The 144,179-nt window shown below is 39.4% G+C and overlaps 2 protein-coding genes across 3 annotated transcripts in view; both read left to right on the forward strand.

The window, feature by feature from the left end:
• Positions 1-17,056: 17,056 nt before the first annotated feature.
• Positions 17,057-96,118, forward strand: LOC127529819 (early activation antigen CD69-like). 2 transcript variants are annotated; one of them, XM_051934735.1, is made up of 3 exons: positions 17,057-17,179; positions 93,387-93,490; positions 95,227-96,118. In XM_051934735.1, exons 1-3 carry the CDS (start codon positions 17,102-17,104, stop codon positions 95,348-95,350), a joined length of 306 nt encoding a protein of 101 aa, XP_051790695.1. In that variant the 5' UTR covers positions 17,057-17,101; the 3' UTR covers positions 95,351-96,118. The 2 variants fall into 2 exon arrangements, with proteins under 2 accessions (XP_051790695.1, XP_051790693.1); XM_051934733.1 differs by lacking the exon at positions 17,057-17,179 and adding an exon at positions 85,791-85,915.
• A 39,924-nt stretch (positions 96,119-136,042) lies between these two features.
• The window catches only part of LOC114663225 (tapasin-related protein-like), a 19,354-nt gene continuing 11,217 nt past the window's right edge, over positions 136,043-144,179 (forward strand). The window contains exons 1-3 of the mRNA XM_028816977.2: positions 136,043-136,377; positions 138,870-139,169; positions 142,515-142,784. Coding sequence (XP_028672810.2) covers positions 136,044-136,377; positions 138,870-139,169; positions 142,515-142,784 — 904 coding nt within the window. The 5' untranslated portion in view covers position 136,043. The remainder of the gene's footprint in view (positions 136,378-138,869; positions 139,170-142,514; positions 142,785-144,179) is intronic.

Here is a 144,179-nt window from a genome sequence, read left to right on the forward strand (position 1 = left end):
TTCTTCTTGCATGTTACTAAATGTGCACAGATTCGGTTCATTGGCATCTTTTAAATTTGCTCATTGTGTGCATCAAAAGGCCTTTCAATGGACTGGCATCCCACCCAGGGTTCAAATTTGCCCACAGGACTTGATCTTACTGTCTGTTTCTCTTTCTTTGAGTTAGACAAATTTGGTCGTTTTATGGTGATGAACACTAACACAGGTAACAAAACAAGATAAATCAAGAACAAGATCATTGACGAGAGAATTAAGGCGAGAACAATTTAACATCAACTTAAGGTGCCGAATGAGTACAGGAGTAAGCACAGAAAGAAATCAGGATCATTAGGATACTTAGAGTAGATCTAATTATAACATAAGTAAATAAAGGAAAAGCACAATTTATAATGCAAAGGTCTGTATTAGCCAAACTGCAGGGACGTCAAGTACAATAAGAACCTTTTGTGTCACAGGGCCCTTGGAGAAAACGATCAACTTTGGCTTTCCATCTGTGAATATCTGTTTGGGCGGCATGGTGGCGCAGTGGGTAGTGTTGCTGCCTCGCAGTTAGGTGACCCGGGTTTGCTTCCCGGGTCCTCCCTGCGTGGAGTTTGCATGTTCTCCCTGTGTCTGTGTGGGTTTCCTCCAGGTACTCCGGTTTCCTCTCACAGTCCAAAGACATGCAGGTTAGGTTCATTAGCGATTCTAAATTGTCCCTGGTGTGTGCTTGGTGTGTGGGTGTGTTTGTGTGTGCGCCCTGCAGTGGGCTGGTGCCCTGCCCGGGGTTTGTTTCCTGCCTTGCACCCTGTGCTGGCTGGGATTGGCTCCAGCAGACCCCCGTGACCCTGTAATTAGGATATAGCGGGTTGGATAATGGATGGAATATCTGTTTTATAACTATCATCGTTTTTCACTTTTTCAGTCATCAAGGATCCATATTTTTATCATACATTTGCTCAATTGTTTGAGGTAGTTGGAATACATGACATCAGGGAATGGACGTTAATCCAGGAGTCCATGCATTTTGGGACATTTCTGGACTTGTCTGATGCCTGTCCAGCTATACAGTCATTACAATGAAACATAAAAGCTGTGTGGCTCTCTCATATGAAAAGGTCACAATAATAAATTTATATATGTATGTGTGCTTTCATTACATAACTTTCTAAACCAGGAAATTGTTTTACAAATATAAAAAATAATCAATGATTACTTTTATTTAAATAACAGCTTTTTCATATTTTAAGTAAACAGCCAAGTCAGACATTTTCTTTCTTTTTAATTTTCTTCTTTGTTATTATTTAAAAAATACATACATAAATAGGCACATACGTAAAGAGCTTTTGTAAAAGGCTGGGAACACAAAGTTCTATCTATGAGGGACGCTTAAAAAGTTTCCATAATCTTTTGTATTTTCATTGGAAAAGGTGGTGGTGGGAGGAGTAGTAATGGGGCATTAAAAAGTTGGTACGACGCTGAGAAAACTGGGTTGCAAAAAGGAAATTGACTGTGTAGAAAAGTGATTTGTTTTTTGAAATTCTTAACAAACAGAGTTTAAAAAAAGTGCAGAAAATTTAACATCCCTCTAATTTTATGTATAATATCAAAATAATAAAGTAAAAAAAAACAATTTTAGATTTGTTTCTCGTTCTCTTGAGTCTTTGTAAAGTTTGCATTTCCCCTTTAGTCTCGAGTATATACCTCTCTCTATTACCGAGGCTTTAACTGCAGAGCCCCTTCTGTACATTTGACTGCAGACTTCTAGAGGAGCTTCAAATGTAAAACTGAAGAGATAACGTGATCAGGGGTTACTCTGGCATCCCAACTCTGGAACCTTTTTTTTAGTATAATACTTCAACATTAATATGTAGGCAGTCGTTAAAGGAAAATCTGTCACTTTGATAATCTTGTAAAATTTTTTTATGTCCATGATGATCTCTTCAAACAAAAGAAATGCAGCCAGACTGGAGGACACAAAAAGTGAACTGAACTGCACTGAAAGCAGGGATGACTGTGGGAGATGAACATATTTTTAATGTTGAAAATTTTATGAACACATTACTGAACATTTTAAATGTTATTCTTGTTTGAATATCAAACATGAGATGATTTTTTTTCTTTGAAATGTTGCACAGTGAGATATTATTTGCCAGCACACAGCTCAGTTCTTCAGGTCGATGTGTTTGCTTCACTGATGATTTGCTCCGATTTTTTGGAGACCCAGAGTACAAACATCCTGGCTTGGACTCCTGAGAGTTTTATTTGAATTCAGTTCTGGTTCACTTACTCTTTGAAAGTGCGCTTATAAGACCATCGTGTAATACGTTATTATAGATAATGCAGACTTAAATTCAAAGACCAAATGATGAGCATCAGGAGCTCAAATACAGCAGTGTGATGCTGAAGAACTCTTTGAAATGTGCCCTTCTGCTTTTACATTTCTAGTGCTTACAATATATTTTGCTAGACAAGAAATTATTTTAAGAGAAGAAAAAAAAAATCAATACGAAAATATATTAATTTGTTTAACATCTGTTGTTGTTAACTATGACCAAATATGGACTATCTAAAAATTATTATTTATTTATTATTATATTAAAAATTTAAATGATAACATTTGAGAGTCCATTTATCTTAATTAATCAGTGTAACTAATTTAATATATTTTAGTGATTAAAAAAAAACTGTTAAATCCAAACAACCAAACACACAGTTTCATAAAGGTCATAATACACAAAACACGGTGCAATAAAAAAATACAATCAACATTTCAAAAAAGAACATTAAAGGTTAATGCTACTACTACTACTAGTAATAATATAATATATTGGCATGGTTATATAATACATATAATATTATACATTATTATATATAATATCATATAATAATGGCATATTGATAAAATATGTTGGTATAGTTATACTGTAATATTATAGTAATAATATTTATCATTTTTTAATTAATAATGATATAGATTAATTGTTCACTTTAATTGATGATGATGATAATGCTATATTATAATTTAGTTGATGTTATTGCTATACATTGTATTTGAAAACACATTTTGAGGGATATCAGGGCAATATTCAAATATCAAAGAAGTAACAATAAAATACCAGAAAAAAAGAAACAGCAAATAACCAATGTGAAAATATAAATAATCTGCTCTCTGTATATAAAATCCTAAGCCTAAAAGTGCAATGATTTTATGTGACGTTTTTTGTCACGCTTTAAATCGGCTTATTTTAAATTCTACATATACAGTATATGTTGGGTATCGTTCTTTTCAGAATTTATTGAATTTTAATGTGATGTTGTTAGATTTTCAGATTCATATTCAGTTTTTAAATTATAAACTAAAAAACATCAAGAACTCACATCCTGCGATACAAGACTTTGTGCCAAGAGATTTAACCACACTTGGGGCCAGAAATAAAAGACAAAGAGTAGGACAGCTGCTGTACAGGCTTTTAAATGTTTGAACAGCTGCAGGAGATGCAGATCATACGACACGGCAGCAGCAAGCCAGCAGCCGATCGAGCAAAGAGGAGGTAAAAAAAACAACTGTATTTGTTTCCCATTGTATCATCGGAGAAGTGACCGCATCTCCAACGCGAGTGGCAGAGATATGAAGTGCCTGGCAAGTAGCGCAGGCCGGGGTGGTTGGAGAGCAAAGCCCCTAGTAATACCATAAAGGAAACATAGAAAGCCATAAATGACACTTAAGACCGTGACAATGCTTGCCTACAAAGTTAAGTTTGGAGTTGTCTCCTAATAGAAGTTCTACTTATTCTTACCGAGGCACACAATTCAGAGGCAAAGCATTTTGAGGGATTAGCGCCTGGGACACTACATGCTGTGCTCACATGGAGCAAAGGAACAACAAGAAAACAAGAAACATAGCAGATGTTAGAGTAATAGACGATGAGGAGTAACTGTAAGTCACATCTTATATGATAGGCAACAACAACAAAATTTATTTCTATGTCACATTTTTATACATGAAAGGAGATCAGAATGCTTTAACAATAATACTGTAACGGCTAAACAGAGTTACAAAAGAAAGTAAATGCTGAACAATAGCTATTGATAACAGGTAAGTAAACATCCTCCCTCAACACAGTCAGCATAGTCCCAAACATATGATCTAGCGAGGTGCTACATGGTACTGGCCACAATAGGTGTCTAACCCCCAATATATTTTGGATAAATTAAATCTACATCGATGTGTGCAATGCAAAAAATAATAAACTGAAGGAATTGCTTAACACGCAGTTAATCAAAGAGCACAAACACATCTGCATAAAGATGTCTGAAGGTCCAAACACTGAATGACTCCCATGAATTAAACACTGTATAAGTTAAGGGGGCTGAAATATAAAATTAGCCTGTAATGGAGTATGTTTGAAATGTTTTTTACATTGGTTCCATATTATAGAATAAAATTAAATTACAGTTAATCTACTATTTAAATTACATAAACAGTTAAAAATGATTAAATACAAGAAACTGCTAAATTTCAAAATATAAAAATTACAAATAAAAACAAAGCCCGATAAAGTCAATGAATATCAAGAAAGAAAAACAAAAATTAAAGCACAAAATAGCAATAAAGAGCCAAGAAGTAAAAGACAAATTCAAAACTCCAAAATATACAACGATAATTCAATGGAAAGAAAGAAACACAAAATTACAAAACTCAAAAATAAGGGGAAAAGATTACTAATGCAGAATAAACGAGTAAAGCCCAATTCTAGGATATAAAGTCCAAAACTCTATTTCAGAAACCACAACTGGAGAACCTGGGAATCTCAAAACGACACGGTCAGAGATAACAAAACCAAACCAAAAACAAAGGATACAACTCTGCATTAATGCTGTCATGATCCTCAGTTTGGTACATACGTGAATATATTTTCCCTATTTTTGCACACTTTTTTTGTTGTTTCTTTATTGTAACATTTTTACAGTGACATCATCATGCCACCATTTTGTTAAAGGCGTTCTTGTTTCAACACTGCCATTTTGTGAAGGGGTGCATTGGCACCACCACATTGTGGAGATGATCACATTATTAGCCAAGTGATGTGTGACTTGTTGTTATTGCCCTTCTCACATAAAGGTGGCAGCACATATTAACGGGTGGGGGTTTGAGCAATTTTATGTTACTTGGACAAAGTTTAACCATATTATTTAAATGTTACCATCTTTTGTTTCTGCGAGACACAGGTATGTAACCACATGTGGCACTTTAATGATGTCTGCACAAGTTCCATTATAAATACAATGGCTCTGCAATGCAACTTCATCCCTCTGTGGATAAATTCTATTAAAACACTTTCTAGAGTAGTTCGTTTATTCATCAAGTAGGCCGAGTGCTAGATTTCATTTCAGACTTCTCTTTTTATACGCCCTCGTGTTTCGTTTGCTGGTTGTTACAATCTTTCCTGTTCAGACCTTACCCAGGCCCTCATTATGAGCCTGCCTGACGTGAAATCTCCTGATCTCCTTACATCTTACAATAATTTGTGGAGATGCGGTCTCAACAGTTAGGTTTAAGGCATTCATATCATTGCTAGAATCTTTACTTCATTCTTTTGACACTGACTTCAGTTTTGTGCCTTGTATTTTCATGTTCGTTGTTATGTGGCCTTATCTGGTTTGCTAAAATTTGCAGGTTCTTTAACCAGGTCTTTGTCTTTTTCTCATTGATTATTCATATCCTGGTTTATTTTCTTATCTTTTTGCCTTTTTACTATTTTGTGGCTCATAAATGCCACTGCTAAGCAGCAGATGTCGTGTGTGCCTGAAGTAGTCCTTAGGTATTGCAACAAGATGAATATAAGCACCTGAGGCCCATTTTCTAATCTTGCCAGTCCATCAACAAACCAAATAAACAATCCACAACAAAATTAAATAGAAGTGAGGAACATAACTGAATTAAATAAAAAAAGAGAGAATTCAAATTTGCAAAGTAATCAATTAAAATAAGGCACAAACAGAGCATGCTGGAGAACCAAAGAAAACAAAATACAAAGGGAGTCAAACAAAAACACTCACACACCTCAGGGTGAGACCCACATGAAAGCAATACCAGTGTTTCGGTTAACACCTGTTCTGTTTTAGTTTAGGTGTAAATTAAAATGATCTTCCTGGTTACCAGCCAGTGTCCATAACACTTTGAAACAAAACACAACTGGAAGTGAAGCCTAACTAAGTATCGTTCAGTGTTAACTGTGTGTTGCATCATGTTTTAATGCCGACTCTTCATGCTGGTGGAATGAGTGGCCTACCTCCATCTAACTCCCTCACTGTATTTAAGAAGCATTCGAAGACTCTTATTTTGTGAATATCTGTCTAATTGGTAATGGTGTTGATAGGTTCTTATAATTAAGAAAAGATGAGCTAGTCTTGTGTTGTTCTCTTTGGTTTAATGTTCTCCACTTGTGATGATCACTTCTGTAGTTGACCTTTAACAATACAATTCCCAGACTGATATTTGCTCAATTCATTTTTGTAAGTCACTTTGGATAACAGCATCTGCTAAGCGACCAAATGTAAATGCACACATACATGTCAAAGTGAATATTAGGTTTTTAAATGATATCTAATTGAAATGATATCTCCTAATTGCAGTATACATAGAGAAAAGGTAACCTCTCTATGTATAAAATCTAACGCCCATCTGTCTGAATGTCTGTCAGCTTTTCACGAGAGAACTACTTAACAGATTTAGATTGAGTTTTTTCTATAATTAGCTTGAACATTCTGATTGATTTTGTGACTTCTCTCATTGTGTTAAGTATCATAGTTCGGTTCCATTAGTGATTTATTAGTGCAAATCCAAGAGACAGGCTGTGGGCCGAGGGGAGGGAGAAGCGTGACATCAGGAGTAGGGAGCTGGGCAGGCCCTTCCTCAATCATGCGCCAGCTTCCGATTGAGTCGCTGTACCTTTAACCACATGTTCAAGTGTATCGTGCCCCCACTTAGCTAGCGATACTGGTTTGTTTAGCGGACATTGTCATCTAGAGATTGTTAAGGCATAACGTTTCACGTTTTTGAGGGAGAGATTAGGGCTACATGTGTTTTCGAGGGTAGCTGCTGATTGCCACAGAGATATCACAGCTATGTGTTCTTCTCCCCATGCGGGGTATGCACTCCTGTCAGAGTTGAACGCGATCAGATAAATTGGCAATGTTTGACGTTGGACCATACCTATCTTCCACTTGGCTAGACATACCTTTCCAACTTTTTACATTTTTGTCAAAGATATCACAGCTACGTTCTCACTACAAAAATATTGTATATCAAGAGGCCCTTGTATACAAAAGCTATCAATATAAATTCTTCTCAAAACAAATGACATTTTTTTATTGATTTTTTAAGTTTGTCCTGTTTCACTACTATGCAGGCAGAGCCGCAGGGGGCAGCTAGTTATAATATAAAATAGTTTGGGAAGATCATCTGTTTCATGGGAGCAAAGTGAAACAAAGATCAGTTTAGTGATACTTGGGAAACTCTGATGCCGTCATACTGAACTTCTTAAACAAAAACACACCAAAAAGAACTTGACTAAGAGTGCATACATGGATTACAACATGAGTTTTTTATACGCGTGTTTAGGAGACAACTAAAGGGCATGAGTTCATGTAATTCCACACCAGACCAGGGTGTGGCGAAGTGCACTAATTCTCTCTCTCAATTCCTTACAGACCATTCTAGGGAAATCCCGCCCGGCTCTGGGGCAGCCAATGACATCACTTCCAGTTCCGATTCTGATGACATCACTTCCCATACTGGCCTTTAAACCGCCATCTTGTTTCCAGTAAATCATTTCTGCTTTGGACTCAGTCGTGCGAACATGTCTGTTGTTTTGAATCCATTTTGCAGCTGGGAAAAATTATACGGGTGGCTGCCCCAAACCTTCTCAATGTTTTTTGGTTGTTTTGGTGACAGTGGCATAATCGGCAGGATGATAGAATCCCAGAAGAAAACGGGACTGGACCTGAATCATGACCAGTATGGGAAGTGATTTTATCAGGACCGGAACTGGAAATGATATCGTTGGCTGCCCCAGAGCCGGGCAGGATTTCCCTAGAATGGTCTGTATGGAATCGAGAGAGAGAATTAGTGCACTTCACCATCCCCTGGTCTGGTATGGAATTACATGTACTCAGGCCCTTTAGTTGTCTCCTAAACACGCGTGTGTGACACCAGGTATATGTTCCAAAGTATTATGTATTGTGGAAATTAGGATATCCTGAAATCTCTTTACAATGGCTCTCAAACACCTGCAAACAAGGTGAGACTCACACATTACGATGTATAGTACATGTATACATCAGTATTATTGATGAGTGGTGGCTCTCAGGCTAAGGATCTGTGCTGGTATCTGGAAGGTTGTCCATTCAAATCCAAGGCCTTCTACCTGAAAATAGCTCCAGGGGTGCTGAACAATGGCTGACCCTGCACTTGGGCTTCCAAAGTTCATGCAGAAAGTCAATTTCCCCTCTGAGATTAATTAAGTAAATCATGACAGAACGACGGGAGCTCAGCAGGCTCATATCAATTATGGAGAATCCACCAAACAGTGTCATCTCTAGACAGAGGAGCAGCTTCAGCGACAGACTGCTGTCACCATCCTGCTCCACTGACAGATTGAGGCGATCGTTCCTCCCCCAAACTATGCGACTCTTCAATTCCACCTGGGAGGGTAAACGTTAACATTATTCAAAGTTATTGTCTGTTGTTACCTGCATTTTTATTACTCTCTAATTTAATATTGTTTTTGAATCAGTATGCTGCTGCTGGAGTATGTGAATTTCCCCTTGGGATTAATAAAGTATCTATCTATCTATCTATCTATCTATCTATCTATCTATCTATCTATCTATCTATCTATCTATCTAGGGCCCTATGCTTTTAAGTTTCAAGTGATGCAGACACAGCACTTTGTTTCAGTTCAATACAGACAGGGTTAGAACAAAGCATTGTTTGACTAAAATAAGGCTTAGCCAACACTTAAAAAGAGCAAGACAGATCCATTACAAGTGGTGCATAGTTTGAGACTGGTGAAATCAAAGCATTGTGTCTTGCTCTCTCATGCCACCTTGCATGACGGTGCGAAAGAGGAGAGTACAGAAGACACACAGACACGACCTCTCATTCTCACACCACCACACCACAGGATGAGACAAATAGCTTGGGTTTAAAGAGAGAAGTACATCTTGACTTTTCCCATCCTGCTGTGGATGAAGCCAAGTGAGAGATAAACAAGTACGCCTCTCATTCTTTCTCATGCCCATTTTAGTCACTCTTGTGCCTCCTCATGCCAGAGTGAGTGAAACACAGCAAAAGAACATTGAATTTATATTTTGGAGTGGATGAGAGGGAGTTAGAGTACCTTGTAACTGAAAGAGACATTCATGAGATATCATGAGACAGATCAAAGGTAAGGAAGTCCCCTTTCACTCACTGTATTTTCTTTTCAAGTAGGTTTCAAAAGAGTTTCTTCTATGCTGACCAGCCATGGCACAAGCAGCAGAAATTAATGAAGATGGAAGTAAAGATGAACGCAGGGAACACCCAGACATTCAGCAACCTTCAGGTACCATTTCTTACTTAGTCTTTCTCTCCATTATTTAAATAAAATGAGATTTTTCATAAAAAGAAAATTCAATCAATGAAGATATGAAAAGCCTAACTGTGTTTTCACCCATGTGTTAGTGTATGCTCAACCAGGTAGACATCTTTAAATATTGGGGTCATTCAGGACACTCAGTTACCATTGATTCAGAAAGTATTTAGAGCCCTCCACACTTTATTGTATTGTTAATTTAATTTCAAGTGAATAGATTTGCCATTTTGCTCATTAATTTACACTTAATACCCATAATGATAAAGTGAAGACATGTTTTCAGAAAGGTTTTCAAATGTAACAAAAATCAAAAACTGAAAGTTCTCATTCAAAGAATTATTCAGATCCTTTGCTGTGGCACTGCATATTATGCTCAGGTAAATCCTGTTTGCTTTCATTCTCCTTGATGTGTTTCGAGAACTTGATTGGAGACCACCTGTGACAAAGTGAATTGACTGGACCTCACATGTTACCTGTGTATAGAAGGTCCCACAATTCACACTGCATTTCTGGACAAAAACCAAGCCAAGAAGTCCAAGGAACTCTCAGTAGACCTCCATAATCAAATTGTGGTGAGGTGTAGATCATGGCAAAGATCAAAGTAGTGACTTCCTGAAAACTCTACATTGAATGTCAACAGAGAAGACATCATTCTTACAATGATGTGCATTTGCACTGAAGATCTGCCTCTATCCCTCATTCATTGGTGAAGAATACCGTCTTTAATTCAAGCGCACAGCATTGTGGGTGTGACGTCTTTCCTGTTAACATTTGATGCCGAGATTTCAGGAAGTAACTGGAATAATTCTTTATTAATATTATTTTTTTAATTTTGAACATTTTGACCATACAAATGAATATCAGATATACAGTATGGGTTATTCAATATGAGTTACAAGAGAATTTTTTTACCACTGTCCAGTGTTGGTCACCTATCTACGCCATTGACTTAGAATATCCATCCATCCATCCATTATCCAACCCACTACATCCTAACACAGGGTCACGGGGGTCTGCTGGAGCCAATCTAACACAGGGCGCAAGGCAGGAAACAAACCCCGGGCAGGGAGCCAGCCCACCACAGGGCACACACACCAAGCACACACACTAGTGATAATTTAGGATCACCAATGCACCTTGAGTTAGAATATTCAATATTTAATTTCTGTACAAAACCATGAGATTAAAAATTTTTTCGGCCACCACTACAAACTTTATGGTTTAAGTAACAGTTAATAAAAATGAATTTTTAGGTGGTGTATTCCTTTAAGGTCTGTTGCCATGTAGTGCCACCAGATAAGTACGAAAATATTAAATACTGTATATCCCACATTACATTGCTCAGGGTCTCTTACGTTCTCATGTGTTGTATACACAAGGTAGCCTTTAGATCCTTCAGATCATCCTTGGTAACCCTCTGAAGTTCACACCTTGTCCAAAAGACAGTTGAGATGGACCAACTCTAAGGCTGAATAATCTTTTTGGTGTTCATCATATTACATTGAGTTCCAGTATAGAAGAATCCTTAACCTTTGTCAAAGTCAGATCACAAAGCCAGTTCAGGATGAGAAGAATATCTTTATTGACATGTACATAGAGCCTCTTTGTACATGGAAAGAGATGACTGACTTACAAATGGTGGTAACACTGCACTGTCACCCCAGGAGAACAACTAAACCCTGGGTTGCTGCATGATCAGAAAACTGCTCTTTGGAGGTAACGTGACCAACGCTCGTCCTTATGTTTGACCCCTCACCACATGCCCAAGCTCAGCATCAGACAATAAGCATTACCACGATGAAGAAGAGGAAAAGAAAAAAAAAAAAAAATATATATATATATATATATATATATATATATTTACATATATAAATATATATTTACATATAGACAGAAAAAACAAGCAAGTATCTAACATAGAATCAAAAACAACCTTTCACAGGTTAGGGGGCGAGATGTTCTCACCTAAGATAAACCGGTTTCCCAAATTGGTTTACTGTCCTTACAGTTCTTGAGCAAGATGTAAAGTGGAAGTCTCACGGAATACGCCGGCCTTCGAGATGATAACAAAAACGTTCTGTCCTACCGGTCCAAAGAGTCGATTGCCCCAGTGAAACCAAAAAAAGTCCGTCTTCAGAGACGCGTCTCCCTTGTATCGGCGATTGAGAAAAAAAAAAAAACTTCTTCCAGCAAGTGTATTCTTGGCGCTACCTCGTTGCTTCTCCTTCCTCCATTGCATGGTGTCTCTCTCTCCCCCCCCCCTTCTATTCCTATTAAAAGTCTTCAGCACTAATTGTCCTGTCCGTGTTGTGACCTCCCATTTAAAGATGTATTATCAGTAACCCATTTTCTTGAAGTGCAACCTAAAGAGCTGCAAACTGACATCGGAGCAATAGCACATGTGGCAACCGCTACAACACATCTTAAATACATTTATCAATTACAGAAATATGTGATTGGTTTCATTTCTCATGTCCTTGCAAGTTACTGATAAACAGGACCCTTGGAGTCGGGATTCTGCTACACTCCATGATGCTGGTTCTGTCATCAGTGCTTAACCTTGTGCTAAAGTAGCAGCAGGACTGGGTCACAAATCAACAGGCTTTAAATAAAATGCTTCCTAAGAGTGCTAAAGGCAAAAGCTAACAGTTAACAAAGGTAGAAGTCATTCAATATTATCAATCAATATATAATCAAAGTGTGAAAATCATATTTATCAGTTAAAATTAACTTTCACACCATAAAAGAATTTCATATAACTGGCTATTTACAAACCTACCTTACTGACATTACAGAACATAACATTCTCAGACTCGCTTCAGAGTGATGGGGTGCATGCATGGACACAGTCTTGATTGGGGTGTTGTTTTGTGTTTGCTCAGCCTTTTCCTTGGCTTATAAAAATACTGGAGATATCATTTGGGGTGTTTTAGAAATCAAAAAATTAAATGATTGATTTATTGATATAGAGTGTTTTTGAAGAATTTAGTTTTGAAATACGTCTTCCCGAGAATTGGATTCCCCAATTCATAGGTCCTGCACATTTTTGGGATGCGGGAAGGAAGCCAGAGTACCCTTAAGAAAATCCACACAAACACATTAAAAATGTCCAAACTCCACAAGAACACTGTCCAGGAGATGAAGGTGAACCCAGGATTCTGGATCTGTGAACTTTTACTTTTTATTTCTGGTTTATGTAGATGTGTGGTTGATGGATATTAAGTGTCTTTACATTGTAAATCTTCATTTCTAAATTAAAAAGGATAAAAAATGTTCAGAAAATTACATTCTGTCCTTATTATTTTTGTAACAGTGACACAAAATAAAAAGTGGCTGTGCCTCATTTACGTTGGACTCGCCTTTGGCCTCCTGTTGGCAGTAGTAGCAGGACTCAGACCTTTAGTACCAGGTGGGTATGTCTGGCAAATTGATTTAAAAATTCTAATCCAGAAGCTGGATGACCAGATTGATCTCTTAAAAAAACTTTCTTTAATTAAAGAATCATAAAGAGCTTTGGGCTCAAAGTTGAAGCTAACCTTGAATGAGATGGCAGTCCATTGCAGTGTAAACTCACCCACACCTGGGCAATTTGAAGTCACCAGTCAAATTATCAGGCTTTCTTAGGACTGTGGGGGGACACCAGAGTGCTGAGAATGACCCACATGACCACAAGGGAAGCAAACTCCTTACAAATGACTTCCTCAGATAGGTAAAGAAGTAGGGTCCAGTCACCAGAAGTGTGACACTGCTAGACATTCTCACCAATCTTCACTCTCAAGAGCTCAAGCTAAAAGACATGATGGGTAATTTGACAACAAAGGGGGTGTGCAGATGGGAATGTCCAGCAAGACAGGACCTTAAAACAGAATTTCAGAAGGTACTAAGTGTTTATATGGTCCTATGGGTAAATGACACGACAAACTTGCCCAAACAAAATTTGTCCAATCTTCACTCTAGAAAAATCTTAAACACAGTCAAAGGGCTACCTGGTACTGGCCGATAGGGTGTCAGCACCACTGACCGTTTAAACATCAACAACAGAGACATCTTACGGTAGACCAAGTGAAGTGCAGTATTAAGTTGCATTGCATTGACTGCTTTTCCAAGTTTGTTCTTTTACTACAACATGGACTGACATCCAAACCTTAAGCCCTTATTTTAATTTTTTGTAGACAGACAGAATATTCCTGCAAATGTATGAATTTATTCTAGCTGTGGTGACGTCGGAAATACAAATGAGACAATAGACATACTAAAGTGAATACAGCAAAGCTCCTCATATAGGACAAGTGGTCTTTAGGAATACTGATGTCTGATTTCCTTCACCTGATGGAAGTTAAATCTCTGGAGTCTGTTATTTGTAAACTCTGCACCCATTCCCATGCCCCTCAAACAGAAACATCAGAAATAATAATTAAAAAAAAAGATTAATAAAGTAATGTTGCCTTTTTATTTTTCAGCTTTTACTTCACAGTGTGAAGTTGTCTCAAGTAAGTGGCTTTTATTCTTATTCTTCACTCAAATAGGTGACATGACTTTTCATCCAAATTCTAAGTCTCCACGTAGACCTGTTGTATTCATTTCTATGAGTTGTGTTACTTTTGGCTGTAAATATTGTAACATGGCAAAACATGTCAAGTCACTGGACAATAAGAACTTTAACTCTATTATAATAATTAAATATCAGATCATTCCATTTTTGTGATGTAACCTCCTTTTGTAGTCATTTATTACTCTACCTTTTAAATAAATGAAAATTTTCCATCACCCCAGTTATTTTTTTTGTCCTGCACAGGACAGCCAATCAGAGGGCAGGTTCTAGCAGGGTGTATTCTGAATGGCAGGCCTCGGCCTCAACATTTCACAAGCAGGCTTGCCAGTTTTTCATGTCATGGCCTCAAATGTTAGGATTTTTATTTTTTATGTGCTCCTCAGCATGGCTCGCTTTAAACCTGTAGTCCTACAAACAGCCATCAGTGTACTCAAAGTCCAGCAAACACAATGGGAACCTAAGAAATGTGGACAGATGGGAGCAAGTCGTTCAGTCCATTCAGTTTACTAGACTGTGAAAAAGATTTAAGGGTTTATTTTCAGATAACATTCTCACATTCCTAGAAATGGGTGTTGTGATCCAACTTCAGTTTTTAATTTTCTATACTTATTTCTTGGCCTAAAAAAATAGATATTGCTTTGGGGATTATAGAGATCATGGAATTACATTTATTTTTGGAATTGAAATGTTTTCACTATGATAAACACCTATTACTTTCACCTGCTGTGCCATTTTGCTTTTCTTATGGTTGATACGATCTACAATTTTGTATTCATGGGTATATGGGTTTATACTACTCAGGAGCATTTCTGTGTGGTTACTTATATATTATAATGTTTGTAAAACAAAGTGATTTGCATGGTTGTGCTTTGAATATGGGCAATGCCATGTTATGGTGAACCCAGTTACCACAAAACAAAGTTTCAGACGTTGCTGCCTCTTACGTCATTGGCGTGACACCTTAAGATACCTGTGCAACAGGCCATTCAGTAGCCATGATTTGGATTAAATCACAATTAATTTAATCCTGAATGTTTGGTTTTTGATTGTTCTGTTTTCCCCTTTGACTTGGATTATTGGTTACCATTTAGGCTTTACTGCAAAAATTTCATCTTCTAAGTTTCAACTTGCTTCTGGTTTGGACTGTGGTCCTCTTTTAGTAGAATATTTGTTGTCTTGGTTTCTAGGCAAGGTCAAGAGGAAGTGTGCAGTGCATGATATCGTGGGGTTGCAGGTATGAAGGACAGCGTCAGACATGTCCGAGTTTGTCCAAGTTTCTGGGTGTAACTAGTTAGGAGACAGAGTCTGTGGGGTTTATTATGCGTAAACTAATGGACTGGGAGATAGAAACAGGACAATAAATTCCTAGTGGATACCTGGGAAAGGTCTAAACAGGAAGAACAAAAGAAGGAAAGTGCAAGGGCAAACCAAAAATCAAGGCCAAAGTCAAAAAGGAATCCGATACTGAAGCAATACCTAGCATTTGGTCTACTTTGATCGAAGTTTACTACAATATAAATACATATTTTTTCCAGCTGAAGGGTAATTTTGAATGGAACCATCACCATATTTATGCCGAACATCAAGCACAAACTCAATAATCGTGGTCACATGACTCTTCCACCACATTGCATAAACAAAAAACAGAATGTATTAAAATAAATACTGAATTATATAAAGGAGGATACCTAGTGGAGACAATGAAGAAGTACAGTCAAGGTTTTAACGTGCAAATCGCTTCTTCTCACAAGGGTTATGGAGCGTAGTTAATGTGGAAACACTGAAAACATCTAAAACAATCTGGATAAGATATTTAGATAACTTAACCATTATGGTGTAAAACATTTTTCATGTTTCTGAAGTTCTTATTTACTTATTGAATTTTTATTCTTGGTACTCTGGATAGCACAAAAAACTTCAGGTGCTCTTGTTCTGCAAGTTTTGCTTGCTGGTCAAACAAGAAGACCAAAAGTGTTAAAAATTCTTGCAAAACCAAAAAAGGGAGTAACATTGCAGAATTGTAGTAGATCAAAAGAAAATTAACTGATCGACTAGAGAGTTCCTTTTCATATCACTTTAATGTTTAATTAGTATGGTGTAAAAGAGGAGATATAATGATGTTACAGAGTTGGGGCACCACCTTTGTGACCTTGTATAATTGAAATAGTTGAAAATCAATAAGCATACCATCAAGATCAGGAGTGTGTATTTATAGACAGGACTTCAGAATTGAACTGGAGCGAGATGGCTGCTTCTGGGCTTATGCAGTGACTTGGCAGGAAAGGGTGGCTCCAGGAGAGGAGGGTGGAAAACAGAAGTGACATTAGTGGTGGAGTGGCTGCTAAGTCTTCTATTCTGCAGAGGGAGGAAGAGAGAGAACGCATTGCACAGCGCCAACCCCTGGTTCAGCAGGTAATTGCCATCACCAGAGCCCTTAAGATGCCTCCACATCCCTTTTATATCCACAGAGAGAGGAATTCATATTTAGATATGTCTGTATTAATATATATTTGTTCTTTAACTAAAATCAAAAAATGTTTCCCTTTATGAATTACACAGGAGGTGCAGAACTTGATAATCTGGTTTTCAGTGTCCTGATAAGTAGTTCAGAAGAACAATTTATTATCACAATCAAAGCAATACTTGAAAGCATTATTTTCATCTGGGATAGAAAATAAAGAAGCGAATGTATCAAAGGATCCCGCCTCCTGATTCTATCTGAGGCCTTGTCCTTCCTCACTATTAATACTTTCCATATTTATTTCCAGTTTCACAGTATAAGCCAGTAGCATCAGACTGAATTAAGACTAATTAGTTCATCTTATTTTTTATGGCACCTTTCATTTTCTCCACAGACAAATCTGTAGTGTGCTGCCCTGAGAAGTGGACAAGATACAAGGAAAACTGCTACTACTTCTCTACAAATAAAATGACGTGGGAGAGCAGCAGTTCACACTGCGCCTCTCAGAACAGTCATCTAGCCGTGTGCGAGGAAGAAGAGGAGTTGGTGAGCAACACCTGAAGTCCTGCATCGATGTGTCTGTTTGTTTGTAGACCTCAAGCTGTCTCCTCTTGGACTGTGTTGTATTTCTTACAGCTTCCAAGGTAGATGGGGCCTCATAACATGAGCTCCAAAATCATCAAAGATTTAGCCAGCAAGGACTGATATGCTTGGCTTCTTAAACAGTTTAGGCGGATGGGCAAGATAGAAGGTAGTGAAGTGTGGAGCAGCAAGGCAGCTGTAGACTTCTGAGGACTCACAGAGTGTTGACTTATGGTCTAAGGAACACCACAGACATACTTATGACTTCTTCTTTGGTTTACCTGTGCATTTCAAAGTCATCAAGCAATCGTTGCTCTCTGTTTTCAACAGGCACCATTTTCTCTAAAGCTTGCATTTTTAATAGTTCTACATCATAATCATAAACCCATCCTGCACCCTGAATCCTCTTGCTTTTCACTCTCAGCTCTTCACTACTTAATGGCTAATGTGTGCTGAGCATACTGGCACAAAAATGGCTGCCATCACATCATCCAGTATGCTTTGTGAACTTCATTCACTCTGGTGCTCAAAACACTTTGCCACTCGTACAGCTTTAATTATATAGCATATGTCACAAAATATTGAAAATGACAGTGATAACTATGACATGGTATATAGACAAACTTCAGAATGTCCAAAATGTTTCCATTGGGGCTGAAGGATGTTGAGAAACCTGAGACCACCAGAGGACACAAAGACCAGATGACCTAAAGATGTGAACAGGTAGTCTGATAGCTAGAGATAAAAGACTCCATGTGTGACCCAGGAGGAAATCCACAAAGTGTTTATAAATGGCCAAGCTCTGGTAGTCCAGGCAAAGTACAAAGTTATCAAGATAATCGATAACTTGGAAACCGACTCAAAACTAGAGAGAGGAGCATCAGTGTGAAATTAAGAGTAATAAAAGACAAATTCAATCTATTCTTTTAAAAAGTAATCTTTATAAGATTAATGCATCTTATAGTATAGACAAATCTTGGGTACTGCGGTGGGTTGGCACCCTGCCCGGGATTGGTTCCTGCCTTGTGCCCTGTGTTGGCTGGGATTGGCTCCAGCCGACCCCCGTGACCCTGTGTTCGGATTCAGCGGGTTGGAAAATGGCTGGATGGATGGAAATCTTGGGTAACCAAGGTCTAGACGTATGGCAATTCGGCAGATATAAACAAGCACATAAACCCCACCAAATTTCTATTTCCTACAGAATTTCGAGAAAAGCCAAGCTTCTTCAGGCCTGAGTTGCCTCGAAAGCTTGCATATTGTAATCTTTTTAGTTAGCCAATAAAAGGTGTCATTTTGCTTGGCTTTTCTCTACATTCATAATGGCTAACACTGTACAACACCCTAGTACTACAGAATTTCAAAAGACATTTTCACTTATAAAGTTTTCATGTCTATAAGTACATTGTTATTAACGCTAAAGCACAGTACAGTGTGGAATTTGTCACGATTTCCATTTCGATCGCCTGCATCACCGAATGCGACTGGTAATATTCACAGCCATCCAAAAATGATCATCTTAGGCAAGGAAGTCAACAGGAAGATAGTAATTAAGCTGAAGGGTAGAATTGTAATTCTCACAGTTCTAAATGCCCATCAACACCATTGGAAGGTGGATGTAAAACCCAGAGTGATCCTTCAGCAGAGACGGCACGTGTCTCATAATCGTTCGTTAGCCTGGGATTTTTGTAGCACCGTTATTCCTTTTTCCAACTCTAGGAGGTACTCTGTCATATCCAAAATGGAGAATGTGTAAGTACAGTGGAACCTCAGTTCACGACCATAATTCGTTCCAAAACTCTGGTCATAAACCGATTTGGTCGTGAACTGAAGCAATTTCCCCCATAGGATTGTATGTAAATACAATTAAACTGTTCCAGACCGTACGAACTGTATGTAAATATATATTTTTTTTAGTTTTTAAGTACAAATATAGTTAATTACACCATAGAATGCACAGCGTAATAGTAAACTAAATGTAAAAACATTGAATAGCACTGAGAAAACCTGCAATAGTTCACGCTATAGTGCTAGGAACCGCTCGCTAAAAACACTTTTTTTTTAATGAGTTTTAAGAACAGGGAAAAAAATGAACATTTGAAAAATCCATAATTTAATAAACCACCAAGAAAAGTAACATCGCAACAATGCATGATATGAACCGATCGCTGTAAACAGAACTGAAAACAAACTTAAGCCTTCTCTACCTTATGCATCCAGTTCTCCCTCTCTCGCTTGCTCTCTCTTTCATGTGTGCGTGTGCGCCTCTCTCTCGCGCACTCCTGTGTGCGTGTGTGCCTCTCTCTCGCGCACGCTCTCGCTCCTGTGTGTGCCTCTCTCTCGCGCGCTCTCGGTCCTGTGTGCATGTGCTCCTCTCTGTCTCTCTCTCGTGCGCGCGCTCCAGTGTGCACATGTGCCTCTCTCTCACGCGCGCCTCTCTCTCGTGTGCACGTGCGCCTCTCTCTGTCACACGCGCTCCAGTGTGCACGTGCGCCTCTCTCTCGTGCTCCAGTGTGCACGTGCGCCTCTCTCTCGCGTGAGCGCTCCAGTGTGCGCATGCGCCTCTCTCTCGCGCACTCCTGTGTGCATCTTGCTCGCTCACTCGTGTGTGCACCTCTCTCTGTCGCGCGCTCCAGTGAGCACGTGCGCCTCTCTCTCATGCTCCAGTGTGCACGTGCGCCTCTCTCTCTCGCGCGCTCCTGTGTGCACGTACGCCTCTCTCTCGTGCTCCAGTGTGCACGTGCGCCTCTCTCTCGCGTGCGCGCTCCAGTGTGCACGTGCGCCTCTCTCTCGCGCACTCCTGTGTGCATCTTGCTCGCTCACTCGTGTGTGCACCTCTCTCTGTCGCGCGCTCCAGTGTGCACGTGCGCCTCTCTCTCATGCTCCAGTGTGCACGTGCGCCTCTCTCTCGCGTGCGCGCTCCAGTGTGCGCGTGCGCCTCTCTCTCTCTCGCGCGCTCCTGTGTGCGTCTCGCTCGCTCACTCGTGTGTGCACCTCTCTCTCTCGCGCGCTCCTGTGTGCATCTCTCTCTCTCTCTCGCGCACGCGCTTCTGAGTGCGTCTCTGTCTCTCTCTCTCGCATGCTCCTGTGTGCGTCTCTCTCTCTCTCTCTCCTGTGTGCGCGTGCACCTCTCTCTCGCGCGTTCCTGTGTGCGTGTATGCCTCTCTCTCGCACGCTCCTGTGTGTGCGTACGCCTCTGTCTCGCGCGCTGCTTTATGCACGTACGCCTCTCTCTCGCACGCTCCTGTGTGCACGTACGCCTCTCTCTCGCATGCGCTCCTGTGTGCGTGTGCGCGTCGCTCTCTCTCTCTTGCTCGCTCGCTTGCTGCACAGGAAATTCACAGGGAGAGACTGAACATGTGCAAACCGAAAGGGAAACTGGCTTCTTCGTATACCGAGTGTGTGGTCGTGAACCGAGGCAAAAGTTTGGCGAACTTTTTGGTCATAAACCGATTTGTATGTGTACCGAGAAGTTCATGAACCGAGATTCCACTGTATAAGGTCAACATACCATACAATACTTCTGATTCATATGTTATTTTAAATAATTTTCCATTTTGTGAATTAAAGTACAGTAATATTACTTCACTCTCATTTTACTAGTATGTTTGTAACATTTTTCTGTAGAGTAAATGAAAATATTATAAAAATCAGGTTAGAAACATCTGAAGAACTGGAAATCGTTCATAAGCCGAGACCCATCCATTTCACCATCACCGGTTTTATGGCCATTTTCTAAGATTTACCCAGTTAGCTAGATACCTTCTAAATCTTTCATCTCCACTCTTTGTGGCGAGACCCAAACTTTTCATATCATCAGCCACCATGTCCTGCTATGTCATCTTTGGCTTTCCTCTGTGCCTCATCCCCTTCACTTTCATTTTGGTGCATCTCTTCATCCAGATCTCCTCTGATATTTGCTCCAGATACCCAAACTACTTTTGCCATCACTCCTCAACGCAGCATGTTGCTCTGCTCTTCCCATCTTTGCTTCATGTGCAGCCATCATGGACCACATCTCATTCTCTTACACCATACTGTTCCTCATTCAGCTTTCATTAACTTTTCCTTTCAGTGCCAGAGGCACCATTAATAGAAACACTGAAGTTATGGTTTGTTAAGTTTTACATGATCGTATAGAATGTTGTTTTCTTCAAAAAACAATACAATTAAATAAAAAAAGCTGGCTTAAAATAAAACATTAATATACAAAGATATACAGTGCATCCGGAAAGTATTCACAGCGCATCACTTTTTCCACATTTTTTTTCCACATGGATTAAATTCATTTTTTTCCTCAGAATTCTACACACAACACCCCATAATGACAACGTGAAAAAAGTTTACTTGAGGTTTTTGCAAATTTATTAAAAATAAAAAAATTGAGAAAGCACATGTACATAAGTATTCACAGCGTTTTCCGTGAAGCTCGAAATTGAGCTCAGGTGCATCCTTTTCCCCTGATCATCCTTGAGATGTTTCTACAGGTTAATTGGAGTCCACCTGTGGTAAATTCAGTTGACTGGACATGATTTGGAAAGGCACACACCTGTCAATATAAGGTCCGACAGTTGACAGTTCATGTCAGAGCACAAACCAAGCATGAAGTCAAAGGAATTGTCTGTAGACCTCCGAGACAGGATTGTCTCGATGCACAAATCAGGGGAATGTTACAGAAAAATTTCTGCTGATTTGAAGGTCCCAATGAGCACAGTGGCCTCCATCATCCGTAAGTGGAAGAAGTTTGAAACCACCAGGACTCTTCCTAGAGCTGGCATGGCCATCTAAACTGAGCGACCGGGGGAGAAGGGCCTTAGTCAGGGAGGTGACCAAGAACCCGATGGTCACTCTGTCAGAGCTCCAGAGGTCCTCTGTGGAGAGAGGAGAACCTTCCAGAAGGACTACCATCTCTGCAGCAATCCACCAATCAGGCCTGTATGGTAGAGTGCTCAGACGGAAGCCACTCCTTAGTAAAAGGCACATGGCAGCTCGCCTGGAGTTTGCCAAAAGGCACCTGAAGGACTCTCAGACCATGAGAAAGAAAATTCTCTGGTCTGATGAGACAAAGATTGAACTCTTTGGTGTGAATGCCAGGCGTCACATTTGGAGGAAACCTGGCACCATCCCTACAGTGAAGTATGGTGGTGGAAGCATCATGCTGTGGGAATGTTTTTCAGAGGCAGGAACTGGGAGACTAGTCAGGATACAAGGGAAAGACGACTGCAGCAATGTACAGGGACATCCTGGATGAAAACCTGCTCCAGAGCGCTCTTGACCTCAGACTGGGGCGACGGTTCATCTTTCAGCAGGACAACGACCCTAAGCACACAGCCAAGATATCAAAGGAGTGGCTTCAGGACAACTCTGTGAATGTCCTTGAGTGGCCCAGCCAGAGCCCGGACTTGAATCTGATTGAACATCTCTGGAGAGATCTTAAAATGGCTGTGCACTGACGCTTCCCATCCAACCTGATGGAGCTTGAGAGGTGCTGCAAAGAGGAATGGGCGAAACTGGCCAAGGATAGGTGTGCCAAGCTTGTGGCATCATATTCAACAAGACTTGAGGCTGTAATTGCTGCCAAAGGTACACAAAGTATTGAGCAAAGGCTGTGAATACTTATGGACATGGGATTTCTCAGTTTTTTTATTTTTAATAAATTTGCAAAAACCTCAAGTAAACTTTTTTCACGTTGTCATTATGGGGTGTTGTGTGTAGAATTCTGAGGAAAAAAATGAATTTAATCCATGTGGAAAAAAAATGTGGAAAAAGTGATGCGCTGTGAATACTTTCCGGATGCACTGTACTTGCTGCTTTTTATTTTTCCATCTTGGTCTTTCTTTATTTCTTTCTTCTCTTTCTTTGTACCATGCTCATAACAAAACATCAAGCTTTCTTTAGTCTTCAAACGACTTTAAAACTTCAAACTGTGAAGGACACAACACACTTACTCTGCTGTGTGCTCTGCATATCACACCTTCACACTTGAACTAAAACTTTGTCCTGAGTCACAGGACCTTCCTGAGAATGCCAGCAAGTTGAGATGCTGGGTAGGTGAAGCACTTCTCTCTCCTTCTCTCTCCTGTCTCCATGTTCTCCAGATCACAGGCCACATCTTGCTACTGACGGCCTCTTTTCTTTTTATTTTCTCCTTGCAGGATTTTCTCATTGACTACTGCAGATATTATTTGACTTTCTGGATTGGACTCAAGAGAAACCCTAAAGAGGGCTGGACTTGGATTAATCAGCAGCTTTTCAATCTCAGCTGGTAGGCGACTTTATAACAAATCTACTAAACCTCTAAATAGAGACACTACACACTTAGCTGGATTTAAAACTAAGGCTGCTGTTCTGTGCTGGATCCAGGAGCCATTTATAATTAGTCAGGTTTTCACCTCTAATGCGCTAAATAATATAACAACAAGACAAAATGGAAAAAGTTATAAAGCACAATAACAAAAGGAAAAAAGTATATTGATACTCTGTTATATACATAAACAACACTGCCTCACCAAATTACACTCACAAATTTTTATAAATATATATAGCGGGTTGGATAATGGATGGATGGATATCTTACAGTTTTGTACACCATTATCTTCCAGTGTATTACCTACAATGCTTAAATTCACGTGCCTTTAACACACACACACCTTGCTATGAAGTACCAAAAAGAGTATTCTGAACATCCGTTCACCACCGTCACCAGCTCTCGATGGCCAGGCCTGCCTCACATCCTGCCTGTCATATTCCCAGTTGGACTTTTCACATCTCATCTCACAACCTCCTTGACGTTATCCCCTTCAGATTATTGCTGCCTCACCCCAATCCCTCTCCTGCTCACCCAACTTAAGGTCTGTTGAAAACTCTCAGACTCACTTAAAAGAATATTCTTCACTTATCTTCTTATTTTGCTGATTGAGGATTTTATTTCATCACCCTGATCTCAGCAGTCTCACTTCTTTTATCTCAGATTGCTTGCCTACACCTTAGATCCTACTCTTTCACCACTTGATCTTTTCACTAAGTTATGTCTCACTGCACTTAAAAGCATTTCCATCCTCAATACCCCTACTGACCCAACAGCAGTCTGCTACTTAACAATCACCCTCACACTTCCACTAATGATTATTCACTTTAAACGAGACTGGAAGGCGCATTATGCTTCGACTTAGATGAGCAGATCTTAAACACCAATACAAACTACGATATTTATGTGGCAGTAGCACAACCTCTCTCATCCTCAGTGTTGGGGAGCCTTCATTTGGCGTTACTAAGTTGTTCTGCAGGTTAGATTGGTGTTTCTAAACTGGTCTTGTAAAAATGTGTGCTTGTGTGTCATTGTGCTCTACAAAGATCTAGCATCTCCTGTTGATAGTGTTATGTTGTGGATATCATAACTTGTTGAAAGAGAATGATCCTGCTACAGGACCAGTGTTTACTAATGTGACAGATCATGCGGATGTAAGGGGGCCTTATTTATTGTGTTCTTCATAGAAAAGGGACTACCAGTTAGCCAACACACACACACACACACACACACACCTTTATAGAGCAGCCAAACAGAACACAAGTCCCATACAGAACACTCCACTCCAAATTAATAATTCTAGAGGGCATGTCATACAATACATTAGAGACTGGAGAAGCTCTGGCCCATGTGACAGGATTGGAGGACGTTCAGACTGTGAATAGATGACATTTTAAAGTCAATCGATCTTTTCTAACTTTCGACCATCTCTCACTTCATGACTCCCATCAAGGTAGAATGTCTTTTTGACTCACATGTAGGTGTGATGTTTGCCTGCTTTATTCTGGGGACACTTGATGGTTATTTCTATGGACTGGGACGACAGACAAATGCCATTCCCAGTTTGCCATTCTGTATGTCTTGGGCCAGTCTGGTATTGTGGTGCCTGTAGCTTTTACTTATACAGCAATAAGATGCTGCAGATGTTCTATTAGACCGCTGTGGCGAGCGCCCTCTATGTGGTGGTGTGCTGGGGAGGCAGCATAAAGAAGAGGGATGCCTCAAGCCTTTAGAAACTGGTGTGGAAGACAGGCTCTATTGTAGCCACGGAGCTGGACAGATTGATATCTGTGGCGGAGCAACGGGTGCTGAGCAGACTCCTGTCAATCATGGAGAATCCACTGCATCCACTGAACAGGATCATCTCCAGACAGAGGAGCAGCTTCAGCGACAGACTGCTGTCACCGTCCTGCTCCACTGACAGACTGAGGAGATCATTCCTCACCCACACTATGCGACTCTTCAGTTCCACCCGGGGGGGTAAACGTTAACATTATACATGATTATAGACTCTTTCACCTGCCTCGCACTCTCCACCTTGCATTTAACTTGCACTGCATTTTTATCACTATTAATTAATTTTTTTTTTATCAGTATGCTGCTGCTGGAGTATGTGAATTTCCCCTTGGAGATTAATAAAGTATCTATCTATCTATCTATCTATCTATCTATCTATCTATCTATCTATCTATCTATCTATCTATCTATCTATCTATCTATCTATCTATCTATCTATCTATCTATCTATGTTCATGTTAACTTTCATTTTTTGTGTTTCTACCCAGGAAGACCCAAGTTAAAGAAGAAGGTGGAGACTGTGCCTTTGTGTTTAAGCAGTCTGTTCAAACTAAGGACTGCAGCACAGACCTTCTCTGTGTTTGTAAGAAGCCATTAGAACACTGCGAGTGAATCTTTACTCATCTTTGCCTTTTAACAAGTTCCAGAATTAGTGGGAGTATGGAAGTCATCTATAGTTTTAAAATTTTTCAAAATTTTTTTGTAAACGAGTCTGAATTGTATTAACAATCAAGGTGAAACACCAGGCACTTCAAACTTAATAAGCTCCAACAAGTTAGGTTACTAGCAGTACAGCAAAAGAGCAGCCGAGAAATCAAAGAATTACAAGGAGGCAGCTGGCACCACACACATTAAAACCCATCTGTGGTCAGCAGTGATGAAAAAGAAAAGATTTTGGCCTTCATTTGTACATAAATTAGAAAAGTTAGCTGAACTGACTACACATTACTGGGCTGTACTGGGAGGTGACCACCTTCTTTTTAATGGTCTAGCTTTATTTGGTTTTCTTCCAATGAGCCCTTTTAGGTTTCTTGTTTTTTAACTTTTCACCCTGCATATTTTTGCATTTGAATAATACTAATGTTAGTAATAAAATTTGGATTATTGTGAGAATCATGCTTATTGTCTTTTATTGTACTGACCCCATCTGCTTAGTCAGGCAAAAGTCATTTCAATGCTGTTAATAATACTAATAATAAAATAATAATTAATAATTACATTTATATAGTACTTTTCTCGTTACTCAAAGTGTTTAGAAAGAGGGGAACCACTTCAAGCACCACTAATGTGTAACACCCACCAGGATGATGCGACAGTAGCCATTATACCTCCAGTATGCTCACCAACACATTAGTTATCAGGTGGTGAAGTAGTGAGAGAGACCCAATCAGGGACAGAGGATAAGTAGGGGTCCAGAATGACCAGGCCATGGAGAGCAGTTTATCCAGGACATCAGGATACACTGCACTCTTTATGAAGGATGCCCAGGGATCTTTAATGACCACAGAGAGTCAGGACCTTAAATGTATATGTCATTTGGAGGACAGTGGCACATTTACAGTACAGTGTTCCAGACATTGCACTGGGGCTTTGGGTTCCACAGAGACCACAGGGTAAACTGTATCTTGCTGTCTGCACCAACACATCTTTCAGCCAAAGCTAAAAGGTTCTGATCAGAGGCAAAGAAGAAAGAGCATAAATCAAAACAGAGCATAAGTCTCTTATTTGTTAGCCAAAGAATATCACTGAGCTACTGTTTGCCCTGATTGACGTGTTGTATGTTGATCTTCACATGAATGTCACTGTAATGACCCTCAAATTATGGACAGTCTTGGCATGCACCCATGGATATTAGAAGTACAGTATTATATCTGCACTGATTCAGGTGATCTACAACTAGTCATCACAAACATCAAATCATATAGGGGTGTTCCTACTTGTGGGGGAGTTGATCAAAATTAAGAGATTTGCAGAATGCACATCTTATTTACTACTGGTACACTGTGGCAATCAACTTTTGTTACCTGTCCTACTGTACTTGCTGGACAAACAGGCCCTCGCCTAATGTTACTCAATTAAAAGATAACAGGGAATAGTAGAAGTTACCAATGATTTCAAATCCAAGAAGTAAATGATATTTCTATGTAAATATAATCTATTAGAATTGCAGCTAAAATGCTGCCGTGAAAGTGGCAAATTAAAAGCAGAGTTTTCAAAAAATGTTCCATGGAATTAGCCTGGTGTATCTCTATTGGGAAAAGATTTCAAGGCCTTAGTGTCAGTGTTTAAAAAGAAATGGGTCTGTAAAATGTATAGTTAATGGGATTTTTGTATTTGCTAAGAAAAACTGATATAGAACCCTGGACTTCTTTTTTTGGGTATTGAATTATTCCTTAGCTACAAGTTTTTAGTCACCAATAGCATGAAGACGGTCACACAGGTGAAAGTTAAATCTGTCTTTTACATTTGACAGTACTCTCACTCCTTCCTAGATTCAATATACCTTTTAAAACAGTTTAATTTGTAATGTGCTATTCTACTATTTGGAGACCTCAGTGATGATGAGCACAGAAGATTTGATAAGTTGCCCTTTGGAGAAAGGGGGCCCAGCTTCCATGGTGTTGAGATGGTGCCTGCTGGTGTCCCTGCATGCTGAACTGAAAGCTGTCTCTGTGTCTAAAAGTGAATCAGTGACTCCATTTATCCTAACCAAGGACATGAGCCACCAAGGTATTCGGATGCGAGGAGAACCAAGTCTTACATACTGGCAGTTGGTGTGCGGTAGTGTCAGTGAGCTTCCATTGTACCAGGATAGATCACCAGGCTACTGCAGTCTACTCCTAATTGCACTGCACTGAAGGCATTGAGTTAATGTTATTCATTAATTCCTTGTGTTATTATATGAACTTTGTAATTATTCTATTTTTAGCTATGTTATTTTCAAAAATCTTTAAAACTATAAATTCTATTTATATATATATATATATATATATATATATATATATATATATATATATATATATATATATATATATATATATATATATTCATGGGTCTGAATCGCAGTCTCATTATTTTAATGTTTGCCTACAAGGTAACGCTTGTGGTTAGTTGGCCAGTCGACAAACATCCGCGCAGTCCTCTGAGATGCAAGATCACGGATATGTTATACGGTATCTGCCAAATTATACAAATACGAACACAATATGCAATTAACCCCGAATTGGGGCTCATTGGGTGTATGCACTTTTACTTCCCTTATGGTAGGGGTGAGCAAAGTCGTTCCTGGAGGGCCGCAGTAGCTTCAGGTTTTTGTTCCAACCCATTTTCTTAATAAGAAGCACTTGTAGCTCTAGTATCTCTTCTGCTTCATTTTAGTTGTCTCGCTCATTAAGATTTTGAACCCTTATTGCTTATTTTAGTCTTAAACAGATGTAGTCTTGGTTTTAAATGGCTTTTTATTAGCAATAAGATTCAAATGACAAAAGAAAGCAGCATTTCTCCATTTAGCTTGTTTCCATTTAGCTTGTGTGTTTATCTTGCACTATTTGGTTTCATTATATCTATACTAATAAAAGGCAAAGCCCTCACTGACTGACTGACTGACTGACTGACTGACTGACTGACTGACTGACTCACTCACTCACTCACTCACTCACTCACTCATCACTAATTCTCCAACTTCCCGTGTAGGTGGAAGGCTGAAATTTGGCAGGCTCATTCCTTACAGCTTATTTACAAAGGTTAGGCAGGTTTCATTTCGAAATTCTACGCGTAATGGTCATAACTGGAACCTATTTTTTGTCCATATACTGTAATGGAGTGCAGCTCGATGGCCGTGGGAGGTGGAGTTGCGTGTCGCGTCATCACGCCTCCCACATAAGCACGTGAACTGACTGTGAACTCAGTACGTAGAAAAGAAGGAGGAGCCCCAAAGAGCGCTGAAGAAAACATTCATTACACAATTGACAAGGCAGCGAAACAATAAGAAGTGAGCGAGTGACGCATACAAGCATCTTCATAAGGGAAACAAAGCACGGTGTAAACCGTAAGTTTAATACAAGCATCTTCATAAGGGAAACAAAGCACGGTGTAAACTGTAAGTTTAAATTAAGTTTATAGAAACGCTCCCGCTGCCGTTTGCAATACCATATTCGCGAGATACAAGTTTAATGAGAAGACACGAGGTATAAAAAAGCACGGTGTAAACCGTAAGTTTAAATTAACTTTATAGAAACGCTCCCGCTGCCGTTTGCAATGCCATATTCGTGAGATACAAGTTTAATGAGAAGACACGAGGTATAAACGAGAGTTTGGATCACTTTGTAACAGAGTTAAAATTGCTGTAGCGAGAAACTTTTAACTGCCGGGTCTTAGCTAACATTAAATAAACCCGCGGACATCGCAACATCACACAAGAGAGCGGCTCACGTGAAGTGACTGAACGCAGCACGAGTGATCACTTCGATGAATCAAACCTGTTCAAAAAACACATTACACAATTGATAATTGTGATTCAGACTACGAATGCCTGCAATGTAATTACCCCGATCTACATGCTGTCAAATGAATGAAACACACGCCGTGGTGCAACGTTAGGGGCTTCGCCTCTAGCGCCGAGGTTCAATTCCTGTAAGGGAGTGCAGTGAATGTGTATGCCTGATGAGCCCACAATTAGGGCGAAACACGTGTCGCGTACTCTTTGCATTATTTGACAGTAAACTATTTCAACCATTCTATGATCTGCTTCTCGCAACTGAAAGAGGTCACTGTGGCGGATGTTAGCCGACTTGCTAACTAACCACAAGCATTACCTGGTAGGTAACCACCCATACAATCAGATTGTGATTCAGACTACGAATGCCTGTGATATATATATATACAATCATGTTACGATATTTTTAAAATGTTTCCTTTTCTTTTTCATAACCTCTTTAACACACTACTTCTCCGCTGCGAAGCGCGGGTATTTTGCTAGTAAGTGAATAAAAAGTGAAGCACTGAGAATAACTCATACATTTTAGACTTAAAATCATTTGGATGATATCCTTAGAAAGGAAAAAAAATCTAAGATAAGAGAATGACTTAACATGGCAGAGTTAAAGCACTAACAAGCCATAAAATTGAATTATTGGCAAGGATTGTTTTCTAATTAAGCAAACCTGCAGCCACTGCGGCCCTCCAGGACTGACTTTGCCCACCCGTGCCCATCGAACCTCGGATGTAATACTCCGATCTACAACCAGTCAAGTAAGCGAACAAGATTTTTTTTTATTTTGTTTTTTTTCCCCAAAAAATGAAACATTACAAAGAAAGGTTGGTATTTTGTTAAAAAAAATACTTTTACAAAATAAAGGAATACTCCACCCATAAAATATAAATTTTGATATATTACCTACCACCTATGTATTTTGTAATGATGGCCAAAAGAAATAAAATGTAATGTCATGTTTTTTATGCAGAATGGATGTAAGAAGGTGTCTGATACACTATAAGTCTATGGATACCAACACTGAACAACTGCAAACAAAAGCAAAAATGTCCTTGAAGAAATGTCACTTTACTCGAAAGGTCAAGTCTTTCAGTCTTTTGTTAGTAACATCTTAAACATGTGAATTTTTACCAAAATATTGTTAAATAAACTACTTCTAGAAAGCACTCAATTGTTCATTCACATTTGAGTGTGTGTCATTTTCAAACTAAAAAAGCCAGGAACCACCTCAAAAATGATGCAAAGGCTTTTTCAGTCCATATCTCGACAAAAAACTTTGACCAAAGCATAATTCCTTTAATACTAATAAAGACTTATTTAAAATCTCAGAAAATATGTGTAAATATAAATGGAAAAGGCAGAAAAATGAAAAAGGAAAGTAAAGGAATTGCTTCAAAGACATAACCCAAAAGCAAACAAATCCATTAAAGAAACCAAAAACAGTACAGCAAAGGTTACGTTTCTGCCATGGCACAACTTTGTTTTTTGTTTCTTAAATATATTTCTGTTTTTTTCATATATTTTTTGTGTGTTATTTTATTAATTCTGTTTTTGGCTTTGTTCTTTCTCTGTATTATTTGTTTGGCAATACTATAGTAATTATATTCACCCAGTCCTGTTTATGTAGAACCGAAGGGGGCAGAACCACCTGATTGTGCCACCTGAAGTATAAACTGAGAAGCAGCTATGGCATTGCTCTGTTTTTAATTCCTGTGTTTTGTTGATTTGTGTTGATTTCTGGATTAACTTTAACCCCTGATTTTTTTTTGATTATTGCACGTGTTTGCTTTTAGTTTTTGCTCCTTCTTTGCACCTGTCTTTTTTTTATTTTTTGCAATCTTTTTGGAATGAATCTTTATATATTATATGAACTTTGTGTTTGTGGTTCTAAAATTTTACAGTTTTCCCTCTTTTTTGGGAATCCTTTTGATTTTAAAGTCGTGGACCCATATTTGAGCCTTTGTAGGCCATAAGCCTGCAACTAGAGTTTGGGGGTTAGGCTTCCCGAGGAAGTGTGAGTAGCTCTAAGCGAAAGTATTCATGGGAATATTGAATTCTATTACTCTGTAAAATTTCTATGCAGTTACGTTTGCTATTATAAAGTTTCTAGAATATCACAATAATTTATTTTGCTGTGCTGTAACGTTATTTTGTTTCACATATGGGGGGTTGCCATATTATAATTCTTGTTACTTGGACACTGCTCCCTGTTGTCAACGGACAGTTTTAGACATTGCCACATCTTAAGTCATCAGTGTGACGCCTTAAATACAGGGATTTGAATATAAACCGGTTGCCGGTTCGAATCCCCTAAATGCCAATAGAGACTCTGCTCTGTTGGGCCCTTAAGCAAGGCCCTTAACGTGCAATTGCTGAGCGCTTTGAGTAGTGAGAAAAGCGCTATATAAATGCAAAGAATTATTATTATAAACACAATCAAGCGTAGTGCATATTTTTCTCTGGAGTTTCTGATTTTACTCTTTTCCCTTTAACTTTGGTGGAAAGTTTTGTCTTCTAGGTTTCAACTTGTTTCTGGTTTTGATTGCATTTCATGTCCTGGTCCTCTTAGGTGCAACCTACAGGAGGCAGGGCTGAAAATTTGATAAACAAATACATGCATGCAATGTAGTAGAAATAACAAACAACACAATATTCAATTAATGAAACCCTAAAAGAAGAAAAGCAAAAACATACAAAAGAGTTTAACAAAAGATTGAATAAACAAAAACATCCCTGAGCATCCTTGAGACCCTGGCTAAAATATAATCTAATCAGGTATAATGGTAAAAGATTCCACTTGTCACCGCAAATTTTATTAAACAACTCTGAAGACAACATGGCTCACGTAAATGTAGTAGGTGGGAATTAAGCCAGGATGTCTTAGTGGACGGACAAGTGTGTTGACCATCACGCCATCTTCACACCCCGACGATGGCATTTTCTCTGTAGTATTTTATACCACTTACTTTAACATTGAGCCGTCCATGAAACTCAAGTATGGCTGAAAAAATGCCAAACACCTGACTGATGACTAATGTACCAAATTTGAAGCTTATGGGCTAAAAAACTAAACTCTGCAAACAAGAACAAAAAAAAAACAAACAAACAAACAAAAAGATTGTTATATTATAATACATCATATATATGTTATACATTCACAGGTCAGTCAGAAGCATTGCAGCTCTGATGCTGGTTGTCTTCTACACACCCAGGCACATTTCCTGGACTTCGAGGTGCCTGGTTCTTGTCTTTCTTCCTCATTTGCTCTTTCAGACGTCCTGAGTGCTCACAACTGACGATCCTTCATGGCGCAAAATGTGGTGTACGCTGACATAAATCTTCGAGGTGGACAAAAGACTACGAACAGACAGCAGCGTTCGGGTAGGGGCTCACATTAGTCTTCTTTTGTCATTTACTTAGAAAATTATTGAGTAGAGAAGTACAATAATCGACTATGAAAAAGCAAAGGGGGATGGAAAATATGTGAGACAAGAATGGCTGTGACAAGCGTGAACTTAATGCTCGTAAAATTAAAGTTCAATGCTTACTATTTTATTTTCCAATTTATTGTTTTTTATTGCTTTCATACTGAATAATGCAACATAATCTTTTACACTTTAAAAGTTCTTTTTAATTAACAATTTGTAAAGGACTACATAACATAACATTACTGTTTATTATTTCTCAAGAATATGATAATGATAGTTATGGTGCTGTAAATGGTGATTGAAATATTTAAACATGCAGTAAGAGTTAACATAAGATAAGAAACTGTGACTGTATATAAAATTTAAAATGAGAAAATATTCTTTTATATACTTTTTTTACTAGTAACCGAAAACCTCAAAAAAATATAAAGTGTTCATATATTTAAAATTTTAAATTTCTGTGATGGACTGGACGCCTGTCCTGGGCCATTTTCTGCCTTGCAACTGGTGATAGATAGATAGATAGATAGATAGATAGATAGATAGATAGATAGATAGATAGATAGATAGATAGATAGATAGATAGATAGATAGATGTTTATTTACGCCAATGGGAATTTCTAAAATTGAGCTTTTACAGAATTTGAATAAACATAGAAATATAGCAAGCACCACCTGTCCACACACAACTAGCTGCGAGGTCCACAACATAAGAAACAGCACTTAGTTGTGTGTCATCTTGCCATCTTCAGGCAATGCTGTTCAGTAGGAAAGTGTAATGCACACAAAAACAATTTCAATGAAATAAAAATGTATCAACAGAACAGATCATGCAGTGACTGTGGTACTTTTAATGTGAGTATCTTTTGAGAAAGTAAAGCAAAGGAATTACTTTTAACAAGAAAGAATTTCCCTTTACTTCTTCAACTCTTGTTCTAGGTTCGTCTTTTATTTTTGTCTAACAATTCATCGTGTTACGTTATCAACTGGGTGTTACATTCATAGCGCTGCTGCCTCTCAATGAGGAGACTGAGGTTCACGTCTTGGGTCCTCCCTCAGTGCAGTTTCCACATTCTCCCCGTGTCTGTGTGGGTCTCCTTTGGGTGCTCTGGTATTCTTCTACACTCCAACATGCAGGTTAGGTGGATTAGTGTTGCTAAATCTGTGTGTGTTTGTGTTGACCCTGTAATAGACTGGCACCCTGCTCAGAGTTTCTGGCATAGGCTCCAGCTGCCCAGTGATGCTGGCATGGAAAAGCGGGTTAAGAAAATGCATGGATGGATGTTATCACCCAAATCAAGCCAAAGCCACATTGGTCATTTAGTGGTTTGGGGTCTTTTTAATGTACAAAAAGCCATCCTTTTCACAGGCCCACTTATTTCAAAACAGGGTGTGACCAGAGCAGCAGCAGCATTGGTGCATGAAGGCCCCAGTCCCTCTCAGAAGACCCCCGTGTATTCGCTGCCACTGAGATGCTTATTTATAACTGAATCTTTTATTTATTACTGAATCTTAGCCAAATGTGCACAAATTCATTCTGGATGGGCCGGGTACACGTCGACTTTTGTCCCAACCCAGTTGCTTAATTAGAATGTTATTCCGGCTGATAATGACATTTGCTATGGCTCGTTACCGTTTTCATTCTGCCATGTCTCCTCAATCTTGTAGATTTTTCTTTGTTGAGAATATCATTGGCCTGGAACATTCTCAGTTCTTTACTTTTTTCCTCCTTGCATTTATTTTAATTCGGTTATACCACATGGTTGAGGCCTTGTTGTTGTTGGTAATGGACTCCTCGTTACTGTCAATTAAGTGAGGCATCATGACAAGCAACATCATGATGTCACCAATCTTTAAGATTGCAGCCCACTCTCCCTGATGTCCAAGTTGGCAGATACAAAATGGAATACCGTTTGCGTGAATAGCGTAGTTAAAACTGAGGTTTTCCCTGTTTATAATGTGATTTTTGTTTTCAAACAGCTAAGGAAGAACAACGAAGATGTCAGATAACCGGTGGTATGGCCACTTGCATTCTGGTGGCAGCAGGAATAACAATCATAATTATAACCATCAAAGGTACACATTTGTAACTCATCAAAATCCTTTCTTCCTGTAATCAATTGAGACTTAGGCAAGGTAGCTTTTGGTCAATGGCAGATGCCATTTTGTTGGGTTGTAGCATTTGAGTATAATTGATGTGTCTAAATAATAACAAAATATGGAGTTGACATATTCCAGAATAACTCTTAGCATCATCAGTTAGTAATCTGTTAACTAAAATTACAGTGTAAGTGTGAGGTTAACACAAATGTTGTCCTTTCATAGTCTTGAAATATGAACAAGAGGGCATTAGTATAGGACAAGAATTCAACATGGTGGTTAACCAAAAATGTTGAGAAAGAAACTCCCTTTCTTTCTTTCTTTCTTTCTTTCTTTCTTTCTTTCTTTCTTTCTTTCTTTCTTTCTTTCTTTCTTTCTTTCTTTCTTTCTTTCTTTCTTTCTTTCTTTCTTTCTTTCTTAGCTTTCCCTTTGGCTAAACCTGTGAGATACATCTGTCTTCCGCATTGCAGAATTTCATAGTTGTGAAAGCTTAACCTCTGTTGTTTCACCTGTAGAATTAATTTCTCGTGCTTCTAAAATTTTTGCAAGTGTTTGCAAGCTTTGCTGTGATTTGTGTTCACAGTCGGTTTGTAAGAACAGTGACATTCATTATTTTATATGACATCATCATTAGAAATAGAGAATTCTGCAGTTCTTGTTGTCCGATCACTTGAATAAATAAGAAAATAAAATCTATAAAGCAAATTTTACTGTTAGTGGACAATACAATACAGTGTTGTGTGTATTTGGTTTTGATGGAGTCCTTGTGATATTTCTAACACCTGCCTGTTAAAAGTCAGCTTGTTTCACAGTCTCAGTTACAAATTCCAGTTTTGTAGTCTGTGCTCTCTTCAACTCACTTCCAAATCAAAAGATTTTAGAAGCTTGAAAGTGCTCAGCTTGGGCATCAGAGTGGTTGAGACATCAGTTGAAGGTCACAATTTGCATTGCAGAAAATGAACTCCAATCCAGGTGTCTAAATTGACAATAATGGGACCACTTGCCGTTAATACTGAAGATCACAGATTATCTATACCTTGCTATTTGGAAGTTCTTCATTTTTAGTCTCAGCAAATCCCAGCCCTCAAAAGGTCACTGATGAGAAATGTGTGCCCCCTTGAGATCATTTCCAGTTGTTTTGAGTGAGGATGCACAACCAAGAGTGATGCCACCCAAGTGAATGTTTTAGCGATGGCGAGGCCTCTGCAGAAATAGAGTTGACTTGATTGCAGGCACCAGCAGAGTGAATGTTGCTTGGTCATTATTGTGATAGTGCCATCCTGTGTTTAAGGTGTAATACACGTCTCAGCATCACAGCTGACCTATTTTTTTAATGCTGGTGACACACATCTTTGTCTTTTCTATTTAGTTATAGATAAACCTAACAAGTGCTGTTCTGATATGTGGACAAAATACAAAGAGAACTGCTACTACTTCTCTATAAATAAAACAACATGGGAGAGAAGCAGCCAGCAGTGTGTCTCCCATGGAAGTCAGCTGGCTGTAGCAGAGGATGAGGAGATGTTGGTAAGTAATGGCGGCCAAAGTGAAAGTGTGCTGCATTTTTGAATAATTTTCTATTACTAATGTAGAAAAGGTAAGCCAAGAGCACTTTCTCACTCCTTGTACCTGGAGGATACCTTTCAGGATTTTTGCTTTTTTAATTAATTTCTTCATTTTGATCCAATTTGCTTTTGATTATTTTGGATCATTTAAAAATGTACATTTTTTTTATTTAAACATGGTTAGTGTGTTTGCATGATCATGTTTACAAGGCATATGCCACTTGCCGGTCATGTGACATAAGATGTCATTGGGTCCACCTCTAAAACATGACACTGCAGCTGGGTCAGTTTCCGAGATTTGGAATAATTTAAGTATCAAAATTGCTTGCTTTGTATGTTGCTTCTATTAGGGGAAACATCTTCTGTTAATTGTGTGTGTGTGTCTGTTTTGCTTCAGATCTTCAACCATTAATTTTTGCTCAATGATTTGGCTTCCCGGACTAAATGCTTGCTTTCCTCTTTAGTAATTTTTTCCATCTCCTGGATTTTCTCTCTTTCATCTTATTACAGTATTATTCCTTCTCTTTTAATATTGTGTTCACAACAGCACCCAAGGTTAGATTTAGCCTTCAAATCACTTTAAAACCTCAGACTGTGAAGGCCGCAATACACTTACCCTATTGTGTGGTTTGCATATCTCACCCGGCTATGAACCAACACTTTTTCCTGAGATGCAAAATAACTGCAGGCTACAATGCAGGTTCAGCTAAGCACTTATTTCTCACTGCTGTCAGCCTCATTTCTTCTTGGTTTTTCCTTGCAGATGTTTCTCATTGGCTATTGCAGAGCATATTTGACTTTCTGGATTGGACTCAACAGAAAGCCTGAAGAGAGCTGGACTTGGATTAATGGGCAGCTTTTCGATCTCAACTGGTAGGTGACTTTGATCATCCTCACAACTGTACAGTTTTCATTTTGGCTACTAAGCTCTTCTCTTTGTGCAAAAGGTGCAAGTTTCATTAATCAAGACCTGGTAAGAGTGAGTGTGGTCGTGTGTGTGTCCTACAATGAATTAGCAGCCAATCCTTAGTTTGTTCCTGTCTTGCATTCGATGTTCATAGTGTTCTGGATATCATCACATGATAAAGATGCTGCTACAGGATTAATGTTCAACAATGTGGTTGACACCAGGGGATGCAAGGAGGTTCTTATTCATTACATTTCTCATAGAACAGGTCTACCAGCTAACCAACACACACACACACACACATACACGTCTGTAAACAACAGCCTAACAGTAACACGTAGAATATTTCTAATTACGATGGGATATTCAATTATAAACAGGAATTTTCATGCTCTGTTCTTATAAAGGGTGCAAGGTAGATGTCACTCATTGGACAAACACATGCAGGTTTGAAGTTGTGGTTAGTAGTGCTAGCTGCTGTTTCCCCTCTTCCTGTCAGTTGTAATCAACATGTCGGAGCAGGAGGTACACAGTAGTGTTCCACAGTAAATTATTATTAAATTTTTGACAAAAGAAGGAGTCATTTTATCTCAGATTTCTTTGAAACTTAAAAATTTGTTTGGAGATGAGTGTCTTTCTTGGTCTAGAGTGTATGATTGGTGCAAGTCATTCAGAGAGGGACTATCATCTCTTCGGGCCGGTTATGGAATTTTTAGGAGGGAAGAAATTCAAGTCGAATGAGGAGGTTATTGATGTTGTGCAAGAATGGGTCAACAAAAGACTTCTGCTCTTCTGGGATTAAGAAGCTTCCTGAGAGCTGGAACAAGTGGATTCCAATGGCAGGAGACTATATAGAAATATAGTGTGTAAGTCCATCCATCCATCCATTATCCAACCCGCTGAATCCGAACACAGGGTCACGGGGGTCTGCTGGAGCCAATCCCAGCCAACACAGGGCGCAAGGCAGGAACCAATCCCGGGGCAGGGTGCCAACCCACCACAGGACACACACACACACACCCCAAGCACAAACTAGGGTCAATTTAGAATCGCCAATGCACCTAACCTGCATGTCTTTGGACTGTGGGAGGAAACCCACGCAGACACAGGGAGAACATGCAAACTCCACTTAGGGAGGACCCGGGAAGCAAACCCAGGTCTCCTAAATGCGAAGCAGCAGCACTACCACTGTGCCACCCAGTGTGTAAGTCAGTTCATTGTATTCAATTCATAAAGTGTAGCTCATAAATTCCTGTTTATATTAAATGCCCCTCGTAATAGCTCGTAATATATGAAGTTGCTATGTCATACCATACAGTATATTGAAAACTGGATAAACCCCGACCCTTTTGAGTCTAAAACTGAATTAAGTGGTTTCAGACTGTGAATTGATAGCATCTTAACTTTTTGAGGGCTGAATATTTTTTTTCCAAAAACAGTTTTCTGAAAAGCACACAAAATAATGATTTCACGGTTAAATCAACATAAAATGTCTGTCGCTGCGAGCTGTGGTCGCCAGTTCGCAGGAATGCACAGCAGGCAGTCTTCACGTGGTGGGATGCGGGGACAGCAGCGGTAGTCACGGTCGATCTGGTTTACAGACAAGGTTCTTTTATTTGCCATTTGTGCATAAAACCAACAGTCAAAGCACATTGGAATTCTTGTGCAGAGCTCTGTCCGAATCATAATAACCATAAAAAAAAATTAAAAACAGTAAAACAATATAATCAATAATATAGATTATACCAGCACTATACAGAAAGGTGGTAATATCTACACACAAAAAATACAATATATTGTAGGAATTGCACAGTTAAAATATGTGAAGTGAGGTAGTTTGAGGTTATTAGACATGTTCAGTAATTTTGTTTTGCCATCAGTCTGACTGTGGCGGGGAAAAAGCTGTTGAAAAACCTTGTTCTGTGAGTGATGATGCTGTCCGCTCTGCTGTGTCTCAGATTGTACATACAGTTTTTGTGTCTGAGCAGAGAGTGAGATGGATGGAGTGAGTCCCTGATAATACCCTCTGCTCTTTTCCAACAACGATGTGTGTACATAAAGTCCATGGAAGGAAGTTTTGTTCCTATGATCCTCTCCGCAGTCTTTATGATTCTTTGCAAAGCCTTCCCCTCTGCCTGTGTGGTGTTCCCATACCAGACAGTGATGCCTGCGGTGGGAATACTCTCTATCAGTCCTCTGTAGGCCTGGGTGAGAGGGTGATAGTTCAGGCCGGCTTTTTGCACTGTGACTGTGGTGTTAAGAGTCCAGCTCAGGTCTGATGTAACCTGCAATCCCAGGACTCTGTGGCTCTCGGCCCTCTCCACCTCAGTCCCTTTGATGATAAGAGGCTGTAGAGGGGGAGGATTCTTCCTGAAGTCCAATATTATTTCTTTGGTCTTGTCTGTGTTGAGGATGAGGTCATTCTCCTCTCCGTAGACAAGAATGTTATTTACCAGGGTCCTGTACCCTGACTCGTCCCCCCCACTTGATGAACCCCAAGATGGTATCATCAGTGTATTTAATGACGATGGTGTTGTCCTGGGTGGAGACACAGTCATAAGTGTACAGGGTGAAAAGTTTAGGGCTGAAGCAACAACCCTCTGGGGATCCTGTGCTGACTGTGAGCTCAGCAGACACCCATCCTCCCATTCTCACCACCTTTGGTCTATCTGTCAAGAAGTCCAGGATCCAGTTGCAGGTGGGAGTTGGGACACCAAGGTCTGTCAGCTTCTTGATCAGTTTTCCCGAGCAGATAGTATTGAAAGCAGAACTGTAGTCCAGGAAAAGCATCCTGTCATACGTTCTGCTACTTTCCAGGTGTTGCAGAATGTGATGTAGGGCTGTTGCTACCGCGTCATTCACTGTTTGATTGGGGCAGTAAGCAAACTGGAGAGGGTCAACAGTCAACAGTGTCCGGGACCATATGGTTGATGTGCGTGACGATCAGTTTTTCTAGACATTTCATAGCAACTAGTGTGAGTGCCACTGGCCAGAAGTCGTTTAGAGTAGATGTGTCCGATCTTTTGGAGACTGGTATAATGGTGGAGGATTTCAAAATACGGGGGACTACTGCCTGGGATAATGACAGGTTGAAGATGTCAGCATACACACCAGCTAATTGTTCCCCACAGTCCTTCAAAACTCTGGGAAGAACTCCATCAGGTCCCACAGCCTTGTGGGGGTTCACCTTCTTCAGGGCTTTCAGGACCTGTGTGTGTGTCACCTGAAAGGCAGTGTCCGTAGGGTCACAGGGGGCCTTTAAGGGTGTGTCTGTATTCAGCCTGTCGAACTTGGCATAGAAGGTGTTAAGGGTGTCTGGAAGAGTGACATCTCAGAGATCTGTAGTTGTTGTGGTTCTCCTGTAGTTTGTGACAGATTGAATTCCCCGCCACATGCTGTGCGTGTTGTGGTTAAGGTAATAGCCTTCAAGTTTTTGTGAGTGAGCCCTTTTTGCTGCTCTGATAGACTTCTGCAGCTCATACCGGGCTCTGTTATACTCACTCCACTTGATCTTCTGACTTGAAGGCCTCCTGCCGCTTCCTGATTTTCTGTTTTATATCCCCATTAAACCAGGGTTTTCGATTGGGGAACATACGCACAGTCCTGGGAGGGGCACATATGGACATGCACAAGCTAATGTAGTCACCCACAGTCTCTGTATATTCATGAATATCGTTAGTGGCCTTGTTTTACACAGGTGGCGCAGTGGTAGTGCTGCTGCTTTGCAGTAAGGAGACTGTGGAAGATTGTGGGTTCGCTTCCTGGTTCCTCCCTGTGTGGATAGCGCTTTGAGTACTGAGAAAAGCGCTATATAAATGTAATTAATTATTATTATTATTATTGTAAGTGTGGTGGGGGGTGGGGTGGGGGGTCCTCCCAAACAAACATTGCTGTAGGTGTATCAGCTCCACAAACCTGTTCAGCACCACAATCAGTTGATGCTGGTACTTGTATCAAAATCAGAGTCTGAAAAGTCAGAATCCAATTCAGCGATAATATGCAAAACATCATCCATGGAGTAGTTTGCTTTACGCATTCGCCTTGATCTCTGTTGATGCAATGTTTGCCGTTGTTGTCTCCTCACTACTCACACGAGCACAGGGAACCACAAAGATAACTTTCCTTCTAGCAAAAAGAGTCCAATGAAAAAGTAACAGCAGGTTTTGTCACCGTTTACAGTTGATTACCACCGTTAAACCCTCCTTTTGACAAAAGTCGACATTGAGTTAAAACCAACTGAACATTTCTGAATTTGAATCATATGCTATATTTTCATACTTCTGCATGAGTCAGAAGAAGAAGGGAGAGTGAAGTCTGTGGGTCTTACCCTGGGGGGAACTTATTACTATATGGTTATTACTATGGACTGAGATAACAGATGAATGTCATTCCCATCTTGCCATTCTTCATGTGTTACACCAGTCTGGTGCTGTGATGCCTGTAAGCCTTATTTCAGGTCATGTCTACTGATTTTAACATTTTGTGTTTCTATCCAGGAAGACCCAAGTTCAAAAAGAGAATGGAGACTGTGCCTGTGTTGTAAAGCAGTCTGTTCAAAGTAAGAACTGCAGCACAGACCATCACTGGGTCTGTGAGAAGCCATTAGAGAGCTGCGGCTGAATCTTCGCTCACCTCGGCGGACGCTTTCTAGCAGCTTTCAAGATTAGCAGAGAACTGGCACAGGAAGTGGAGGTCATTTTCATGTTTATTTTATAAAGGAGTCGGACAGACATAAAAAGAATCAGTGGGTGGGGGGTGTAATGTAGTAACAAGCAAAGTAAAACATCAGACGCTTCAAACTTAACAGACCTGCACAACTCATTTACTAGCAGTAAGGAAAAAGAATGGCTGAGAAAAAAAAAATAAGCCGGTGCCACACACATTAGTAGTTAGAAGTTATAACAGAGGAAAGATTTGGGTCCTAATTTATAGATAAAGGAGAAAAAAGGTGGCTGATATGACTGGACATTACTGGGTGGTGACCACCTGGGGGACAAATTTTGTTACTTTCTTTATGTACTCCACTTCTACTAAGCCCCTCTTGGTGTCCTGATTTTAAGGTTTTACCCTGCATACATTTTTGTATTTGAATAATACTAATGTTAGTAATAAAATTATGATTATTGTGTCACTCAAGTTCATTATTTTTACTGTACCTGACCCACATGCTTAGACAAGTAAAAGCCATTTCAGTGGCTACAAAGCCAAAGTCTCTGATCAGAGGCAAAGGACAAAAGAAGAAGAAGAGGAGGAAGAAGAAGAAGCAGCTTATCAAGTGTACTTGAGCTGAGGCCGCATTACTGACGCACTTCTAAGAAAACTTTGTTTTGTGTAATTGATGTGTGATGAGAATAAGGGACTAAATCACCCAAAATGTCAAGACTGCAGACCTCTCTTCTGGGTTGGGTATCATCGGTATGAAACAGGCCAGCAGCCATGCCTCACAGTTTAAATAACATTGGTATTGTTTTTATACAGACTGGTTAACAAATACCTGGGAAGAGCTAAGATCTCAAACAGAGCACATGTAACACTGCACTGCTGCTTGTTCTTTCTAAGATCAGTCACATGGTGGTCGTTATCAAATGAGTTGTAACAGAGACACAAATTCCACAATAATAATAACTCTTTACATTTATATAGCACTTTTCTCACTACTCAAAGTGCTCTCCACACAGGGAGGCCCCGGGAAGCGAACCCACAATCTCCTTACTGCAAAGCAGCAACACTACCACTGTGCCACTATGAGGGGTCCGGTGATGGGGCTCCACATCAGCAGGCAGAATCTATCAACTAGGAAATGCAATCGAATTTAGAAGCAAAGTAAAATTATAAAGCAATTAACAAAGGATAAAATGACAATTACATTCTAAGAGAAAGTAACTACTAGACATGCATACAAATTGATTAAAACAATTAGGCAATAAATGAAAACAATTAATGAATAAAAAAAAAGAACAAAAGCATGGGACCCCTGTGAGATCCTCAAAACACAAGCTGTACTGCTGGGGACTCAGACCATGAAGCCTCTCTGTAAAAGCCATTTCATAGTTATATAAGATTCATAAATATTGAATTTAAGATGACAATGCCTAACCTATGGGAGGTTCCCATAACCCCCATAAGTAGAATCATATTGGTATATTCTTGCCATTTTCTATCTGCTTTGACTAAACATTATTCTTCAGTTAGTGACCAGCCTTGCCATGTGTAAGGTGTTGAAGGCATATGGTTTTAAACCGTGCCAACAGGCCTTTTGAGTGTGTGAACTCGTAAAATAGCACTTATTTAAGTGCGTAGCCGTACATTTAAAGCATACAGAAGAAGAAATTAAGAATCTTTAAGTATGTAAGAAGTTAAGAATCTTTAAGTAAAGAAGAAGAATTAAAGAACTTTTAAGTACAGAAATAACTAAAGTTTCTCAAGAAAAGCGAAGTTTAGAGAAGAAACATTTTTCTTTTTTTTTTTGCCTTTTATTCTACGTGTGTAACTACCTTTTTCTTTATTCTTGTGTGGATTATTTGCTTTTAACTTTCACTAAATATTTTTAAAACAAACTTTTGGACTGAGAGATTTCTTTCGACACGCATTTTACCCGTGCTTGATCTCGCCTTATACTTCTGCGGCTACACTCTCAGATCATGAGCGTCTGAGCATTTCTCATTACGTGGACATTACTAACAGGAAAATGTAAGATCCTTTCCATTGTGTAGGTGGCTGAAGACCACATTTCATTCTGTTGACCTGATGAAGACACAACAAGATGGGTGACCCAGCAGATCCGACGGGTTTACTGGTATGAGCTTCCTCATTTCTTTGATTCTGAACCCCTTTATTGCTCAGGAAGAGTTGATTATGGTGTGCATTGCAGTTTTTTTGTCAGTTTATTGTGATAAAAGATAAAAAGGACAATGAGCTGAGATAAAAGGAAACAGCATTTTTAAAGGTGAAAAATTGCTAACAAGATCTTAAGTTAATGCAGTGGTGACTGTTTACAGGTTCAAATAATCAGAAGTTTTACTCTTTTTCTACTCTTAGGACTCACAGACTTTTTTTTAGTAAAACCAGCAAATAATATATTTATTTGTTTATTTACTTATAATTTGAGAGAGCAAATGACTGAAATCATAAGCTGATGAGACACATTGCCGTGTCAGAGAGATTCCTGGAACTTCAGTTTCAGTGGAGTGGACTTGTCCCGTATGGAGGACTGTGATTAAGAAAAGAAAGCAATTAAGAAAAATAACTGATAATTTAACAAGATTTTTCAGATTAATGTTTCAGGCAAGTTAATGTAAAACTGTAGCCTTGCCACAAGATTATTAACTGCGTGACAATTTTAACGGTTATAAAATGCCACTTGTGCCACCTATGTAATATAAACAAGCTCTTTGCTCAATGCGGCAATTTTTCACGTCTAACAAGTTTTAGTTGCCCATGGGTTACATGTGTCCTGAAAATGAATGTATGACTGTAGCTAATGTGGTACTCTGGCATGTGATGAAATCCTGAGCTTTGTGATTTCAGCTCCTGATAGTCAACTATAATACTTGCAAGAAGAACAAGATGCCTTTTTTCTATTATCTTGCTTTTCAGCTTTCTTTCCCTGCTTGTCCCGGCACAAGAGAAAACTTTTGTAAATGAAAAGTAAGATTTCTAAGAGAGGTCCAAATTCCGGCTCCCTCACTTTCTATGTGGAGCTGATGCATACAATTCAAGTCTTTGTGTTTTTTCTGTGGAGAATCTTTCTTCTTGCATGTTACCAAATGTGCACACATGATTCAGTCATTGGCATCTTTAAAATTTGCTCATTGTGTGCAGCAGAGAGCCTGGCAATGGACTGGCATCCCATCCAGGGTTCAAATTTGCCTGCAGGACTTGATCTTACTCTCTGTTTCTCTTTTTTCAAGTTAGACAACTTTAGTTGATTCATGGTGATGAACATTAACACATGGAAACAAAACAGATTACAAGATAAATCAAGAGGAAGATGATTGACGAGAGAATTAAGGCGAGAACATTTTAACATCAAGTTAAGGCACTGAATGAACAGGAATTAGGATCACTAGGATACTTAGAGTAGATCTATTTATAACATAAGTAAATAAAGGAAAACACAATTTATAATGCAAAGGTCTGTATTAGCCAAACTGATGGGACATCAGGCACAATAAGAACCTTTTGTGTCATGGAGCCTCTTGGAGAAAACGATCAATGTTGGCATTCCATCTGTGAATATCTGTTTTACAACATCGTCATTTTTCACTTTTTCAGTCATCAAAGATCCATATTTTTGTCATATATACTAATAAAAGGCAAAGCCCTCACTGACTCACTCACTCACTCATCACTAATTCTCCAACTTCCTGTATAGGTGGAAGGCTGCAATTTGGCAGGCTCATTCCTTACAGCTTACAAAAGTTAGGCAGGTTTCATTTCGAAATTCTACGCGTAACGGTCATAACTGGAACCTACTTTCGTATACTATATACGGTCATAGCGGGCAGCTCGGTCGCCGTGTGAGGCGGTTGCTTCTTGCATCATCACGCCTCCCACGTGATTGAGTGCCTGCCCATATAAGGTAAATATTCGCTGGTGAAGGACTGTGCTTAGCATATTCATAAGCAAATCCACAAGTTCATAGGGACGCTGTGGCTAAATACTCGCAAGCACATCCACAAGTTAATAGGGACGCTGTCGCTAAATAATCGCAAGCCAATCCACAAGTTCATAGGGACGCTGTCGTTAAATACACGGAGGCAAATCCACAAGTTAATAGAGCTTCTGTTTCTAGATACGATCCCAATAATGAAAAGCGGCTCATACGAAAACAACAGGTTTGGCTCAAAAAAGCCAATTGTGGATTTGCGTACGACCCAAACATACATTATGAGTCTGACAAAACAGTACACATTGGATCCATGGATGTTCACTGTGATTATTGTCAAGCTCAGAAGTGGAAATGTGAGTCTCTTGGTTTGTGCTGTAACGGTGGTAAAGTCTCTGTCACTCTTTTACGTAAGCTTCCTGACCTAATTACGTTCACTTAAAAGATGCTATTGACAAAAACGACACTGATTTAATAGAACTTGGTCAAGCTGTGATATTACCATCTTCCTTCACTGGAGGATCTTGCTATATGCACGAGCGTACACAAGACACAATGACATACGTACGTCATTATGGCCGCCCTGACTTATTCATCACATTTACTTGCAATCCTAAATGGCCTGACATCACTGAAATTCTCCTTCCACGTCAAAAACCTCACGATTGCCATGACCTTATCAGTTGTGTATTTCATCTCAAGATTCGCAAAATGATAGACTTGCTCACAAAGAGTAACATTTTCGGCTGTACAAATTGCTACATGTACACCATAGAGTGGCAAAAGCGAGGTATTCCCCATGCACACATTCTATTGTGGCTAAAGGATAGGATTAAACCAGCTCTCATTGATCAAGTCATCCGTGCGGAAATTCCTGATCCACAGACTGAACCCTGCCCTACACAAAATAGTAAAATCCACCATGATATTCGTTTGTTCAAAACCTTAAATCTCCGAAAGTTCTTCACCGATTGCTTTGAAATCTTGACACAACGTTGCATTCAAATACGCGCGTGTTTTTATATACTTATTATATAGATGTCACACCTGTAACAGGTAAAAACATGCTTTTTTTAAAAAACACAGCGCCATCTGTTGGACGTAAAGGCAACACACGCCATACTAAATATTTTACGATTCTATTTCAATGTTTCGATCAAATACATTTGTAAGTACATGAATAAAGGCAGCAACATAGCAGTTTTTGGCATGCAACCAGAAAGAAATGATAGGAATGCGGTCATACATATCGATGAAATCGCACAGTATTAGGCTGGAAGATACATAAGCAGCAATGAAGCTGAATGGCGAATTCTTTCATTTCCCATTCATGAACGAAGTCCAGATGTTGTTCACTTAGCAGTACATCTAGAAAATGGACAATGCATTTATTTCACAGCTGCAAATGTGTAACAAATAGCCCTGAATCCACCGGCTACAACATTAACTGCTTTCTTTACGTTATGTCAAAATGACGCGTTTGCGAAAACACTGCTGTATTCGGAAGTGCCTACGTATTACACATGGAATGCGAGTAGAAAATCATTTGAACAACGCAAACGAGGAGAGCGAGTCAATGGACAACCTGGCATATTCAAAGAAACTACGATAGGCAGAATGTACACCGTGCATCCCAATCAAGATGAATGCTTCTTTGTTCACATGCTGTTGGTAAAAGTGCCCGGTCCAACGTCTTTCCAGCAATTGAGAATTGTCAACGGCGTTACACATGCCACTTTCCGAAGTGCATGTCAAGCTCTGAATTTATTGGAGAACGACCGATACTGGGATGTATACATTAATGACGCGTGCAACACGTCACATCCAAATCAAATTCGTGCATTGTTTGCAATCATATTGACCACCTGCTCTCCTTCATCTCCAACATAGTTATGGGAGAAATATAAATTGCACATGACTGAAGATATTTTCCGTTGAATACGCAAGTAAAATTCAAATATAAACATGGATGTCACAGCAGACATCTACAACTAAGCGTTGGTAATAATTGAAGATTTGTGCTTAGAAATCGCGAACAAAGTTCTCAATCAATTGGGAATGCCATCACCGAATCGATCTGCTGCTGCTTCGTTCGATGTAGAATTGTGTTGTGAACAAAATTACAATACGGGTGATCTTTTGTCGTATGTGCAATCAAATATTCCTAAGCTAACACTTCAGCAAAAAGGCATTTACAATCAAATAATGCAAACTGTCAATAACGGGGTTGGAGAAATCTGGAAATTGGGAACGGAAAGGTGTCGGTTGATCTGACCTCAGGACGAATTTCATTGCCTCATAACTTCTGCAATTTAGTAATGTCAAAAGAAGAATTGGTTGAAAAAGTATTTCCCAATATTCAAACCAATTATAAGAATCACGATTGGCTGAGTGAACGAGCTATTCTTGAGGCCAAAAACAAAGACATCTATGAACTTAACAATATTATTCAGTCTAACATTCTGCACAGACAATGGAACAACAAAAAATATTGTATACCCACAAGCATTGTGAAATTAAGCATATTAGAAACGTGCGCTTTCTCTTTTCTTTCTTTTCCATTTAACCAGACGAGCCACAGCAACGCGTGGCCGGGTACAGCTATATATATATATATATATATACATACACACATATACAGTATACATATACATCTATACTAATAAAAGGCAAAACCCTCACTGACTCACTCATCACTAACTCTCCAACTTCCCGTGTAGGTAGAAGGCTGAAATTTGGCAGACATTTTCTTTTTAATTTTCTTCTTTGTTCAGACCAAAGTGTGTGTATATATTTATTTATTTAAAAATACATACATAAATAGGCACATATGTAAATAGCTTTTGTAAAAGGCTGGGAACACAAAGTTCTATCTACGAGGGACGCTCAAAAAGCTTCTGCACTTTTGTATTTTCGTTGGAAACGGTGAAGGCGGGAGGAGTAGTAATGGGGCATTAAAAAGTTGGTACGACGCTGGGAAAATTGGATTGCAAAAAGCAAGGTGACTGTGTAGCAAAGTGATTTGTTTTTGAAATTCGTAATAAATAGAGTTTAAAAAAAGTGCAGAAACTTGAACGCCCCTCTTATTTCATTTATAATATCAAAATAATAAAAGTGAAAACCAATTTTAGATTTGTTTCTCGTTCTTTTGAGTCTTTGTAAAGTTTGAATTTCCCCTTTAGTCTAGAGTATATACCCCTCTCTATTACCGAGGCTTTAACTGTAGAGCCCCTTCTATACATTTTTTGACTGCAGACTTGTAGAGGAGCTTCATACATAAAATTAAAGAGATAACGTGATCAGGGGTTACTCTGGCATCCCAACTCTGGAACTGTTTTTTTTGGTATAATACTTCAAAATTAATATGTAGGCAGTTGCTAAAGGGAAAATCTGTCACTTTCATAATCTTGTAAAGTTTTTTATGCCCAGGATGATCTTTTTAAACACAAGAAATGCAGGCGGACTGCAGGACACAAAAAGTGAACTGAACTGCACTGAAAGTGGGGATGACTGTGGGAGATGAACACATTTTTAATGTTGCAAATTTTATGAACACATTACTGAACATTTTAAATGTTATTCGTGTTTGAATATCAAACATGAGATGATTTTTTTTCTTTGAAATGTTGCACAGTGAGATATTATTTACCAGCACACAGCTCAGTTCTTCAGGTCGATGTGTCTGCTTCATTGATGATTTGCTCCAATTTTTTGGAAACCCAGAGTACAAACATCCTGGCTTGGACTCCTGAGAGTTTTATTTGAGTTCAGTTCTGGTTCACTTACTCTTTGAAAGTGCACTTATAAGACCATCGTGTAATACACTGTTACAGATAATGTAGAGTTAAATTCAAAGACCAAATGATGAGCATCAGGAGCTCAAATACAGCAGTGTGACACTGAAGAACCCTTTGAAATGTGCCCTTCTGCTTTTACATTTCTAGTGCCTTAAAACATTTTTTGATAGACAAGAAGTTATTTTAAGAGAAGAAAAAAAAATGAATAGGAAAATATGTTCATTAGTTTAAACATCTGTTGTTATTAACTAGGACCAAATATGGACTATCTAAAAAATTATTATTATTTATTTATTATTATATTAAAAAATTAAAATGATAACATTTGAGAGTCCATTTATCTTAATTAATCATGGTAACCAATTTAATATATTTTATTGAATTAAAAAAAAAAACGCAATTAAACAAAAAACTGTTAAATCCAAACAACCAAACATACAGTTTCGTAAAGGTCATAATATACAAAGCACAGTGTAATAAAAAAAATACAATCCACATTTCAAAAAAGAATATACAATAGAAAAAAAAAAGTTAATACTGCTACTACTACTAGTAATATTATAATATATTGGTATAGTTATATAATATATATAATATTATACAATTTTATATACACCGTATATGATAACATATAATAATGGCATATTAATTAAATATGTTGGTATAGATATATTATAGTAATAATATTTATCATTTTTAATTAATAATGATATTGATTAATTATTCCCTTTAATTGATGATGATGATGATGATGACGATAATATATTATAATTTAGTTGATGTTATTGCTATACATTGTATTTGAAAACACATTTTGAGGGACATCAGAACAATATTCAACTATCAAAGAAGTAACAATAAAATACCCGAGAAAAGAAAGACAACAATAACCAATGTGGAAATATAAATAATCTACTCTCTCTCTATATAAAATCCTAAGCCTAAAAGTGCAACGATTTTATGTGACTTTTTTGTCACATTTTAAATAGGCTTATTTTAAAACCTACATATATATGTTTGGTATCATTCTTTTCAGAATTTATCGAACTTTAATGTGATATTGTTAGATTTTCAGATTTTTATTCCGTTTTTAAATTCTAAACTAAAAAATATCAAGAACTCATATCCTGCGAGACGAGGCTTTGTGCAGAGATTTAACCAGGCCCGGGGCAGGAAATAAAAGACAAAGAGTAGATGAGTGGATGAGAGGGAGTTAGAGTACCTCATAAATGAAAGAGACATTCATGAGATATCATGAGACAGATCAAAGGTAAGGAAGTCCCCTTTCACTCACTGTATTTTCTTTTCAAGTAGGTTTCAAAAGAGTTTCTTCTATGCTGACCAGCCATGGCACAAACATCACAGTGTATTGAACTTCAAGCAAGTCAAGATGAAAGCAGGGAACTGTCAGACATTCAGAAGCCTTCAGGTGCCACTTCTCGCTTATTCTTTCACTCCATTATTTAAATAAAATGTGTGATTGCTTATAAACGGAAAATTCAATCAATGAAGATAGGAAAAGCCTAACTGTATTTTCACCCAACTTGTAATTTGAAACATGTGTTAGTGTATGCTGACCCAGGTAGACACCTTTACCGATTGGGTCATTCAGGACACTCAGTTACCGTTGGTTCAGAAAGTATTCAGAGCCATCTACACTTTATTGTACTGTAAACTTAATTTTAAGTGAATAAATTTGCCATTTTGCTCATTAATCTACACTTAATACCCCATAATGACAAAGTGAAGACATGTTTTCAGAAAGGTTTTCAAATGTAATAAAAATCAAAAACTGAAAGCTCTCATTCAAAGAATTATTCAGATCCTTTGCTGCAGCACTCCATATTGTGCTCAAGTGAATCCTGTTTGCTTTCATTCTCCTTGATGTGTTTCAAGAACTTGATTGGAGACCACCTGTGACAAAGTGAATTGACTGGACCTCACATATGTTACCTGTGTATAGAAGGTCCCACAATTCACACTGCATTTCTGGACAAAAACCAAGCCAAGAAGTCCAAGGAACTCTCACTAGACCTCCTTAATCAAATTGTGGTGAGGTGTAGATCATGGCAAAAATCAAAGCAGTGACTTCTTGAAAACTCTGCATTGAATGTCAACAGAGAAGACATCATTCCTACAATGATGTGCATTTGCACTGAAGATCTGCCTCTGTCCCTCATTCATTGGTGAAGAATACCGTCTTTAATTCAAGCGCACAGCATTGTGGGTGTGACGTCTTTCCTGTTAACATTCGATGCTGAAAATTCAGTAAGTAACAGCAATAGTTCTTTATTAATATTATTTTTTACTTTTGAACATTTTGACCATACAGACGAATATCAGATATACAGTATGGGTTATTCAACATGAGTTACAAGAGAATTTTTTTTACCACTGTCCAGTGTTGGTCACTTATCTACCCCATTGACTTAGAATATCCATCCATCCATCCATTATCCAACCCAATACATCCTAACACAGGGTCACGGGGGTCTGCTGGAGCCAATCTAACACAGGGCGCAAGGCAGGAAACAAACCCCGGCCAGGGTGCCAGCCCACCGCAGGGCACACACACCCACACACCAAGCACACACTAGGGACAATTTAGGATTACCAATGCACCTTGAGTTAGAATATTCAATATTTAATTTCTGTACAAAACCATGAGATTAAAATTTTTTATTGGCCACCCCTACAAACTTTATGGTTTAAGTAAGAGTTAAAAAAAATGAATTTTTAGGTGGTGTATTCCTTTAAGGTGTGTTGCCATGTAGTGCTACCAGATAAGTATGAAAATATTAAATATATCCCACATTATATTACTCATGGTCTCTTACGTTCTCATGTGCTATATACACAAGGTAGTCTTTAGATCCTTCAGATCATCCTTGGTGACCTTCTGAAGTTCACACCTTGTCCAAAACACAATTGAGATGGACCAACTCTAAGGCTGAATAATCTTTTTGGTGTTCATCATATTACATTGAGTTCCAGTAAAGAATAATCCTTAACCTTTGTCAAAGTCAGATCACAAAGCCAGTCCAGGATCAGAAGAAAACCTTTATTGACACGTACATAAAGCCATGTTATACATGGAAAGAGATGACTGACTTACAAATGGTGGTAACACTGTACCATCATGCCGGAAGAACAAGTAAACCCCGGGTTGCTGCATGATCAGAAAATCGCTCTTTCGAGATGACCAATGCTCGTCCTTATATTTGACCCCTCACCACATGCCCCAGCTTAGCATCAGACAATAAGCATTACCACGATGAAAAAGAGGAAAAAATATATACATATATATTTACATATAGACAGAAAAAACAAACAAGTACCTAACATAGAATCAAAAACAACCTTTCACAGATTAGGGGGCAAGATGTTCTCGCCTAAGATAAACCAATTTCCCAAATTGGTTTACTGTCTTTACAGTTCTTGAGCAAGATGTAAAGTGGAAGTCTCACGGAATACGATGGCCGTTGAGCCAATAACAAAAAATTTCTGTCCTCCCGGTCCAAAGAGTCAATTGCCCCGGTGAAAAACCAAAAAAAAAGTCCGTCTTCAGTGACGCATCTCACTTGTATCGCCGATTCAAAAAAAAATAATTTTCTTCCAGCAAGTGTATTCTTGCCCCTACCTCGTTGCTTCTCCTTGCTCCACAGCACCAATCGTCCTGTCCGTGTTGTGACCTCCCCTTTAAAGGTGTATTATCAGTAACCCATTGTCTTGAAGTGCACCCTAAGGAGCTGCAAACTGACATTGGGACAATAGCACATGTGGCACCCGCTACAATACATCTTAAATACATTTATCAATTACAGAAATATGTGATTGGTTTCATTTCTCATGTCCTTGCAAGTTACTGATAAACAGGACCCTTGGAGTCAGGATTCTGCTACACTCCATGATGCTGGTTCTGTCATCAGTGCTTAACCTTGTGCTAAAGTAGCAGCAGGACTGGGTCACAAATCAACAGGCTTTAAATAAAATGCTTCCTAAGAGTGCTAAAGGCAAACGCTAACAGTTAACAAAGGTAGAAGTCATTCAATATTATCAATCAATATATAATCAAAGTGTGAAAATCATATTTATCAGTAAAAATTAACTTTCACACAATAAAAGTATTTCATATAATTGGCTATTTACAAACCTACATTACTGACATTACAGAACATAACATTCTCAGACTCACTTTAGAGTGATGGGGTGCATACATGGACACAGTCTTGATTGGGACGTTGTTTTGTGTTTGCTCAGCCTTTGCCTTGGCTTCTAAAAATAATGGAGATATCATTTGGGGTGTTTTAGAGATCAAAAAATTAAATGATTGTTTTTGAAGACTTTAGTTTTTAAATTCGTCTTCCAGAGAATCGGATTCCCCAATTCACAGATCCTGCACATTTTGGGGATGCGGGAAGGAAGCCAGACAAACACAATCCACACAAACACATTACAAATGTCCAGACTCCACAAGAACACTGTCCAGGAGCAGAAGGTGAACCCAGGATTGTGGATCTGTGAACTTTTACTTTTTATTTCTGGTTTATGTGGATGTGTGATTGATGGATATTAAGTGTCTTTACATTGTAAATCCTAATTTCTAAAATAAAAAGAATAAAACATGTTCAGACAATTACATTCTGTCCTTTTTTTTATAACAGTGACACAAAATAAAAAGTGGCTGTGCCTCATTTACTTTGGACTCGCCATTGGCCTCCTGATGGCAGTAGGAGCAGGACTCAGACCTTTAGTACCAGGTGGGTATGTCTGGCAAATTGATTTAAAAATTACAATCCAGAAGCTGGATGACCAGATTGATCTCTTAACAAACTTTCTTTAATTAAAGAATCATAAAGAGCTTTGGGCTCAAAGTTGAAGCTAACCTTGAATGAGATGGCAATCCATTGCAGTGTAAACCCACCCACACACCCACACCTGGGCAGTTTGAAGTCACCAGTCAACCTATCAGGCTTTCTTAGGACTGTGGATGGACACCAGAGTGCTGAGAATGACCCACATGAACACAAGGGAAGCAGACTCCTTACAAATGACTTCCTCAGATAAGTAAAGAAGTAGGGTCCAGTCACTAGACGTGTGTCACTGCTAGACATTCTCACCAATCTTCACTCTCAAGAGCTCAAGCTAAAAGACATGATGGGTAATTTGACAACAAAGGAGGTGTGCAGATGGGAAAGTCCAGTAAAACAGGACCTTAAAACAGAATTTCAGAAGGTACTAAGTGTTTATATGGTCCTACGGGTAAATGACACGACAAACTTGCCCAAACAAAATTTGTCCAATCTGCACTCTTAGAAAAATCTTAAACACAGTCAAAGGGCTACCTGGTACTGGCCGATAGGGTGTCAGCACCACTGACCGTTTAAACATCAACAACAGAGACATCTTACGGTAGACCAAGTGAAGTGCAGTATTAACTTACATTGCATTGACTGCTTTTCCAACTTTGTTCTTTTACTACAACATGGACTGACATCCAAACCTTAAGCCGTTATTTTAATTTTGTGTAGATAGACAGAATATTCCTGCAAATGTATGAATTTATTCTAGCTGTGGTGACGTTGGAAATACAAATGAGACAATAGACATACTAAAGTCTTTAGGAAGGAGGTCTTTAGGAATACTGATGTCTGATTTCCTTCACCTGATGGAAGTTAAATCTCTGGAGTCTGTTATTTGTAAATTCTGCACCCATTCCCATGCCCCTCAAACAAAAACATCAGAAATTAATAAAAAAAAAAGATAAACTAATGTTGACTTTTTATTTTTCAGCTTTTACTTCACAGTGTGAAGTTGTCTCAAGTAAGTGGCTTTTATTCTTATTCTTCACTTAAATAGGTGACATGACTTTTCATCCAAATTCTAAGTCTCCACGTAGACCTGTTGTATTCATTTCTATGTGTTGTGTTACTTTTGCCTGTAAATACGGACATGTTTTGCCAACTTTACAAGTCACTGGACAATAACAACTTTAATTCTTTTGTAATAATTAAATATCAGATTATTGCTTTTTTTGTGATGTGACCTCATTTTCTAGTCATTTATTACTCTACATTTTAAATAAATGAAAATTCTCAGTCACCCCAGTTATATATATTTTTTTTTGTCCAACACAGGACAGCCAATCAGAGGGCAGGTTCTAGCAGGGTGTATTCTGAATGCAAGGCCTCGGCCACAACATTTCACAAGCAGTCTTTCCAGTTTTCATGCCATGGCCTCAAATGTTAGGATTTTTATTTTTTTAAGTGCTCCTCAGCAAACACAATGGGAACCTAAGAAATGTGGACAGATGGGAGCAAGTCGTTCAGTCCATTCAGTTTACTAGACTGTGAAAAAGATTTAAGGGTTAATTTTCAGACAACATTCTCACATTCCAGGAAATGGGTGTTGTGATCTGACTTCAGTTTTTAATTTTCTATACTTATTTCTTGGCCTTAAAAAATAGTATCTGCTATGGGGATTATAGAGATCAAGGAATTACATTTATTTTTGGAATAGAAATGTTTTCACTATGATAAACACCTATTAGTTTCTCCTGCTGTGCCATTTTGTTCTTCTTATGGGTGATAAGATCTACAATTTTGTATTCATGTGTATATGGGTTTATACTACTCTGGAGCATTTCTGTGTGGTTACCTATATATTATAATGTTTCTAAAACAAAGTGATTCTGTATTTCATGGTTGTGCTTTGAATATGGGCACTGCCATGTTATGGTGAACCCGGTTACCACAAAACAAAGTTTCAGATGTTGCTGCCTCTTACGTCATTGGCGTGACACCTTAAGATACCTGTGCAACAGGCCATTCAGTAGCCATGATTTGGATTAAATCACAATTAAAACGCGGTGCACATTTCTGTCCTGAATTTTTGGTTTTTGATTGTTCTGTTTACCCCTTTGACTTGGATTACTGGTTAGCATTTAGGCTTTGCTTCAAAAATTTTATCATCTAAGTTTCAACTCGTTTCTGGTTTGAACTGTGGTCCTCTTTTAGTAGAATATTTGTTGTCTTGGTTTCTAGGCAAGGTCAAGAGGAAGTGTGCAGTGCATGATATCATGGGGTTGCAGGTATGAAGGTCAGTGTCAGACATGTCCGAGTTTGTCCAAGTTTCTGGATGCAACTTGCTAGGAGACAGAGTCTGTGCAGTTTATTATGCGTAAACTAATAGACTGGGAAATAGAAACAGGACACTAAATTCCTAATGGAGACCTGGCAAAGGTCTAAACAGGAAGAATAAAAGAAGGAAACTGCAAGGGCAAACCAAAAATCAAGGCCAAAGTCAAAAAGGAATCCAATACTGAAGCAACACCTAGCATTTGGCCTACTTTGATCGAAGTTTACTACAAAAAAATATATAATTTTTCGAGCTGAAGGATAATTTTGAATGGAACCATCGCCATATTTATGCCGAACATCAAGCACAAACACAACAATCATGGTCACGTGACTCTTCCACCACATTGCATAAACCTCCTCCACATATTCAAACTGTTAGAGAGCTCCAAAATGAATGCCAAACATATTGTATATTATGACACAACCTATGAAGCCCAGCATTCAACTTCTTTAATTCTTAGTTTGAATTCTGGTTATGAACATTTTCCTGTACCTTTGACCACTGTCTTCATCTCATGTTTTGGGTCAGTTTACATGTAAATTCATGGTTTTGATTCTCTCTTTTTCTTTTTTGAATGCAGATTATGGATTTTGTTTCACATTGTGGGCTATGGTCATCATTCTTGCTCACCTGGTTTTGATCTTAGCAGGTTTTTTTTGCCACGACCCTCTCCTGATTTCATTTCTCTCTCCATACTATTGCTGCCTAGTGCAGTCAGCACAATGGACAGAAGTTGTTAAGAAGGCTATTGAAATATAGAGTTGCATTTTAAAAACTAATACAGTGGACCCTTGACTTACGAACTCAATTCATTCGCGAGGGCTGGTTGTAACTCAAGTTGGTTATAAGTCAAGACTATTTTTCCCATAAGAAATAATGGAAATACCCATAATGCGTTCCGAACCTCCCACAGTAACACTTACTTAACCTTTTCATGTTAAAAAAGGGTTGTATAATGTGCATAATTTACCAAAACACCAATAATTTTTCTAATGTACTAACCAAAAAGTTATAAAAAGTGCCTAGCCTACCAGAAACAACAATTTCATACTGTACTCACCATTTAATTTGACATCTTTGGGTTGCAAGAAGGGAGGAGGAGGAGGAGAATGAAATGGAAGGTGGGTATTGTTTGGAAGGAGCCTCCTTATACAAATCTTTTCTTTGTAAAATTGTCAAGATGGAGGATTTCGACATGCTGTACATGTTAGCGAGATCGGTCACACGAACGCTACTCTCATATTTCCGCACAATTTCCTTCTTCTTTTCGATTGTGATTGCTTTCTTTACCTTCGTTACCTTCTCTTCCTTCCTTAGCAATTATCGAAATAAATTATATAAATCACTGCACTGACCGAAATTACATCCACAAACACACGTATCTGGGCTCCGACTGATGCTTATGAATGCTCTCGGCTCTTTGTTTACAATCGCACAAGCGGATACACGTGACCACATTCAGGTCGTAACGCAAGATGTTAGTTGTAATTCAAAACAAAAATTTTCGTCGTAAACCAAGTAGTTTGCATGTCAGGCCGGTCGTAAATCAAGGGTCGACTGTAGCTCTAAATCAAAGGATTGTATGTTAAGACTCAATGCTGCTCTAGTTAGGCCGTGTCTGGAGTAATGTGTGCAGTCTGGCAGCTCTACCACCTTTGCAAAGGAGGCCACCCAAGTGCACCCAAGACCACAACGACAGACAAGGGAATTAAACCTCAGTTCAGTTTTGGACAGAGATGGGATGTCAGGATTGAATGCAGGCCTTCAAACTTCCGAAGCTCACCAATAAAACACACTGTTATTCTTTCATCTAGTAAAAATACAAAGAAACCCTTGTTTCAGTGTGTGTGAGATCTTTAGTGATGAGCACAAACCAGCACATTTTGTGAAAACTGACAATAAAATTATTTTCGTATGCAATTTTTCAAATACTGAATTATATAAAGGAGGACACCTAGTGGAGACGATGAAGAAGTACATTCAAGGTGTTAACGGGCAAATCGCTTCTTCTCACAAGGGTTATGGAGCAAACTACCAAGTAGCATAGTTAATGTGGAAACACTGAAAACATCTAAAAACAATCTGGATACGATATTTAGATAACTTAACCATTAGGATGTAAAACATTTTTCATGTTTTTGAAGCTCTTATTTACTTATTGCATTTTTATTCTTGGTACTCTGGACAGCACAGAAAACTTCAGTTTCTCTTCTTCTGCAAGTTTTGGTTGCTGGTCGAACAGGAAGACCAAATGTGTTAGAAATTCTTGCAAAACCAAAAAAAGGAGCAACATTGCAGAATTGTAGTAGATCAAAAGAAAATTAACTGATCGACTAGAGAGTTCCTTTTCATATCAATTTAATGTTTAATTAGAATTGTGTAAAAGAGGAGATACAATGATGTTAAAGAGTTATGGGCACCACCTTTGTGGCCTTGTATAATTGAAATAGTTGAAAATCAAAAGCACGCCGTCAAGAACAGGAGTGTGTATTTACAGACAGGAGTTCAGAATTGAACTGGAGAGAGATGGCTGCTTCTGGGTTTATACGGTGACTTGGCAGGAAAGGGTGGCTCCAGGAGGATGCAAAACAGAAGTGACATTAGTGGTGGAGTGGCTGTTAAGCCTTCCATTCTGCAGAGGGAGGAAGAGAGAGAAGGCATGGTACAGCGCCAACCCCTGGTTCAGCAGGTAATTACCATCACCAGAGCCCTTAAGAAGCCTCCACGTCCCTTTTATATCCACAGACAGAGGGATTCATATTTAGATATGTATGTATTAATATAGATTTGTTCTTTAACTAAAATCAAAAAACGTTTCTCTTTATGAATTACACTGGAAGTGCAGCCACATCGAAGTGCTGAACTTAATAATCTGGCTTTTAGTGTCCTGATAAGTACTTCAGAAGAGCACTTTGTTTTCACAATCAAAGCAATAGTTGAAAGCATTATTTTCATCTAGGATAGAAAATACAGAAGGGAATGTATCAAAGAATTCTGACTCCTGATTCTGTCTGAGGTGTTGCCCTTCCTCACTATTAATACTTTCCATATTTATTTCTAGCTTCACAGTATAAGCCAGTAGCATAAGACTGAGTTAAGACTAATTATTTTATCTTGTTTTTTTAATGGCACCTTTCATTTTCTCCGCAGACAAATCTGTAGTGTGCTGTCCTGAGAAGTGGACACGATACAAGGAAAACTGCTACTACTTCTCCATAAATAGAAGGACGTGGGAGAGAAGCAGCCAGCAGTGTGTCTCCCATGGAAGTCAAATGGCTGTGGCAGAGGATGAGGAGGTGTTGGTAAGTCTTGACAGCCAATGTGAAAGTGTGCTGCATTTTTGAATAATTTTTTATTACTAATGTAGAAAAGATAAGTCAAGAGCACTTTCCCACTCCTTCTACCTGGAGGAAACCTTTCAAGATACTTGCTTTTTTAATTAATTTCTTCATTTTGATTTGACTTGCCTTTGATTATTTTGGATCATTTTAAAATGTATTTTTTTTATTTAAACATTTTATTGGTTTTTTTTTTTGGTCACTTCCATTTTGTTATTGTATTTGCATGATCGCGTTTACAAGTTGCTAAGCCACTTGCCGGTCATGTGACATAACATGTCATTGGGTCCGTCTGTAAGATATGACAGTGCGGCTGGGTCAGTCTCCTAGATTTGGAGTAATATAAGAATCAAAATTGCGTGCTTTGTATGTAGCTTCTATTTGGGGAAACGTCTTCTGTTAATTTTGTGTGTGTGTGTTTTGCTTCCGATCTTCAACCATTAATTTTTGCTCAGTGTTTTGGTTTTCCAGATTAAATGCTTGCTTGCCTCTTTAGTAATTTTTTCATCTCCTGGATTTTCTCTCTTTCATCTTATTATTATGCCCTCTCTTTTAATATTGTGTTCACAACAGAACTCAAGGTTAGCTTTAGCCTTCAAATCACTTTAAAACCTCAAGACTGCAAAGGCCACAATACACTTACCCTATTGTGTGGTTTGCATATCATGCCTAAATATGAACCAACACTTTTTCCTGAGACGCAACATAACTGCAGGCTACAATGCAGGTTCAGCTAAGCACTTATTTCTCACTGCTGTCAGCCTCATTTCTTCTTGGTTTTTTCTTGCAGATGTTTCTCATTGGCTGTTGCAGAGAACATTTGACTTTCTGGATTGGACTCAACAGAAAGCCTGAAGAGAGCTGGACTTGGATTAATGGGCAGCTATTCGATCTCAACTGGTAGGTGACTTTGATCATCCTCAGGACTGTTCAGTTTTCATTTTGGCTACTAAGCACTTCTCTTTGTGCAAGTTTCATTACTCAAGGACTGTGAATTGGCCTGGTAACTGAGTGTGGCTGGGTGTGTGTCCTACAATGAATTAGCATCCAATCCTTGGTTTGTTCCTGTCATGCATTCAGTCTTCATAGTGTTATGGATATCATAAGATGGTAAAAGTGAATGATGCTGCTACAGGATCAATGTTTAACAATGTGCCTGACAACAGGGGATGCAAAATTCTTCTTCATCACATTTCTCATAGAACAGGTCTACCAGCTAACCAACACACTCATCTTTAAACAACAGCCTAACAGAGTCACACACATAGTATTTCAAGTTAACAGCTGTATTAACTGGGAGTTTCAAAATACAAGAGCACTATATCATACAATATATTAAAAACTGAATAAGCTCCGGCCCTTTCGACTCTAAAACTGAATTAAGTGGTTTCAGACTGTAAATTGATGTCATCTTAAAACCAACTGATCATTTCTGAATTTGAACCATATGTTACATCTTCACTGTCCCGTCAGGGCAGAATGTCTGTCTGACTCATGCAGAAGTATGAAGTCTGCAGGTCTTACAGTGGGGCCACTTGATGGTTATTACTATGGACTGATATAATAGCCCGCCATTCTTCATGTGTTACACGAGTCCGGTGCTATGGTGCCTATAAGCCTTACTTCAGGTCATGTCTACTGATTTTTTTATTTTTTTTATTTTGTGTTTCTACGCAGGAAGACCCAAGTTCAAGAAGAGAGTGGAGACTGTGCCTTTGTTATAAAGCATTCTGTTCAAAGTAAGAACTGCAGCACAGACCTTCACTGGGTTTGTGAGAAGCCATTAGAGAGCTGCGGCTGAATCTTCGCTCACCTTGGCGGATGCTTTCTAGCAGCTTTCAAGATTAGCAGAGAACTAGCACAGGAAGTGGAGGTCGTCTTCATATTTATCTTGTAAAGGAGTCGGACAGACATTAAAAGAATCAGTGGGTGGGGGGTGTAATGTAGTAACAAGTAAAGTAAAACATCAGGCGCTTCAAACTTAACAGACCTGCACAACTCTTTTACTAGCAGTGAGGAAAAAGAATGGCCAAGAAAACAAAGAATTAGAAGGAGGCAGCTGGTGCCACACACATTAGTAGTTAGCAGTTATAATGGAGGAAAGATTTGGGTCCTAATTTATATATAAAGAAGAAAAAGATGGCTTATATGACTGGACATTGCTGGGCTGTACTTGGTGGTGACCACCTGGGGGACACATTTTGGTTCTTTTTTTTGTACTCCACTTCTGCTAAGCTCCTCTTGGTCTCCTGATTTTAAAGTTTTACCCTGCATACATTTTTGCATTTGAATAATACTAATGTTAGTAATAAAATTATGATTATTGTGTTACTCATGGTCATTGTTTTTACTGTACCTGTACCACTCACTTGGTCAAGTAAAAGCCATTTCAGTGGCTACAAAGCCAAAGTCTCTGATCAGGTGAAAGGACAGAAGAAGAGCAAACAGCAGCTTATCGAGTGTACTTGACCTGAGGCCGCACTACTGACACACTTCTAGGAAGACTTTGTTTTGTGTAATTGATGTTTGATGAGAATAAGGGACCAAATCACCCAAAATGCAGAGACTGCAGACTTCCCTTCTGGGTCGGGTATCATCAGTATGAAGCAGGCCAGCAGCCATGCCTCACAGTTTAAATAACATTTTTATTGTTTTTTATACAGACTGGTTAATATATAGCTGGGAAGAGCAGGAATGAAGCCTCTCTCAAACAGAGCACAAGTAACTTTTATTTGCTGGCCAACAAGTATCACCGCATTGCTGCTAGTCCTTTCTAAGATCAGCCTCATGGTGGTCATTGTTGAACAAGTTGTAACAAAGACACAAACAGCACAATGAGGGGTCCGGTGATGTTGAAGCAAATTAGCAGCACAGAAGTCTTCAACCCCAATGAAGGCAACTCGGAGACTAACAGACAGCAGAATTAAGCTTTATTGTATGGTGCGCATACAGACTCATCTCAGATGAAACAATGAGCCCACAATTCAAAGCAACTGTCACATTTATTACAATTTATTACGCAGGTTCCACATCAAGCATGGCAACACAGATGTTCCTGTAGCAGCCAACTTCAATAGCCAAGGACACTGGGAGAACAACTTTAAAGTCACAGGGCTTATGGGCAACTTCAGAATACAGCAAGAGAGAAAAGAATGGGAAGTAAAACTCATGCTAAAATTTAACACATTACAACATGGTTTGAATAGAGACATGGGTCTTATGGGCAGATATGAGGATTGTTTGCATCTCTCGGACTGTCCCAGACAACCTGTCTACAGACCCACATTGTATTGAAAAACTTATCAGAATCTTCAAAAGACTTTGTTGGACAGTCATCTTATCCAAAGATCTTGACTATCCATTGTTCTCCTCTCTTGATAAATGAATCTTAGCTTAATTTTTTTTACATTTAACTTGTCTCACTTAAAGGTTTTCCAATGTTGTTATTTGTCCTAGTGTGTATATAGACACACTGAATTACAGTTTCTGTATTACATGTTGCCTGAAGAAGGCGCCTGAGTTGCCTCAAAAGCTCATATTTTGTAATCTTTTTAGTTAGCCAATAAAATGGGTCATTTTGCTTGACTTCGCACTACATTCTTATTACACAAGTTATTATCCATCCTCATCTGACTCCTAGCATTCCACTGCTCTAGTCCTGCCTCTAACTTACTCCACCAATAATTCTTAGTTGGGGGGTATCAAACACTTCTTATATGTTTGACGAGGACTATTCTTGCTTGCTACCCTAATTTACAGCCCAAGAGTTCCCATTCTCTCACTAAGTGAGAGGCCCATCTTTCTCCTGCATGTTTAACTTTTGGTTTAATAATCTATTAGTGGTTTCAAGCTCATACAGAATAATAAAAAAAATATACAGACATAAGTCTTTTTAATTCTAACTCTTACATCTTAATCTATACATATTAATAAAAGGCAAAGCCCTCACTGACTCACTGACTGACTGACTGACTGACTGACTGACTGACTCACTCATCACTAATTCTCGAACTTCCCGTGTAGGTGGAAGGCTGAAATTTGGCTGGCTCATTCCTTACAGCTTACTTACAAAAGTTAGACAGGTTTCATTTCGAAATTCTACGTGTAATGGTCATAACTGGAACATATTTTTTGTCCATATACTCTAATGGAGGAGGCGGAGTCACGTATCGCGTCATCACGCCTCCTACGTAATCACGTGAACTAAAAACAAGGAAGAGATTTACAGCACGAGTCAAACGCGGGAACAAAGGTAAATGACGCTCATTTCTGACTGTCTTTTAATACTGTGTAAGCAATCATATTAACACATGTGCAATTAAACGTGTGCATTTACGGGGTGATTTCTCAGGCTTAAAAACTCGCCTTTTATCAAACGCAGGAACAAAGGTAACTGACGTTGTTCACTGTCTTTTAATACTGTGTAACCATACATATTAACACATGTGCAATTAAACGTGTGCATTTACGGGGTGATTTCTCAGGCTTAAAAGCTCGCCTTTTACTAAAAAGGTAAATGCTAAACTATTTTCAATCATTCTATGATCTGCTTCTCACAACTGAAGGCACCGTGGCTGATGGTAAATGACGTTAATTTTTGAGTGTCTTTTAATACTGTGTAAGCAATCATATTAACACATGTGCAATTAAACGTGTGCATTTACGGGGTGATTTCTCAGGCTTAAAAGCTCGCCTTTTACTACAAAGGTAAATGCAAAACTATTTTCAATCATTCTATGATCTGCTTCTCACAACTGAAGGCACCGTGGCTGATGTTACGTCACTTGCTGTCCAACCATAAGCGTTACCTAGTAGGTAACCAGACACTCTCTTCACTCCCTTTCGGGAATCGAACCTCTGAGGTTTTCTTTTGTTCTTAATTAAAATTTAAAAGCAATACTTCACCGCTGCTAAGCCCCTCTAGCGCTGACGTCCCAGGTTCGATTACCGTAAGCAAGTGCAGTGAGTATGTAATTACATTCACGGCATTCGTAGTCTGATTCACAATCTGATTGTATGGGTGGTTACCTACCAGGTAACGCTTATACTTGGCCACCAAGTCAGGTCGAAGTGATCACTCGAGTAAAGGCAGCTTCACAAAAAAACAGATCCTTAACAAACTGTTATTAGTATACTTCCCCTCAATTTAAAAAGGTTTTATTTTCTTCTTCATAAAAATTTAAAAGCGGTACTTCGCCGGTGCGAAGCGCGTGGATTTGAGCGACTGACACATACAGACATATTCATGAGTGCAGGTACTTCGGAAAGAAAGCACCGTGTAAACCTAAAGTTTAAATTAAGTTCATAGACCTACAAAAGGTTGCCATTCATTTGAGGCAAGATTGCTTTTCTTCTGTACAACTATACGTTGCATTCTCAAGAGTGTACTTGCACGGCTTCGGATATAGATATATATATATATATATATATATATATATGTATGTCTATATATAAATATGTAAGCTTATAAGTACTGCCTTACTTCTCTTTAAGAAAGGAAGATGTAATGATACTTGATTTAAACGATTCCATTTCTTCCTGGGTTTGCGTAGCTTATTGTCAATATCTTTACACCTGTTTTTAACACTTTTTACTGAAACGGGCTTTCACGAAAAAAGTTAGGGCTTTGCTACAGGATACACCCTCCACAAGTTAAGCAAGTAAAAATAAAATATATATTTATGTTTTATTTAAACCTTTTAAGTTCGTATGCATAGCCCCATTTGGCTGTTTAATTTTTTTTTTTCTTTCTTCAGTAATATTTAATCTCCTTAAAGAAAAAGAACATATCCATTTTACTTTTTTTGTATCTCTTTAGTAATATTTTACTGTAAAAGGATAACCAGTATTTAAACCTTTTATGTTACTTTATACATTTATTTTACACAATGTTGAAAAATTAATAAGAAAGCTACATATTTTGGCAGCTGCTGCTTTCATTTTCAATGAAATGAAAAAAGCTCTCCAAGAGAAAACGTCAATGAAGAAGAAACAGTTTGCACTATCTAAAAATGAGAAACCCTCATTTATAAAAGTTTGCTGCAGATGACTTAACTGAAAATAAATGAATAGTTCCTATGTGTATAATACATATTTATCTATTTTACTTATGCTTTTATTCCACCAACTTACAACATCTGAGGTACAATTTGTTACATTACTTTTGTTTTTTGCAGCACAGGCAGGTGAAGTGACTTCCTCAGGGTCACACAGTGGTGTCAGTACCAGGATTTGAACTGACAAGCTCCGGGTTTACGGAAATATTACTGAACAAAGAAAAAAAACGAAAACGGGCAAATACGGCTATGCATACAGATGTCCATCCGTCCATTATCCAACCTGCCATATCCTAAATACAGGAGCCAATAAGTACATATGTATATATACAGTATATATATATATATATATATATATATATATATATATGTGAATGTATGTATGTATATATGTATGTCTATATATATATATATGTAGATATGTAAATTTGTATATGTATATATATGTTTATGTGGATGTGTATATGTGTATATACGTATGTATATGTAGATATGTGTATATGTAGATATGTATATATATATATATGTATATATATGTTTATGTGTGTGTGTGTGTGTATATTATATATATAAAAGACAGCAACACTCATAACAATGACAACACAATTACATTGACAATCATGTTACGTTATTTTTAAAATGTTTCCTTTTTTTTTTTTCATAACCTCTTTAACACACTACTTCTCCGCTGCGAAGAGCGGGTATTTTGCTAGTGCTTAATAAAACAGGGTGTCTACCATTCTCATGTGCTTATAATACTTTTCTAATACGTAGAGATGACCAATTTTAAGAATACAATTTTCTGCTCCACATCAACAGGCAGAACCTAACAATTAGGAAATGCAGTTGAATTTAGAAACAAAGTAAAATCATTATAAAGCAGTAAATGGGTAAAACAACTTATGAACAACAATTACATTCTAAGAAAAAGCTACTATTAGGTATATACATACAAACTGATTAAAACATTTAGGCAATAAATGAAAACAAATAATGAAAATAAAAGAGAACAAAAGCATGGGGCCCCTGTGAGATCCTCAACACACGGCAGCAGTAGCGAGTATCTCAGATCATGAGTGTCTGAGCATTTCTCAGCACCCGGACATCATTGACTGGCAAAAGTCAGATCCTCTCCATTCTGTAGGTGGCCGAAACCACATTTCCTGCTGTTGTTCATTTCTGTCAAGACTTGATGAAGACACAACAAGACAGGTGACCCAGCAGGTCCGACGAGCTTTCAGGTACGAGCTTCCTCATTCGCTTGATTCAGAACCCCTTTATTGCTTATGAAGAGTTAATTGTGGTGTGCATTGCAGTTTTTTGACAGTTTATTGTTTCTTTTAAAAAGGACAATGAGGTGAGATAAAAGGAAACACGATTGCTAAAGGTGTAAAATTGCTAAAATGATCTTAAGTTAATGCAGTAGCGACTGTTTACAGGTTCAGATAATCAGAAGTTTAACTCTTTTTCTACTCTTCTGACTCACAGACTTTTTTTAGTAAAACCTGCAAATAATATATTTATTTGTTTATTTATTTATGATTTGAGGGAGCAAACGACTGAAATCATAAGCCGATGAGACACATTGCCATGTCAGAGAGATTCCTGGAACTTCAGTTTTATTGGAGTGGACGGCCTGTATGGAGGACTGTAACTATTGTATTTCTCTATTAATCTAAAGAAAGCAATTAAGAAAAATAACTGATAATTTAACAAGATTTTTCAGATTGATGTTTCAGGCAAGTTAATGTAAAACTGTAGCCTTGTCACAAGATTATTAACTGCGTGACAATTTTAACAGTTATAAGAGGCCATTTGTGCCATCTGTGTAATATAAACAAGCTCTTTGCTCAATGTGGCAATTTTTCACGTCTAACAAGTTTTAGTTGCCTATGGGTTGCGTGTGCCCTGAAAATGAATGTATGACTGTAGTTAATGTGGTACACTGGCATGTGGTGAAAACCTCAGCTTTGTGATTTCAGGTCCTGATAAGTTAATCATAATACTTACAGAAAAAAGGCTTCTAGTTTTTCCTAAGTTCTTACTTTCAGCTTTCTGTCTCTGCTATTCCCGACTTGAGAAAAAATGTTTGCTAATGAAAGTTGAAGATTTCTAAGAGAGGTCCAAATCCCGGCTCCCTCACTTTTTATGTGGGGCTATGTCTTGTATTTTTTTCTGTGGAGAACCTTTCTTCTTACATGTTACCAAATGTGCACAGATTCGGTTCATTGGCATCTTTTAAATTTGCTCATAGTGTGCATCAAAAGGCCTTTCAATGGACTGGCATCCCACCCAGGGTTCAAATTTGCCCACAGGACTTGATCTTACTCTCTGTTTCTCTTTCTTTGAGTTAGACAAATTTGGTCATTTTATGGTGATGAACACTAACACATGGTAACAAAACAAGATAAATCAAGAACAAGATCATTGACGAGAGAATTAAGGCGAGAACAATTTAACATCAACTTAAGGTGCCGAATGAGTACAGGAGTAAGCACAGAAAGAAATCAGGATCATTAGGATACTTAGAGTAGATCTAATTATAACATAAGTAAATAAAGGAAAAACACAATTTATAATGCAAAGGTCTGTATTAGCCAAACTGCAGGGACGTCAAGTACAATAAGAACCTTTTGTGTCACAGGGCCCTTGGAGAAAACGATCAACTTTGGCTTTCCATCTATGAATATCTGTTTGGGCGGCATGATGGCGCAGTGGGTAGCGCTGCTGCCTTGCAGTTAGGTGACCCGGGTTTGCTTCCCGGGTCCTCCCTGCGTGGAGTTTGCATGTTCTCCCAGTGTCTGTGTGGGTCTCCTCCATTTACTCTGGTTTCCTCCCACAGTCCAAAGCCATGCAGGTTAGGCGCATTGGCGATTCTAAATTGTCCCTGGTGTGTGCTTGGGTTGTGTGTGTGCACCCTACGGTGGGCTGGTGCCCTGCCTGGGGTTTGTTTCCTGCCTGCGCCCTGTGTTGGCTGGGATTGGCTCCAGCAGACCCCCGTGACCCTGTAATTAGGATATAGCGGGTTGGATAATGGATGGAATATCTGTTTTACAACATCATCGTTTTCACTTTTTCAGTCATCAAGGATCCATATTTTTATCATACATTTGCTCAGTTGTTTGGGGTAGTTGGAATACATGACATCAGGGAATGGACGTTAATCCAGGAGTCCATGCATTTTGGGACATTTCTGGACTTGTCTGATGCCTGTCCAGCTATACAGTCATTACAATGAAACATAAAAGCTGTGTGGCTCTCTCATATGAAAAGGTCACAATAATAAATTTATATATGTATGTGTGCTTTCATTACATAACTTTCTAAACCAGGAAATTGTTTTACAAATATAAAAAATAATCAATGATTATTTTTATTTAAAGAACAGTTTTTTTTTAAATTTTAAGTAAACAGCCAAGTCAGACATTTTCTTTCTTTTTAATTTTCTTCTTTGTTCAGACCAAAGTGTGTTTATATATTTATTTATTTAAAAAATACATACATAAATAGGCACATACGTAAAGAGCTTTTGTAAAAGGCTGGGAACACAAACTTCTATCAACGAGGGACGCTCAAAATGTTTCCATAATCTTTTGTATTTTCATTGGAAAAGGTGATGGCGGGAGGAGTAGTAATGGGGCATTAAAAAGTTGGTACGACGCTGGGAAAACTGGGTTGCAAAAAGTAAAGTGACTGTGTAGAAAAGTGATTTGTTTTTGAAATTCTTAACAGAGTTTTAAAAAAAGTGCAGAAACTTGAACATCCCTCTTATTTTATTTATAATATCAAAATAATAAAGTAAAAAAAAAACAATTTTAGATTTGTTTCTCTTTCTCTTGAGTCTTTGTAAAGTTTGCATTTCCCCTTTAGTCTCGAGTATATACCTCTCTCTATTACCGAGGCTTTAACTGCAGAGCCCCTTCTATACATTTGACTGCAGACTTCTAGAGGAGCTTCAAAAGTAAAATTGAAGAGATAACGTGATCAGGGGTTACTCTGGCATCCCAACTCTGGAAGGTTTTTTTTGGTATAATACATTTTACATTAATATGTAGGCAGTTGCTAAAGGGAAAATCTGTCACTTTGATAATCTTGTTAAGTTTTTTTATGTCCATGATGATCTCTTCAAACAAAAGAAATGCAGCCGGACTGGAGGTCACAAAAAGTGAACTGAACTGCACTGAAACCAGGGATGACTGTGGGAGATGAACATATTTTTAATGTTGCAAATTTTTTGAACACATTACTGAACATTTTAAATGTTATTCTTGTTTGAATATCAAACATGAGATGTTTTTTTTCTTTGAAATGTTGCACAGTGAGATATTATTTGCCAGCACACAGCTCAGTTCTTCAGGTCGATGTGTTTGATTCACTGATGATTTGCTCTGATTTTTTGGAAACCCAGAGTACAAACCTCCTGGCTTGGACTCCTGAGAGTTTTATTTGAATTCAGTTCTGGTTCACTTACTCTTTGAAAGTGCGCTTATAAGACCATCGTGTAATACGCTATTATAGATAATGTAGAGTTAAATTCAAAGACCAAATGACGATCATCAGGAGCTCAAATACAGCAGTGTGATGCTGAAGAACCCTTTGAAATGTGCCCTTCTGCTTTTACATTTCTAGTGCCTTTAAACATTTTTATTTTATTTTATTTTTTATTACAAATATTTTTTACTAGACAAGAATTGAGTTTAACAGAAGAAAAAAAAATCAATAGGAAAATATAATAATTTGTTTAACATCTATTGTTATTAACTATGACCAAATATGGACTATCTAAAAATTATTATTTATTTATTATTATATTTTAAATTTAAATGATAACATTTGAGAGTCCATTTATCTTAATTAATCAGTGTAACCAATTTAATATATTTTATTGATTTAAAAAAAAAACCTGTTAAATCCAAACAACCAAACACACAGTTTCATAAAGGTCATAATATACAAAACACAGTGCAATAAAAAAATACAATCAACATTTCAAAAAAGAACATACAATAGAAAAAAATGAAAGGTTAATGCTACTACTACTACTAGTAATAATATAATATATTGGTATAGTTATATAATACATATAATATAATACATTATTATATATAATAACATAATAATGGCATATTAATAAAATATGTTGGTATAGTTATACTGTAATATTATAGTAATAATATTTATCATTTTTTAATTAATAATGATATAGATGAATTGTTCACTTTAATTGATGATGATGATAATAATATATTATAATTTAGTTGATATTATTGCTATACATTGTATTTGAAAACACATTTTGAGGGACATCAGAACAATATTCAATTATCAAAGAAGTAACAATAAAATAACAGAAAAAAAGAAACAGCAAATAACCAATGTGGAAATATAAATAATCTGCTCTCTGTATATAAAATCCTAAGCCTAAAAGTGCAACGATTTTATGTGACGTTTTTTGTCACGCTTTAAATCGGCTTATTTTAAAACCTACATATACAGTATATGTTGGGTATCGTTCTTTTCAGAATTTATTGAATTTTATTGTGATGTTGTTAGATTTTCAGATTCATATTCAGTTTTTAAATTCTAAACTAAAAAACATCAAGAACTCATATCCTGCGATACAAGACTTTGTGCCAAGAGATTTAACCACACTTGGGGCCAGAAATAAAAGACAAAGAGTAGGACAGCTGCTGTACAGGCTTTTAAATGTTTGAACAGCTGCAGGAGATGCAGATCACACGACACGGCAGCAGCAAGCCAGCAGCTGATTGAGCAAAGAGGAGGTAAAAAACCAACTGTATTTGTTTCCCATTGTATCATCGGAGAAGTGACCGCATCTCCAACGCAAGCAGCAGAGACATGAAGTGGATGGCGAGTAGTGCAGGCCGGGGTGGTTGGTGAGCAAAGCCCCTAGTAATCCCATAAAGGAAACATAGAAAGCCATAAATGACACTTAAGACCGTGACAATGCTTGCCTACAAAGTTAAGTTTGGAGTTGTCTCCTAATAGGATTTCTAGTTATTCCTACAGTGGCACACAATTCAAAGGCAAAGCATTTTGGGGATTAACGCCTGGGACACTACATGTTGTGTTCACATGGAGCAAAGGAACAACAAGAAACCAAGAAACATAGCAGATGTTAGAGGAATAGACGATGAGGAGTAACTGTAAGTCACATCCATGTCTGCGTGGGTTTCCTCCGGGCGCTCTGGTTTCCTCCCACAGTCCAAAGACATGCAGGTTAGGTGGATTGGTGATTCTAGATTAGCCCTAGTGTGTGCTTGGTGCGTAGGTGTGTTTGTGTGTGTCCTGCGGTGGGTTGGCACCCTGCCCGGGATTGGTTCCCTGCCCCTGTGACCCTGTGTTCGGATTCAGCGGGTTGGAAAATGGATGGATTGTTATACATGGAAGGAGATCAGAATGCTTTAACAATAATACTGTAACGGCTAAACAGAGTTACAAAAGAAAGTAAATGCTGAACAATAGCTGTTGATAACAGGTAAATAAACATCCTCCCTCAGCATAGTCAGCATAGTCCCAAACATATGATCTAGCGAGGTGCTGCATGGTACTGGCCACAATAGGAGTCTAACCCCCAATATATTTTGGATAAATTAAATCTACATCGATGTGTGCAATGCAAAAAATAATAAACTGAAGGAATTGCTTAACATGCAGTTAATCAAAGAGCACAAACACGTCTGCATAAAGATGTCTGAAGGTCCAAACACTGAATGACTCCCATGAATTAAACACTGTATAAGTTAAGGGGGCTGAAATATAAAATTATCCTGTAATGGAGTGTGTTTGAAATGTTTTTTACATTGGTTCCATATTATAGAATAAAATTAAATTACAGTTAATCTACTATTTAAATTAAATATACAGTTAAAAATGATTAAATACAAGAAACTGCTAAATTTCAAAATATAAAAATTACAAATATAAAACAAAGCCCGATAAAGTCAATGAATATCAAGAAAGAAAAACAAAAATTAAAGCACAAAATAGCAATAAAGAGCCAAGAAGTAAAAGACAAATTCAAAACTCCAAAATATAAAAAGATAATTCAATGGAAAGAAAGAAACACAAAATTACAAAACTCAAAAATAAGTGAAAAAGATTACTAATGCAGAATAAATGAGTAAAGCCCAATTCTAGGATATAAAGTCCAAAACTCTATGTCAAAAACCACAACTGGAAAACCTGGGAATCTCAAAACGACACGGTCAGAGATAACAAAACCAAACGAAAAATAAAGGATACAACTCTGCATTAATGCTGTCATGATCCTCAGTTTGGTACATATGTGAATATATTTTCCCTATTTTTGCACACTTTTTTTGTTGTTTCTTTATTGTAACATTTTTACAGTGACATCATCATGCCACCATTTTGTTAAAGGCATTCTTGTTTCAACACTGCCATTTTGTGAAGGGGTGCATTGGCACCACCACATTGTGGAGATGATCACGTTATTAGCCAAGTGATGTGTGACTTGTTGTTATTGCCCTCCTGACATAAAGGTGGCAGCACATATTACCGGGTGGGGGGTTTGAGCAATTTTATGTTACTTGGACAAAGTTTAACCATATTATTTAAATGTTACCATCTTTTGTTTCTGCGAGACACAGGTATGTAACCACATGTGGCACTTTAATGATGTCTGCACAAGTTCCATTATAAATACAATGGCTCTGCAATGCAACTTCATCCCTCTGTGGATAAATTCTATTAAAACACTTTCTAGAGTAGTTTGTTTATTCATCAAGTAGGCCGAGTGCTAGATTTCATTTCAAAATTCTCTTTTTATTCGCCCTCATGTTTCGTTTGCTGTTTGTTACAATCTTTCCTGTACAGACCTAACCTGCCTGACGTTAAATCTCCTGATCTCCTTACATCTTACAATAATTTGTGGAGATGCGGTCTCAACAGTTAGGTTTAAGGCATTCATGTCATTGCTAGAATCTTTACTTCATTCTTTTGACACTGACTTCAGTTTTGTGTCTTGTATTTTCATGTCTGTTGTTATATGGCCTTATCTGGTTTGCTAAACTTTGCAGGTTCTTTAACCAGGTCTTTGTCTTTTTCTCATTGATTCAACATTATACATAGTTATTGTCTGTTTTTCACCTGCATTATTATCATTCTTTAATTTAATATTATTTATTGTATCAGTATGCTGCTGCTGAAGAATCTGAATTTCCCATTGGGATTAATAAAGTATCTATCTATCTATCTATCTATCTATCTATCTATCTATCTATCTATCTATCTATCTATCTATCTATCTATCTATCTATCTATCTATCTATCTATATATATCCTGGTTTATTTTCTTATCTTCTTGCCTTTTTACTATTTTGTGGCTCATAAATGCCACTGCTAAGCAGCAGATGTCATGTGTGCCTGAAGTAGTCCTTAGGTATTGCAACAAGATGAATATAAGCTCCTGAGGCCCATTTTCTAATCTTTCCAGTCCATCATCAAACCAAATAAACAATCCACAACAAAATTTAATAGAAGTGAGGACCATAACTGAATTAAATAAAAAAAGAGAGAATTCAAATTTGCAAAGTAATCAATTAAAATAAGGTCTCATACAGAGCATGCTGGAGAACCAAAGAAAACAAAATACAAAGGGAGTCAAACAAAAACACACACACGCCTCAGGGTGAGATCCACATGAAAGCAATACCAGTGTTCCGGTTAACACCTGCTCTGTTTTAGTTTAGGTGTAAATTAAAATGATCTTCCTGGTTACCAGCCTTTGACAGATAACCAAATATAATTCAGTCTCAACCCTCTCGACTGCTATGCCAACATGGTGTCCATAACACTCTTAAACAAAACACAACTGCAAGTGAAGCCTAACTAAGTATCGTTCAACGTCAACTGTGTGTTGTGTCACATTTTAATGCTGACTCTTCATGCAGGTGGAATGAGTGTCCTACCTCCATCTAACTCCCTCACTGTATTTAAGAAGCATTTGAAGACTCTTATTTTATGCATATCTGTCTAATTGGTAATGGTGTTAATAGGTTCTTATAATTAAGAAAAGATGACCTAGTCTTTTGTTGCTCTCTTTGGTTTAAAGTTCTCCACTTGTGATGATCACTTCTGTAACTGACCTTTAACAATACAATTCCCAGACTGATATTGGCTCAATTCATTTTTGTAAGTCACTTTAGATAACAGCATCTGCTAAGCGACCAAATGTAAATGCGCACATACATGTCGAAGTGAATATTAGGTTTTTAAATGATATCTCCTAATTGCAGTATACATAGAGAAAAGGTAACCTCTCTATGTATAAAATCTAACGCCCATCTGTCTGCATGTCTGTCAGCTTTTCACGAGAGAACTACTTAACAGATTTAGATTGGGTTTTTTTATAATGAGCTTGAACATTCTGATTGATTTTGTAACTTCTCTCATTGTGTTAAGTATCATAGTTCAGTTCTGTCAGTGATTTATTAGTGCAAATCCAAGAGACAGGCTGCGGGCTGAGGGGAGGGAGAAGCGTGACGTCAGGAGTAGGGAGCTGGGCAGGCCCTTCCTCACTCATGCTCCAGCCTCCGTTTGAGTCACTATACTTTTCACCACCGTGTTCAAGTGTACCGTGCCTCCACTTAGCTAGCAATACTGGTTTGTTCAGCGGACATTATCATCTAGAGATTGTTAAGGAGTAACGTTTCACATTTTTGAGGGAGCGATCAGGGCTACATGTGTTTTGGAGGGTAGCTGCTGATTGCCACAGAGATATCACAGCTACGTGTTCTTCTCCCCACGCGGGGTATGCACTCCTGTCAGAGCTGAACACGATCTGATAAAGTGGCAATGTTTGACGTTGGACCGTACCTATCTTCCGCTTGGCTAGACAAACCTTCCCAACTTTTTACATTTTTGTCAAAGATATCACAGCTACGTTCTCACTACAAAAATATTATAAATCAAGAGGCCCTTGTATACAAAAGCTATCAATATAAATTCTTCTCAAAACAAATGACATGTTTTCATTGATTTTTTAAGTTTGTCCTGTTTCACTACTACACAGGCAGAGCCACAGGGGGCAGCTAGTTATAATATAAAATAGTTTGGCAAGATCATCTGTTTCATGGGAGCAAAGTAAAACAAAGATGAGTTTAGTGATACTTGGGAAACTCTGATGCCGTCATACTGCACTTCTTAAACAAAAACACACCAAAAAGAACTTGACTAAGAGTGCATACATGGATTACAAAATGAGTTTTTTATACGTACAGTAAAACTTGTCCAGTGTCACGCATGTGTGTTTAGGAGACAACTAAAGGGCCTGAGTACATGTATTTCCACGCCAGACCAGGGGGTGGTGAAGTGCACTAATTCTCTCTCTCGATTCCTTACAGACCATTCTAAGGAAATCCCGCCCTGCTCTGGGGCAGCCAATGACATCACTTCCTGTTCCGATCCTGATGACATCACTTCCCATACTGGCCTTTAAACCGCCATCTTGTTTCCAGTAAATCAGTTCTGTTTTGGACTCAGTCATGTGAACATGTCTGTTCTTTGAATTAATTTTGCAGCCAGGAAAAATTATACGGATGGCTGCCCTAAACCTTCTCAATGTCTTTTGGCTGTTTTTGAGACAGTGGCGTAGTCGGCAGGATGATAGAATCCCAGAGAAAAACGGGACTGGACCTGAATCATGACCAGTATGGGAAATGATGTCATCAGGACCAGAACAGGAAGTGATGTCATTGGCTGCCCCAGAGCCAGGCGGGCGTTCCCTAGAATGGTCTGTAAGGAATCAAGAGAGAGAATTAGTGCACTTCACCACCCCCTGGTCTGGCGTGGAAATACATGTACTCAGGCCCTTTAGTTGTCTCCTAAACACACGTGTGTGACACCAGGTATATGTTCCACAGTATTCTGTATTGTGGAAATTAGGATATCCTGAAATCTCTTTACAATGGCTCTCAGACACCTGCAAACAAGGTGCGACTTTCACCCATTAAGATGTATAGTACATGTATACATCAGTATTATTGATGAGTGGTGGCTCTCAGGATAAGGATCTCTGCTGGTATCTGGAAGGTTGTCCATTCAAATCCAAGGTCTTCTACCTGAAAATAGTTCCAGGGGTGCTGAACAATGTCTGACCCTGCACTTGGGCCTCAAAAGTTCATGCAAAAAAAGACAATTTCCCACCTGAGATTAATTAAGTAAATCAAATGCAATATACCTATGTACAGCAGTGTTATTTTGTGGGCAGCTCGGGCTCCATGCTTTTAAGTTTCAACTGATGCGGACACAGCACTTTGTTTCAGTTCAGTACAAGCAGGGTTAGAACAAAGCATTGTTTGACTAAAATAAGGCTTTGCCAACACTTAAAAAGAGCAAGACAGAGCCCTTACATGTGGTGCATAGTTTGAGACTGGTGAGATCAAAGCATTGTGTCTTGCTCTCTCATGCCACCTTGCATGACGGTGCAAAAGGGGAGAGTACAGAAGACACACAGACACGACCTCTCATTCTCACACCACCGCACCAGAGGATGAGACAATTTTTTTGGGTTTAAAGAGAGAAGTACATCTTGACTTTTCTCAGACTGCTGTGGATGAAGCCGAGTGAGAGATAAACAAATACGCCTCTCATTCTTTCTCTTGCCCATCTTAGTCACTCTTGTGCCTCCTCATGCCAGAGTGAATGAAACTCAGCAAGAGAACATTGGATTTATTTTTTGGAGTGGATGAGAGGGAGTTACAGTACCTAGTAAATGCAAGAGACATTCATGAAATTTCATGAGACAGATCAATAGTAAGAAAGTCCCCTTTCACTCACTGTATTTTCTTTTCAAGTAGGTTTCAAAAGGGTTTCTTCTATGCTGACCAGCCATGGCACTAGCAGCAGAAATTAATGAAGATGGAAGTAAAGATGAACGCAGGGAACACCCAGACATTCAGCAACCTTCAGGTACCACTTCTTGCTTAGTCTTTCTCTCCATTATTTAAATAAAATGAGATTTTTCATAAAAAGAAAATTCAATCAATGAAGATATGAAAAGCCTAACTGTGTTTTCACCCATGTGTTAGTGTATGCTCAACCAGGTAGACATCTTTACAGATTGGGGTCATTCAGGACACTCAGTTACCGTTGATTCAGAAAGTATTCAGAGCCCTCCACACTTTATTGTATTGTTAATTTAATTTTAAGTGAATACATTTGCCATTTTGCTCATTAATTTACACTTAATACCCCATAATGATAAAGTGAAGACATGTTTTCAGAAAGGTTTTCAAACTGAATAAAAATCAAAAACTGAAAGTTCTCATTCAAAGAATTATTCAGATCCTTTGCTGCGGCACTGCATATTATGCTCAGGTGAATCCTGTTTGCTTTCATTCTCCTTGAGGTATTTTGAGAACTTGATTGGAGTCCACCTGTGGCAAAGTGTATTGACTGGACCTCACATATAGAATGTCCCACAATTCACACTGCATTTCTGGATAAAAACTAAACCAAGAAGTCCAAGGAGCTCTCACTAGACCTCCATAATCAAATTGTGGTGAGGTGTAGATCATGGCAAAGATCAAAGCAGTGACTTCCTGAAAACTCTACACTGAATGTCAACAGAGAAGACATCATTCTTACAATGATGTGCATTTGCACTGAAGATCTGCCTCTATCCCTTATTCATTGGTGAAGAATATCATCTTTAATTCACGCTCACAGCATTGTGGGTGTGACGACTTTTCTGTTAACATTTGATGCAGAGACTTCAGGAAGTAACTGGAATAATTCTTTATTAATATTTTTTAATTTTGAACATTTTGACCATCCAAATGAATATCGGATATACAGTATGGGTTATTCAACATGAGTTACAAGAGAATTTTTTTTACCACTGTCCAGTGTTGGTCACCTATCTACCCCATTGAGTTAGAATATCCAGACATATTTTAAAACTAAAGTCTTTAAAAACACTCTATATCAAAAAATCAGTCATTTAATTTTCCATTCATTCATCCATTATCCAACCCGCTACATCCCAACACAGTGTCACGGGGGTCTGCCGGAGGCAATCTAACACAAGGCGCAAGGCAGGAAACAAACCCCGGGCAGGGCACCAGCCCACCATAGGGCACACACACCAAGCACACACTAGTGACAATTTAGGATCACCAATGCACCTTGAGTTAGAATATTCAATATTTAATTTCTGTACAAAATCATGAGATTAAAAATTTTAAAGTAATAGTTATAAAATTAATTTTTAGGTGGTGTATTCCTTTAAGGTGTGTTGCCATGTAGTGCTACCAGATAAGTATGAAAATATTAAATATATCCTACATTACATTGCTCAGGGTCTCTTACGTTCTCATGTGGTGTATACACAAGGTAGCCTTGAGATCCTTCAGATCATCCTTGGTGACCCTCTGAAGTTCACACCTTGTCCAAACATTTCTTCTATTCCTATTAAAAGTCTTCAGCACTAATTGTCCTGTCCATGTTGTGACCTCCCCTTTAAAGGTATATTATCAGTAACCCATTTTCTTGAAGTGAACCCTAAAGAGCTGCAAACTGACAATGAGACAATAGCACATGTGGCACCCGCTACAATACATCTTAAATACATTTATCAATTACAGAAATGTGTGATTAGTTCCATTTCTCATGTCCTTGCAAGTTACTGATAAACAGGGCCCTTGGAGTCAGGATTCTCCTACACTCGATTATGTTGGTTCTGTCATCAGTGCTTAACCTTGTGCTAAAGTAGCAGCAGGACTGGGTCACATATCAACAGACTTTAAATAAAATGCTTCCTAAGAGTGCTAAAGGCAAAAGCTAACAGTTAACAATTAATTAATTGCATTTATATAACGCTTTTCTCACTACTCAAAGTGCTCAGCAATTGCAGGTTAAGGGCCCAACAGAGCAGAGTCCCTTTTTGGCATTTACGGGATTCGAACCGGCAATCTTCCAGTTGCCAGTGCAGATCCCTAGCCTCAGAACCACCACTCCACAAAGGTAGGTAGAAGTCATTCAATATTATCAATCAATATATAATCAAAGTGTGAAAATCATATTTATCAGTTAAATTTAACTTTCACACCATAAAAGTTTTTCATATAATTGGCTATTTACAAACCTACCTTACTGACATTACAGAACGTAACATTCTCAGACTCGCTTCAGAGTGATGGGGTGCGTTGATTGGGATGTTGTTTCGTGTTTGCTCATCCTTTGCCTTGGCTTCTAAAAATAATGGAGATATCATTTGCGGTGTTTTAGAGATCAAAAAATTAAATGATTGATTTTTTGATAGAGTGTTTTTGAAGACTTTAGTTTTGAAATACGTCTTCCCGAGAATCAGATTCCGCAATTCATAGGTCCTGCACATTTTGGGTATGCGGGAAGGAAGCAAGAGTACCCTTAAGAAAATCCACACAAACACATTAAAAATGTCCAGACTCCACAAGAACACTGTCCAGGAGATGAAGGTGAACCCAGGATTATGGATCTGTGAACTTTTACTTTTTATGTCTGGTTTATGTGGATGTGTGATTGATGGATATTAAGTGTCTTTACATTGTAAATCTTCATTTCTAAAATAAAAAGAATAAAAAGTGTTCAGACAATTACATTCTGTCCTTATTATTTTTTGTAACAGTGACACAAAATAAAAAGTGGCTGTGCCTCATTTACTTTGGACTCACCTTTGGCCTCCTGTTGGCAGTAGGCTCAGGACTCAGACTTTTAGTACCAGGTGGGTATGTGTGGCAAATTGATTAAAAAATTACAATCCAGAAGCTAGATGACCAGGTTGATCGCTTAACAAACTTTCTTTAATTAAAGTATCATAACAAGCTTTGGGCTCAAAGTTGAAGCTAACCTTGAATGGGATGGCAGTCCATTGCAGTGTAAACCCACCCACACCTGGGCAATTTGAAGTCACCAGTCAAATTATCAGGCTTTCTTATGACTGTGGGGGGACACCAGAGTGCTGAGAATGACCCACATGAACACAAGGGAAGCAAACTCCTTACAAATGACTTCCTCGGATAAGTAAAGAAGTAGGGTCCAGTCACCAGAAGTGTGACACTGCTAGACATTCTCAACAATCTTCACTCTCAAGAGCTCAAGCTAAAAGACATGATGGGTAATTTGACAACAAAGGAGGTGTGCAGATGGGAAAGTCCAGTAAGACATGACCTTAAAACAGAATTTCAGTAGCCAAGTGTTTATATGGTCCTATGGTTAAAGGACGCGACATAAACTTGCCTGAACAAAACTTTATTTTTGACAAAACATTTGTCCAATCTGCACTCTTAAACAGTCAGAGGGCTGCCTGGTACTGACACCACTGACCGTTTAAACATCAACAACAGAGACATCTTATGGTAGACCACGTGAAGTGCAGTATTAAGTTGCATTGCATTGACTGCTTTTCCAAGTTTGTTCTTTTACTACAACATGGACTGACATCCAAGCCTTAAGCCCTTATTTTAATTTTGTACAGAATATTCCTGCAAATGTGTGAATTTATTCTAGCTGTGGTGACGTCAGAAATACAAATGAGACAATAGACATACTAAAGTGAATACAGCAAAGCTCCTCATATAGGACAAGTGGTCTTTAAGAATACTGATGTCTGATTTCCTTCACCTGATGGAAGTTAAATCTCTGGAACCCGTTATTTGTAAACTCTGCACCCATTCCCATACCCCTCAAACACAAACAACAGAAATTAAAAAAATGATTGATAAACTAATGTTGCCTTTTTATTTTTCAGTTTTTACTTCACAGTGTGAAGTTGTCTCAGGTAAGTGGCTTTTATTCTTATTCTTCACTCAAATAGGTGGCATGACTTTTCATCCAAATTCTAAGTCTCCACGTAGAGCTGTTGCAGTCATTTCTATGAGTTGTGTTATTTTTGGCTGTAAATATTGTAAAATGGCAAAACATGTCAAGTCACTGGACAATAAGAACTTTAACTCTATTATAATAATTAAATATCAGATCATTCCATTTTTGTGATGTAACCTCCTTTTGTAGTCATTTATTACTCTACCTTTTAAATAAATGAAAATTTTCCATCACCCCAGTTATTTTTTTTGTCCTGCACAGGACAGCCAATCAGAGGGCAGGTTCTAGCAGGGTGTATTCTGAATGGCAGGCCTCAGCCTCAACATTTCACAAGCAGGCTTGCCAGTTTTTCATGTCATGGCCTCAAATGTTAGGATTTTTATTTTTTATGTGCTCCTCAGCATGGCTCGCTTTAAACCTGTAGTCCTACAAACAGCCATCAGTGTACTCAAAGTCCAGCAAACACAATGGGAACAAAAGAAATGTGGACAGATGGGAGCAAGTCGTTCAGTCCATTCAGTTTACTAGACTGTGAAAAAGATTTAAGGGTTTATTTTCAGACAACATTCTCACATTCCTAGAAATGGGTGTTGTGATCCAACTTCAGTTTTTAATTTTCTATACTTATTTCTTGACCTAAAAAAATAGATATTGCTTTGGGGGTTATAGAGATCAAGGAATTACATTTATTTTTGGAATTGAAATGTTTTCACTATGATAAACACCTATTACTTTCTCCTGCTGTGCCATTTTGTTTTTCTTATGGGTGATCCGATCTACAATTTTGTATTCATGGGTATATGGGCTTATACTACTCTGGAATATTTCTATGTGGTTACTTAATAATAATAATTCATTACATTTATCTGCGGTGGGTTGGCACCCTGCCTGGGATTGGTTCCTGCCTTGTGCCCTGTGTTGGCTGGGATTGGCTCCAGCAGACCCCCGTGACCCTGTGTTCGGATTCAGCGGGTTGGAAAATGGATGGATGGATGGATTACATTTATATAGTGCTTTTCTCAGTACTCAAAGCGCTATCCACACAGGGAGGAACCGGGAAGCGAACCCACAAACTTTCACAGTCTCCTTACTGCAAAGCAGCAGCACTATACTTATATAGATAGATAGATAGATAGATAGATAGTATTATAATGTTTCTAAAACAAAGTGATTCTGTATTTCATGGTTGTGCTTTGAATATGGGCAATGCCATGTTATGGTGAACCCGGTTACCACAAAACAAAGTTTCAGACGTTGCTGCCTCTTACGTCATTGGCGTGACACCTTAAGATACCTGTGCAACAGGCCATTCAGTAGCCATGATTTGGATTAAATCACAATTAAAACGCGGTGCACATTTCTGTCCTGAATGTTTGGTTTTTGATTGTTCTGTTTACCGCTTTGACTCGGATTACTGGTTAGCATTTAGGCTTTGCTTCAAAAATTTTATCTTGTAAGTTTCAACTCGTTTCTGGTTTGAACTGTGGTCCTCTTTTAGTAGAATATTTGTTGTCTTGGTTTCTAGGCAAGGTCAAGAGGAAGTGTGCAGTGCATGATATCATGGGGTTGCAGGTATGAAGGTCAGTGTCAGACATGTCCGAGTTTGTCCAAGTTTCTGGGTGTAACTAGTTAGGAGACAGAGTCGGTGGGGTTTATTATGTGTAAACTAATAGACTGGGAGATAGCAAAGGTCTAAACAGGAAGAACAAAAGAAGGAAAGTGCAAGGGCAAACCAAAAATCAAGGCCAAAGTCAAAAAGGAATCCAATACTGAAGCAATACCTAGCATTTGGTCTACTTTGATTGAAGTTTACTACAATATAAATACATATTTTTTCCAGCTGAAGGGTAATTTTGAATGGAACCGTCACCATATTTATGCCGAACATCAAGCACAAACTCAATAATCGTGGTCATGTGACTCTTCCACCACATTGCATAAACATAAAACAGAATGTATTAAAATAAATACTGAATTATATAAAGGAGGACACCTAGTGGAGACGATGAAGAAGTACATTCAAGGTGTTAACGTGCAAATCGCTTCTTCTCACAAGGGTTATGGAGCGTAGTTAATGTGGAAACACTGAAAACAACTAAAACAATCTGGATAAGATATTTAGATAACTTAACCATTATGGTGTAAAACATTTTTCATGTTTCTGAAGTTCTTATTTACTTATTGCATTTTTATTCTTGGTACTCTGGATAGCACAAAAAACTTCAGCTGCTCTTGTTCTGCAAGTTTTGCTTGCTGGTCGAACAGGAAGACCAAAAGTGTTAAAAATTCTTACAAAACCAAAAAAAAAGGAGTAACATTGCAGAATTGTAGTAGATCAAAAGAAAATTAACTGATCGACTAGAGAGTTCCTTTTCATATCACTTTAATGTATAATTAGTATGGTGTAAAAGAGGAGATATAATGATGTTACAGAGTTGGGGCACCACCTTTGTGACCTTTTATATTTGAAATAGTTGAAAATCAATAAGCATTCCATCAAGATCAGGAGTGTGTATTTACAGACAGGTCAGAATGTCAGAATTGAACTGGAGCGAGATGGCTGCTTCTGGGCTTATGCAGTGACTTGGCAGGAAAGGGTGGCTCCAGGAGAGGAGGGTGGAAAACAGAAGTGACATTAGTGGTGGAGTGGCTGTTAAGTCTTCTATTCTGCAGAGGGAGGAAGAGAGAGAACGCATTGCACAGCGCCAACCCCTGGTTCGGCAGGTAATTGCCATCACCAGAGCCCTTAAGATGCCTCCACATCCCTTTTATATCCACAGAGAGAGGAATTCATATTTAGATATGTCTGTATTAATATATATTTGTTCTTTAACTAAAATCAAAAAATGTTTCCCTTTATGAATTACACAGGAGGTGCAGAACTTGATAATCTGGTTTTCAGTGTCCTGATAAGTAGTTCAGAAGAACAATTTATTATCACAAGCAAAGCAATACTTGAAAGCATTATTTTCATCTGGGATAGAAAATACAGAAGCGAATGTATCAAAGGATCCCGCCTCCTGATTCTATCTGAGGCCTTGTCCTTCCTCACTATTAATACTTTCCATATTTATTTCCAGTTTCACAGTATAAGCCAGTAGCATCAGACTGAATTAAGACTAATTCGTTCATCTTATTTTTTATGGCACCTTTTATTTTCTCCACAGACAAATCTGTAGTGTGCTGCCCTGAGAAGTGGACAAGATACAAGGAAAACTGCTACTACTTCTCTACAAATAAAATGACGTGGGAGAGCAGCAGTTCACACTGCGCCTCTCAGAACAGTCATCTAGCCGTGTGCGAGGAAGAAGAGGAGTTGGTGAGCAACACCTGAAGTCCTGCATCGATGTGTCTGTTTGTTTGTAGACCTCAAGCTGTCTCCTCTTGGACTGTGTTGTATTACTTACAGCTTCCAAGGTAGATGGGGCCTCATAACATGAGCTCCAAATCATCATGGATTTAGCCAGCAAGGGTTGATATGCTTGGCTTCTTAAACAGTTTAGGCGGATGGGCAAGATAGGAGGTAGTGAAGTGTGGAGCAGCAAGGCAGCTGTAGACTTCTGAGGACTCAGAGTGTTGACTTATGGTCTAAGGAACACCACAGACATACTTATGACTTCATCTTTGGTTGACCTTTGCATTTCAAAGTCATCAAGCAATCGTTGCTCTCTGTTTTCAACAGGCACCATTTTCTCTAAAGCTTGCATTTTTAATAGTTCTACGTCATAATCATAAACCCATCCTGCACCCTGAATCCTCTTGCTTTTCACTCTCAGCTCTTCACTACTTAATAGCTAATGTGTGCTGAGCATACTGGCACAAAAATGGCTGCCATCACATCATCCAGTATGCCTTGTGAACTTCATTCACTCTGGTGCTCAAAACACTTTGCCACTCGTACAGCTTTAATTATATAGCATATGTCACAAAATATTGAAAATGACAGTGATAACTATGACATGGTATAGACAAACTTCAGAATGTCCAAAATGTTTCCATTGGGGCTGAAGGATGTTGAGAAACCTGAGACCACCAGAGAACACAAAGACCAGATGACCTAAAGATGTGAACAGGTAGTCTGATAGCTAGAGATAAAAGACTCCATGTGTGACCCAGGAGGAAATCCACAAAGTGTTTATAAATGGCCAAGCTCTGGTAGTCCAGGCAAAGTACAAAGTTATCAAGATAATCGATAACTTGGAAACCGACTCAAAACTAGAGAGAGGAGCATCAGTGTGAAATTAAGAGTAATGAAAGACAAATTGAATCTATTCTTTTAAAAAGTAATCTTTATAAGAGTAATTCATCATACAGTATAGACAAATCTTGGGTAACCAAGGTCTAGACGTATGGCAGTTCGGCAGATATAAACAAGCACTGCACATCAAATTTCTCTTTCCTACAGAATTTCAAAAGACATTTTCACTTATAAACAAAGTTTTCATGTCTATAAGTGCATTGTTACTAACGCTAAAGCACAGTACAGTGTGTAATTTGTCACGATTTTCATTTCGATCACCTGCATCACCGAATGCGACTGGCAATGTGCACAGCCATCCAAAAATGATCATCTTAGGCAAGGAACTCAACAGGAAGATAGTAATTAAACTGAAGGGTAGAATTGTAATTCTCACAGTTCTAAATGCCCATCCCAACCATTGGAAGGTGGATGTGAAACCCAGAGTGATCCTTCAGCAGAGACGGCACGTGTCTCACAATCATTCGTTAGCCTGGGATTTTTGTGGCACCATTATTCCTTTTTCCAACTCTAGGAGGTACTCTGTCATATCCAAAATGGAGAATGGGTAAGTACAGTGGAACCTCGGTTCACGACCATAATTCGTTCCAAAACTCTGGTCATAAACCGATTTGGTTGTGAACCGAAGCAATTTCCCCCATAGGATTGTATGTAAATACAATTAATTCGTTCCAGACCGTTCAAACTGTATGAAAATATATATGTTTTTTAGTTTTTAAGCACAAATATAGTTAATTATATCATAGAATGCACAGGGTAATAGTAAACTAAATGTAAAAATGTTGAATAACACTGAGAAAACCTTGAACAACAGAGAAAACTAACACTGCAATAGTTTGCCCTATAGTGCTAGGAACCGCTCGCTAAAATCACTTTTTTTTAATGAGTTTTAAGCACAGGGAAAAAAATGAACATTTGAAAAATCCGTAATTTAATAAACCACCAAGAAAAGTAACATTGCAATGATGCACAATATTAACCGATCGCTGTAAACAGAACTGAAAACAAAAACAAGCCTTCTCTACCTTATGCGTACAGTCCTCCCTCTCTTACTTGCTCTCTCTTTCGTGTGTGCATGTGCGCCTCTCTCTCGCGCGCTCCTGTGTGTGCCTCTCTCTCGCCTGTGTGCGTGTGCGCCTCTCTCGCGCGCTCTCGCTCCTGTGTGCGCCTCTCTCTCGCTCCTGTGTGCGCATACACCAATCTCTGGCACGCGCTCCTGTGTGCACGTATGTCTCTCTCTCGTGTGCACGTGCGCCTCTCTATCACTCTCGCGCGTTCACTCGCTCCTGTGTGCGCCTCTCTATCTCTCTCGCGCTTGATCCTGTTTGTGCGTGCGCCTCTCTATCTCTCTCGCGCGCGCACTCGCTCCTGTGCGCTTACGTCTCTCTCTCTCTCGCGCGCTTGCTCCTCGCGCACGCGTGCTCCTGTGTGTGCGTATACATCTCTCGCGCGTGCGTGCTCCTGTGTGCGCGTAAACCTCTCTTTCGCGCGCGCTCTTGTGTGCGCATGCACCTCTCTTTCTCGCGCGTTCCTGTGTGCGCGTGCGCCTCTCTATCTCTCTCGTGCTTACTCCTATGTATGCGGGCACCTCTCTCTTTCACGCATGCTCCTGTGTGCGCGTTCGTCTTTCTCTCGTGCATACTCCTGTCTCTCTCTCTCTCTCGCGCGCTCCTGTGTGCGCATTCGTCTTTCTCTCGTGTGTGCTCCTGTGTGCATGTGTGCACCTGCCTCTCTCTCTCTCTCTCTCTCTCTCGAGCGCGTGCACTCGCTCCTGTGTGCGCGTGCACCTCTCTCTCTCGCGTGGGCGCTCCTGTGTGCACATACATCTTTCTCTCGCACGCTCCTGTGTGCATCCCTCTCTCTCTCGCTTGCTCCTGTGTGCGCGTGCGCCGTTCTCTCACACGCGCTCCAGTGTGTGCGTACGCTTCTCTCATGTGCACGTGCTCCTGTGTGCGCGTGCGCCTCTCTTTCATGCGCGTTCCTCTCTCTCGTGTGTGCCTCTCTATCTCTCTCATGCGTGCACTCGCTCCTGTGTGCGCGTGCGTCTCTCTATCTCTCGCGCGCGCGCACTTGCTCCTGTGCTTGCATGCACCTCTCTTTCTCGCGTGCTCCTGTGTGTGCGTGCACCTCTTTCTCGCGTGCGCGCTCCTGTGTGCACGTACGTCTCTCTCTCACGTGCTCCTGTGTGCGTGTGTGTGTGTCCCTCTCTCGCTTGCTCCTGTGTGCGCGTACACCTCTCTCACATGCGCGTGCTCCTGTGTGCGCGTGCGCCTCTCTTTCATGCGTGCTCCTCTCTCTCGTGTGCGCCTTTCTATCTCTCTCATGCGTGCACTCGCTCCTGTGTGCGTGTGCACCTCTCTCTCGCGTGCGCGCTCCTGTGTGCACGTACGTCTCTCTCTCGCGTGCTCCTGTGTGCGTGTGTGTGTGTCCCTCTCTTGCTTGCTCCTGTGTGCGCGTACGCCTCTCTCACGTGTGCGTGCTCCTGTGTGCGCGTGCACCTCTCTTTCATGCGCGCTCCTCTCTCTCGTGTGCTCGTGCGCCTTTCTATCTCTCTCATGCGTGCACTTGCTCCTGTGTGCGCGTGCGTCTCTCTATCTCTCTCGCGCTCGCTCCTGTACACGCATGCACCTCTTTCTCGCGCGCTCCTGTGTGCGCGTGCACCTCTGTCTCGCGTGCGCACTCCTGTGATGTACGTACGTCTCTCTCTCGCGTGCTCATGTGTGTCCCTCTCTCGCTTGCTCCTGTGTGCGCGTACGCCTCTCTCACATGCGCGTGCTCCTGTGTGCACATGGGCTTCTCTCACGTGCGCGCTCCTCTTTCTTGTGTGCGCGTGCGCCTTTCTATCTCTCTCATCCATGCACTCGCTCCTGTGTGTGCGTGCACCTCTCCATCTCTCTCGCGCGCGCGTGCACTCGCTCCTGTGCACCTCTCTATCTCTCTCGCGCTTGCTCCTGTGTGCGCGTGCAACTCTCTCTAGCATGCGCGCTCCTGTGTACACATACGTCTCTCTCTCTTGTATGCGTATGTGTGTCCCTCTCTCACGTGCTCCTGTGTGTGCGTGCGCCTCTCTTTCGTGTGCGCTCCTCTCGTGTGCGCGTGCGCCTTTCTATCCCTCTCATCCGTACACTCGCTCCTGTGTGCGCGTGCGCCTCTCTATCTCACGCGTGCTCCTGTGTGTGCGTTCATCTTTCTCTCGTGCGTGTTCCTGTGTGCACCTGCCTCTCTCTCTCTCGTACGCACTCGCTCCTGTGTGCACGTGCACCTCTCTATCTCTCTCGCACTTGCTCCTGTGTGCGCGTGCGCCTCTCTCTCTCGCGCGCGCTCCTTTGTGCACGTTCGTCTTACTCTCGTGCGTGATCCTGTGTGAACCTGCCTCTCTCTCTTGCGCGCGCTCTCGCTCCTGTGTGCGCGTGCACCTCTCTCATGTGCGCGTGCTCCTGTGTGCGCATGGGCCTCTCTCACGTGCGCGCTCCTCTTTCTTGTGTGCGCGTGCGCCTTTCTATTTCTTTCATCCGTGCACTCGCTCCTGTGTGTGCGTGCGCCTTTCTATCTCTCTCATCCATGCACTCGCTCCTGTGTGCGCGTAATCCTCTCTTTCACATGCGCTCTTGTGTGCGCATGCACCTCTCTTTCTCGCGCGCTCCTGTGTGCGCGTGCACCTCTCTCTCTCGCGTGCGCGCTCCTGTGTGCACATACATCTTTCTCTCGCACGCTCCTGTGTGCGTCCCTCTCTCTCTCGCTTGCTCCTGTGTGCGCGTGCAACTCTCTCTCGCGTGCGTGCTCCTGTGTGCACGTACGTCTCTCTCTCTCTCTCTCTCGCGTGCTCCTGTGTGTATCCCTCTCTCGCTTGCTCCTGTGTGCGTGTACGCCTCTCTCACGTGCGCGTGCTTCTGTGTGCGCGTGCACCTCTCTTTCATGCACGCTCCTCTCTCTCGTGTGCGCGTGCGCCTCTCTATCTCTCTCATGCGTGCACTCGCTCCTGTGTGCGCGTGCGTCTCTCTATCTCTCTCGCGCGTGCACTTGCTCCTGTGCGCGCATGCACCTCTCTTTCTTGTGCACTCCTGTGTGCGCGTGCACCTCTCTCTCGCGTGCGCGCTCCTGTGTGCACGTACGTCTCTCTCTCGCGTGCTCCTGTGTGCATGTGTGTGTCCCTCTCTCGCTTGCTCCTGTGTGCGCGTACGCCTCTCTCACGTGCTTGTGCTCCTGTGTGCACGTGGACCTCTCTCACGTGCGCGCTGCTGTGTGCACGTACGTCTCTCTCACGCGCTCCTGTGTGCGTGTTCGCCTATTTCTCTCGCGCTCGCTCCTGTGTGTGCGTGCGCCTCTCTCTCTCGCTCCTCTGTGCGCGTACGTCTCTCTCGCGCGCTCCTCTGTGTGCATTTGTCTCTTTCTCGCGCGTGCTCCTGTGTGCGTGTGTGCGCCTGCGCCTCTTGCGCAATCTTGCTCCTGTGGGCATCTCTCTCTCTCTCTCTCTCTCGCGTGTATGTGCGCGTTCGTCTCTCTCTCTCTCACGTGCTCTTGTGTGCGCGTACACCTCTTTCTCTAGCGCGTGCTCCTGTGTGCGTTTGTATGCCCCCCTCTCTTTCTCGCTCTCACACGCTCCTGTGTGCGCGTATGTTTCTCGTGCGCGCTCTTGTGTGCGCATGCGCCTCTCTATCTCTCTCACGCTTGCTCCTGTGTGTGCGTGCGCCTCTCTCTCTCGCTCCTGTATGCACATACGCCTTTCTCACGTGCACGTGCTCCTGTGTGCGCGTACACCTCTCCCTCGCACGCGCTCTTGTGTGCGCGTGCGCCTCTCTCTCGTGCACTCCTGTGTGCATGTGCGCCTCTCTTTCACGCGCGCTCCCGTGTGCGCGTGCGCCTTTCTTTCGCGCGCACTCCTCTCTCTCTCGTGTGCGCCTTTCTATCTCTCTCTTGCATGTACTTGCTCCTTTGTGCGCGTGCGCCTCTCTATCTCTCTCGCGCTTGCTCCTGTGTGTGCATGGGCGTCTCTCTCGCACGTGCGCTCCTGTGTGCACGTACACCTCTCTCTCACGCGCGCGCTCCTGTGTGCGTTTGTGCGCCCCCTCCCTCCCTCTCTCTCTCTCTCTCTCTCTCTCTCTCGCACTCTCCTGTGTGCGCGTACATCTTTCTCTTGCGCGTTCGTCTCTCTCTCACACGCTCCTGTGTGCGCGTACACCTCTCTCTCTCGCGCACACTCCTGTGTGCATTTGTGCGCCCTCTCTCTCTCTCTCTCTCTCTCTCTCGCACGCTCCTGTGTGCGCGTATGTCTCTCTCTTGCGCGCACTCCTGTGTGCACGTATGCTTCTCTCTCTCGCGCTCCTGTGTGCGTGTGTTCGCCCCTCTCTCTCTCTCGCTCCTGTGTGCACGTGCACCTCTCTTGTGCGCTACTATGTGTGCGTACATCTCTCTCTCGCTCGTGTGTGTGTGTGTGTGTGTGTGTGTGCCTCTCTCTCTCGCGTGTGCGCCTTGTGTGTGCGCACTCTCCTGTGTACGTTTACGCCCCTCTCTCTCGCACGCGATCCTGCGTGCGTGTGCGCATCGCTCTCTCTCTCTCGCTCGCTCGTTCGCTGCACAGGAAATTCACAGGGAGAGACTGAACATGTACAAACCGAAAGGGACACTGGCTTGTTCGTATACCGAGTGTGTGGTCGTGAACCGAGGCAAAAGTTTGGTGAACTTTTTGGTCGTAAACCGATTTGTATGTGTACCGAGACGTTCGTGAACCAAGATTCCACTGTACAAGGTCAACATACCATATAATGCTTCTGATTCACATATTATTTTAAATAATTTTCCATTTTGTGAATTAAAGTACACTAATATTGCTTCACTCTCATTTAACTAATATGTTAACATTTTTCTGTAGAATAAATGAAAATATTATAAAAATCAGGTTAGAAACATCTGAAGAAATGGAAATCGTTCATAAGCCGAGACCCATCCATTTCACCATCACCGGTTTTATGGCCATTTTCTAAGATTTACCCTGTTAGCTAGATACCTTCTAAATCTTTCATCTCCACTCTTTGTGGTGAGACCCAAACTTTTCATATTAGCCACCATATCCTGCTATGTCATCTTTGGCTTTCCTCTGGGCCTCATCCCCTTCACTTTCATTTTGGTTCATCTCTTCATCCAGATCTCCTCTGATATTTGCTCCAGATACCCAAACTACTTTCGCCATCACTCCTCAACGCAGCACGTTGCTCTGTTCTTCCCATCTTTGCTTCATGTGCAGCCATCATGGACCACATCTCATTCTCTTACACCATACTGTTCCTCATTCAGCTTTCATTAACTTTTCCTTTCAGTGCCAGAGGCACCGTTAATAGCAACACTGAAGTTATGGTTTGTTAAGTTTTACATGATGTACGGAATGTTGTTTTCTTCCAAAAACAATACAATTAAATAAAAAAAAGCTGGCTTAAAATAAAACATTAGTATTCAAAGATATACAAACTGCATCTTCGCTTTTATAAAGATCAGACACTGATCAAAGATACAACTACCCTGTTGTCATTCTCTACAGACTTTTCTCATCGAGGAGGGACGAACTTACCTGACATTTTGGATCGGGCTGAGGAGGGACACCCAGGACAACTGGAAATGGGTCAGCGAACAACCCTTCACTCAGTGAGTTTAATTTCTTTTTTGACAGACATGATTGTGGTGGTCAGTGAGGTTTGCTCAAGTGGCTATAGTTTGTGGTCATCCCTCTGTACTTTCTTCACAATCAAGTTCATTTCAACACAGTGAAACCAACTTGCTGCATGTACAACCTTTCAAGATGCCGTCCCAAAGTTATAATATAAGGTTATAGTAAAGGAATTACTTTATGTGATAGAGACAAGAGTGTAAATTGAGTCAGCGTCATTACTAAACGTTAAACTACTGAGAAATGTAAGACAGAAAATTGTTAAAATATGCAATGGTTTTCAAAATAAGGGTGTTAAGTGTATTTAAGACATGTTTTGTTGAGTGTGACGGTACATCAGGGGATTATTACGATTTTATAATTGACTAGTCATCCCCCATGATTGAAAAGCCGTCTCCCGTGACTCCACCCATGTAGTAGTGAAACAGGACAGTGAGGACGACCCCACCCAGTTCCCAAATACCTGACGTCATGCTTTCTCCTCCCCTCGGCTCACAGCCTCTGTCTTGGATTAGTACAAATATATCACTCTTGCAAGCAATCTTTGATTCTTAGTGTGATGAGAAAAGTCACAAAATCAACCAGAATGTTCTAGCAAATTCTAGAAAAAAAACGTGATCCAAACCAATTTAGTTGTTCTGTCATGAAATACGGACAGACAGATTTTTATATATACAGGGTGGTCCAGATCTAATTATGCATATCCAGATCGTCTGGATGACTTTGATTTATGCAGGGACAATTCCAGTTCAGTACAAAGACGATTCTTCATGTCATCAGTTCACACATGTTTGTTTTCAGCAAACAATCGACTTGATTGCCCACCTGGCACTCACTCCCTTATCACCACAAGGTGTCTGAAGGTACAGCGCGCATCCTGGCCAAGTCAGGCGTCAAAATAGCACACAAACCCACAAACAATTTACACACGGTCCTCTTTAATGCTAAAAACAAGAAATTGACAGCAGAAATATGAAACGCAGTTTATAGCATTCCATGCAGTTCTTGCTCAACGGTATACATAAGACAAACTACAAAAAGAATCGCAACATGTATACAGGAACATCGCAATGGCGTCAGAAGAAAGGACTCAATTTCATTGATCTATACGCATACTAAATCAACAGGACATACACTTAACTGGGACAAAGTACAAGTAAAATTTAAGGCCAGTACTAAAAGTGCCAGAGAGCTGGCCGAATCTTGGCTATCAAATGAGAACGCCATCAACAGACACTTGGACATAAATCCAGCATATGCAAACTTAAGAAGAACATGTTCATAATAAGTAAACTGTACACCCAATACTCCCCTACCCCCTCCAATTAATCTGTATATTAATTATATATATATATATATATATATATATATATATATATATATATATATATATGAGAGAGAGAGAGAGAGTTGTTTCCAAACCATCTTCAGACAACAAATACAGTTTGGATATCAATGCCGATTCTGGTTAATATAACAATGAGGTTTTATGCCCAAGTGCGTTAAGCCTTCTTCTTAATAGTGAATGTCTGCTGTTTAATTATTTATTTTTTATATTATTTAGTATAAGTGAGTAGGTTTGAGATGGTTCAACAACCTGGGGACGTCAAGTTATGAGGCCCTGCCACTCTGCATATTTGCCACAATTATTTTACTTCTAGCTCATGGTTTCTTTTCCCAGCTGCTCTAACTGTTACCTCTCATTTGTTCACAGGGGAAAATGGGGTCTCTCAGGAGAAGGGAGATGTGTCTGTTTGGCTAAACAATCAATGCAGGTCAAGCCGTGTGAAACAGATCAGCTCTGGGTATGCGAGAAGCGAGCGCCCCTTTGTGACTGAGCCTTCACCTGATACAATTTATGAGTGGAATGGGACTGGGTGGGGGCGATGTGGTTGGAGACACTAATTTTTTCTAATGATCTAGATTACAGCCAGCAGCCAAAAAACAGCTGACATGAAAGACTGAACAAAATCCAGGACTAAGACTTCAAGGAGGGAGAACCTCAATCACATAAGTGAGAAGAAATCAAAAAGGTGGCAGGCACAGTCCACCAGTCAGTGTAAGGAAATTAGATACGCTTGTCATATATGTACAGTACAGGTGCCTAGTAGCAAAGGTTCACAGCATATGATGGAGTTATTTCAAGGTAGCTCCTGCTCCATGACATTCCACCTTTAGGGTAGATAAATGGATAATAGGTCACCTGGGTTTTGTTCAGTTTTGTTAAACCAGCTTAAACTCTGTGTGTGTACATTCTGTAATTTAACATGAAGACGTTTGCTTGTCGATCTCTTCCTTGCCCTGTTCTTGTCTACAGAAAGCCTCCCAGGACTTGTTACAAGGCTTGAATAAATGAGCCCATTTGTGGGACAGACTGGGGTCGCTTCCACATTCTGCCATCAATGCTATAAGCTGGAGACTGGTGACATGTTGATTAGCATAAGCAAGCATGAATTTCAGCGTACTTTGTACGTGTGACAATAATGGACTTTTAAACCTAAAGAAGAATTTGGAAAAAGAAGAAAATGTGCTGCAATTTGTTACTAAAACACAAAGAACGGAAGCAGTTCAGAACCTGACGTTGTTCCTCCAGACATGTGAAAGCAGAAAAAACAAAATGAACACAACCAACTGCACTGGTGAACCTTAAAACCTCAGGCTTCTGGTTTATACGGCTGCTATGATTAGAAAGGAATTTAACAAAGAAACTAAAATCCTCTCTTTCACAGAAGGACTTGGAAACAGTCATTCATGCCTTTATTACATCTCGACTGGATTATTGTAATTCCTTATATGTGGGTCTGTCCAAATCTGCTCTGTCACACGTTCTAGTGGTTCAAAACGCTGGGTCTAGAAAAAGGATCATATCCACCACCAATTCTAGCCTCTCTATACTGGCTACCGGTGAGGTGTCGCATTGATTTTAAAATCTTGTTGTTTGTTCTTAAAGCCTTGCATGATCAAACTCCAAAACACATCTGTGACCTCCTTCACCCCTATGTGGCACCAAGAGCACTGAGGTCATCTGGACGACTGCTCCTTATAGTTCTGAGATCTCGGCCGAAGTCGAGGGCAGACTGAGCTTTCTCAGTTGTTGCTGCAGGGCTTTGGAATGACTTGCCTTTCTAAATCAGGTCCTCATCCTCTATCAATGTTTTTAAAAGTCGGCTTCAGACCTACTTGTTTTCTTCCATCTTCCACTATGTATGATGGGATTGTGGTTGATGTTATAATTGTTTTTTTTTATTCATAATTGCTTGCATTGTGTTTATTTTAATGCTTCTTTGTACAGCACTTTGGCGCAACCTCTGATGTTTCAAATGTGCTTTTATAAATAAATCTGAAGTCTGATGTGCTTTCGGAATAGAGCAGTTGATGAGTGTATCATTAGTCATAATTACCACAAGGTGGCGGTAGAGATCAACAAAACATTGCATTCGAGCCCAGTCTTTGGTTTACCGCGTTTGTATTATGTTCTGTACTTTGGCCACTAGGTGGAGATAGTGAAGAGGGATAGAAAAGAGTGTTAACGAATCTAGAAAGTTCGGAGGACGATTGTTTCCTGTTGTTGGATTAAAACTTTAACTGTTGAACACTGAGTCTCTTCATTTATCCTCTGACAACTTAACAGTTAGCTTGTATTTCTGGTCATTTGTTCAGCTTCTTATCTCCGAGTTAAAGACGGGAAGAAATTAATCCTGGATACGTAAGTAAAAGCATTTAAAGGCGTCCTAAATAGGCAACTAACAAATGGAAGACCTTTGAGTGTGATTATATACACTGCAGACGTCAGTATTTTGTGTTTTATTAGCGGATTATCACACGCCACTTTATAAATGCGATTAATTTGTGATGTTCATTTTTACCTGCTTCCATGTGCCTTATCCTCTGTAATAATCACATACGGTAGTTGGCTGAAAGCAGAAGTTGCCACGGATCAGTCAGCAAGGTATGTAGGCAACTAGAGGGAGTAGACTTGGGTGTGAGGGGGCCAGGCCTTGAACCATTGCTCCATCTCCACTCATTTGAACTCAAGGAAAACGAGTATTAAATGTGAAAGCTTACGAGTCTCCTAACCATAAATAGACAGCACACAAAAAAACAGCAAGTAGTGCAAGAGGATGCAATGGATGAAAGGACGGCAAATAAAACAGAGTAACAGAATTAGAAGTGATAGAGAGAGGGGGACCGAGTGTGCAACGGCAAAGCTTAGAATTCTGTTTGACATCCATCAGAGCACAAGTCACTGTGTGAGATATCAAATACAAAGAGAGCCCAGTCCTTCCAACTGTCTGTTTTGAAAGGGACGAAACAATATTGGCAGTTTGTTGCTTTAACTATATAAGAGAGACAGAACTTTGTCTTCTGAGTAAATATGGCTCTTTAAATAAATTAATACATAAATAGATAAATACACAAACACCATAATGAATAAAAAGAAGAAAATTGAAAAAGAAAATGACTGACTTGGCAGTCTCAGTGAGGCATGATGCAGGTGTATTGCTGTTGGTATTAAGGACCCCCCATAGCATTTCTTGACATACTTCGCTGAATAATTTGTTGTCTGAAAGTCCTCAGTGTTGGTATGTCAGACGGAGGATGTGCAGCATTGCTCATAATGGCACTCAGTTTTCTTTTCATTCTCTCCTTCGCTGCTACTACTAGGAGGTTTGTCCAATAACGGAGTCTCGACCCTTTTAATTCATTTGTTGATTTGGTGGGCCTCTCTTGAAGTGATGTTACCAGCCCAACATACCACAGTGGCCATCATCGAGTTGCAGAAGACGTGAAGGAGGTCACTTACCCACATTAAAGGAGTGCAGTTTCCTAAGAGAAGAGTCTGCTCTGCCCTTTCTTTTATAGTCCCTCTGTGTTCGGAGACCAGTCCAACCTGTCATTGATGTGGACCCCAAAGTACTTGTATGAGTGGACCACCTCCACATCCACTCCCTGCATAGTGACCGGATGTAGAGACTCTTCGGTGTGGTGAAAGTCTATAAGCAGTTCCTTGGTTTTGCTGATGTTAAAATGCAGACAATTCTCTTTGCACCAAAAAAACCAAGATTTCCAACTAACTTACAGATCTCAATATAAAGCAAATACACACACACACATATATATATATATATCTATTATATAAATAAAATTTGGGTCGAGACGTGATCATCTCAACTTTGAAGTCCCACGAGACTACTTGCATGTCACTCCCTACTTACAAACAAACAATTTCTCGGAGTCTCTTTAACATCCTGGGAGACAAGGAAGTGAGACAAAAGGACAGCCGCTGTACAAGCTTTTAAATGATCGCCGCGCAACATGCAGATCACGTAACTTGGTAGCAGCAGTAGAAAGACAGCAGCTGATTAGTCCACATCTCCTTAGCGTTCAGCCCCCCTCTCCCCCTCACTATGTGAGTGGCAGAGACGCTAAGTGGCGAGTGTGAAGCACGCCCTCGGAGGGAGGGGTTGGAGGATGGGTGAGCAAAACGAGTAGGGGACAAAACCCACTAGTGTGTGTGTGTGTATATATATATATATATATATATATATATATATATATATATATATATATATATCAGAAAATAAATGTAAAAATTAAAATACAAAACAAATACACATTGGGCAGTTTAGATTTCCACCAGTTTTCAGACCTTAATTGCCAAACTGTTTCCAAACCATGTGATTGGTCAACAACAACATTCTGCTCAGGTGTGCAGTGAACATTTTTCCCCATTATCTTGTCTCAATTACAGCTATTATGCCATCATTAGGGATCTTCTGTATCTTGTACGTCTGTTTTGCACCCAGAAATCAGTAAATGGCAGCTTCTGAAAGCTGTCCTTACACCTGCACATTCATAAGCGGTTTATATCCTTTGTATGCTTCCATATCGGTGCAACTCGACCTCAAATTCTGCTGCTTGTCATTGCTGAAAAACAATCACTATTATGACATGATAAATCATGACCTTCTTCACAGACTTTACTCTCCTGCAGCCACCCTCTGTCATCACCTGTAGTTCCACTGGAGACCCTTAACTCAGGGACGATGGTGCAGTGCATGCGACTAGCAGTAGCTCAAGGACAACAGTAAAGGGGCTGTAGTGCACTGGACTACCTTCACAATGGCTTCTTCTTTTTCTTCCACAGCCCAATTATTTTCTCCTCCTCCAATCTTTACAGGTGACTTTATCCTCCTCCTCTCCTGAGTGTAACTCACCTGGGAGAGGCAGAATAGTTTGCTTTCATTGTAGACCTGGGAGTATTTCTGGTGCAGTAAGACTGCCACCTGGAAGCACTTCTGGGTCAGGCAGAACTTTCATAGGACAGGGGAGCCTTGATCTGGCAGCTCCCCCTGGTGGCACTCAAGTACCTCAGCAGGGCCACCCCTCAGAACTGCTGACCCCATTTTGCCCAGTGAGTGCCCAAATAGGAGACCCTCCCCCCGCACACACACTTGGGGGGGCACATGGTCCTAGGAGGCAGTCTCGCTCTGCTATACCACAACGACAGCCTCCTGATCAAGAAAGAAAACACAAGCCATCCCAGCCACCCAACACACTATAAAAAATATATTTTTGAAATGGAGAAACTGAAGGAAGCAGGATAGTATTACTAAACTAAAAATAAGTAAAAAGCCTTTAAAATAAATACTTCACACATATTTATTTTTCACGTGTTATTAAAATGACAAGATTAGCATATGGATGTTTACACTGTTCCTTTCCAATCTTACTGAAAACACTTAGCCAGTTACTCTCCACTTCATTGAAAAATTCAAATCACTGCTCATTTAATCGTATACTCAGAGTAACATTCAAAATTTTTAGTTTTTAAAAGTTGAAGTCTTCTGCTGTTTTGTAACACTCGCCCACTGATCTTAAACCAAACCTCGGTGGAAGGTGTGAACCCACAACAACTGGTCTTTGCATTGCAGCATTTTTGGAAACTCACCTCCAGTAGGTTAAAGCAGAATTTTCCACTCGTCTCGCATCTTTGGTACAAAACGCTGCACTGCCCACTGCTACCCGCTGCTCCTCACCAAAACTGTTAAAAGTATTTGGTTTGTGTATCCACAAGTCACTCGATGTTATGCAAGACATCAGCAGGTTCCCTACATTTGCCGTTTAGCTGTTTTAAGGACTTTATGACTGCAAACAGGAGAACCTTCAATCAACTAGAATCACAGAATTTCGGCCTTCCTAATCGCTTCTCTGTGAGTATACATTGGAGGGTGCCACAAAGGTTGCATCGTGTTTTAAAATCAGTATGCCAGTCAATGGATGGTTATTTATGGAGCTGGTTACACATCTATATCAAAGGTTCTTTCTGGAACCTTAGATAGGTCTTTTAGGAAACAAAAAATGGATCCCCTATGGCACTGTTCTAAATAACCACATTGGTACCTTTATTTACAAGAGTATAGGACGGATAAGGCCTTTCATATATTAATGCAAGTAGCATAGAAATATCAACAGATGTCTAAAAGGAAAATACCTGAAAGCCAAGCCAAAGCAGCCAGGTTTCAAATCGCAATCCAACACAGAAGCAAAATCCAGAAACATTCAGTTCTAACCACTGAAGAATCTGTTCCCAAGCCCACACAATACACAGGCTGAGGGCGGTCCTTCAGTGGTGACATCACAGTGGCCTCACCTCTGGGGGATCCACCCACAAAACTGAAGGAACACAAGAGACCACCACCAAATAGGCTAAACAGTACATAATTAGAGTGATAGTAATAAAAATACATAATTACATTAAACATATGAAACATTCATCTGTCTCTCGCTCTCTCATATATATATATATATATATATATATATATATATATATATATATATATATATATATATATATACATTCACGGCATTCGTAGTCAAAAAATTAATGATATTAGAAATAACATAGTATATCTCCCCAACACTAAGGATCCCCCGAAACCCCAGTACTCCATAATAAATAAATTAGTGTCTTTCACTAGGATAGATTTACCTGATTTACATAAAATAATTTCTCAAATGAAACCATCCACCTGTGCCCTTGACCCAATACCAACAAATTTTTTCAAAGAAGTATCGGGTGTGCTTATTGATAATGTTCTTGACATAGTAAATTCGTCATTAGATACGGGGGTCTTCCCAGACTGTCTTAAGACTGCGGTAGTTAAACCCCTACTTAAGAAAAATAATCTCGACCCCTCTTCTCTTGAAAATTATAGACCCATCTCTAACCTGCCTTTCTTAAGTAAAATTCTAGAGAAGGCAGTCATTATGCAGTTAAATGAGCACCTCAATAAACATGCTATTCTTGATAAATTTCAGTCAGGTTTTAGAACAAATCACAGCACAGAAACTGCACTCGTTAAAGTAGTAAATGACTTGTGGGTAAATGCAGACAGAGGCCATTTATCTGTTCTCATCCTCTTAGATTTGAGTGCCGCATTTGACACTATTGATCATAATATTCTTAAGAATCGCCTTAGTCAATGGGTGGGCCTCTCTGGCAGTGTCTTAAACTGGTTTGAATCCTACCTGGCAGGGAGAAAATTCTTTGTTAGTTGTGGTAATTATAACTCAAAGACACATGATATTCTATATGGTGTTCCACAAGGCTCTATCCTGGGTCCGCTGCTCTTCTCAATCTACATGCTTCCATTAGGTCAGATTATCTCGGGACATAACGTGAGCTACCACAGCTATGCTGATGACACACAGCTGTATTTATCAATAGCACCTGATGACCCCAAATCTCTTGATTCGCTAACACAATGTCTAACCTGTATCTCAGAATGGATGAATAGTAACTTTCTCAAATTAAATAAAGAAAAAACCGAAATCTTAGTGATTGGCAATAATGGATACAATGAGGCTATTAGAAATAAACTGGATGCATTAGGATTAAAAGTCAAATCGGAGGTAAAAAGCTTAGGGGTAACCGTTGATTGTAATCTGAATTTTAAATCGCATATTAATAAAATCACTAGGACAGCATTTTTTCACCTAAGGAACATAGCAAAAGTTAGACCTCTTATATCATCGAAAGATGCAGAGAAATTAGTTCATGCGTTTGTCTTTAGTCGGCTAGATTACTGTAATGCACTCCTCTCAGGACTACCCAAAAAAGACATCAATCGTTTGCAGTTAGTGCAGAATGCAGCTGCTAGAATCCTTACCAGGAAAAGAAAATCCGAACACATTTCTCCAGTTTTGATGTCACTACACTGGTTACCTGTGTCATTCAGAATTGACTTTAAAATTCTGCTTATGGTTTATAAAGCTTTAAATAATCTCGCCCCGTCTTATATATCGGAATGTCTGACACCTTATATTCCAAATCGCAACCTCAGATCCTCAACTGAGTGTCTCCTTAGAATTCCAAGAGCAAAACTTAAAAGAAGTGGTGAGGCGGCCTTCTGCTGTTATGCACCTAAAATCTGGAATAGCCTGCCAGTAGGAATTCGCCAGGCTAATACAGTGGAGCACTTTAAAAAACTACTGAAAACACATTACTTTAACATGGCCTTCTCATAACTTCACTGTAATTTAATCCTGACACTCTGTATATCCAATTCATTATAATAACTATTCATTCAAAATTTGTACTAACCCCTACTCTCTCTTCTGTTTTCTTTTCCGGTGTCCTATTGGTGGTGGCTTGTGCCACCACCATCTACCCAAAGCACCATGATGTTCCAACAATGATGGATGGATTAAAAGCCAGAAGTCTGTATAACCATCAGCATCAAGTGACTCCATGAGAACCCTAACTACAAAAAGGACTATTTCATTTATGTTAGGTAGAATGCCCAAAGGGGACTGGGCGGTCTCGTGGCCTGGAACCCCTACAGATTTTATTTTTTTCTCCAGCCTTCTGGAGTTTTTTTTTGTTTTTTCTGTCCACCCTGGCCATCGGACCTTACTCCTTTCTATGTTAACTAATGTTGTCTTATTTTAATTTCTTATTTGTCTTTTATTCTTCTTTTCTTCGTTATGTAAAGCACTTTGAGCTACTTTTTGTATGAAAATGTGCTATATAAATAAATGTTGTTGTTGTTGTTGTTGTAGTCTGTGTCACAATCTGATTGTATGGGTGGTTACCTACCAGGTAACGCTTGTGGTTGGCCAGCAATCTGCTAACATCCGCCACGGTGCCCTCAGTTTGTGAGGAGCAGATCATAGAATGGTTGAAATAGTTTACCATCAAATAAATGCAAAGAGTACACGACACGTGTTTCGCCCTCATTCTGGGCTCATCAGGTGTACACACTCCACTGCACTCCCTCTCGGGAATCGAACCTCGGACGTCAGTGCCAGAGGCGATGCCCCTAACGTTGCACCATGGCGTGTGGTTCGTTTATTTGACAGCATGTAGATCGGGGTAATTACATTCACGGCATTTGTAGTCTGTGTCACAATCTGATTGTATGGGTGGTTACCTACCAGGTAACGCTTGTGGTTGGCCAGCAATCTGCTATATATATACACATACATATATTAAATCCAATGTCTGTCCACTTTTCACGAGAGAACTACTTAATGGATTTACATCGTTTTTTTTTTTTCTATAATTTGTTTGAACATTCTGGTTGATTTTGCGACTTCTCTCATTGCGCTATGTATCAAAGTTCGCCTGCAGTACATTATCTTACCTCCGCTAAGCTAGCAAATGAGAGAACTACTTAACGGATTTAGATTGGGTTTTTTCTATAATTTCCTTGAACATTCCGGTTGAAATCAAGTATCATAGTTCACTTGCAGGAGCGATTTATTTGCGGAAATCCGAGAGAGACGCAGCAGACCGAGGGTAGTGGGGCCCTCATCACTCACACGTCTGCCTTGGGGTGTAACCTTAACTCCGCTTAGCTAGCAAATGAGAGAACTATTTAACGGATTTAGATTTGTTTTTTTTCTATAATTTGCTTGATCATTCCTGTTGATTTTACGACTTCTCTCATTGCACTATGTATGATAGTTCGCTTGCAGTACCGATTTATTTGCACGAATTCAAGAGAGACGCAGCGGGCTGAGGGGAGGTTGGCGAGGCCCTCCTCACTCGTTTGCCAGCCTCGAGGTGTAACCTTAACTCCACTTATTTAGCGAATGAGAGAACTATTTAACAGATGTAGGTTGTTTTTTTTCTATAATTTGCTTGAACATTCCGGTTGATTTTGCGACTTCTCTTATCGCGCTAAGAATCATAGTTTGCTTGCTTGAGCGATATATTCGGATGAAACTGAGAAACAGGCTGTGGGCCGAGGGGAAGGGGAAGCGTGACGTCAGGAGTGGGGAGCCAGGTAGGACCCTCCTTGCTGTCCTGTTTTACTAATACGTGGGCAGAGCCGCAGGAGACGGCTAGTTTTAAATAAACAAAGGTGGTACAAAATGGGAAAATAAATATAAGCTGGATAAAACAATTTCCTTTTGGCCGCCTGTTCAACACTTGAAATCCAGTCTGTAAACAAAGCTTGTAAACAAAATCTTTAAAAAAAGGCAAGTAAATTTATTAGTAACCCAAGAGCTTCACCTAATAAACCACCACCATGTACTATGGTAAACACAGCAGTGCTGCCATTGCATCCTTTCACCAGACAATCCAATGATCACCTGTGCCGTCACTCATCAGAAAGCGCCATCAGATTACAAAGATACTCGGTTTAGACTCCTCTACCCATACAGGGCACCAGGCACCGCTTGCTACGGTCAACAGAGTTTTCAGTGGCACTCGGAAGAAAGGCTGCTGCTGTCGTTCATGCATCTAACAAATGTAAAAGAAAGGCAATTCATATCAATCATTTCACAGGAAAATTATCTACAAATGAAACAAATTCTAGAACAATATAAAGCTGCTAAGCCGACGTTCCCCCAGCTCTGGTTCACATGGAAATGCTCAAAGGGCTTGGAAAAACCTGACATCAATCCTGCTGTAATGTAGACACCATCCCTGCGTGGGACACAAGCCCACTGTGGGATTTCTTAATACAGAGCTAATGTGGAGCATATTTGGGTTTTGGGAATACCTGAAGAAGACTCCTCAGTCACTAGTGAGAGGCTCAGGACGTGAGCAGTGAGGCAATAACTCAGATGTCAGTTGCACCTGATACAGAAGATCGCATCTAGTTTTCTGTTAAGGATGGCTTCTGCTGAATGGTGGTAGAAGAATTACAAATTAATAAAAAAAAGTATTTTTTTGCTGAAAAAGGTTTGAGGCAGAGTGCTGGCTCTGAGGCTAAGGATCTGTGCTGTTATCCAGAAGGTTGCTGGTTCGAATCCCCGTCACTGTCAAGAGAGATCCTACTCTGCTAGGCCCTTGAGCAAGGCCCTTAACCTTCAATTGCTCCAGGGGCGTTGTACAATGGCTGACCCTGCGCTCTGACCCCAAGGGGTATGCGAAAACTAACAAATTCCTAATACAAGAATATAAAAAAATATAAGACAAAATAAAGAACAAAAAAAAATATATATATATATCCAATTAGTTTCCCATTTTAATGATAGTTTCTGTGGTTTAAAGCGACAATCACAGTTATTATATACCTGCCTCAGTGCAAAGGTTTGACAAAAGTGAAACTATGGAAATATGTGCAATTTCAACGTCTTACAAAGGTCACTAGTGTGGTGATGCTGTCACCTCACAAACTTCAAAACAGTGCAGGCCTCAGAAAACAAAAGATAGATGAAGTACACACTTAACTCAGGGCTTAGCCCAAAGAGGGGGCTTCACACCCTCAGCTAGCCTGGACCCAAACTCAAAAGGCAGGCCTATGGGCATGCACAGGACCCCAAAACAAAAAAGGGGGCACATATCAAAGGGTGAGAGAGGGAAAATATGAAGAAAAAATAGAAATTCTACACATCTTAAAAAAATAAGGACAGCAAATTCCCTTTGATATAATAAAAATGTATTTAAATGTTAAAATGGGTACTGGAGTAAAGGGAAATAAAATAGATTATGCAAACCTAGATTGAACAAATCCAAGAGCTGATAAACCAGAAACAGTACTTTGAATCAAGAAATTGGAAATACTAATCCAAAAAAGCAAAAAACAGGAAAAATCCTCAATGCCAAAGCAGCCACTTCATCAGCTGCTTTTGCTTAGTGAATAGTGGGGGCAGTTAGTTGCTCTGTTGAAGGATTAGGTGGTCCTGCCTCACCATGGGCTTGACAAATAAGATAAGATAAACATAATTTAAAGAACAAGGCACTAAAAAACAGATATTATTCATAACTACAAAATTATCAATTAACAAAATATTCAAAGCATTCAATATTGAAAATAACAAATAATACTTACAAAAAACAGATTTAAAAAGCAACTAAAAGACTAAATAAACACGACTCACACTTAAGCTGGTGATAAAATGCTGTCGAAGCCATAACTATCAACCTGTCAACAGTAGGGTGTCCCACCAAATTCATTTCACAGGGCTGACAAAAAAGCACAAATGATTCACTGTATAAAAAAAAATAAAATTTACAGTAAATTTCTGGCTAATAATTGTATTACTTTCACAATCCATATTACTAACCGAGAATGGTAAACCGGATGGCATGGACCCAGATACATGGCGGTGGACGCAGGAGACGTACTGCGCAGGCGCCGACAGCACGCGTCTCATAAGCCACCAGCGAAGTGTGATCCACCGCGCACGAAGGAGTCACCTCTCAAAAACGAAAGAGCTCATGACGTGAATGAGAAATGAAGCAACAATGTGCCCATACCGACACGGGCACACAAAAAAGAGGATTCTGCGCTGCAGCCCAGATTCAAACGGAAGAGGCTATGGATGCCCCACAGGTCCATAAAGATAGAACGGAAGGCACAGGCGTCACCGCCATAATGTGAGTGGCACTACTGCAGAGTGAAGGCGCAGGCGTCACCACCATATTGTGAGTGGCTGCTTGGGATTGTACAAACCGCTGAACGCTTTACACAAAATTCAAACCCAATACAGCTCAATGATACAAACACGAGCCCGCCTGGATAAGATCGATGAACGCAGGCGCCTACAATGCGCGTCTGACACTGCGGAAGCAAAGCAGGCACAGGTTCAAAACAAACGACCTCGACTGACGGATATACATACACGAGCCCGCCTGGATAAAATCAATGGACGCAGGCGCCTACAATGCACGTCTGAAATGCCGCGGGCAATGCGGGCACGGCTCCAAAACGAATGAGCTCGACTAATGTATTTCAGGATACCCAATGCCGGAGGTTGGCGAGCAAAGCGAGCAGGGGGCAGAGCCCCCTTGTATTTTACTATATCATATCACTCTATATTAGTACAAAAGTATGGATTTCCCCTTGGGATTAATAAAGTTGATGTAATCCAAAAAGTGCAATAATATCTCGACTTCACCATAAACTGTGTCACAAAATTAAAGTGATGTGTCAGCATGCCCCTGTTGAATTAACCCTTTCTAATTTACAGTAACTTTCTAAATTTGTATATGTTAACTGTATTAATACTTCAACTCAGTAGACATAAATTTACTAAAATAAAGGGAAGGTCTACAGGACAGTAGTGAGACCAGCTATGTTATATGGGCTGGAGACGGTGGCACTGACCAGAAAGCAGGAGACAGAGCTGGAGGTGGCAGAGTTAAAGATGGGAAGATTTGCATTGGGTATGACGAGGATGGAGAGGATTAGAAATGAGGACGTTAGAGGGTCAGCTCAGGTGGGACGGTTAGGAGACAAAGTCAGAGAGGAGAGATTGCGTTGGTTTGGACATGTGCAGAGGAGAGAGAAGGGTGCTAAGGATAGAGCTGCCAGAGAAGAGAAAAAGAGGAAGCCCTAAGAGAAGGTTTATGGATGTGGTGAGAGAGGACATGCAGGTGATGGGTGTAACAGAACAAGATGACGAGGACAGAAAGATATGGAAGAAGATGATCTGTTGTGGCAACACCTAACGGGAGCAGCCGAAAGTAGAAGAAGTAATACTATTTCATGTTGTCTTATGGAAAAGGAAAGGTTACTATTGTGATTTACGGTGTGCTACAGGTTTACCAGTTTATCAATAAATAAATAAATAAATAAATATAAAAACCCATAAACATTTTTGTTTCTCACGGTGCAAAGGTGTGGGAGTCATCAAGAACAATCTCTAGTGTTGCTGCAACAGGGCGTTCCTTATGCAAATATACTAACTTTATGCAAATACACTTTCCGTGCCATTGTGGCTTTCCAGCAATACAACAATAATTATTCATAAAATTGGTTCTGCACATTGAAACAATTCATTGATATTAACAACTAAAACACTGCTTAAATCAGTGGTTCTCAAAGTGTGGGGCGGGCCCCCCTAGGGGGGCACGAAGTAACAAAAAGGTGGGCGCGAAGATGTGAAAAAAGAAAACAAGAATCGAAAATATGAAAAATACATCTATTGAAACCTAAACAAATTAACTTAAACTACACCTTGTGCCCTGTGTTGGCTGGGATTGGCTCCAGCAGACCCCCGTGACCCTGTGTTCGGATTCAGCGGGTTGGAAACTGGATGGATGGATGGATACATTCTGATACTTAGAAAAATAAATATAGAGTTAGATAAATGTCGATAAAAGTTAAGTAGGTACATATAATAAAATAGGCATCTATGAAATATGATTAATTAAAAAAAGAACAAATTGGTATTAGTGGGCTCCTTACAAAAAACGCTGTAGGCGATTAAAACTGATATGAAAACATGGGTCGCAAAAAGTTGACAAACGCAGCCTTAAATGAAGATGTACGTGCGTGTATCAATTTAAAAAGCATTGCTTTAACCATTTATTTAATCACAGTTTGACTTCGAAAATTTTACAGCATGTGATATTTTTTACGGGATTTTCTTCGCCTATTTTCATCCAGTTTTAACGGTCCCTCATGTCCTTCTCCTGTTCACCTCACGATACCTGTGCCCAAATTCCTTGTGACATCTGTGAGTATTAAAACTTTGTAACATTTGTACGAAATCAAACTGGTTTCCAACGGTGTTTCTGTAGCCAGAACTTCACTTTAAACTGTCAGTGAAGCGCTACGAAAATGGGCAAACTCAATATGACTCACAAGGCAAAGCAGAGCAGTCCCAATTCAATTTTACAGTCGTTTGTTTTATGCCAAAAAGATGGCTTAGCCTGCTGTCATTACACCATGTATTTTTCAATGCAGTATTTTATTATGAGAAATTACAATTAATTCCTGTAGAATGTTGCCATTTTTAAGGCGATCCCTGCAACTACAAATTGAATTGTTTAAACACAAAATTGTTTAAGTATAACAGTAAGGAATTCACTTACTTTTCCCTCCAATCATTTTCTGAACCCTCGGGTTCAGGTCGAGTGGTAGTCACCATACTAACGTAGAAACTTATTAAACCCCCCTAATTTTCACATTCATTTAAAAATGCAGAGTACACACGACTTGCCCAGATCTATGTGCTGTACAAGACTTTAGCGATTACTCCTGTGCACAAGTATTTGGAGCACATTACTCTACAGGCTGCAGGACAGCATCAGGTCACCGTGATGACTTGAACTTCCTGGAGTGAACCTGTAAAGCACATTTCGCATTTTCGAAGTCTTCTTTTAAAGTCCCGTATACCCTTTCCTGTACTCCGAGAAACATTCGATGGATGCAGAAATAACATATGCGGAAATAAAACTTTCGGGTGGAAGGAGACCTTCTAAGAGTGGCCAGCGATCAGGTAGGAATAGACATGCTTTTCTTTTTCTGACTTACGTGCAGGACAGCAGTAGCATTAATAGGGCCCTGTTCGAATTTCTTAAAACGTTTGTGCAACTTTATATGAAAGAAAAAAAAAGTTAGAAGGAAGAATGGATAGATGTGAAAGGCGCTATATGAAAGATGGATAGCTTGATGTGATAGGTGCTATATGACAGATTTTCTCATAAATGTAAAATATCGCCGTTAACTTGGATGCCCTATAAAGCAAACGACAAACTTTAATAAGCGTGCTACAAAAAGGACGGACAGATAAATTACTTCCATAAGTGAGTAATCAAACGTTGTCCCCTCTCCCAAACATAGGTTCCTGATTTTACGTCACTACTTTATGGCTAAAATGATAACAGAAATGTGAAACCTTCATATTATTATATATATAAATGAATGGATGGATATATATATATATATATATATATATATATATATATATATATATATATATATATATATATATATATATCCATCCATCCATTCATTTTCCAACCCGCTGAATCCGAACACACCTAATCTTAATTATTGTGAAACAATCATGTGGCGTCCGCTTTCTGAACAACAGCCCAACCGTCAGCTTATCATTTTTAAGAAACCCGTATACATTTCTCGTTTTAAAACGTTTATTCGTGAAGGAGGTGTTGCTGAAACACACCTTTACAAAGTACGTTTTCATGTTGAAAATTCCGTTCTTGGTGCTTCGCTATCTTCGCTTGCTTACTGTTTTTGTGCTGGGACCGTTCGGATGACAATTTCACCAAATCCGCTGCTTTGGTGCACTAAAATGCTGGTACTTTAATTGCGCTTTATGGTTCTTTACGGAGTTGTGTGGTTCCTTGTTGCTCGACAAACCACCATTTCATGCTGGGAAGGGTTAGTTATATATGAAGTCGATTCTTTGCGATTTGAAAAGAAAAAAAAAACACCTAATGTGTTATTTTATTTATTTACATAGCACATTTAAAATAACCAGAAGTTGACCAAAGTGCTTAAAAGGTAACATTATGAAATAAAAGCCAGATAAGGAATTATTAACAAGTAAAACAAAAGGAAAGCATTATACATACATGAACACACAAAACAAATATAAAATTATGCAAAATAAAAAAATACATCAGTAGTAAAAAAAAATAAAATGAAAGATTTAACCACTGAAACTCATAAGCTAAAAAGCAAAGTGAATAGAAGTGATTTTATTTTTAGCAAAAACTTAAAATTATGAAGTGTGGGAGCTGACCTTATTGCGAGGGGCGGACAGTTCCACAATGTAGGACCAGCCACCGCAAAAGCGCGATCGCCCCTCAGCTTCAACCGCGTGCGTGGGGGGACGGTGAGCAAAAGACCTCAGCTGCCTGGCTGACGAATATGGAACAATAAGATCAGCTAAGCACAGTGGGGCCAAACCATGAAGGGCTTTCAAAACAAACGCTAGAATCTTAAAAAATTCGCCCTGTAACTAACAGAGAGCCAGCTAAGAGGCCAACACCGGAGAGATGTGATCCGTTTTATTTTTCTGCTGGTTAAAACTCTGGTAAGCTGTGTGGGGAGAAAAACTGAAGTTTTGGTGGGCAACCTGCAGAACAGTAACCGATTAAGAAAAGCTTGTTACTGGACACATGCACTGAGAGTCCTTTTAAAGTCATGAGCCACTGGGATTTCCTAAACCTGTGACCATCTGTTCATGGCTCTTTACTTTATGGAGCCTGTTACGGATCTGAATAAATAAATGAAGGTTCTTCCTGGAGCCATCGGGAGGATGGCATCTATTAAAAAAAAAAAAACACCTTTATTTGCAAGAGTCTATGGACAGAAAACTCTGGGATCAGTCCGGAGCACCGATTTCGAATAAAATAATTTGAGATTAGAAGTGTATTTCTGGATCTACGTTTAATTTAAAAAAAGAGGACGATATTCTGCGTTATACAGCATCCTCTGTCGGTCAGAATTAAGGAAGCCGAATTATACAATCATTCTTCATAACGGTGTAATGCGCTGCCCTCTGAGGTTCCTTCCAAGTGATATTACTATTTAAATACTATTTAAATATTATATATATATATATATAATCTGAAAGCCATTATTGCAAAATTAGTGCATTGGGCTAAACTTTTCCTTTGTGGTTGCTGATTTTTTAATGTACTTAATGGAAATATGAACATATCTCACCAATCCTTCGGTTACTTCATTGGCTCTCTATAGATCCATCTCCGTATTGAATACAAACTGTTTGCTCAGTCGTCAGTGTATTCATGGAAATGCTCCACAATACCTTAAGGAACTCCTTATACTACAATCCACTACAAGAAACCTCCGTTTTGCAAATACCTACCGCCTCGCCCCCCCGTGACCAAACTTCGTACAATGGGTGACCGAGCCTTTACAGTCGCTGCTCCACGGCACTGGAATGCCCTACCAGAGAACCTGAGAACACAGCAGATTGTGGGCCGTTTTAATAAACAGCTAAAGACTTTTCTATTTAGGAAAGAATATTAACAAGAATGCCACTAATTATTGTTGTTTTATCCCTGTTTTTATCTTGCTTTGCCTTTGTTTAAACTTTATGTTGCACTTTGAGATTTACTGCTAATGTAAAGTGCCCTATAAATAAAATGCATTATTATTATTATTACTCCGATGCTTTAATCGAAACATGGAGCGACTTACTGTAGCGGAGGGAAGTGTGTTTAACCTCATTCTGTTGCTGTCATTTAAGTTTGGGTGTGTTAACCTCACATAAACGTGTGTCGTGGTAAGGACCGCGTGCTGGGCAGGCTCCACTCAAGGAAGCCTCCACACGCGTTGACACACTCAAAGGAACCGTTTAAATGACCAATTAACACCCTGCGCGTCTCGTGATGATGAGTGAGGAAAGCCAGAATAACAGGAGGAAAAGCACACAGGCGGACACAACATGAATTCGGTCACAGGACTCCGAAACCGCGAGGCACCAACGCTAACCACTGGCCAGCTGACATCGATGAAGAAGAAGAATCAAATAAGGAATATAGAAGTCTCATGAAATATGTCGGTTTTCCGCGTTGTTTAGTAGTCCATAAAAAATCTAAACACATACGCACAAACATTTTAACTGAATTTACGTCCGTAAACCATCTATTGCAACAATTTACTCAACAGTTTACGCAGAGCTGGGTCGCAGGACCACATAATTATCAGGTTCAAGGCAGGAACAGTCCCTGGCCAGTCCACTGCAGTGTGAAGACGCGCACGTGACAGGAGCAAAATTTAGCACCTAAACTGCATGGGGGGTAGGGGAGCACTTGGAGGAAGCCCACACACACACACGAGAAGAACATGCCGGCACAATAAAACAACTGTGCCGTTAGATGAACAGATTACACACGCGGGGTAAAGTAGACTTTATTTTGCTTCGCTCTGTCCTGAATTGCTCATTCTGTGGAGTATTTAAACTGAAGAAGACAGAAGTGTGATGGAAAGTAAGGTCCTGTATGTGCAGCCCTAACTGAATAAGACTGGCGCCATAGGACCCCTTAAATACTGAATATAGGTTTCAAACCCTGATGAAGTCATTGCAGCACGAGATGACAAATTTCTCCATGCAAAAAAATCAGAACTTACTTTTTAGATAGATAGATAGATCTGTTAATGAATGTTAATAAAAGATGTTATGCAGAATATTTTATTGTTAATAGTATTTCAATTCTACTCGTTTTAGATGTCCCAGAGGTGTTTTGGTCAGATGGGCCATTTGAATGGTTTATTGCATTCACAAATTGGTCAGGCACTGTGGCAAATGCGCTGTAAATGCATTTTGAAATACAGGAATGAATATGGCAGCTGAGTGTCAGTGGGACCCCCCAAGAGTGGTCTTTGTACTTAACAGGCTTCCTCTTCGTCCCCACTGTATTCTTAAGGATAAGACTCAACATTTTCTGAATGTGAATATCACAAAAGAGCAGCAAGATGGAAAAATAAAATTGCAACTGTACATCCCAGTGTCACGAATAAAAATGCCATAACAGCAATAAATAACCGGGGAAAACGGTGGCTGTTTACTGCCTACTGCACTAGGTGGGATATCTCCGTGTTTATTAATTGTCATTAGTTGATTTTTTTTCCATTATTATTTTACATTTAGTATCAAAGAAGAAACCCCTTTTCGTGGTTATAGGATTTGGTGTTGGTCTCCTCGTGGCAATGCCCGTAATAATCACAGTCACGGCACTGAAGAGTAAGTTACCAGGTCGGTATCATCCATATTCTGACTTTAAATTCATGATATGCATTTGCTGCTCTGCTGTATTCATAAATTATGTCCTGAACAGAATGGAGATGAAATAAGTGAGAGGCTGCATGACATTTCATACTTTTGTAAAAATTAAGTCAATATACCCCACCCCCCCGGGCGGCACGGTGGCGCAGTGGGTAGCGCTGCTGCCTCGCAGATGGGAGACCTGGGCACCCGGGTTCGCTTCCCGGGCCCTCCCTGTGTGGAGTTTGCACGTTCTCCCCGTGGGTTTCCTCCGGGTGCTCCGGTTTCCTCCCACAGTCCAAAGACATGTAGGTTAGGTGGATTGGTGATTCTAAATTGGCCCTAGTGGGTGTGTTTGTGTGTGTCCTGCGGTGGGTTGGCACCCTGCCCAGGATTGGTTCCTGCCTTGTGCCCTGTGTTGGCTGGGATTGGCTCCAGCAAACCCCCGTGACCCTGTGTTCGGATTCAGCGGGTTGGAAAATGGATGGATGGATATTTCTCCCCTACCGGCGTGTTCAAAACAACGGTGCTAACTTACAACGGTGGTTACTATAGTGTCTAAAGAAAAATCTCTAAAGTATTAAATGGCTTACAACTTTAAAAAGGCAAGTTGTCTGGCAGATACCTAACATTTGTTTTGTCATCACAATCAGTCAGATCCTGTCCCGAGGAATGGATGCAAATGAAAGAGAACTGCTATTATATATCAACTTTACCGGCGACCTGGGAGGACAGCAGGGTTCGCTGCTCTTCTCAAGGAGCTTCACTGGCTGTGGCGGGAGACCCCAAGGAGCTGGTAAATCAAGACATATTGGCGCTATTTGGGCAAATTACAGGAATTCTATCAGTCTACATCAACTGTGTAGCCGACTTTTATATTAAAAAAAATGTATCATGGTATGGACTGAACACATTTTTATGTAATGAGCACATCCTGACCTGTCTTTCATTGGTGGATTTGTTTTCCGAGTTCAACTCACAAGAACTCGCTCAAAGTTCAGTTCACACAGATTAAAATGAATAAGTTCACGTTCATAGTTAACCATTTCAATTTTGAACTAGTTCATGTTCAGTTCATTTTGTATTTTTTTAAGGAGTGAGAATAAATGACCCATGAGTTTACTTTTGTCAATTTTGCATGCCTTATAGGTTATTACAGTGTTCTTGAATACAATACAATAATTATGAAGCTCAATAAGCTTTACTGAGTTATACCCAGCAACAAACACGTATAACCATATATGCTAATATTGTCAAAATGCACACACACACACATCCCCCAAGTACACACTAGGGACAATTTAGGATCGCCAATGCACCTAACCCGCATGTCCCGGGGAGAACATGCAAACTCCACGCAGGTCTCGTTACTGCGAGGCAGCAGCGCTACCACTGCGCCATCGTACTGCCCCATATTGCATGGTCAACGGGGGAAAATATAAAGTGGTGTCGAGAAGTCCAACGTTTTCCTAAAAACGAAAGCGGAACTTCACCGCGTCAGCGGGTGTGCTGCTTAAGAACAAGCTGGCAGACACAGACAGGGCCGATTTGATTTGACGTTATTTTTTCTAAATACAAATAAAATGGCAAAAAATAGAACGGAATAAATGTTAGTAAAATCGACTATTTGTGCTACTACGAATACCGTACTCGGATTCAGCTCCACCCCTACATGACAGGGTGAGGCAAAAGGTTTAATCTGGACCTAAACCAGATCCAGAATGTCATTTAAAACTGGACGAGCTCACGTTCAAGTTCTTCATTTGCAAATACGTTAAGTTCACCGTTCCTAGAAAAATGGGCTTGTTCAATGAAGCGCTCTTTTGAACTCGCTCATGCACAACACTGAACTCCTTGTTTAAAATTCTCTTTTACAGTGTGTGGATCGCGCTTGTTTTGCTCATTCGCAGAACTATTCTGCACAGAGGGCAACAGAAAACGAGAATTGGAAGAATTTACATTGAGAAAAAATGTAAATAAACTAAGCAAAAAAAAATTTAATAAACGCGATAAGAAACATGATCAAAAAGGATTGCCGTGATCAAAAAAAATCAGCAAGGACTTAAACACGAACTAACGAAATTAAAGCGCAAGAAGGGTTTTGGATTCCGAGTTGTCTGATAAGGAAGCAAACCGCGAGTGACCCCTTTAACCTGTTGGGTAATGAATGAGTGACGGGTTCGCGACCTCTGAAGCCACGCCCTTTAGCGGCCAAAACCTGACAGTTTAGAGCAGGGGTAGGCAACGTCGGTCCTGGAGTGCCACAGTATGTGCAGGTTTTTGTTCCAACCCAGTTCCTTAACGAGAACTCAATTATTGCTGATGAAGCACATATTGCTTAAGTGACATTTTAATGCTTCATTTTAGTGGTCTCGCTTGTTAAGGTTCTCCAACCTTAATTGCTTATTTCAATCTTAAACTGCTGCATTCAGTGTTTTAATTGCTCCTTATTAGCAATAAGATGTAAAAGACAAAGCAGCCAGCAGTTCTCCAGCTAGCTTTTTTCCAATTACATCTGTGTGTGTTCATCATGCACGGTTTGATTTAATAAAACACTTAATAGAAAAATGTGACAGACTGAAAATGATCTGTTTTAGGCTTCAAATCATTTGGATGATATCCTTGGAAAGGAAAAAAATCTACGATATAAGAGCCTTACATTGCACAGACTAACAAGCCATAAAATTAAATAAGGTCTGAGATTGGCAATGATTGGTTTCTAATTAAGCAATTGGGTTGGAATGAAAACCTGTAGCCACTGCGGCTCACCAGGACCGACATTGCCTACCCCTGTTTTACATCTTATTGCTAATAAGGAGCAATTAAAACACTGAATGCAGCAGTTTAAGATTGAAATAAGCAATTAAGGTTGGAGAACCTTAACAAGCGAGACCACTAAAATGAAGCATTAAAATGTCACTTAAGCAATATGTGCTTCATCAGCAATAATTGAGTTCTCGTTAAGGAACTGGGTTGGAACAAAAACCTGCACATACTGTGGCACTCCAGGACCGACGTTGCCTACCCCTGGTTTAGAGTAAGGAAACATTAACTTTACAACAGCAACAACAACATTTATTTATATAGCACATTTTCATAGAAAAAGTAGCCCAAAGTGCTTTATATAATGAAGAAAAGAAAAATAAAAGACAAAATAAGAAAGTAAAATAAGACAACATTAGTTAACATAGAAAAGGAGTAAGGTCCGATGGCCAGGGTGGACAGAAAAAAAAAAAAAAAAAAACTCCAGAAAGCTGGAGAAAAAAATAAAATCTGCAGGGGTTCCAGGCCATGAGACCGCCCAGTCCCCTCTGGGCATTCTACCTAACATAAATGAAGTAGTCCTCTTTGTAGTTAGGGTTCTCACGGAGTCAGTTGATGCTGATGGTCATACAGACTTCTGGCTTTTAATCCATCCATCATTGTTGGAACATCATGGCGCTTTGGGTAGATGGTGATGGTGCAAGCCACCACCAAAAGGACACCGGAAAGGGAAACAGAAGAGAGAGTAGGGGTTAGTACAGATTTTGAATGAATAGTTATTATAATGAATTGTATATACAGAGTATCAGGATTAAATTACAGTGAAGTTATGAGAAGGCCATGTTAAAGTAATGTGTTTTCAGCAGTTTTTTAAAGTGCTCCACTGTATTAGCCTGGCGAATTCCTACTGGCAGGCTATTCCAGATTTTAGGTGCATAACAGCAGAAGGCCGCCCGCCTCACCAATTCTTTTACGTTTTGCTCTTGGAATTCTAAGGAGACACTCAGTTGAGGATCTGAGGTTACGATTTTGAATATAAGACGTCAGACATACCGATATATAAGATGGGGCGAGATTATTTAAGGCTTTATAAACCATAAGCAGAATTTTAAAGTCAATTCTGAATGACACAGGTAACCAGTGTAGTGACATCAAAACTGGAGAGATGTGTTCGGATTTTCTTTTCCTGGTAAGGATTCTAGCAGCTGCATTCTGCACTAGTTGCAAACGATTGATGTCTTTTTTGGGTAGTCCTGAGAGGAGTGCGTTACAATAATCTAGTCGACTGAAAACAAATGCGTAAACTAATTTCTCCGCATCTTTCAATGATATGAGGTCTAACTTTTGCTATGTTTCTTAAGTGAAAAAATGCTGACCTAGTGATCTGATTAATATGTGATTTAAGATTTAGATTACAGTCAACGGTGACCCCTAAGCTTTTTACCTCCGTTTTGACTTTTAATCCTAATGCATCCAGTTTATTTCTAATAGCCTCATTGTATCCATTATTGCCAATTACCAAGATTTCAGTTTTCTCTTTATTTAACTTGAGAAAGTTACTATTCATCCATTCTGAGATACAAGTCAGACATTGTGTTAGTGAATCCAGAGATTCGGGGTCATCAGGTGCAATTGATAAATACAGCTGTGTGTCATCAGCATAGCTGTGGTAGCTCACGTTGTGCCCTGAGATAATCTGACCTAATGGAAGCATGTAGATTGAGAAGAGCAGCGGACCCAGGATAGAGCCTTGTGGAACACCATATTGGATATCATGTGTCGTTGAGTTGTAATTACCACAACTAACAAAGAATTTTCTCCCTACCAGGTAGGATTCAAACCAATTTAAGACACTGCCAGAGAGGCCCACCCATTGACTAAGACGATTTCTAAGAATATTATGATCAATGGTGTCAAATGCGGCACTCCGATCTAAGAGGATGAGAACAGATAAATGGCCTCTGTCTGCATTTACCCGCAAATCATTTACTACTTTAACGAGTGCAGTTTCTGTGCTGTGATTTGTTCTAAAACCTGACTGAAATTTATCAAGAATAGCATGTTTATTAAGGTGGTCATTTAACTGTATAATGACTGCCTTCTCTTGAATTTTACTTAAGAAAGGCAGGTTAGAGATGGGTCTAAAATTTTCAAGAGCAGAGGGGTCGAGATTATTTTTCTTAAGTAGGGGTTTAACTACAGCAGCCTTAAGACAGTCTGGGAAGACCCCCGTATCTAATGACGAATTTACTATGTCAAGAACATTATCAATTAGCACGCCTGATACTTCTTTGAAAATATTTGTTGGTATTGGGTCAAGGACACAGGTGGAAGGTTTCATTTGAGAAATTATTTTATGTAAATCAGGTAAATCTATCCTAGTGAAGGAGTTTAATTTGTTTATAACGGAATACTGGGGTTTAGGAGGATCCTTAGTGTTGGGGAGATATACTATGTTATTTCTAATATCATTATTTTTTTGATTGAAAAATACAGCAATAGCCTCACAGGTTTTACTGGAAGTACTTAGGAGGCATTCCTTTGAGTTACCTGGTTTAACAGATGATCAATTGTTGAAAATAAGACTCTGGGATTACTAGCATTGTTATTTATAATCTTAGAGAAATAGCAGCGCCTCTCAAGATGGACTGTGTTATTGTATTCTGTTATTTTAACTTTTAATATTTCATAGTGGATAGTTAGTTTAGTCTTCCTCCATTTACGCTCAGCTCTACGGCATGTTCTCTTTAAATCAGACACTCTTTGGGTCTTCCATGGTATAACAGCTTTAGAATGAAGAGTTGACTCGAAAGAACTTTATCAGATTCTTCAATGTCAAAAGACCCTTTTAACAACATGCAGCTCAGTATTGAAGCTAGAAACTAATCCGCGGAATTCCCAAAATGACTTCTGGTATAAGGGGATTAAAAATGTTTGGAGTGAAAAAAAAACAGCATGAAGCAAACAAGGGATGGTAAAATTCAAAAGCCTGGGCCAGTAGTCCACCACAAGAATGCAGTGCTTGGATTTCAGAGATACAGACTGAAGATCCCATCGCTCCACTAACGAGGAATTAAAAATTGTCTGTAGCTCCACTTCAGTTAGAGCTGTAAATGTTTTGATAAAGGATTTGACTAAGTTCCCATCCTACCAACCCAAACGTTCTGGTTTCCCTGTAACATCCTACAATACAAGGACACCCGGTGTCCAGATTTTCTGCATTTACAAACACCATCAATCTTTAAAACGTTGTTTTTTGTCACCCACCCCGGTTGTAGTTTTGCCTATTGATTCTGGCTGTGGACTTTCAGAGGTTTTTAGATGTGAAGGGTCCCCTCTCCCACCTTCTTTAAAAGTGTTTCTCTTTTAAACGCATGCCCAGCAATATTAAAGAAATTATCTAGATTTCCTGAGACTCCGTGACTTGCGATCTCATCCTTTATTTCAACATTCAAACCTTTACGAAATGCAGCCAGGAGTGTCTTCTCAACCCACCCTGATTCTGCTACCAACATTCAAAACACCATAATATCTTCATCAATACTTTCTGTCCCCTGATGACATGTCAATAACAATTTCTGCAATCTCAAGTCTTACAGGCAAGTCAAAGATTTTTCTTTAACGAAAAGATCTCATGTGAAACCGCATGGTTTGTGTCATACATTATGGACGCACGATGCAATTTTTTTTTTAAATCAAGTAGCAACAGAACGTCTATTCCTGCATCAATAATATTCACTGCATGCTGTAACTGCTTTTTGGACTTTTCTGTGCCCTTAATCGGTCTCTTTTTTACAGTTTTAACTTACTCATGAACTACCCTCAGAGAGGCTCATAATGATCCAACTAATAATTCTGCCCAGAGAACGAGAGGAAATAAGAACATAAACAAAAACAAACGAAGAAAAGGTCTGAAACAAGATGAACAAAAACCCATCAATTACTAAGGCTGAAAACTACAAGACATGGTCATAAAGATCAGGAGTTCAAAATCAATAAACACTTAAACAGAAATTAACACAATCAAAGCGCAAGAAAAGTTATGGAACCCGAGTGAACCGATATTGACCTCTGAAGCCACGCCCCTTACCGGATTAAAAATAAAAAACTCACAATTTCGCACTGCTGCACCAAAAAGCAAAATGGCAGCGGAAAACGGGCCTGAATTGAAAATTAACTTTAGCACCAAACATTGAATTGAAAAACAGATCAGATTCATCTGATGCCAAAGACCCCTATAACATTACTAGAGATAGAATCTAATCTGTAAAAATGTACAGGATCCTTAAAATACCAAGACTAATTCTGAGCAAAGATTTAAATGGCTTGGAGAGGATTATCTCTTTTATAGAGTTGGTCTTTTGGGTCCAATAAAAAATAAATTAAAACAATCTTATGCAGGATTAATTTTTAAGTAAAAGACCACATCTTATGTAAAGAAAAAAAAAAGGAAAATAAAACCAGCACTTTTAGAGTCTTTGTTTGAGAAATTACATTTAATCGGAAACATATAAATTCAGCTCTTATATCAAGTGCAATATTTAAAAGGCTCATTTGAGTCCAATGTATAAAAAAAATCTGTTTTCAGTCTTTTCTTCCTTTCAGTATTTTATATAAAAAAAATTAAACAAAGTTGTACATGTTGCATTACAGTTGACTTTGATGCGGAGTTGGATTGAAAATTAAATTTAGGTCTTTCTCTCCATTGTCTGTTGTGCTTGTGGGTCCATTTCTGAAGACCTTTCTGATTCACCAGTGCAGACGTTTTCTGAGTTTCTGGATCGGCCTGGTGAGGACACCACAGAAGGAATGGACTTGGATTAATGAACATCCTTTCAACCACAGCTGGTGAGAACTTCCCTGTTTATTTTACTTTATTTTTGCTCAATGTCATAATTCGCTGTCTGATATTCTTTGCATTTGTTTTAGATGAATTTTGTTATATCATTTTTCATTTCCAGTGATGCAATTTTCTACATAAAATAAGCACCACTATTTTCTTAACTTTTCTTGTGGATTTAATAATAATAATTCTTTACATTTGTTTAGCTCTTTTCTCTCTACTCAAAGCTCTTTAGTGAGCAGGGAGCTTCTTCAATCACCACTAATGTGTAGTATCCACCTGGATGATGCAACAGCAGCTATTCTGGCACCAGTACACTCACCATACATTAACTGTGAAATGGTGAGAGAGTGTTAGCCAATCAGAAACAGGGAATGATTAGGGGGCCAGAATGACAAGGCCAAGATGGACAGTTTAGCCAAGACTTCGAGATACGCCCTGCTCTTTACAAAGGATGCCCTGGGATGTTTATTGACCACAGAGAGTCAGGACCTCGGTTTTATGTCACATTCAAAGGATTTCTAAATTTTGTTTTTTGCATTTGCCACAGACATGCTGTGTTCACATTCTATCAGAAAGATGGTAAGTATGAGATACCACATTGGAAATTCAATGTGAACACCCTGAGAAGTCAAAACTTGGACAAAATCAGAAAACAAAGCTACCTAAATTCTCCAAGTTGTTGACGTAACTCTGATTTTGCACATTAGTCAATTGCATAAAAAAATATATACATAAACTGGTCATCCAAAAATGCCATCTTTGTTGTCAAATTGCATTTGGACCGAAGTAATATAGACATTTAATACATTTAGTTTGGTCTTTATTTTTGTAAAAAAATACAGTTTAACTTTAATTGTTTTTTTTTTTTACAGACAAAGTAACAAATCAACAGTGACCTCACTTTTCCAAATAGCCGAAGCAGAAATTCGTGTGAACAATTTTAGGTTTTCAACAGATTTACATATCCTATACATCCATAAGCAAGAATTAACTCCTGTACTTCAGAGTAACATTTGTCTCTAAGTTTGTGCACACAAACTAAAACCCAGATGATAGTTTTTAGTGTTATGAAAGTCTGAAACCCTATTAATTTTTTTTAACTTACAGGATATACTTGTGTTTAAGTTCTCCCGTGGATAAGTCAGGACTTGATTTTACTGTATAATTTCTGGTATTTTATAATATCGGTCGTATAAGTCGTATGTGGAAAACTCACGCTATTGGTCCAAGAGAATGTATGATATGCTAACGCCCACCTGAGAGACTAACCACAGAGAGCACACGGCCTTTTGTGCCTACGTGACCACACAGTAATAACTGAACTATTCTGAAGCGACATTTGCACTGTTTTGTGTTTTTTGTGTCTCACACCCTCATACACCTTTATCGTAAGAGCATCCCTTATCTACGATGGAGCGTTCGATCTGAAGAAAATATGAAGCTGGTTTTAAATTAAAAGCTGTTGAAGTGGCGAAAAAAATCGGTAACTGCGCTGCTGCAACAAAATTCGATGTGTCTGAGAAACTGATGTGAGATTGGAGGAGGAAAGAAGATGTCAGGGTGTCATATTTTTGAACAGGCATATAAGTCAGGGTCTGATTTTATGATCGATTTCTCAGGTTTCAAGACCCAATTTATACACGAGTATATATGGTATCTAAATTGCTACAGTAGATGTCATTGTTGAGAGAATGATTTTATGTTTTTTTTTAATAAATCGCCTAGAAATACTTTACTCATAAAATCTTAAAAAGTCATGTTCTGGTTTCATTTTTTTTACCAACTGTAACAGATACACAGCTTAATATTTTTTTTGGTTAGAATTAAAGCTCAATTAGTAATCACTGATTTTAACTACCAACTCTAGTCTGGAAGACAAATTATGGTTTACCATTTTAAATACAACAAAAAACAAAAAATAAAGCAAAATAACACATACACAGTGATGCAGTTTGGTAATATACTGCATTATGTTTCAATTATACTGCTTTGGTCATATTTCCTGTGTAACATGAAATTAAATATACTGTGGCCAGTATGGGGCGCCTCACAGCCCAAATCCCAGACACAACTATGCATACAAAACAGGTTCAAGAGATCTTTCATTAGCACAAATATCTCCTACATATAAGAATCAATACACTCACAAGACATTTTGTTTCCTTCTCCGCTTCTTTTTCTTTTTCTATCCCGATGCTGACTCCTCGAGTATGGTGTGGCAGCCATTTTGAAGTTGGACCTAGGAACTTCCAGAGCCAGAGCATCATACATAGGAAGCACTCCTGGGCCAGGCAGAACAGCCATGAAATAAGAGTGTCCTCTCCCAATAGTGCCCTCTGGCAGTCCCTGAGGAACCCAACAGGACTGCCCTCCCGAACTACAGTTTTCATGAACTCCAGTGGGAGTCCAAACTGGATGGCATGCCAGAGGTGCACTGCTAACTAACATACTGGGGGAATATTTGCTCTTGAGAGACAATTTCCTTGTGTCTGTCCATTATTGCTGCCTTGCACTAGAGGTAGGGAGCAACACCCATCATGGCCAGGATGAACATCCACGTTGGTTGTCTACCCGTAACAGCAGCATCCTAGCCAGATAAGGCAAGACCTTACATCCTGCCGGGGTGATCGAGGGGAGGGGTCACAATAGATTAATTCTTTCACAAATACAGATGCAGTATTATTGAGATATCAGAAATTAGCATGGCAGTGTTACTCATTAGGAGGAGCCAGCCAGGGATGAAGGGCCAGAGCAGTGAAGGTCACACTTTTATAGAGAGTCAAAAAACTTAACCTGCACATCAGCGAAACTGAAATACCCCAGAATACTTACTTAATGTGAACTTTTTATTAAATTCCAGGTGTCTTTTTTCCTCTCTTATAGACATGTTAGGCTCCAACTGTTACATTTAAATGGTATTTTATGGCTATATTATATTGCTACTACAATTTTTTACATTTATAGACATTGTAAAGACAATCTGGGCTAGAGTTTATTGTTTAAAGACACATAATCAAATGAGTCTCCATGATACTTCACTGTGATGACCAGGCCTTAGGTTATAACCAGTAATGGAGCCTGTCATTGTTTTCCAGGTGGAGTTTGGACGTCACAACACAAGGCGACTGTGTCAGCGCGTCTCAGGAGACTCTCCAAAGTCAGAATTGCAGCACACTGCAACTATGGATTTGTAAACGGGAATTGGGACCGTAGAAATTAAATGTAAATGTACTGTGAGCAAACAATGAAAAAAAATATGTGCAAACATTTTTTAGAATGTGTTTTGAATCTTTTATGATTTACCTTCATTTTACTGCTTTTTCACTTGCAATGCAATTTATTTTTGTATAGCCCAATGTGCCACAATGGGCTTTAATAGGCCCTGTCGTCTGACAGCCCCTCAGCCTTAACTCTCTTATTAGAGTAGAAAAAACCTCCCCAAAAATCCCTTGTAGGGAAAAAAAATGGAAGATATGACAGGAATGGCAATTTGAAGAGAGACCCCTTTCCAGGTAGGCTGGGCATGCAGTTGGTGTCAAAAAAAGGGGGGGGGGGGATACAATACAATACACAGAACACAATACAAGTAATCCTCAATACAATGCAATAATACAATAGTAATATTACAAGTGCATAGCAAAATGTAAGAGTAGATGATATCCCATAACACATTTCAGATTTGTTCAGTGTCCGTGATACCTCGGTCAACAAGCTGCCTTCCTTCTACTGGCTGTTCGACAGCGGAGTCAGTGCTGATTAAAAGACTCTTCTACCTGATGATTCCAGTGCTCTTTTATCGGAGATTACTTTTCCTGGCAGGCAAACAGCTTGCCAATAGGGCAGGGCAGTGGCATCAAGTGCCACAGTTGAGTACCAAGAAGAGAAGCAGAATAGATGAGGGTTAGTAACAAATTCTATATTACTTATGTTTTAGTGCTAATGACTAACAACAGAGATGCAGTCTGTACAGTTCATAAGCAGCTCTAGGCAGGGTGTGCTAAACTGAAGTTGTGAGTATTCAGCTGGGATTTGAAAGCTGAGACTGAAGGAGCATCTGTTATAGTAGCAGGCAGACCATTCCACAGTTTATGGGCCCTGTAACTAAAAGTTCAACCTCCCACTGTTATTTTATTAATCACTGGAATCATAAGCAGGCCGGAATCTTGAGATCTTAATGTGTGCACTGGTTTGTCAGTAATGATGAATTCAGACAAATAAGCCGGACCTTGGCCATTTAAGGCTTTATACATTAAAAGGAGGATTTTGAAATCTGCTCTAAAGTTTACCGGGAATCAGTATAAGGATTTAAGAACTGGAGTTATGTGTTAGTATTTTCTTGTTCTTGTAATAATTCTTGATGCAATGTGCAGGTAATTATATAAATGCGTGTTAGTGTAATTTTAGTGATTTAGCTAGAGGAAATGGTGCTGCAAAATATACGCATGAAGGGTTTCTTTTGTCTTTTCATCCTGCCACATATGTTGTTGGCTTCGTGGACTTGTAAGGGTATGGTAGTGTATAAATAATAGGTTTTCCCAAATATCCAGAAAGAGTCTGATGAGGGAGTAGTAACAGACTCCGTCAGAGAGAAATAAGAAGATAAAAGGGGAGAAACAGACCGGGATCCAGATTAAGATCCCCTTCTTTGAAAAATTCTGAAACAGACAGAAACAGAAGTCATGGCTGTGACTGTGAGTAGTTTACTTAAAGAACCTAATTGGTTCACCTTGTCAATAAATAAACAACTAACTTGGTTTGCAGCCCATATTTTTCTACTTATTCTTACTGCTGGTTTTGTTACATTCCACATTCCAAGAGCCAGCTTCTGTAGCCAAGGATCGGACTGCCAAGGTCCCCACCTTCGGCCACCACCCAACTCACACTGCACCCAACCTCCTTGGCCCCTCCTACCGGTGGTGAGCCCATGGGAAGGGGGACCCATGTTGCTTCTTCAGGCTGTGCCTGGCCGAGCCCCATGAGGGCAGGTTCGGCCGCCAGGCGCTCGCTATCGAGCCCCACCTCCAGGCCTGGCTCCAGAGAAGAATGGGAAGAATGGAGCGGGAGAGCGACAGGCGAATTGGTGCGGCGTCCACCATGATATGGGCTCTGCATCAGTCTGTCGTGGTGAAAAAGGAGCTGAGTCATAAGGCAAAGCTCTCAATTTACCAGTCGATCTACGCTCCTACCCTCACCTATGGTCATGAGCTATGGGTAGTGACCGAAAGAACGACATCGCGAATACAAGTGGCTGAAATGAGTTTCCTCTGCAGGGTGTCTGGGCTCTCCCTTAAAGATAGGGTGAGAAGCTCAGTCATCTGGGAGGGGCTCAGAGTAAAGCCACTGCTCCTCCACAGCGAGAGGAGTCAGATGAGGTGGCTCGGGCATCTGATCAGGATGCCTCCTGGACACCTCCCTGGTGAGGTATTCCAGGCACATCTAACCAGGAAAAAGACCCGGGGAAGACCCAGGACACGCTGGATGGGCTATGTCTCTTGGCTGGCCTAGGAACACCTCGGGATTCCCCCAGGAAGAGCTAGAAGAAATGGCTGGGAAGAGGGAAGTCTGGGCATCTCTGCTCAAGCTGCTTCCCACACGACCCAGTCTCGGATAAGTGGAAGAGGATGGATGGATGGTTTTACTACAACTGATTGTTTATTATATTATTATAAAGAAATGTGGACATTTATTTCTGAAATAGTAATGAACAAATGAGAATAAAAAGAAAAATGAAAAAGAAAAGGAAACTACCAAAATGTCAACAGCAGTCATCTTGCTGTCCCATGGTATCTTGTATAACCCAGTCTTGCAGCTACCACAGCTTGACACGACTGGTGCACGGAACCAATGGGCCTTTGAATCTGTCTTGGAAGATGTTATCCAATTCCTGCCGAAGAACTGTTGTCCAGTGTCATTAGTACCATTGTTAAAATGTCCATACCACTAACTTGCAGTAATGCTATTACAGGAAGATGCTAAATAAAAAAAGTCACACAACATCTTTTTAATCTTCTATTTTCTTAGAGGCTTAGTCAGTTCTCTGTAGTTTTCATCTATGGTATTGAAAACCATAACTGGATGATTATTTAATGTATCCAGTATTTAATTTCCCCCATCTCAGCAGCAGAATTCATGTCCATTGTCCACCTTCCAGTTTGCGTTCTTGAAGAGTTAATGCAATAAATTGTGAATATCCACATTTGATGAAAACTATGTTTTTTTAGATATTCTAAAAAAATAAAGCTTATCAACTGTTGCAGTTCCTTTTTCACTCTGTTTTCTGTTTGTATCAACTGAACCTTTGACCAAGCTACTGTTTTCAGGTGCAATCGCATATAATGCAAAGAACACCTATTGTAGTAGCCAATTCTGTCTGTCTGTCATCCTGTCTGTCTGCATACAATAACTAAGCAACCCTATGGATTGATTTTGTTGACATCTGTTGAGACAGTTTAATTTTTTTAAAGATAAATGAGCAGATCGTGCTGTACAAAGTATTGAACTTGGAAAATCTCCTTTGAAAAGTATTGGTAAAATTGTAAATCTGTCTACCTTAAAACAAAAAAAACATTCTGCATGACTTCAACTACAAATTAGGATTCTGTTTCAATTTCACATTGACAACAGTTACAGCAACTTGTACATTTTGTATATTTTTCTCTTTTTTTCACCTGTCAGCTACTCGGATCCCTGATACAGAAACATACAACAGTACCTTCTCCTGCTGCTCTGGGTAAGTTAGCCATAAAAACAAACAAAAAAAAAGTCACTTCTTATGAAGAGGAAAGCAATTATATAAGCAGTGATAAGAATATAGAAGACAGAATTTACTGAACTAATATTATTTGCAGATTATTATTGTACAAGACCAGCATTATCAACCTGCAGCTAAAAGGTGTCTGAACTAATGTATTACACAGGAAAGACGCAGCTCCCCTAAGTGATATGAACACATAATGGGTTTAAAAAGGGAACTGTAATTGAAGAGCAGGCAGATGATCTGGGGCCTCATGTATAAATGGTGCATACTCAGAAAAATGTTGTGTAAGCCCATTTCCACGTTCAAATTGCAATGTATAAAACTTAAACTTGGCATAAAGCCATGCACATTTTCACGCTAGCTAAAACCCTGGCGTACGCAAGTTCTCCCCTCGATTTTGCAAACTGGCGGCACCCAGTGTCAAAGCAATGCATTTGTTCCAGTGTGGTTTCCCTTTCTTCTTTAGATCCACATTCCTAACGACGCGGCTTTATCATATATACTGAAATTAACCGCATATTGTTTATTAGTTTAAGGCATCTGATTGTAATTAATCTGTAACAATATAATGGTCCATGGAATGGCCAAACTATTCCAGAAACCATTGCTGCTTTAAGCGTTGTTACTCTCATTGCACCTTCTTTTACTTTCAGCTGCTCCCATTAGAGGTTACCACAGCAAATCATCTTTTGCCGTATTACTCTCACTGCACCACTCGGAGTATTTATATCACTGTATCTGATTGTGGAATCACAGCTCTACAGCAGATGATCAGATAGAGAATTATCAATATACAGCATCAAGCACAAGCTGCCTCATCCATGCTGTCTATTTGAACTTCTCCTATACGGCAAACGCTTCAGAGCCTTTCCTGTAGGGACCTCACGGTTCAGAAACAGTTTCATCCCTAAAACTATAAACGCACTCAATCAGTCCATCAAGTGCTCCTTGTAGAACTGTTTGTACTTAGTAGTACAATTACCTCACTGTAAACTTGCGATACAGTTATAATATTGCACAACCTGAGTCACTTTATAAAGAACATATTTACATATGATGACGATACCATTTTTAAGATGAAATACAGCAAAATATGTTTATTACATTACACAGATAAATTGTTAACATAATTTAAATAATCTATATTGTTAATAATTAAACAAGTGAGGACACGCTGGCACACCGCTAGCTAGTTCTGGGATTGTTCCTGCCTCGTGCTGTATTCTTGCTGGGACTGGCACGACACTGAAAGGACAGATGGATGGAATAATTAAACATGTACTATGAAGATATTTCTGTGTTCCTTAAAGTTTTGAAGAATCGGCGTACTAAGCTTACAGATTACTTAACATCTATTACTGAGCTGATTGTGTGGCAGTTACTTGGAGAAAGAAAAGGAAGGTCACGAATTGGGGGTTAGTATGTTTGAAAGAGACAGTACTGCTGCAATAAATTATTTCATCAAAGGTCGTGCATGGAGCAGCAAGCATCTTGTGAGAGGCAGGAAAAATCTCTGGACAGGGCGCCAGTTCGTCACTATCACTGCGCCACCGTGTTCCCATGTTTAATAACATGCTTTAACTCCTATCATCATGAAAATGATATCAAGTATGCATCTCAGTATTTAAATTATTCAGAGTGCTGTAATATCAAGAATGTAATGGATTCTGTGTCCGGTCGGAGGAAGAGAAAGCCCGTTTAAGAAGTACATAGTGATTCACACACATAGAGCATATAGAAGAACATGTACAAAACAAAGCATTTAACATGCTGCTTTAGTTATGATGGTATTTGAGAAATTAGTAAATGAAACGATTTAAAGATAAGTTTTATGATGATAATGACAAAATAAGCTACGTGAATAAAGTGGAAATTTCGAGATTAAAGTTGATATTTCAAGCTTTTTTTCTCACTGTGTCCCTATTTTTTTTCTTTTCTCTGTACCCTAATAAGCTTTCATATGACACTCTATGTTACTCAATCAACTTCCTTTTGTTGTTTATATCACTGTTTAAGCCAACAAATAGTACGTTTTACTTTGCCTCCACTTGGTATTCTCTGAAATTCTTCTATTTTCCCCTGTACTTTTGCCATTGCCTTTTCACAGAATGCTGAGCTTAAGGGCTATTTATATTGATTTGCATATTCAAAGATGTTGAATATGTGTCTGCGTGGGTTTCCTCCGGGCGCTCCGGTTTCCTCCCACAGTCCAAAGACATGCAGGTTAGGTGGATTGGTGATTCTAAATTGGCCCTAGTGTGTGCTTGGTGTGTGGGTGTGTTTGTGTGTGTCCTGCGGTGGGTTGGCACCCTGCCCGGGATTGGTTCCCTGCCTTGTGCCCTGTGTTGGCTGGGATTGGCTCCAGCAGACCCCCGTGACCCTGTGTTCGGCTTCAGCTGGTTGGGAAATGGTTGGATGGATATTCAAAGAGGTGTAATTCTGGGAGGAGTTTGGGGAGTGGCAGCAGGCGCATGCACATGCGTTATTTTTCATGCTGACCATGATTTATGGAGCAAAAGAACGTGAAAGTTGGCGAACACACAGATTTATGCATTTGGATTTTTTTGTGCATACGCATATTTCCGCTTTTGTCCTTACACCATGTTTTAGTGTGAATTCTACGCACGGCAAAATGCATGAGGCCCCTGGACTGCTGGGTATGCAAAAAGGACTGTGCTGTTGTATACAGTTTCTACGGTGAACAAAAAAGTGCTTGTGCCACAAGTAACAAGGGCAGGGCAGGCTTGCAGTTTTCTTAGTGGCAAAATGTATAACCAACTGAGCACGCATTACGGTTTATCCAGCCACTTTTGCTTCTGTATATCTTCAGACTGCAATTAAAACCTTTAAGATATTTGACACCTTTGATATTGCCGTTACACCGTAAATCAGCTTCTTTCCAAGTTCTCAGTTATTTACTGTATATAATTTTAATTACACACTGGGTTTTAACTAATATCGATAATTTAGATGGGGAACTTACTGTAGTTTAGTTGCTATTCTCATTTTATATGGTAAAATTGATAGTGATTTTATGTTAGTATTGTACATTTTGTATTAAGTTATTTTTCTTTTTGTAATTAGTGGGTACTATTCTGTTGGGTATACTTCTAAAAATGTCATGTTTAGGTAAATTGAACTTCAGTTAGTCATAGACCCACTGACTCTAACACACATTAATTGATGCCATTTTCACATCACTTGAATTGGAAGCTTCTGTCTGTGACAGTACCATGGCAATGTGGCGCGGTTACCCAAGGATGAGCCGGCTTCAGCGGCTGGACCAAGTCAAGGGGACGCCCCCGTAGTACTTGGCTGTGGCAGATAGATGGTCATTTCTGGAGGGTAGAAATGGACCTCATGGCTGCCAAGGTGGTTGCCAACCAGGATCCTGGGCTGTTTCGTCATTTTGAATGGTGCGGCAACACGCTGTACCAGTGCAGGCTCCCCAGCCTGACCTGACATGTCTGAGAAAGCTTTTGATCCACCACAAGCCTTTTTAGGATACATTTTAGGATACCTGCGCCACCACCACCTAATCAAAGCGCCATGATGTTCCTACATTGATGGATTAAAAGCCAGAAGTCTACATGACCATCATAGATAGATAGATAGATAGATAGATACTTTATTAATCCCGATGGGAAATTCACAATCATCATCAAGTCCTTACATGAGAACCCTAAATACAAAGAGGACTATTAATTTATATTAGGTAGAATGCCCAGAGGGGGCTGGGCGGTCTCATGGTCTGGAACCCCTGCAGATTTTATTTTTTTTCTCCAGCCATCTGGAGTTTTTTTGTTTTTTCTGTCCTTCCTGGCCATCGGAACTTACACTTATTCTATGTTAATTAGTGTTGTCTTATTTTAATTCTTACTTTGACTTTTTTTCTGTTTTCTTCATCATGTAAAGCACTCTGAGCTACATTATTTGTATGAAAATATGCTTTAGAAATAAATGTTGTTGTTGTTGATTTTGTTCAAGCTGCTATCAGAACTTTACAGATACTTGCCATACTAAATAATAATAAGCTCTGGATGTTTCCAGTTTTAAAGTCACTGACATTAACAGTTCATGGGGAGGTGGAGTCCCCATGCATGTGATCTGCAGTTCAAACTCAAACACCTTCAAAGTCTCCATTCTAGTTGGAACTTTAAAAGCTGTTTATATTGACATCAGACTGGAAGTTTTAATTCTCACACAGGGCTCCTGGGTAACCACCTCCTTTTGTAGCGGTTATACTGGGGCAGTACAGTTTTTCAGGCTTGGTTGATTTCCTGTTGTATGTATGATGTATGCTGTATTATGTGCTGAAAGTGCATGAGGAACTGAGATTAATCAAAAAAGAAGTGTCACATGAATATCAGAAAGGAAACTATGAGGTGCTGTTCATTTTCTGTAACACCAGACTCTTGCAGCTCTCCATGTTTGTTTTGTTAAAACATACAACGGTTACATTACCAACGTTAGTATGTGGAAATTGATTGTGTTTACACTCATAATACCAGGTATGTGCTAAATAATTTTGCCTTGTCTTGCCTTTTATTAACTTTGTGATTTTTTTTTGTTAGTTTGTTTTTTATAATATTATCAGAGAAGTTACAGAAGGAATAACCAGAGGTTTAAAAATGACATGCACATAAATTATATTTACGCATCACAGTACCTGAATGATGATTAGGCATGCAAGTGGGAATTTCATTGTTTTCTATACATGTAAAAATAAGTTAACCTAAAATAAATTAAAACACACCATAGCAGTCAGAGCACACCTTCTCTATGGGCTCTAGTGTTTCTTGTTTAAGTGTCTAAAGTCAGTGGTGGTAGTCTTAGAGGTGGTCTGGTTTTAATAAGGTAAGGAAAGGTGAAGGTAGCGATGATGGGGTCCACTCTTCCTCTAAACATCTGGGCCTATAATGATTTTCATTTCTGTGGTGAGTTAGCTTTGTTAAAACTCTCAACAACTGGTGATGAGTCATGGAGCGGGCCCTAATTGAGCAAGAGCTTCAGTTGTCGGAAACCAGTATGGTACAATAAGGTTGATGGCCCCCTACCTAGTTCAGGGTGATGATGTTTAGAGGTTTTAGTTTATTTTCTGTTTTATTGTTGTTGTTATTTGTGAATTATTTGTTGTTTATTCTAATGAGGTATTTTTTGTCAATTTTGCTCTGATTGTTCATTTATGTGATATTATGTTCCTTGTATTTGGTTTGGAACTCCAAGGGGCAGGACCACCCCTTGCATCATTGCTAAGGGACCATCCTCAGCCTTTAAAGGCAGGCTGGTAAAAGTGGTTCCCTAAAGGCCACATCACATTTGATGACATTTCCTCTGATGTTCAGTCATAGCCTTTATTTAATAGTCTTAGTGAGCTGGAAGCAATCGACAGTACAATTTGGTCAACCAGTTTTCCCAATGTGACATACCCAGTGACTCACTCCAACTAGTCAACAACTCCCTTTGATAAAATCAAACAGGATTGATTTTGCCAATTAGCCGTTTAGTTTAGGTAGAGAGGGCTGGGTGGTCTCGTGGCCTCGGAACCCCTGCAGATTTTGTTTTTTTTTCTCCAGTTCTCTGGATTTTTTTTTCTGTCTTTCTGACCTTACTTTATTCTTTGTTACTTAGCATTGCCTAATCATATTTTTATATTTTTCTGTTTTCGTTCCTTGTCTTGTAAAGCACTTTGAGCTATAGGTAAAATTCCATTACAACGAACTGCCAGGGACCTAAAAAATATTTCATTGTAATCAAAATTTAGTAGTAATGAGATTCTGTACTTGTCACTATGGTGCTTTCTTTAACGTGCGTCCAGACGTCTGCATCATTTCAATAGCTTCTTTCACGTTAATTTTAATATCCTCCTGTCTACAAGTTACGCTGATGAAAATTTTTCTCAGCATTTCCTTGTGTTAATACACTTTCAGGGTGCGAACGATGCCCAAATCCAATGGCTGAAGCACTGCTGTGCATTGGGTGGGAGGAATTAAACACAAACATTATGCAAATGTGGAAGCCTGTTGTGGGCAGCACAGTTATCAATCAGAAGCCAAATCGTCCTTTTCTTCTTCTTCATATTGTGAGGTTTCTGAACTCTTTTGGGATCTCCCCCCCACCTCCCCACTCAACGGGGTGACACGCCGAAGTGGGCCCTGAAGTGCAATTGCCACGTCTATGTAAGATTGTTTCTCCATTGCCAGGGCAGGGCAACAGCAGGCTCACAGAGCTTCAGTGAAGCGCCATAGAAGCAAATCCTAAAAGATCGGGGTCACGCTATAAATCCTTGTCTTGCACCCCAAAACACGAGGCTGAGTCTCAGGGTAGCAGTTTTCAGTCATTTAAATTGACGTGATCCAATGACAAGATCGGTCACTGCAGCTGGCATGTCATGCCCCATGACTAGTGGTCACGTAATGTAACATCGGTTTTAGGGGTTCTTTAGGTTAATTTTTGCATTTTTTGTTATTATTGTTTATCTTTTTCTTCTGGATTGTGTTCTGGGACTGGTTTACCTTACGTTACCTTTTAGGCAATTCCTTTTTGTTCTTTTGAACATTTTATTGCATTTTTCTGTTCTTTTTATGAAGAAACAGTGATTTCTTATGGGACTTCTCTCTATACAAGCTGGAGTTTCTTGTGAAGCATATTTTGATGTTTTGGGATTTTATTTTTGAAATTTCAAATCTTGTTCCCCATTTTTGAGGCCTGATCATACCTGAAGCCTCACATTTGCCAGGTGTCAGGTCTTCCCACGTGAGACCTACATTGGGGTAGGGCAGTAAGGACTCTTGCCTTTTTTTTTATGGGTCTTTTTGGAGTCTTCCCCTGATTTTCTGTTTTGTGTTGCCATAAATGATTTCATAGAGGCCTCATCCTATGTGTCTGGTCAAGAGATAATATTTGGTAAACTCAGAATGTTATATTCATATCGTCAAGATCCTCTCCTGTCATCAGCAGATTCAAGACTGGAAGTCACCACTAGGTGTGACCTCTCTGTATCAATAAACATGTTTCACACAGCCACTCTCACTCATATCAAACCATTTTAGATTCACCCTTCATGCTAATAGTGACATAGCAGGTATGTGGGAGGAAAGGACAGTGCAAGAAGAATGTGGAAACTGCACTCTGAAGCTGTGCATCTATTCACCTCATTGATATACTGCCCTGGTCATATTTATAACTATTTTCATGTCTCTTTTAAGGTTCAATGGCCATATTTCACACCTCTACACGGCAACCTGAGATCAGTGCATCTCTTCACTCAGACGTTCTTCTGCCCTGCGTCTTCAGCCTGGCAAATAGTAAAAATGAACTGAAGTATGTTATTATCACCTGGAAAGCTAATGGAGTGATAATTGCACAATACATGAATGGAGAAGTGAAAGCCTCCAGCAGAGCAGAAATGTTAGGAAGTGAACTGCAGATGGGCAATGCTTCCTTGATCCTCAGGAATGTCAGCCTTAATGATAAAGGTGACTATGAGTGTGAGGTATATGAAGTTCCAAACTTGGGAACAGTGAAGGTGTCACTTAAAGTTACAGGTAAGAAAAGATGTCATAATCCTCTGTCCTACTTAACATTAACCAGATAGAAAACCTATTTTCTTTGAAATGAATTGAAGCTTTCATGCTAATTGGTAATATATCATTGGGTGCCTTAGTGAAGAAACAAAAGTGACTGTATTTGCTGTATGGAATATGGGCTAAAGAATGGTGGATGCCAATTGCGTTTTTCAGTTTGAGCTTATTTGGTTGCAAATTGTGATTATCTTTTAAATATTAGAAGGGTACTATTAGTATTGGCCTCATATACATATATATATATATATATATATATATATATATATATATATATATATATATATATATATATATATATATATGTAGCTCTGTCTGTCTCTGCTATTGCTCTGTTTTCATTTTTGCCTCTGGATATTGTTAAGGATTAGATCAAGGAACAATATGCCTTGTCATTGGTTTTAGAACTATTGACTATTAAAAGGAGTTGCTTGACATCTTTTTTAAGTGGCTTAGACAGGCATTATTAATTTACAGGCTGCTGCTTTTGTTTTTAAAGTAGCCTGCTGGTTTTTCACTTGCTTTATTTTTTATGGACCAAGGTGTAATAAGCATAAGTTTAATATGTCACTGTACTCTTTGCATATATATCTCATAAATCTGCCTTTTTCTACTCACATACACAGATGACACAGTGCGATATTTAGCTAGGCAAGCATTATAATAGAAGACAAGACAGACAGACACAACTGGGAAACGGGCAGTCAGACTGAAGACTTGTATACTTTTTTTGTCTGTCAAAGTCAGCATGAAATGGTATCCTCTTTTGCCTTGTTTGGAATTGCATGATTCACATGAAGAAAAGAGTATAAAGCCTTGGAACATTGCCTGGCACACCTTTGAAGCCGACAGATGGATTGGGGATAACGCCATCCGATCCTAAAAATCCTTCCACTGCAACCATGAAAATGGCAGACTCTGCACATCGGGCCCCCACTTCCAAACTGGGTTCTTGTCATGGCTTCCTTCGTCTGTTATGCAGCATACGCTGACATTAAACAAAGCTAGGTTATTTGTCTTGCATGATTTCTTACAACCATATCACTAGGGAGGAGTATCACCTTTTTATATTATACAGTATCTATATAGTTTCGTTTTATGTAACATGCTGCAATTACAAAAGAACTCATTCCAAGTGAAATAATGTCCCCTGCTGGATACACAAGGATACTGTTTTTTTGAAGGAACTGAGTGAATAAATGTTTGTTTTGGGACATGGCGGCTCTGCCGGGCCTTTTGACTCACCAAAGTCTAAACAAGTTCAGCAAACTTTCAAGGTTCTTAAACTTAAAGAAAACAAAGTAAACTTGCACGCCAGCACATAAACACTTTAAACATATAAACATTTTAAAATTGCATTTAATTTTATGTATTAAGGCTTATGATTATTCTAGGTGATCGAGTTAAAAGCAGGCTGCATTGTGTTAGCTAAGATTGAACTATACAGAAGTTTAAGAGTTCATAATCAAAACAGTTGTCTGCATTCAGCTCCAGCAGCTTAGCCCTTATCAGCGAAGCTGCATGTTGCGCTTACCTGCACAGCTGCCTGTGATTTTAGTCGTACTGGATGCTGGTGCAACAAGCAATTATTAATTTAGTAGATCATTTTCTCATATGTGGGTCATCCTGGTTCCAATTGATGACTGATTAATTAAAAAATAGCCAATTTTTATTAGCTCAAGATTGGGAATGTGAGAATGTGCAGAATGTAAAGCATGATCAGATGATGGTCATCTCCGGGGCAGGCAGCAAATTTCGACCTTCGAGTCCTAATGATTGATATGAAAAGACTGATTATTATTAGGGAAAAGAAGTTTACAAGGCGAGGTAATTGTTATGAAAACAGGAACAGCATAAGGTCATTATTTTGAAGATAACAAGTACGAAACTGGAATATTTTGTGATTAGAACTGAAATAAAAATGAACTGCACCCAATCCACCAAGCCCACTCCATGATCTTAGACAGCTTTATGTGCTCTGCAATTGTTTCTTATGCTCTGCAATAAAGTCTAAATTCTGACTGTCTTTCTGAAGACTCTGCTCGCTTTTTTTCTGAAGATTTCTCCACAACAATATCACTTACTCCTCTGGTTTCTCCTAGCTGGAGGACATGGCCTCATCAACAGTTATTATTACTTTCTGATTCAAGAGCAGGAATATGTATCTTCGTTTCACATGCTATGTGCAGAATACAGCATAGCCTTTTCTGTGTATTCTTGATCTACACTGCGACAAGCTGGAGGGTCAGTTTGTACTTATGTCTGCAAACATTTTTGATTTATGTGATTTCCACCAAATTTCATTTCCTGCAGCAGTTTGGTTTCCTTTATTAAGTTTTACCATGTGTGTAGATCTGCACTTGTGTTTAGTTTTAAATTGCATTCAGCTATATTATTATGAAGCCCAGGATGGTAAAATTGCTGTTAAAATTTCACTAACATTTGTTATTTTCCAGCTGCTCCACAGGTCTTCCTAAATCCAAAGGTAATTGGTTTTGACAGGCCAGTCGCCCTGGAATGTCATGCAGTGGGCTTCTACCCCCCTGGAAACATCTCTGTGGAATGGTGGTCAGGTTCAAGACCCCTCCCTAACCAGATACCTTTGCAGTTGTACCAGATTCAAGACGGTAGCTACAGAACAGTGAGACACCACATTTACACATCATTTGGGATGGTTGTCAATGATACGTTGTCCTGTCGGGTGACCCACGAATCTCAGGGAGGAAAGCCAATTGTAGTCCCATTGCAGGTCTGCAGTAAGTGATTTTAATTGTTTGTCCATGTTTAGTTAAGCAAGAATGGCTGGTACAATTGAACGTTGTGGCCATCATGGGAGGCTCGTTATTTTTGTGGCCCTTATGAAACTGAATAGAACCTATTTAAACAATCTGGATCATCTGTTTGAATATGTACCTCCTTACAACTAATCTGAGCAAAAACTCAGAATATCATGTATTCATTTTGCCAACTTGCTTGTGCTGAGGAGGAGCGTGGCCTATCCCATCCTCATCGGGTGCATGGCATGTATTAACTCTACAGGAGACATTGGTGTTTTATCCTGAAAAAGTCCATTAAAGGCACTTTGACCTCTAAAGGCTCTTGTTAGTGAACAAGTAAATCCTGTAAATGTCTAAACTATTAGCCTTGTTTTACATGTACACCACACAGTACCTATCTCTGAAATCCTTATTAAAGGCTGGCTACCCTCTCTGAAGGATTCAACAGCAAACCTCTGAAATACCTTAACAATGACTGAAGATACTTTGGCCTCAGTGTCCCCCACTGCAAGGGGTGAATCTCAGAATATCTTAGCAAAGACCAAGAGTCACACAGATGCTCTGCTCAGTTTGAGAACACAGCCTGTTCCATATCATTACCTTTGTGATGCTGCTTAACAAGAAATGTCTAGTAGGGACTGGCTATCATTGAAACATTGGCAAAAATACTCTAACAGAGGACAGGAGAACCAACTCCTCCCGGGGGACCTACATCCTTCAGCTCCTGTGTTGCTAACTCTAAAAGGGTTTAACCCAAAAGAACACAGCTTGCTATATTAACACTGTTGTCAGTAAACAAGGCAAGTTTAGTGTGATAATTTCAAAACTTTATTCCATTCATTGCTAATTTTATTTGCAGCGAAGTTAGGCATATCAAACACTAGGAGATAAAATAGAAGAAAACATACAACTTGAATGATTAAATTCACTGTTCATAGAGCAAGCTTCACATCAGTAAAACCAAAAGAGATGTCTGTGTACATTGAGAGTTCTTTCTCCTTAATCCAGCTAAGGTATTCTTTAGAAGTACACACCATTAAACAGTCTTTTTTCTTCTCCTCCCTGGAGACCCATTTTAATTTTTTATTATTATGCCATTCTTTCATCCCCTGACAACATGATGCGTCATTGCATTTTCAACACTGTCTCACGTTCACATACAGTCTTAAAAATCAAGGTGCCAGAGTGGATCTTCTGAGCGATGCCATAGGGGCACCATATTTGGTTTAAAAAAAAGACCCATCTACATGTAGGTTCCAGAAAATAAATAAATAAATATTTGCTTAGATCCACAACAGGCTCAGTACAGCAAATAACCATGAACAGTTGGTAACAGATTTGTAAAATATTAATAGGTCATAATTTTGAAAGGACTTTTGGTGCATCCAAACAGTAACACAGGCTAAGTCCAGGTGTTATTACTCTATTAGGGTCCTGCTAGGTAGCCCACCATACATTAAAGACTTCAGCTTTTTTCTACATATTTGGAAGTTTTTGAAAGCATAACAAACCAGCTGCATATGCAGAGAACTCATCCCAGAATGAAATAGTACTTTGTCAAACAATAGTTCTATGAGGAACCACAAAGTGCCATTAATGACCCAGCACTTTGAGGAGTGTACCTCCTACTGCCTTTTTCTTTATCTCATGCTAAACACTGTAATTCAAACCTCTCATATCAAATGTTGTGTGTCATCTCCTCACATTAAAACAGTGTGTCAACAAGTACTCTCAAAATCCTTTTTTATACACAGTGCCTTGGTAGATATAACTATACAATATTTACCATTTAAGTTTTCCCGTGGATAAGTCATGGCTTGATTTTACCGTATAATTTCCTGTATTTTATAATGTCGGTCGTATAAGTCTGGAAAAAGAGATTACGATATGCTAAAGCCCACTTGATAGAGTAACCATGGAGCAGACTGCTTTTTTTTCTATGTATTGTGCCTATGTAATCACACAGTAATACCCAAACTATTCAGAAGAGATGTTTGCATTGATTTGTGTTTTTTGTGTCTCAGACCCTCATACACCTTTATCGTAAGAGTATCCCTTATCTATGATGGAGCATTCGATCAGAAGAAAATATGAAGCCGGTTTTAAAATAACCATCATTAAAGTGGTGAAAGAAATTGGTAACTGCGCTGCTGCAACAAAATTCTATGCGTCTGTGAAACTGATGCGAGATTGGAGAAGGCAAGAAGATGTAAAAAAAATAATAAAGTGTCGCATTTTTTAACGGGCGTATAAGTCAGGGTCTGATTTTATGATCGATGTTTCAGGTTTCAAGACCTTTATTTATACACAAGTTTATACAGTAGTTACATCAGCCTAAATCACAAAACTGATCATTTCACCCGTTCTGGTTACTTGTCAGTCAAGTTCTTTTTAGCTGACTATGAGAAACATGTTGACTAAAAAGTCCCAAGCCCCCTATTTCATATCTTTTTACAAGCATATCTGATACGTTTATCTCAAAATAAACATATACATAGATACAATAGCAACACTCTTTTTAGTATTTGCTTCTACATTGGCATATCTCCTATCCATCTTATTAGTATACTTCCCAGAATGGCTTGGCTCTTGAAATACACATTGTCATTACTTTAAGTCATTGTCATGCTGACCAAACCTTATCGTCAAAAGGCACCTATCTGTCAAAATTTTGTTTAAATACAGTGTTATTCTCAGTTTATTCACTTGTCTTATCTAAATAATCTTATAAGAAAAACACAGAAATTAAATATTAAGAGTTGCATTTAACAAACTGTAAAAAAACACAATTTTTAATCCCCATTATAACCAACAGACTCTACTCTGTTTAGGAGGTTGTCATTTTACATTATACAGTACATCATTGATGACACCTAGTTACGCTATGGTTAAGATTAGGGTTGGGCGAGGGTTATTTGACTCAAGTCGAGTAAACCAGGTGACAGAAATTTGCAAACCAATTGGCTGTCCAGCAGAGCTACATAATCGTTAAGCTGTGGAGGTCTGCAGCTGGACCCATCTCATCATAACTGGTCTCCACATGCACACATCCAATTTACACTTTCAATTCATCTAAACTGCACTGAGACACAACAAAATGATGCAAACACTCCACATACACACACACACATACAGTGACCTGGCCAATATTTTAACACAGCACACTGGAGTTGTATGTGGCAGAAGGACCACCTTGTTGCCCCTGTAATAATCAACTATTATTGTGGGTGTCCATGTATGCCAGACCAGAGTGGGACTATGACTGAGTTCCTCTCAAACAAGATTCACTTTGGTCAGACTTTTATCCACTTTCTTCTCTTGCAGAACCAGTCATGACGGTGTCCCCTCAAACTGTGACCAGAGGAGGAAAGCATAATATTGTGTGCAAGCTGGAAGGTTGCTTCAGCAATGCTGTTATCAGCTGGATAAATAAAAATAAATCTATCAAACAATACACATGCATGAGCACATGGGACTGTGTGAACATCATAACAGGAGAGAAGAAGATGGATGAGTTTGATGAACTCTTCTGTAAGGCAGAAGTGGAAGGGTTTGACATGAACATCACTCAGCCTGTCAAAATCATTAATCAGGGTAAGAAATCAATGTGTCTGTATGATAATTATGAATATGAAAAATTTTCTACCACAATCCGGTGTGACCGTCAAATACTACTTGTGTGTGTTTTCTTGTTAATCTAGTTTTACTACATAAAAAAACTACATAAAAACTAAGCTGATAAAATTAATTTTTTTTATTAAAAACCTAAAAACCTCAAAATTACCAATGAGGAGATCCTACGAAGAAGTAAGAGGCTAAACCTCAGTGTGATTATTGCATGGAAGATAATCGTATTCCCAAGAAGGTGTTTCGATGGGTTCCACCTGAAGGTTGACGCGGCAAAGGACGACCGCGATTAACCTGGTGTTGAACCTCCATCAACGACCTCAAAGTCCTCAACATCTCATGGGACGAGATTGAAAACCTCTCCTTCAATTGTACTCAATGGAGAGCCCTCGTCATCAAATATGCTTGTAACAATCGCATTATAAGGGGTGCGATTGCTACACTTCACCACCTGAGAAGGAAGTGGACGATGTTTGAAAGATATCCCAACATTAAAACCATTTGGTCCTAGAATCTTCCCTACTCTCTGTACTCGCCAATATTTGAAAGAAACCCAGATGGTAGGTAAACTGATTAAATATAAAGTGTATTACAAATCTAGAATTCGGTGTTTATACATGTACATAAAAAGGTGATCTGGGCGCTCGTTTTGTGATCCCCTTTTTCCCTGGATAAAGGGCAAACGCTTAATCCCCAATCCAATATAAACACAAAAAAATGAAAGAAAATCAGAAAGAGAATGATTCAGCACAGTTGGGGCATTTAGCACGAGTGGGGATGAGGAAGAGACACCTAAAATCTCTTTGTTGAATTTTTTGTTTTAAAAGTGCATTTAAATAAATAAAATGCTAATGAGTTTGGGGATCCTGATAAACAATACTGAAAGAACCCAGGCAATGATAACTTATAGCCAAAAAGTACATTTTCTCATCTATGTGTCCTTAGTTAAAACAGGAGGCGGATGTTAGAATCGTTAGCTAGAAACAGAAAGTAGAAAGCAGACAAATACAAAATTGTGCAGACATTCTTAAAGGGGCTTGAAAAGAATCAGAGTTATGAGTATTGAAATTCATAATCTTTGCATTTTTAACTCTTCAGCAAAAGCAATAAGCTCATTCAAAGTTCTCCTCTTTAAATAAAGATGGAGTCTACAACATTCTAAACTAGTGTGCATTCAGAGGCATCACAGCTTCAACAAAGCATCCTCTTAAATATGAATCACGTCACAAAATGTGAAATGAGAATAACATGAAACTTAAACTGAAATTAATTTAAAGGAAAAAATGACAAATATGGTACACTTCTGTAGGGCAGGACATATTGAATTGTACTATAGTTTAATTTGAATGAATTTAATGAATT

Source organism: Erpetoichthys calabaricus, chromosome 12 (assembly GCF_900747795.2).
Source record: "Erpetoichthys calabaricus chromosome 12, fErpCal1.3, whole genome shotgun sequence".
NCBI classification, from domain to species: domain Eukaryota; kingdom Metazoa; phylum Chordata; class Cladistia; order Polypteriformes; family Polypteridae; genus Erpetoichthys; species Erpetoichthys calabaricus.

What these genes read in the sequence shown, in the direction of transcription:
- LOC127529819 (XM_051934735.1), top strand. Translation starts at nt 17,102, where the DNA reads ATGACGTGGGAGAGCAGCAGTTCACACTGCGCCTCTCAGAACAGTCAT. An exon ending in GCGAGGAAGAAGAGGAGTTG is followed by an intron (nt 17,180 to 93,386) that starts GTGAGCAACACC and finishes CATTCTCTACAG; the next exon opens with ACTTTTCTCATCGAGGAGGG. An exon ending in AGCGAACAACCCTTCACTCA is followed by an intron (nt 93,491 to 95,226) that starts GTGAGTTTAATT and finishes ATTTGTTCACAG; the next exon opens with GGGAAAATGGGGTCTCTCAG.